General features: G+C 42.8%; 1 protein-coding gene across 1 annotated transcript; it reads left to right on the forward strand.

Annotated features, from left to right (window-relative positions):
- Positions 1-3419: 3419 nt before the first annotated feature.
- On the forward strand, positions 3420-57669 carry LOC140906749 (opsin-5-like). Its single transcript, XM_073331317.1, has 7 exons — positions 3420-3525; positions 19888-19975; positions 23628-23790; positions 26083-26210; positions 28519-28853; positions 53168-53661; positions 57295-57669. Exons 2-7 carry the CDS (start codon positions 19888-19890, stop codon positions 57428-57430), a joined length of 1344 nt encoding a protein of 447 aa, XP_073187418.1. The 5' UTR covers positions 3420-3525; the 3' UTR covers positions 57431-57669.
- Positions 57670-144179: the final 86510 nt, after the last annotated feature.

Consider the following 144179-nt stretch of genomic DNA (forward strand, 5'->3'; position numbering starts at 1 on the left):
ATATCAGAATACAGTATAGGGGGGACTGTTGATTACATTGTGGACTGTACTCATACATATGTAAATACACAAACAAACATTCTCGCCCTACATGTCTTTTGAGAGTTATTTATTTTGCAGGATGTTTAACCCTTTCTATCCATGCGTCACACGAGCTAACAATAGATACACCCCAATCCCTGAATCCCTTTGAACTGTTCCTTTGTAGGGACCAGCCCCTTCTCCACTGAACACCCACAGAAATAACAGGTCTGCTCTCCCCAAAGGAGCAGTACACACCAGGTTGTAAGAGTCAGCTCAGGACCAGCACTTTGCATAATACCACTGCGTTGATATATATTTATAGTGAAAACATGGATAAGTCTAGTATCCAAGCTTCAAGTCACAGTAAGGATATTGGAAACAAAAGATTGTGTATAAAACAAATTAAAAACATGCTTTCCAGAGATTGGACTTAACTTACGGGTTAACGTCTTGTTTAAAATCCTTTGCAGCATTTTCAACCAAGGTTGGCTGGGATCTCATCTTCATGAATGTAAATACATTGTTGCTTTACTTCCTATGTGCAGGATGAGGGGGTGTCTTCTTAGCTTCCTACCAGTGCTTAATTTGTGCCAGGGCTTGCCGGGGCTTAGCCCCGCCACCTCTAGGTTTGGCAGTTCATAGCCACAGCACCTTTGGGCTTGCTGAATCAGTTATGAATGTAAAAAGATTGCTTGAGCCTTGGCACTTCTTTCAGTACAAATTAAGCACTGACTCCTCTATATACCTCTCAAAGTTCATTGTCTGCCTTCAGGCAGGATAACCACACGTGGCTTGGGTTTTTTTGAGTGCTGCTTCCCTGTTGACTCTACATTTCTTTGCAAACATCTGACTTTGTGTAAATGGACATCCATTGTTACTTTACAATGCTTAAATTTATGTGCTGATAGCAATCTAGGTTTTTGATTGCCTGTCTGGACGAAAACCTCTTTTCACCTCTGCTGGTGATTAATGCCTTGATACAGCCTTAAACATATTTTTTGCTGTCCCCCAGGCTTCTTGTGTGACTTTAGGCAATTCACTTGGTCTCTTGGTCAGTTTCCCGCATCTGTAAAATGGGAATAATAGCACTTCCCTACATCTCAAGGATGTTGAGGATAAATACAGTAAAGATTTGCTCAGACCCTACTGCAAAGGGAGCCACAAGAACTCTATAATGTAGCTGGTGGCAAACTGACCAATACTGGGCCCCAGAACTCCTAAGAAGAGAGGGAGTTCTGCCCACAGTTCTCAGACTCCAAAAGCCAGGAATCTGTAAATAATCTGACTGTTCAACCAGTAGATTTTTAGGGCACCAAGTGGACCAAGTATCCAATTACTCTGGTATTTCGTGCTTTTATTTAAATACACTTAGGTATACTGATAGTCCATTGGTTTGTCACTCAAACTTTTGTGTTCAGATCTCCTTGCTAAAGTAGGCATGGTCCATAGTCTTTGGAGTAATTTACTGTACATGCCAATATTCTAGCTTTAAAATTTCCTGAATGACTAGCAGTTTCTGAATTCTAAGTATTGCCTACTTAAAGATGGCTTAGTAGAAGGAATAAAAAAGTAAGCTTTTCGTATCTCTTCACATCCTATTCAGCCAGTCATCTGAGGGCAGATCAAGCAATAGAATGGGAAGAGGCATTGGTGTGTAAGCCTAGCTGAGCAGAGGAAAGAAACATGGTGTGAGAGGCTAGGGAGGAGAGTTTTGGTAGAATGAAGAGCTCTGGCTGGAATAAGGAAAGGGCGTCACAGTATTAATATCTGGACGTATTGTTATAGCGGTGTCATTTCAATAATCTGTAACCCACTGCCACTAGCCTCCCCTGTTTCTCCTCCTCCTTCCTTTCCACCCTATGGCTGGCAGGGTGTTAACTGGCCACTTCACCTTGAATGGTCCCTTGGAATATGTGACTACTTAGCTAAACAATCTGTTCCAACCTCGTATTTAGCAGTGACACTGAGTTTTCCAGCCCTGCAAAAGGGCTCTGTAGCTGGAAAGTCTGTCTGTGTCTCTCTCTCCTCTTCCCCCCTCTCTCCCCCAAAGTTGGTCCAGGAAAAGCTCTCCCCTACTCCCCCACCTTGGCTCTCCAATATCTGGAAAGGTAACTGAGGTGGGGGAGGTACAGGCTGAGCCTTCAGGCCCTGAGGCACAGCCCCGCCTAGCCCAGGAAGGCTAGGCCACCGGGCAGGCATCGAGCCGCAGGTGGTTCTGTCCAGAGCCACCAGGTTGCATCCTTGTGCAGCTCTCAAACCAGCCCCTGTTCTCGGAGCGCGTGTGTGAGGCTAGCAAGAAGCGGCTCGTGAGCAGTGAGGTCCCTCTGCCGTCATCCCAGGGGTGGGGGGGGAGAGGAGAGGAGGGAGCGGTGCGGCTCCGCACGTGGCGGAGTCTGGGCCCGGGCCTGTTAACACGTCACGTGCCTGCCCGCTTTGCCCCCGCCAGCGTCTGCTTCTCACGCAAGGCGTTTCCCGGCAGCTCCCCGCTGGGCAAAGCTATTGGCGAAGCTCGGGCGAACGTGGTGGACGTTAAATGTGACCTTCCCTTTGTCTGACTCTGCTTTTTATCCATTCCTCCCCTCAACCGGTCGCTGGCTCCCCCCTCTCAAGTCTACCTGGCACAGATCCTGGGCTTGTGGCCAAAAGCCACTTGCAGGGAAAGGGCCTCCAGGCATCAGCCCGTCTGTAACGCCGACAGCAGCCCCAACCCCAGCTCGGGCAGCACGGCCTGCAAAAGGGATAAAGTTGGGGCTACCTGGCTGGGCTACCTGGCCGGGCTCCTGGCTATTTTTGGTCCCCATTTCCCAAACCGTTTAATCAGACAGAGCACAAACCTAGCTGCTACTGCCCTAAACAATGCCAGACCCTGAAGCTGCCCGAGCATGAGCGCTCGCAAAAATTGGGATCTGGCACCTAGACCCAGCCCAATTTTGGCGGCAGAAACTAGTGTGTCAACTGAGAACACGTCTTAAAAGCCGACCCTGACGTATGCTGGCCCATCATGCTGCAAAAACCCCGCCCTGGCTAGCGCATGGATCCTACTGTTTTCATCCAACAATTTGGCCCTCGCCCTCCAACTTCCATGGCCTGAGTAGGGAACAGCGCAAGAGCGGCTACCCTCCTTCCCTACTTAAACGGCACGATTTGGCTTTGGGAGTCTCCAAGTGCCAGGATGCAGGTGCCAGATCTGGGTACTCGCCTTCTGAGTGTCCGCCCAGGGCTGCGGGGTGGGGGCGGGCCGCAAAACTCCCCCAGATCCCACCAGCCTGCGCACGTCGCTCCAGTCTCAGAGGAGGCCCTGGCAGTGCCCGCCGAGGCAGGAGAAGCAGAAGCGGAAAGTCCTGCCGTGGCTCTCTGCGCTGCTGCCGGCGCTGTCCCTGCGCGGCGGCCGCTGCTTTAGCCCCGCGCCCGGGGGCCAGGGCTGGGACAGGCCCCGCCGCGTGCGCGCCCGCGGACGAGGAGGTGGCGCCTCTCGCCCGCTTCCCCCGGGCTCCGGCCAAGGTAGGTCCTCGGCGGCTGGAGAGCCCCTGGCGGGCGGCTGGGAGCTGGCTGCGGCGGGCCGCCGAGCAAGTGCAGCGAAACGGGTGGAAACAGGAGCGGGAGTTCCGCATAGGCCGGGCGGGGGCAGCTAAGAGCGGCTGGGCTGTGAGATTTACCGCAGGTCCGGGCATCCTGGCGGGGATCTGGGAGCGTGGCAGGGCGAAGGGGGTCTGGTTCCTCCCGGCCGGGCAGGGGAGGGTGCAGACAAAGGGTTGCAAGCACGAGTCTTGCTTATCCAGACACGCTTCTCCTCGGGGAGAAGTGAGCGGCGGCTTGCAATGGGTGTGACGGTACTTGGGGGCAGGGGAGAGGCTCTGGGGAGTGGATGGGTTAAGTGGGATCCAGCGATTAAAGGGCACGGCGCCGGCTGCAGGGCACACAAAGGCTATTGGCTAGATCAGGAGCGTTGTGCCTGGTCCCTCTTGCACTTCTCCAGGGACCACGGGACGGAGCGCTCTTTCTTGCGAGATCACATAGTGTATTTCTAACCTCAAGCTTGGCGGTTGCTCCTAGTTTGCCGCTTGTGAGGTTTTGAGAGAGCTTCACTCTGATGCTATTTGCTTACACTACGGAAGCAAAGGACAGCACCTCCTCGCCTTAATCGCAACAGGTCTGGCTTGTCCTAATAGAAAGTTTTCGATTCTCCCCCTCCTCCCCTGCAAATTGCCCAGGCCCACTTGAGGACAGAGATCTCGCATGAGAGACCAGGAAGATCTCGAGAGAGATCATTAATTTCTTTAACACGTTATCTGTATTACTTCGTTCAGCATTTATGATCTACATTTGCAAGGAGAGAGGTGTGTGTTTATTTGGGGCTTTTGTTATTACCACACAAATTCTCCAATCTTTTTTGTTATCCTCAGGTTGGGGCTCAATTTTGTAAATGTCCATGTTTTAACTTTACTGCTGCAAGTAGTTAAGTGTTTATAGACTAACTGCCTGACCCTATAAACTCCTGGTTTGAAAAAGGAATACCTATAGTACTATATGAATAATACATATGTAGTATTGCAAAAGAGCTATGTACAGTAACAGATGCCAACACTGAATCTTGTGGTCTGTAATTTCTGTGGTTTCCCCATTCAGACATTGCCACCAGTTTTTACTGACTAAACACTGAGTAAAGTGTCATCCCTATCCCCTTACTGACACTTTTTACAATAGTAATATCAAAACACTTTTCATCTTCCAAGCACTTTAATTCTCAGGACAACCCTGAGGCTAAATATTATCTCCATTTTACAAATGGGGGAAACTAAAACAGATGGTAGAGCCAGATTAAAAAAATTGCAACAGACAGTTACACAAAAACACAATTGGTGAATTTACCAAAATAACAATGTCCTAACGTAATGTGTGGTGGACATCCTTGAGATAGGATAAACAATTTGCTATAATACTTGTTTCAGAGATCTTGTAGCTCAAGTGGTAGAAGCTTGTCTTTTGGAACTGAAGGACCAAGGTTCTAATCCTAGCTCCTAAACTGTGTGTGAGATTTATATATATAGCTGGGGCTGTTACACATAGATTTATTACAACCAAAGATTATCATAGTTAGGCCCAATGCTCCCTTCCATTATGCAACATGTTGGAGAACAGAGGCTCTAAAATCTCAGGAAATGGAGCAAAGAGTGGTACATACAGAGTCGACAGGGTTAGGTGGGATAACCTGCCATCACTACTATGTAGTTGCCAACATGGAGGGAATGGTGTCATTATGCAAGTGGAGCTCTGTGTTTAATGGAGAGTATGACTGGCTGGCTGGTCAGAGGAATTGAGGAGTATCTGTTCTGTGTGGCATTTTTTTCACTTCCAGTGTGGCAAAAAACACACACATTTAATTGTAAAAAGAAAAGGAGGACTTGTGGCACCTTAGAGACTAACACATTTATTTGAGCAAAGCTTCCTTGAGCTACAGCTCAGAAGTGAGCTGTAGCTCAAGAAAGCTTTGCTCAAATAAATGTGTTAGTCTCTAAGGTGCCACAAGTCCTCCTTTTCTTTTTGTGGATACAGACTAACACGGCTGCTACTCTGAAACCTACAATTAATTGTGTATCCAGTTGACTCTGCACTCTGATTCCTTACAAAATGATCACACGAGTGCACCTGTCTTTGGAGAGCAAAGAGCAGCACAGCAACTGAGCCAGGCAGTCATGATGCCAGGGCTGGGGGGGAGAGAGTGCTAAGCTTTGTCCTTTTGGGATGGCAAAGTATTCTCTGGAGATGTGAGGTAACACTCCAGCCTGTCTCATGAGCTCCAGGGCGTGATGTGATGGTTATTTGGAAGAAAGAAAGCACCAGAGTTCAAGTATGCTTTTCCCTTCTGCAGGCTTTTTACCTGGAGAGGACTATGCAAGGGCTAGAGAGAATTATCATATTAGAAGAGATGCTAAAGAAATGTCAGAGCCCATGTGTCCTATTGTTTGTTTTTACAAAACCTCTCTGTACATCAGTGTGAGGTGTCCTTGCAGCCAATGAAGAAAGAAGAGAAAATTGTGTGAGGAATGACCCCCTCTTGTTGAACTGCCTGTCTGTAGGTGCCTACGGCCATCAGATATTTGTCAAATGTCACATTTCACAGAAAGTGAGGGGTCTTTTCTTGTTTTTTTCCCTAACAAAAATTAATAAAAGAAAATTCATTTAAATGGATGGGCAAAGGTTTGGGATGGCTTTTATTTATGTATTTTCCCTGTGTTAAAATGTTTGGTGCTAAAATATTCAAAGAAACCGATTCGTGCTTCAAACAATAGTCTGTTAATGAATGTCATGCCATCTAGTGGACATAAGGAAAATGGAATATCTAAAGTTCTAGACGTAATGACAAGTCTCTTTATCCACACTTACTCAACTATCTACCAAATGAAGCAGCAGGATATGAACCCTAATGTTTTTATGATGGTGGTTGGGCCTAACTTAACAACATGACTTAATGCCAGAAGATCCACCTGAATACCCCTCTCCATGAATTTCCTTATGTTCTGTTTCTCTTTGCTTTTTGTATAGTGGAATCAGAACCTTCAGTTTTTTTGTTACTGGGACATCATGTGCAAGTCCATTGCCATGGCTTTGATACTTAGTAACATAGCACTGCTCCATATTCACTGTGAGAGCGCCTCTGTCTTGCTGCTGGCTAAGATCCATGAGAATAGCGACCTGCCTTTGTACGCAGACCTCTTCAACCACCTGCCAGCTCACCTGTCTTTTAGATGCCCTTTATGGTCACTTAGGCCACCACACAACATGACAGTGGAACCCGCTTGGCACAACAAGTGGTTAGTGACGACAGTTGTTAATCACTCTCTTATTTCGGACCCAACCATCTGTTCACTAGGTTTTGATCTGTGGTCATCTCTGAACTGGTTTAGAACAAGACCAGACAACTCTCTTTAAATTGAGTTGTTCTAATGACCTGCGATACAGCTATAGTCAACTTCACTCTGTCACTTATCCTTGACAAGTGCCCACTGACTTATTTTGATGGTGGGCTATCAGCTCTCCACCTGGTGGCTGATGATGCCATCAAATGGCTGGGCACATTGTGCATGTGCTGGGAGAACCTTAATAGTATCGAAGTCTAGTATAATGTCCTGTTTGTTTTTTTAAACATTTTAACAATATTTAAACAGGTAGAGAGCTCTCAGTGGTGCTAGGGGGTCTTACTCATATTGGCTTTTTAGATAAATAGAGAACTTAATACTCTTGGAGGATCATATAAGCTAATAGTTTTATCAGACCTTGTGGAAACCTCAGATGAAGAGAGAAATAGCTGTGGTGTGTGCAGAATTATTTGTAAAGTACACTTGCCCCAGGGTGAGCTGGCCCTTAGAGAAGGTTGAGGCTTCTTGCCATGCTCAGCTCCCCTCCCCAGGTGAAGGAGATGAGTGCTGAAGTCACGTGACAAGGGTCATGTAACCAAACCAGGCCTGCTGGGGGATGAGAGCAGAGGAAGACTCTGGGAAGAAGAAATGAGACCTGGGAGTCAGTGTGCCATCAAGAGTGAGAGGGCTGTGAGTGTAGAAAGAGGCCCTGGGAAGAAGCAAGACCACCCAGTTTTTAGGGTTTGCAGGGCTGGGACTCCATTATAGAGGGTGTGTGTGGGTTCCCTCTATACTGCCACCTAACCAGGGTGATGTGTATACCTCTGTGCTTGGAGAGTCAATTTATGCTGCCACCTCATGAAGTGATGTAGTGACCTCAGAATAAGGGGAGGATGAAAGGATTGACTGGAGCCCAGGAAGAGTGATTGACTGATTATGTAGTAGGAGATGTGGAGCATGGGATGTACCTACTTTCCTGTGTAACATAACAATACACAAAACAGAATATCATTTTTATTTTCATACAGTCAGGCATTTAGGCTTATAGGCACCATTATGTTAGGATTTTCTTTGGAAAAATGCTGTTGGTTTATGTTTAATGTATGTGCCCGGATAAATGGACGCCTGCTATCCTTCAAAGGCGGAAAAAATGTAAGTACATATTGTCTTCCTGAGTCTGTTGATAACCTGAAGGTTATGGACAAAGGGAGAGACTCTCTGCAGGTGTCCACAACAGCCTAATGGTTCTTATTCTATAATCCTTGTTAGTCATTTTGTTGGTAGTGGATTTATATACAGTGTTTCAAACTGTTCACTCAGAAAGTACAATTAGTTTAGTGGTTAAGGTATAGTAGATCAGTTTTCATTAGTGCTAGAGTGAGAATTTGGGTGCCCATGGACTGCACTGGAATTCTTATTTAGTGGTGTTTTAGGTGGTTGAAATCCATTAACAAACTCAAACGGAGTGAAGAAGGTGTTCCACTGCTTCCTGTTTTGTCAACCTCTTTTGAGAAGTCAGGGCTCCCTGGCTTGATTTTTGTCTCCCATCCGATTGAACTGCTGCAGTACATCATAGGAGATGTAATCTGCCCAGGGTGTTTTCCCCATAGAGGATAATGGGGGCATGAGACACCTGGACAACAAACCTCAAGTCACTGAGGCAGCTCAGGGGAACGCAGATTAGTCAAACTAAGCTGAAATGAAATGTGTTGATCTAGTTCAATAAACCTAAATAAAACATGTAGGTGTGGGAATATCTAAACTGTTGAAACAAAACATTGTGATACTTTTAAACTGAAATTTTTCTGAACTTCCTGTTTCTCAATTTTTTGATATTTCAACTTTTCTTCCCAGTTTTGGATCAAAATAATTTTTGAAATATTGGATTTCCAATGGGATGAAAACTTGGAATTTTCAACTAGCTCTACTTTTTAACTTTTCTTCACTCTAGTCCGAGCTTTCTATAGGTAAAAAGTCATTTCTGGAGGAAGGGAATCCGACTAACATGGCTCTCCTGTATACCTAGTTTGGCAATACAGAGAGATCATGGAAACAATTCTTAGTCCTGAGCAATTCCTATAGATGAAAAGGAGGCTATTTTGCTGGCAGCATACAGTATTTAATATATTTTTGTAATTAAACTGCCAGTTCCTGTGTTGGGGCGTTGGTCTACTGGATACATTCTAAGGTATCTATAGAAAGTCAGAAGGTTTTTTTGTATGGTATATTACCTGTCTAGAAAATATTAATATCCTGTGACATTGAGTTCAAATCAAAGACTTCATTGCAAATCTGGGGAAAATTCCCCTTTGAATAGAAAGACACGCATTTCAGATGCTTAAAAAGAGCTGTTCTCAGTAGACTGTTTAATACATTCAGAATGTCCAAATTATGTATGGTCAACATTATGAAACCAACTTGCACTGTAATTTTAGTGGCTTAGGCCCCAAATCCAGCAAAAAAACTGAAATTGATGGGACTACTTGCATGCATAAAGTTAAGTGCTTTGCTGGATCAGGACCTTAGCCACTGAGATCACTCCTGTGCATTTATGATCTGTCTGTTGTTTCCCAAGGGAGCTCTGATGTTATGTTCCATTCTTGTGGTCTAATTCTTAACCGCTTGTCTTGGGTAATTATCCAAAATTTGGGACATTGCCAGATTGTTTCCATTTGGAGGAGAAATTGATTATGAGAATCAGGTATTTCTTAGGTGCAATCCTGTTTATTTACAAAGAATGTACACAAAGTGCTGTTTCCCTGAACACAGTGGGAACGAATGAAAGGAAACTTTCCTTGTTCAGAAATCCATGCATGCCTTTTCAAGGAGTACTCTGACTAGGAGCGGCAGAAGGTCCCTAAAAGTGGGGAGGGGGCACTGGTGCCCAAACTGTGGTCCCACCCCTTCACGCTACCTCTTCCCTCTGAGGCCCCACCCTCTGTCCTCCATTGCTCACCCTTATGGCCAATGAAAAGTGGGAGGGCCATGGCCCCTTTGTCCCCCTTGTTCCGGCACCCCTGACTTTTCCCCCAAGGAAGCTCTGTCTGTTGGCTTCCTCCCCGGGGCCAGACACCAGTGCTGCTCCCACTATCTGCTGGCTTTTTCCTTGCTTTCTGGTTTTTCTCTGTCTTTGACTCACATGCTCCTGCAACCAGTCAAGGTAGCAGCCCCTACATTTGCAATCAGTCTCTAGGAAAATCCCTTAGGCCTCATGGCTTAGGTTATGCTCAGGTCCTTGCCAAGCTGGCCCCTGCCTTTAGTGGTGGCTTCTTTTGTTTCAGCTGTCACCAAACAAAGGGAGCATTTAATTGTTCCTTCATTTAGCCTGAATGAAGGGTGCTTAGTACAACTATCGACTTTTACTAGGTCTGTGATTGATGGCTGACATTAATACTTTGCAGCATAACACTACGATACTGCCATAATGAAAAACATGTATATAAAATTTGATATTTTTCTAACACGTTTAAAATTCCATCAATATTATAACTGCACATTTGCAGTTTAAAAATCTTTGCTCAGTGAGCATATGGGAGATGTCTATGCCATAGCTGTCTGCTAGCTCTCACTAGAGCCTAGATTTTTATTTACTTGTCTCTTGCCTCCATCTCACCCACTTCTGAAACTGAAGACGGATCAATCAGTTTGTTTTAGCTGTACATGTAGTCTTTTCATAGTTGAAACACATTCTGTCTCCTAGGACTACAGATCTTTGAAAGACAGAGATCCATGGCGTGAACTCTAGTGTTACTTTCTGGAGATGGTGAGGATGATAAAGAAAATACAGATAGGCATTGCCTCCATACATTAGGGCTTCAAATCTTTTGTGCCTGATATAGGCTAGAGAATACTGCATATAAAACTCCTGGGAGTTGCTTTTCTTCAGGCAGAGATGCTTCAGTGATCAAGCAGAGCAACTCTGTATTTGTTTGACTTGCAGTTACTGCTAATTATTCAGTTATTTGTGGAAAACCTCTTGCTAGTTGGAATTAAAACTACTTCTAGAATATCCTTGTTCAACAAAGATTAGCATAATTTGTTTGACAATGTAACTATGTTTATATTATTACTCTTTCCCCTAGTGCCAAACAGAATCTAATTTCCCCAAACTAAATCAGATTTTTAGGCCCAGAGTCAAATTAATTGTTTTTTGACATTAATACAATGTTCAGTTGAACAGCTGCAAACATAATCTGCTACCACCCCTAAGAAACATAAAGGGACTAATCAGGACATTAGAGTTGCTACTAATCTGAACATTGTTGGCAATAGAAAGGAGCAAATCATTTTGAGACATTCTTACCCGTCCCCGTTAGTGAACAGACTGAGAAATAATGAAATGATTCATTATTTGAAATTGTTTGTAAATGTCTTCAGTGAATAATTCCTGGTTTGTATATTGTTTACATATTTGCAGTCTGCACTATGTCTGTCTCTGATTGGGTGTAACTAATCAACATAAGAGGAAAGTGGTAGGTGTAGTATATCTTGACTTTAGTAAAGCTTTTGATACTGTCTCGCATTACCTTCTCATAAACAAACTAGGGAACCTAGTGCAACCTAGATGGAGCTACTATAAGATGGGTGCATAACTGGTTGGAAAGCCATTCCCAGAGATTAGTTATCAGTGGTTCACGGTCATGCTGTAAAAGCATAACGAGTGGGGTCCCGCAGGGATCAGTTCTGGGTCTAATTCTGTTCAGTATCTTCATCAGTGATTCAGATAATGGCATAGAGAGTACACTTATAAAGTTTGCTGATGTTACCAAGCTGGGAGGGGTTGTAAGTGCTTTGGAGGATAGGATTATAATTCAAAATGATCTGGACAAACTGAAGAAATGGTCTGAAGTAAATAAGATAAAATTCAATAAGGACAAATGCAAAGTACTCCACTTACGAAGGAACCATCAGTTGCAAAATGGGAAATGATTGTCTAGGAAGGAGTACTGAGGAAAGGGATCTGGGGGTCATAATGGACCACAAGCTAAATATGAGTTAACAATGTCATACTGTTGCCAAAAAAAGCAAACATCATTCTGGGATGTATTAGTAGGAGTGTTGTAAGCAAGACACAGGAAGTAATTCTTCCACTTTACTCCATGCTGATTAGGCCTCAACTGGAGTATTGTGTCCAGTTCTGGGTGCCACATTTCAGGAAAGATGTGGACAAATTGGAGAAAATCCAGAGAAGAGCAACAAAAATGATTAAAGGTCTAGAACACATGACCTATGAGGTAAGACTGAAAAAATTGGGTTGTTTAGTCTGGAGAAGAGAAGGCCGAGAAGAGACATAACAGTGTTCAAGTACCTAAAAGCATGTTACAAGGAGGAGGGAGAAAAATTGTTCTTCTTAACCTCCTGAGGATAGGACAAGAAGCAATGGGCTTAAATTGCAGCAAGGGAAGTTTAGTTTGGACATTAGGAAAAACTTCCTAATTGTCAGGGTGGTTAAGTACTGGAATAAATTGCCTAGGGAGGTTGTGGAAATCTCTATCATCGGAGATTTTTTAAGAGTAGGTTAGACAAAGATCTGTCAGGGATGGTCTAGATAATACTTAGTCCTTCCATGAGTGTAGGGGACTGGACTCGATGACCTCTCGAAGTCCCTTCCAGTCCTGTGATTCTATAAGTCTGTGCAAACCTGGTAAAGTGGTCCATAATGACCAGGATATACTCATACCTGCTGCTTTTCTCAAAATGAAGAAAGTCAGCTGAGACTAGTTCAAATGGTTCTGTGTTACTAATAGGATGTAAAAGAGCTTTGGTATATTGGCGCAGTCTCCTCTGTTTCAAGAAGTGACAAGCCTGAGTTACATAGTGCTGAATATCCTCCTTCATATGGTGCCAGTAAAAATGGTTTCTAGCGATGTTAATAACTCGGCAAGTAGGTGACCCATGTTTTTCTGTAACTCTGCATAGGACCTTGTCTTTGGTACCTTTCAGATACTACCAACTGGACTGTGAGTAACGATTTTTGAGATAAAGAACACCAGTTGACCAAAATGGATTGTGAATTTGGCAGGGCTCTAATACCAGCCCTGTTTCCTTCCAAGTAGCTCCAAAGGCTTGTTCCAGGACAAATTGCTTACCCACTGCCTCTATTACTTCAGGTTCTGATTAGCTCCTTTGTAGTCCTGTTTCTATCCTTATGGAAGGGATGAACTCTAGCTTCGGCATTTCCATTGGCGGCTGCTGCACAGTTACCGCACAGAGAGGGAGGTGGCTTCTCAAGTAACCACATCCTAGAACACCTACGGATTTATACGTTAAAACCAATGTCTTGAATTCCATCTGGAAGATAACGGACAGTGGATCATAGAGCACTGACACTAAAGATTCCAGGGAGATACTGTGTCTAATGTAGCGGTGGCACATTCTGTTCTAGCTTCATCTTCTGACTGATCTTCAGATGTAGCTCCGTGCACTACAGCAATATAATTTAGATATGACAAAACAAACAACTGTGGCGAGGTTCCATTTCTGAAATAAATGGTCACAGACATCTCCCCAGGCATGGATGAAAACAAAATCTGTTGGCCACAGCTGCTCTCTGAACATCTAGGTACTACTCAGGCTCTAGAGCATGGGTTCTCAGGACAAATTATTTGATCGCCTCACAGTGCGGCCACCAACTCTTGCTAGTGGCCGCTCTCATACTTTTTCCTAAAATATGTAATTTGTGAAAACAAATAAATATGCACATATACACGTCCAAATCATTGTAATTTATTTATTGCTAGCTAGTAAGTCTGTTATGAAAAGTGATATTAACAAACATACAAGTATCACTATTCACAGCAGGCTTATTCAGCCCTGACAAGCCTGGGGACAAATTAAACTCTGGATGGGTGGGTCAGGGGAGACAGCGAGGGGATAGAGCAATCAACACCAAGGCGGTGCATCCAGAAGCACAAGGGAGGGGGAAGGGCTGCTGCTTTGCTCGCTCCCCCAAATCATAGTCCAGGAGGCTGTGGCTGCAAGAAAAGCCCCTAGTGGCCACATTTTGAGAAATTCTGCTCTAGAGGCTCCGACACTATGAATCTGTGTCATCATGTTGATTGTTAGACTCCCTCAGTCTTGCCAATTCCCTTTGTAGCCAACAGCATTCTCTCTGTATTTGTCCAGGTTGGTGGTAGCCACTTTTAAAACCCCAGAAAGGATGTTCCAATGGATCAAATACGTGATGACACTGCAAATTCTGTTCTCCTGTATTAATGGTTGTGTGATGGAACAATTAAGATATTACTGTAATTTATCATTTGGATTGTCGTCATTCTGGTCTGTTGCTGTGCCATCACATCTGACCCCTCATAAACTATAGGATCTGCCCTTGGGCAGGAGCACAGAGAAAAATTTGAATTGTGTATTAAACATTTCTAATTTTCTCTTTGTTGGTTGATTAATTACATAAGTCATCCGTTTGGGGTGAGAAACAAAATCACCTGAAATATGCAACTAACTGATGCAAAATTTCCAACCAAATATACATTTAGATATTCAATTTCAGTGACTATTTTAGCGTTGAAGCTAAAAATGTTCTTTTTGCTTGTGTTCACATTGATGAAGCTCAAGCTCCAGAATGCTCCCTAATATCAAACACAAATGGGTTATGAATAGAGCTGTGTGGATAACTGATATTTTTGATTTACTCACAGTCCCTTCCCCCCCTGTCCCTGTTGTTCCGCCCCCCCCCGCAACAATCAGGTCAACCCAAAACTGAAAGTATGAAAGCTTTGAATAAATAAACATTCGTTGGGGCAGAGAGGGAGAGAGTGTGTGACTCTCTAGTCTGGTGTTTTAATACAAAATGGAGCAGCTTCAACAGGAGATATTGAGGGAGACTCACCCCCAGAATACCCAATAGCTTGGTGGCTAGTGCATTACATTAGAGGGGGGAAGACTTGGGTTCAAGTCCCTGCTCCAGATGCCTCCCCTGGCGTGGGGGCTTGAACCCAGGTCTTACAAATCTGAAATGAATGCACTGGCCTAGGGCTATGGCAGATGAGTAAGCCACCTCCTTGGTTCTGCGAATGGTGCCTAAGTTTCCTTGTGAAATTAGCCCAAAAATATCAAAACATTTCATTTTGGCATTTCTGAAATTTTTTGGTTTTGCATCTGAAATAATTTGCTGAAATTTACATAAATTTGTGAAATGTATCTGTTGTCCCAAATCTGCATTTTTTTTGCTTGGAAAAATGCTGAGACCAAAAAATGTGCCTATCTTGAGTTATTAATACAGTCAAAGCAAAATTTACTTTCTTAATCAAACATTTGTAGAAAAATATCTTCCCATTTTCTTGGCTTTACTAACTGCCCATTGCTAGTAATTGTATTTTACGCCCATAAAATTTGCCTACCTTTTCAACTGGATACTGCATTCTTTATTTATTTTTGACCCAAACCGGGGTGCACTGTTGATATGCTCCACTTAACAACTACCACTTGATAGGTAGCTGGATTTTAATACCAAGTGAAATTATTTCTATGTTTTGCAGTAGGTTTATGGTGTACAAATAATGTGGTGTACTATGAAGTTTTATCAGTACAGAGGACCCAATTCTGCCCTCATTTTCACCTGTGTTACTCCCTTTGAAGTTAATGGGAATTGAACGTGCATATTTGAGGGCAAACTTGAGACATTAGTTAGCATATAAATGACACTGATTTACACTCCCAAAACTAGAGTAATGTAGAACACCACTGAAGGCTGGGTCTGCACTACAAAATTTTGTTGGCATAGCTATGTTGGTCAGGGATGTAAAAAAATCCACATCCCTGACCAATGTAGCTATGTTGGCACAGAAGATCTCCTTGTGTCCATATAAGTTACTTCTTCACTGGGGGGGGGGGTGTCTTCAGGTATAGCTATACCAGTATAACGGTAGCGGCAAAGCCTTCCCACTGTAAACTAGCCCTAAGTCGTCTCTCAGTTTCTTTCTTGTTGTTGCCATAGGTTAAGGTCATAGGTCAAGTCTTCTAAATTTTTTAAAATCATTTTTATTGTTCTTCTCTGGACTTTCTCTATTTTGTCCACATCTTTCCCAAAGTCTGGTGCTCAGAACTGGACACAGTACTCCAGTGGAGGCCTCCCCAGTACTAAATAGAGCTGGACAATAACCTCCAGTATCTTGCATACGATACTCCTGTAAACAAATCCCAGACTATTAACCTTTTTTGCAACTGCTTCACATTGTTGACTCATATTCAATCTGTGATCCATTATAACCCCCAGATCCTTTTCAGCACTACTACCACCTATTCCCCAGTGTGTAGTTATGCATTTAATTTTTCTTTCCTAAGTGAAGTACTTTGCACTTCTGTGTATTGAATTTCATCTTGTTGAGTTCAGACCAATTCTCTAATATAAGGTTGTTTTGAATTCTAATCCTGTCCAAAGTGCTTGCAACCCCTCCCAGCTTGGTGTCATCTGCATATTTTATAAGCATACTCTCCACTCCATTATCCAAGTGATTTTAATTAAAATATTGAATAGTATTGGGCCCAGGACTGACCACTGTGGGACCCACTAGATGCACCCTCCCAGTTTGACAGTAAATCACTGGTTGCTACATTTTGGGCATGGTCATTCAACCAGTTGTGCACCCATCTTATAGTAATTCCATCTAGAACTTATTTCCCTAGTTTGCTTATGAGAATGTCATGAGACTGTGTCAAGAGCCTTGCTAAAATCAAGATATATCATGTCTACTCCTTGCCCCTATCCACTAGGCCAGGAACCCTGTCAAAGAAGGAGGTTAGATTGGTTTGGCATGATTAGTTCTTGACAAAGCCATACTGGTGATTACTTATAACCCTATTATCCTCTAGGTGCTTACAAACCAATTGTTTAATTTGTTCAGTATCTTTCCAGGTACCAAAGTTAGGCTGACTGGCCTATAATTACCCTGGTCCTCTTTGTTCCCCTTCTTTTGAGGACACTCGCATGCTACAGTAATGGTCATTAGTAAATCTTAGAATCAGGCTTCTGCTGTGAATAGTCACTGCTGCAGCTGATGGCTAATGAGTGATTTATAAAAAATAAACTGAATAAAATTCAAATTTCACTTTCTGTTGACTTAGTTCTGTTTCAGAGAACATTCCTATCAGTAAATGTATTTGCTAATAAAGCTAAGGAAAATAGACAACTAAGAAGCATGATTGCCATTGGAAGTAAAGATCCAGACCCTTAGGTGGTCTGAATTATTGTAACTACATTGATTTTTAGTGAAACTACACTTGTTTATCTCAGCTGAGGATCTAACAGTTTGTTTAAAAAGAATTCATGGAATAGTGAGAGTGAAATTTAAGAATAGACTTAATTCAAATTCAGGTGAGAAAAGCTGAAGTGAAGACAGACCAACTGAATGTAGATTACCTCTACCTACAGCATTGCAGGAATGAAGCAGGCTGTGACCTTATTACTAACTGTGTGTATACAGTGGTTGGCTCAGATCCAGAGTGTTAAGTACAGACCCTACTTAGACCATTTGGGCCATGTGCTAAGATTACTTTTGTACCTTGTTTTTTCTGACATTTCACATGTTGCGCTAAAATCCAATGTGCAAAATTGCATTTATTACATCATTTCTTGCTATTATGCTTATGGATATGGGGTGAAATTGCCATTAGGGCACTTAATCATATGACAGTTACAGAACAGGGAGAGCAATGGACCTTTATTTTTTATCAAGAAGCATAATCAGAGAAACTTGAGAAGGGGAAAAAGCTGCCAGTAGCAATTATATCTACCATTACCTGTGGCAATATTGATTGCCATAGGTAATGGTAGATATAATTCCTACTGGCCATGAAGTGTTAAGGGTCTGTACTTAACACTTCATGGCCAGGCTTAGGGAGTGTTGCTTTACTTTTGTTAGTCTGTGTATAGGAACTGTAATTTGTCTCATCTACTGAGGCAAAGCTCTAGCTAAACCTTACCAGCCCCATCTTCCACATTGCAGTAGCCTCCATAGGCCATGAAAATAGGAAGAGACATAACTTTCTTGAGACCTCAATAATATATTTCTTACAGGTCTATATAGTATCTCTTAGAGATGTGTAGATCCTGCAGTTCAATTCACAACAGATTGAACATGAAGAGATGCTTCACTGCCAAATGCAATGCACTGCAGCTCATTTGCTCCAAGGGCCTTATAGCCCCTTAGCCACTCCCCTCCCCACTGAAGGCCAAGGAAGGCTCAGCAGTTTCTCCAGCTGCACTGAGACCAATGAAAGTTAAGAGCCTAAATACCTTTGATGTGGCCCTTGTTGACCTTCTCCCCAGGTTTCCTGGCAGCATTTGGTGATTGCTGGCTCTAGCATGCCTTTCTAGGGCTTCCTAGTTGTGGGCTTCAGTCCTCACATGCTATAAATAGACTTGGAAGGATTCTATTTTTATTGGTAATATTTCTATTGATGATAGAAATTTACAGATAGGCAAAGTAAGAAAACTACTTTTTGGAGAATTTACTAGAGTTTGATTTAAGGATATTTACTTAGTATATATTTGACATGTAATGTTGACAATTTGTAGTTTAATGGTTATAATGCTTTCTCTTTTTAAATCTCAATGTTTGTCTTTAAACAATGGTCTGACACCCTCCCCCCCCAATAATTTCCCACAATCATGAAATTTTACATCAATAAAACTGGAAAAAATGGTTAAAATAAACTAATATCCATTGAAATTATATAAAAAAAATCAAATTCTGCCAAGCCTAGCTATAAAGTTGTTCTTGGGGGAAAGATGCATTCTAAATAGGGTAGTGGGAGCTGGGAAAACACTAGTGGATGCACTGCGAGCTAGCCAGACTCTGGGCAGGGGCAGAAGTGCTCTGTAGTCCCTAACATAGTAGCTAGAGAACCACTGGCAGGATACAAGTGACTGAAGTTCACCCATTAGAACATGATTCCAAATTCTTCTTGTGCTTTGCAGGCAGTTCACTAGTTTCTCTAATTTATTTGTTGTTGAATGTCATTTGCTGAAGAATTTCTTGAGGGCAAATTCAGAGGCGTTCTACGGAATCTCTTACAGTCAGAGTCCCTTAGATTTACGTAAGCGCCCTCTCTGAAACGTGAGGGAATCCAAGTTGGTGTAATTTAAGAACCAACCAGCCAGAAGAAAGTGTAAATAAAGTAGGCATGTCCTGCTTTAATTTTCATCTTCTAATGCTATCCTGTTAGGGGCCAGAAGAGAGGATTAGAGCAATTAGACTTCTTTACACACAGACTCAGTGGGACAAATTCAGAAATGAGAGTGTATGTGCAAGATGGGTAGAATGACTTACATGTTGGTAAGAGGGTGTGAACTTAAGTGAGTCAAAGCATGTAACGAATAACTTCAGAGAGTATACTGATGTAACATAGATGTTGAAGGGGTGGGGAAAAAGTGTAAATTATACCCATTAGACTTCTGTATTTTCATAGACTACTTAGGGCCTGATCTAGCTCCCATTGAATTTTAGATTTTCTTCCATAGTTCTTGGCCTTTTGTGCCTCCTATCTTTGAAAAGTGCTGAACAGTCACTCTGTGAAATTCAGCCCCCCTTTAATGTGTCTCAAGCTGAGCCTCCAAAAATCGAGGCATACAGAGTCACAAACACTGTTCCCTCTAAGCTGTATGCGTGTGCACATGCACACAGATCCTAAACCCCGCACACACGGCGAAACACCGCACTCACAAAAATTTGCACAGAAGCACAACAATTTGCACAGAAGAAATTTTTGTGCACATGGCCTGTCAAAAATTAGAGGGAACACTGGTCACAAGACGTTTTTTGGAAAATCTTGATGTACTCATGTTCTAATGAGTCAAAGGGACACCACTCAAGGGTGACAAACTAAATTCCTCAGCAACAACCCGATGCCACATCTCTCATCTTCAAACTTGTCATTGTGAACACTGGAAAAATCAAACCAACTCCCCGCAACAACCAGCTTATTGCTGGTCTTGCAGAAAGCCAACAGAGATTCTCAGGTGCTGAATTCCCATTTTCTTGTTTTTCAGATGGGTTCCTATCTTGTTAATGCAACATTCCAGTCCAAAATAACAGAAGAGGCAGATATTATTGTTGGACTGATTTATACAGTGTTTGGTAAGTATGGTTTGTTTCATGATTATTTCACATTCCAAAGGTTTGATGAGAATGTAGGGGGTTTGGAAATGGAGTTAATTACTGACACGGATTACTTCAAAGTTTTCATAACAATAAAATAAAAGACTAGATTGACCTAATTACAACTTCTATAATGTTAATTAGTGACACATTTTTCATCAAAAAGCAAGTACAGTACCTATTCAATTTTAATCTACTATAATAGTTTGACAATAATAATGGTGTTTAACTTTGGAAGTCATTAAACATTTTAAAGAATGATTTACTGCAAAATATTATGTGGTTGGTTCAACTTATACCACCCGAGGTTCTGGTCAGCACTATTTTGTATTTCTGGTTATGGTGTTAACATTGAATCCTTAAATCCCAGTCCAGCATCAAAATCTAGTAGTGCAAACCCCTGTACGCATGAGGAGTCCCAGGAAAGTCATTGAGACTCCTAATTGGCACAGTGGCCCATGAAAGTAGATCTAGATGCAGGTTTAGAGCCTTATACATGAGCAATGAAGCAAAGTTACTCCTGGAACTGTAGCACTGAATTTCTTTGCATCTAAAATGTCAATCATTGACTTCACTAGATTTGAGCCCACTTATACCATTGGTGAATATGGTCTTATGAATTCTTTATGGGCGAGAAACAAAATGCATATTCTAGCTGAGAAAAGGCCAGATCCTTGGCTGTAGCTGAACTGCATACAGCACAAATTGCAGGGAGATGGGGAGAAAGTACCTTAAAATCACTGTTTCAATACCTGATACTACTCATATTGTGTGGAGTGCCAGTCCACCTGGTAACTGCTTTAATTTATGACTACTGACAGCTGGGGATTAGTATGATGTAGAAGGATCCCTTTCTCCTTTTCCCCTGCTACATTGTCAGTAGGGAATTGTGTAGACATCTCTACATTCATTGTATACAACTGGAGGACCTCCTTTGCACTAGTATCGTCTTCCCAGCGATGGATGCTGGATTTTGATCTGTGTGATGCAAATCCAGATGGGAGAATTTGATCCCTAGTCTCTGCTTTTGGTGAACCAAGTCAAGTGTTTCAAATGCGAAAACTGAGGGTTGTCTGTAAAGAACATCTCCTTCTAAACAACATTACCCCCCAAGTCTAGGAGCACCAATGCAGTACATCAGTCCTGCTTCATGTCTGGAAAAGCAAATAAAGAATCCAAGAGGAGAATTGTGGCATGACTGGCCAATGAATTGTAATTGGAAAGATAACTCTGTAACTTTGCAGGAACTGGTGTGTGTGTATATAAGTACTTTCTGATTAGAAACAAACACATGAGTCTTGCTCGTTGCTCACTGCAGGTGAAAACTAGAATTTTCTGGTGATGCTTTCATTCTGTTTCTGATATTCTGCATGCAGATCATCGTCAACAAAGCAGGGTGAAAACTTGCTCTCGCTGGAAAGTGAACTGCACATGAAATGGTGAAAATTCCATTTACTTCAGCAGTACATGTTATGCCCCCCTCTCCCGCCTTTTGCTAAAGAGGCATTCAGCAAGGTTTGTTGCCAACTAACTAGCTTTTTTTTATTTTCCCTTTCAGATCCCATGATAGCCAACCCTGCTCAGATCACTGGCTCGCTTCAGTGTGACTTCCCAGCATGCACTGTGTTAGTGGTGTCACATCTGCTGCAGGACCTCATAAGAGAAAGGAGCTGGCCTGTTGGGGCACGGGGTGTCAGGTAAGTTGCGTTTAAAAGAGGTACTGTGCAACTTTCATGTTAGATATAATGTTGTAACTTCCCCTCTTCCTCCACAATTTAATAACTAAAAAACTAACAACAAAGCTGACCTTCCCCAATATCCATGCTCCAGCAGAGTCCTAAAGCAGCTGTGACATCCACATGGTGCATGCTGGGACATCCTATCAGAGCTTGAGCTGGTAATCCAAACGGGGCTGGGTGCTGTGGGACCTTGAAAGCAAACAGAAAAGGTGAGTTGTTGTTATGGAGCCAAGTGATGATCTTAGACCAGCTACTGAGAACATTCAAGTATTACTAAAGTGGATGGAATTTTCATGTGCTAGTTGCAATCCATTTTGATAAGTGAAAGTAATTTTAATGTTTAAGTTCCCACACCTTCAATGGCCACATGTGATCTCTTAGATCATGTCTCCTGTAGAGATATTTGTCATGAAATATTTGGTAGAGCGGGTGGAAAAATGGAAAAGCTATTACACAAAAAGCTTACCATTTCAAAGGTGTTGCCGTTCTGTAAGGTTCGAATCAAAATTATTGGCAAAATCTATTTTAAAATGTTGATATTTTGAATTTTAGCTCCCCCCTTTTTGTCACTAAATGAACAATACCCAGTTTTGTTTTTTTTTCATTTCTCTTTTTTGTGTTTCCTTCTTCCACTCTAAGTTTTCAAAAGTTAAAGAATTTTTCAAAAATTGCAGTGGCAAAAGGAATTTTTTTTTAAATGGAAAAGTCAATATATATTAAGCAACTCAGGATATTGTTCATTCTGTGCTTTCAGTGGGGGTGAGGAGGAAGCAGGTGTGTGCATGTGGGAAATCCGACGTTTCAAAATTTTAACGTTTTTGGGTTTGGTGAAAAATAAGGAAAATGTTTAAAGCAGTTTTTGAAAAGTTTTCAGTTTAGAAAAAAGGCCATTTGAACTAAATGTCAGATTTCCCACATGCACCACCTGCTTCCCCCCCACCATCACTGAAAGCACAGAATGAACAATATCCTGAGTTGCTTAATACATATTGACTTTTCCATATAAAAAAAAATTCCTTTTGCCGCTGCAAACTTTGGAACAAAATGTTTTGACCAGCTGTAATATTATTACAATTGGACTAGATCTGGGGAAGTTTAATCCTGCTTCTCCTCTTCCTTTTCAAGAAAGTCTCCACCCTCAGACACCTGGGATAGGTTTAATAAAGTAGAAAACAGTTTGTTACTGCTTACTACAATTCCTTGTTAATCAAAATAACAATGAATCCAGCTAGCATAGTCCTTCAAGTGAAAGCAAGATAATTTGTGGAGAACATTTGAAAAAATACTTAGAGGATGGGGGTGGTGGAAATAAAATCCTACTGGACTGGTAAATATAAGGGTGTATGAAGTGAAGTAAAGCCTCTTACTGCTGTGCTGAAAGGTCAGTGCTGGGTTTTGGCATTGGGATTTGAATACATGACTTTCTAACTTAGAAATCGGCATGCTACTAGGTAAGCCATACTTTTCTCCACACCTATAAGAGCTAAGTTTTATCCTACTTGTTCAGAGCTAGCGAGCAAATTAATATTCTTTCTCCGTTAGTCATGTTGGAATGTTAGAAGTAGTATATCTTCTATTAGAATTATATCAAATCCTAATCAAATGAACTTTTTATCTGGAGATAATAGATCATTGAAGTTAATTTCTCCATGATTTACTTTGTATCCTTTAATCATTATCGCAAATGAATCTTAAATAAGGCATTTCTGGGAAGATGTACCAAATAAGGGGTATTAAGTGTTCAAAAAAATTAGAGTTGAATTAATTTCATCATAGAAAAAAGATCATCCCATAAACACTGAATAGGTTGGCAATGCACTACTCCTTGCAAAGAGTATTAAAAACGAAAAGCCAGTAATGAATTCCTCTTTTTATTTTATATTCCCCTATAGGAATATGCTCCTTGTGTGGAAACAGTGTTCTTTTGTATGTTTCCTACAAGAAAAAGAATTTGCTAAAACCAGCAGAATACTTCATGATCAACCTTGCCATCAGTGACCGTGGTATGACTCTGACCTTGTACCCTCTAGCTGTTACATCCAGCCTTTCTCACAGGTTTGTTCAATATGCAAATAGTATTTAACATCCACTGCACAGACTGGAGGCCTCTGCCAGCAGAGAGGACTGAATTATTCTGCCACTTCTGTAGAAAGTACAGGGAAGATTAATTACGGAGATTGAGAGAAGTTTGTTACATAAGAGCAGCATTCTGAGCTGCTGGCTGCATTTAGTTTTCTAGGCTGAGGCCATTGCAATTTGTATCCCTCTTGGGAAAGGAGCATGGGGGTATTTCTTCCCTACAGTCACGCTACCTGCTGGCTGAAATCTTCCGTGGCAGGAATTGTAAGAACAATTGGAACATAGCTGTTTTAAAAAAAAAATACAAATCTAATATGCAAAGAAATCTGACGCTGTAGATGACTCCTGGGGATTAAAGTTATGGTTAATGTCCAATTCACAATTTGGTCTTCTTTCCAAATTAGCTCTTCTTTCTCTTGCCTCTACCTCCCTCATCCTTGCCAGTTTAACTGAATAGTATTCCATAATATCTGGCTTTTGTGATCTTTACATGGGGCTCAGAACCTCTAATAAATTCCCTTGCTGGACCCTAGGCAGTCTCTGGTATGCTGTGGAGTTTTCCCGTGGAAGCTCTTTGGGATTGTGGAGAGGAAAAAGAGGGTGCTTGTGGGACAGAGGAGAATGTGAATCTAGCCCAGAGTCTAATTTATTCAGATCAAAGGGATTTAGACACCTACCTGCCACTTTGGATGCTGAAGTCCAACATTTAAGAGCAAATGACATTTGCAAAATATCAGCTCAGCTGCTGCTGCCGAGCCCTGTAGGTACCTTAGAGACTTTAGATGCCTACATTTTAGTGGCTGAACATGCTCATAGCCAAGTCTTGACCTGCCCATCAGCTCTGTGCCTAACTCCCATCTACGCCCCAGCGGGATTCACGAGTTAGGCATTCCCCTATTGGGCCCCATCCAGGAGGTGTGCTCGGAGCATGTTGAAATTCACACAAAATGGCTGAAGGGTGAGGGGGCACTTCCTGGGGAAAGTGTTGATTTTTTTTGGATGAAATTTTTGTTTAAAAAAAAAAAATGGGGGGCGGGGAAGTTTGATAAAGATCAAACAGAACCTGACCTCAGGGGGATGGAACACTGCAAATGTTTTGTTTTGAAATGACTTTGTTCTGAAAGGTATTGTACTTTAAAATATAAAATTAGAATATAATTTTTAAAAAACCCAAATTGGGATGAATTTTATCAGAACAAACTATTTTGAAAACTTCGTCTCGCAGGAAATTTCCAATATTTTTCGCTCAGATTCAGAACGGAACCCCCCCACCCCCCCTCACCCCCGCCAAATGTTGGCATTTCCTGCAGAGCAGCTCTAGGAAGCAACAAGGTAAGACGCAATCTAGCATGGCTAAATGGCAAGGTTCAAGCGGAAGTCTTTCATGCCAAACTGATCCTTGTGGGAGAGCATGCGCAAAAGCTGCCCACACACTGCCTAGCTCAAATCAGTGCTATTGACTGTTTACTTTCATGACTGTATCACCCCCTGAGCAATTTACTTCCAAGTGCTACAGTATAAAATCACCTCTATTAACTCTTCCCTATGACTTGGGGGAGGGGGAGAAGGGAGAGAGGGATTTATGAGATTCCATCTCCTTACTGCAGGACTGTTCTAATTAGTGCTGCTTTCGGAATGCTTCTCTTATCCTCCACTCGGGCCTTGTCCACACACAAACTTGTGGACACTCTCTGATTTTGATTTGGGTAGCTTAATTTGGTTTATCTTAAACCAGTTTCTAATCTAACTTAAATTTAAACTGGAATTAGCTACTCTTATACAGAAATACGTGCCCACACAGGGGACTGCATTCGTTTAACTAAATCAGTTTAAATTCATATCTTTAGTTAAACTGCTGCAACGCTCCATGTAGACAGTGCCTAAAAGTGTTGCAGAGGAAGAGGAATGAGGAGAACTGAATTCTTAGCAGCTAGTGTCAGAGAAAAAAGAGTGAACAGTTTGGCAGAAAGTGGCTGAATTGAACAGACTCTGTTTTTTTTTTTTTTTCTTCTTTCTTCTCACCTCCCCTCAAAAATGAAGGCAGGCAACAATTTTTTAATGGCACTAGGATATTCCAGTAAGAATGTCCTCCTTCAGTTACCTGCTGACCAAGCATTAACACCACAATGATGCTCACTACTTTCGAATAGTAAATGTCAGCATTGTAATAATGACCACTACAAGGGACTTTCTACCATCTGCCTTTGAATTACAGGAAGAATGCGGCATTTAAATGTTGACTCTCTCTTGTTTTTGTTTTATTTTCAGATGGTTGTATGGTAAACAAGTTTGCTTGTTCTATGCATTCTGCGGTATACTTTTTGGGATCTGCAGTCTGTCAACACTAACATTACTGAGTACTGTGTGCTGCCTCAAAATTTGTTTCCCAGCTTATGGTAAATTAACTTCCTTCTCTCTCAGATTGTTCAGTATTTGGTTCTTGGACAAAGACAGCCATTGGCTAGTCGAGGTGTGTTACATGGGGGCCAAATGATTTATATATCTGTTCTCCCCAATAATTGAGTGTGGTGCTATATAAACCTAGTTTATTATATCCAAACCCACTTACGCTGAGGTAAATGACTCAGAAGAGGGCCATGAAATAACTGTTAAAATGAAAGCAAGGTTGGGTTAAGTTGATACCCTTTAAGATTCATTTTGTACAATTACCTTTGACTTGGTACAGGTATGAGCAGCATTTCAGTACCCTAATTTTTTGTAAATGGTAGAGATGCATACTATATTCTTTTGACCTTTTCAGATGTTTTCTTTTGTTCATCCACTCAAGTTCTTTCTTCATTACCTCACTCACGTCTTAGGATAAGAGGAATGCCAGTCAACGTAACATAGGAAAGACAAATGTAGCATCACATTTTACTACTATTCAAAGAACAGCTTTAAAATCCCTGAAGATGTAGTGTTGCAAGAAAAATGTGCATGACTGTAGTAAGTGTAGCCATGCAAATGGTGCCCCTCTCTTTCATATTCAGTGCCAACAGAACTACCTATTTTTAGTGAGATAAATTTTCCAGAACAAAGATGACCTTCTCTTGAATCAAGACACATGTCAACTAACAGTATCTTGTTTCTTTTCTTGTCTATGCCTGGTGTTGGATTGTTTAAAGACATTATAATTGTGAGGGTTAAATATTTAATTAATGTGAAAGTGTGTTGAAGATGCAACATCCCTGTTAAGTACATTTAATGTCTTCTTTATCATATAATATCTTCTTATCATATAAACTGAAAAATGGCAGATATAAACATTTTAGGCATGGATCATGAGCTCTGACCTACAAGTACTTGGCCCTACTTGTGTGGGGCAAAACATTTAGTAGAATCTCTCTAGGTGACAGCCCTTTAGTTTGAAATCAGGGTGATCATTCTTTAGATTCATTAGTGTTAACATTGTGTTTGAAAGTCATACTATGAACCATTCTAAAATGGAGCACATTTTGAAGCTGCAGGGAGCCGGGTCCTTGCTTATGACCAAGGAACACATAACACAAATTGCAGTGACAGGGGATGTAAGATGACTATGAAACTTCCCTTTGCAATCACCCCTCGCTCCTCCAGTTCTGTGTTAATTTGTGCTGGACTGGTTTCCCAGCATAACTCCGAGCAGCCTGAGGGTGCCAGCTTTCATTTTAAGGTAATCTGATTTCTTTTAAGTTCCCTTGAATATTTCCTTACATCTTTTATGTTTCCACACAAAACATCAATTGAATTTCAGTGAAGATCTCTTATTTATTTTATGATATGAGGGAGGATTTGCAAATAGCATGATCAGAGATCCCTGCACTTACTAGACATATGAACTGAAAGCTTGATTTAGTACAAAATCAGCTTGAGGCTCTCTCAGATGTACAGTATATTCACTATATGCAAAAATACCATTCGTGGCACCTCATAACAGCATAAGAGAAATCATCTCAAACTGAAATCAGGAAATAAGAGTTACAGTTTGAGTATCTGAGATGAGTGGTTTCTGAAGTACCGTGTGTGTGTGTTGTATTTGCTCTATTCTGTTTCCCTGGATTTCCTGATGCAGCGTTTCTTGAGAATAAGCTGTCTCTTCAACCTCCTGGCCAGAAGCTTAGACAAAGGTGAACAAGGTGGGACCTGAAACATCTTGTGTCTGCAGCTCACCCAACTTGCAGTTATTTAGGGTTCAGAATATTGCAAACTCATTTTATGGTGCCTTTAGTTTGAATAACAAGGAGATTTTTTACTGTTTATTTACATTGTGAATATTCTTTATTTGTGCAGGGAAGACCCAGTCTTGTTGGACCAGAACCCCATTTCACTAGGTGCTATACAGAAAACTAAGACAATCCCTGCTCCCAAAGAATTTATAGTCTTAAACTTAAGACAAATGAAAACAGGGGGCGACAGACTGGGAGCACAAGGAAACAATGAGCTAATATTGGCCAGCATGATAGGCAGTGATCTCGGCACATCCGCTGCTTACCTGTTAAGGCATCACAACAAAGGGAGAGTTTAATAGGGGATTTGAAGGAGGACCATGAGATAGCTTTGTGGATGTTTATGGGGGGCTCCTCCCAAGCTTGGGTGTGTGTGGGTAAACAATTGTAATACCCAGTATCCAATAAAAAGGGCCTATGCATTGTTTTCTGGCTTGCATAATTCAAATCCATCATGCTGCTGCAAGCAGTTCTTCACTGATTGTTTCATGTCTTCCAGGGAACAGATTTAGGCGAGAACATGGACGAATCTTGATAGCCTGCGGATGGGCCTATGCAGCAATTTTTGCCTGTTCGCCCCTAGCTCACTGGGGAGAGTATGGACCAGAGCCCTATGGTACAGCTTGCTGCATTGACTGGCATTCATCAAGTGTAAACACGGTGGCAATGTCTTACACTGTAGCTCTCTTTGTCTTCTGCTTTATCATCCCCTGTGGGGTAATTGTTACTTCCTATACCCTCATTCTGATAACTGTCAAGGAATCCAGAAAAGCAGTGGAACAGCATGTCTCAGGTCCCACCAGAATGAGCAACGTGCAGGCTATTACAGTCAAGGTATTTGAAAATTTGTGTTCTTAAGCCGCATTCTGCATGCACAGGCAGCACCATTTAGAGTGCTAGAGGGATCCCGAGAGAGGAATGAGAAAGGAAAGAAGACCAGTCCCACTTGTTTCTGAAACAAGCATGCAATGTTACCTTGTGCAGATTCACCACGTGAAAGTGAATTGTTCCTGCAAAACCCCTCAAGTGATAGCTATGAGGTTTCTGTAGTCTTTTCTTTAGGCTCTGGTAACAAAGGTATGGCAGAAGTTTTATTAGAATTTTGTGAAAATTTCAGACCTTTTTTTCTTTAAAGTTCTAGATATTTTACAATCTATTTTGGAAGACTGTAGGATTTCTTTGGAAAACCTGGCTTTAAAAGGGAAAAATGTATGCTGAATGCAATAAAACTTTGAAACTTGCGATAGAAAAATGTACTACTTGTAGCATGCAAGCAAATTCTGTACCTAAACATACAGTTACCAGTTATTTGGAAGGAACTCTTAGAGTTACATTTTGGCCTTCTGTGTTCAGGTCCTCTTTCTTTCGGCTCCCAGGTCCATCTGTCTTTCCCCTTGTTTTCAGGGTTGCATACCTCACTTTCACCCCCACATCTGTTTGCCTTTAGAGTTCTGGGGAACACGTATCTTTCTATTTTCAGAAAGTTTGAAACCCTGTCATTCCTACTATGATATTTTATGGATATTGTCCCAGATAGGCAAAGAAATGAGCTGTTTTGTAGTGACGGATGTGCAGTAACATTGCATTGCAGTGTTTTTTGTAGCATATAGTTTCATTTTAAGCTTGCAGTATTACTCGTAACAGCCTGGCAGCATTATCTAGATCAAAAAGAAAATCAGATCACATTAAAGAAGTGAGAAATAGCTAAATATTGAGACTTATGCTATGTGCTCAGAAATCGGTACTAAAGGAAGAGGATTGTGTTTTAACAATAGAGAATTACTGAGCATGAACAGGGCTAAACAAATGAGCTGATAAATGTTTATGCTCCTGCAATATCCTGAGAGAATACAAGGTTAAGGAATTCATTTATACTAGTAAAACATATTTTGAAAGATTCTTGCATCTTGGATGCAATTGTGTCTATTAAAAAGAAACGTAGACCAAATCTGATAAACTTTTATATATTTGGAAAAAGGTTTTGAAGTGAGATATTTTAAGCCACATATCTCACTGTCCCATATGTTAAAAATAGGGCTCCATTTAATGCATGACCATGGAATTTGCTCCTTGCCACCAAATTGTGTATCTGAATTTCAACAGAAAAGAAGCTTTCATTTACAAATATATCTGAAAACATAGCCTGAGTGTAAACAAGCACAATCATGTCTTCCTGAAATAATAAGAGATGTGAACTGATCCGTTCCTCTCCATGGTCTGTTAAGTTTGAAACCTGAAGATAAATCACTGGAATTCTCCAGAGTAACTTTGACTTTTGGATAAATCTGAAAAAAACAATACATAAAACAAAGATCCGTCTCTCTCAATTGATGTGTGGAACCTCAGTGTGAGTCATTTAAACTAAACAGGAGAATACAGTGCTGGGAACAAGCTTGCATTGGGAAGGTGATGGACTCTGTTAGCTTTGTGCATTGTTTGGAATAGAGCTGGTTGGAGCAACTTCAGTGGAATCATATTCTTATGGAATATGCAGTTCTGCCAAAATTGAAACACTTTGTGAAATCTGGTCAGTTTCACTTGTGTTTCTTTCAGAAAGCAAACTAGCCAAATCCAACAGTCAGAACATCCCATTTTGACAGTTTCAGAATGAAACATTTCAGTGTTTTTGTTCAATGTTTTTGATTTAAAATGACTTTTTGTTCTGCAATTTTTAATTTTAGGTTAGATATTTAATATAACACACAAATTTTAAGTGGAAACTGAAACAAAACAGTTTCGTTGAAATGAAACATTTTGAAGGACGTGAGGAAAAAGTAAACCTCAGAATTTTCTTCTTCAGAACAAAGCCAGATTTCGAAATCTCAATATCCTTTGCAAAATGGAACTTCCATCCTCTGTTCAGATCTAGTTTGGCGCTTTGCTTGGGCATATATTTTACCTCTTGTTTCTGCCCACTCCCATCTTCAGTGTCCTCTGCTTTACTCCGTTTCTTTAATGGGTCCTTTTCTCCTTCTCCCACAATAAGGAGGAGTTTTTAAGAACAAAAAGAATCTTAGCAATGCTATTAATCCATTACTAGATGGAAATGCTATAATAATGCAGAAAAGGCAGAATTGTTCAATAAATACTTGTTCTGTATTTGGAGGAAAAACAGATTATATAGTCACCTCAGATGATAACTCTTTCTATTCCTCTAGAATCTCAGAGGATGTTAAACATCAGGTACTAAAGTTAGACATTTTTAAATCCGTGGGTCCAGATAACTTGCATCCAAGAGTTTTAAAAGAGCTGAACAGTTAGTGTTGATTTTCAGTAACTCTTGGGACTCTGGGGATGTTTCAAAAGACTGGAAGAAATCTAATGTACCAAAATTAAAAAAGGATAGATGGGATGACCCCAGTAATCACAGACCTGTCAGCCTGACATTGATCCCAGGCAAGATAATGGAGCAGCTGATACAGGACTCCATAAAGAACTAAAGGGGGGTAATATAACTAACGCAAATCAATATGGGTTTCTGGGCAGTAGATCCTGTCAAACTAACTTTTTTTTTTTTTTAAGTGAGATCACAGGTTTGGTTGATAATATATTACATCAACACTATTACCTTTTAGAGTTCTGTAAGGTGTTCTTAGTACCACATAACATTTTGATTAAAACAACTAGAATGATATAAAATTAACATGGCACACGTTAAATGGATTCAAAACTGGCTAACTGATAGGTCTCAAAATGTAATTTAAGTGGGGAATCATCATCAATCAAGTATGTTTCTAGTAGGGCCCTTCAGGGATTGGTCTTAGCCCTACACTATTTAACATTTTTATCAATGATCTAGAAGGAAATATGAAAAAATTGTTGACAAATATTGCAGTGGACACAAAAATTGGGGGAGTGGTAAATAATTAACAGGACAGGTCACTGATTCAAAGTAATCTGAATTACTTTGTAAGCTGTCTGCAAGCAAAAAATATAGGCTTACATGGTGGGGGACTCTATCCTGGGAAGCAGTGGTTCTGAAAAAGATTGTGGGTGGTTGTGAGTAACCAGCTGAATGCATCCAATGAAGTGAGCGGTAGCTCACGAAAGCTTATGCTCAAATACATTTGTTAGTCTCTAAGGTGCCACAAGTACGCCTTTTCTTTCAGCTGAACATGAGCTCCTAGAACAAAACTGTGTCCAAAAGGGCTAATGCAAGCCTTGGATGCATGAACAGGTGAATGCTGAGTAGGAGAAGAGAGCTTATTTGACCCCTATCTTTGACACTGCTGCAACCACTGCTAAGAATACTGTGTCTAGTTCTGAATGATGTTGATAAATTGGAGAGGGCTCAGACAAGAGCCACAAGAATAATTAAAGGATTAGACAACAGGCCTTAAGAGAGTGATAACCTTCTTTTTTCTTAAATTAAATAGATTGAGTTCCTTGAGTTTAAGGGGTGACTTGATCATAGTCCATATGTACCTATCTGGGGGAAAATATATAATAATGGCTCTTCAGTCTCACAGAGAAAGATATGACATGATCCAATGGATGGAAGTTGAAGCTAGACAAGTTAAGATGGGAAATAAAGTGTATATTTTTAACAATGAGAGTAATTAACCACTGGAACAGTTTACCAAGGGTAGTGGTGGAGTCTTCATTACTGACAATTTTTACATCAAGATTGGATGCTTTTCTAAAAGATCGATCTAGGAATTATTTTGGGGAAGTTGTATGGCCTGTGTCATACAGGAAGTCAGACTAGATTATCACAGTGGTCTCTACTGGACTTGGAATCTATGGGTATGTCTACACTACGAAATTAGGTCGAATTTATAGAAGTCATTTTTTTAGAAATCGTTTTTATATAGTTGATTGTGTGTGTCCCCACAAAAAATGCTCTAAGTGCATTAACTCAGCAGAGTGCTTCCACAGTACCGAGGCTAGCATGACTTCCGGAGTGTTGCACTGCAGGTAGCTATCCCACAGTTCCTGCAGTCTCCGCTGCCATTGGAATTCTGGGTTGAGATCCCAATGCCTGATGCGGCAAAAAACATTGTCGCGGGTGGTTCTGGGTACATGTCGTCAGGCCCGCCCTCCCTCCCTCTGTGAAAGCAACGGTAGACAATTGTTGCGCGCCTTTTTTCCTGAGTTACCTGTGCAGACGCCATACCATGGCAAGCATGGAGCCCGCTCAGCTCACTGTCACTGTATGTCTCCTGGGTGCTGGCAGATGCATTGCTACACAGCAGCAGCAACCCATTGCCTTGTGGCAGCAGATAGTGCAATAGGCCTGAAAACCATCTTCATGGTGTCCGAGGTGCTCCTGGCCGCCTCAGTAAGGTCGGTCAGGAGCGCCTGGGCAGACATGAGCGCAGGGACTAAATTAGGAGTGACTCGACCAGGTCATTCTCTTTAGTCCTGCAGGCAGTCCTATTGTACCATCTTATGGTGAGCAGGCAGGAGATATGGATGGCTTGCAGTCCTACTGCATCGTCTGCTGCCAGCCAAAGATCTAAAAGATAGATGGAGTGGATCAAAACAAGAAACAGACCACATTTGTTTGGTATTCATTTGCTCCCCCTCCCTCCCTCCCTCTGTGAAATCAATGGCCGACAATTGTTTTGGTGAGGTCTGTCAGGGTCACCTTGAAAACTTTAATGGAGATTCAGTCCTGCCTGAAATACCAGAGGGAGGGATAGCTTAGTGGGTTGAGCATTGGCCTGCTAAACCCAGGGTTTTGAGTTCAATCCTTGAGCGGGCCATTCTGTGTGATAGTTGTGTGTGTTTCTCCTTGACAATAAAGCCACTCCCTTTGTTGATTTTAATTCCCTGTAAGCCAACCCTGTAAGCCATGTCGTCAGTTGCCCCTCCCCCCCATCAGAGCAACGGCAGACAATTGTTCCGCGCCTTTTTTCTGTGCAGACTCCATACCACGGCAAGCATGGAGCCTGCTCAGATCACTTTGGCAATTAGGAGCACATTAAACATCACACGCATTATCCAGCGGTATATACAGCACCAGAACCTGGCAAAGCAAAACCTGGCGAGTAGGTGATGTCAGCGTGGTGATGAGGACATGGACACAGACTTCTCTCAAATCACAGGCCCTGGCAATGTGGACATCATGGTGCTAATAGGGCAAGTTCATATGGTAGAATGTCGATTCTTGGCTCGGGAAACAAGCACAGACTGATGAGACTGCATAGTGTTGCAGATCTGGGACAATTCCCAGTGGCTGCGAAACTTTCGCATGCGTAAGGGCACTTTGTGACTTGCTTTCCCCTGCCCTGAAGCACATGAATACTAAGATGAGAGCAGCCCTCACAGTTGAGAAGTGAGTGGCAATAGCTTGCAACGCCAGACAGCTACTGGTTAGTTGGGAATCAATTCGGAGTGGACAAATCTACCGTGGGAGCTGCTGTGATGCAAGTAGCCCACACAATCAAAGATCTGCTGATATCAAGGGTAGTGACTTTGGGAAATGTGCAGGTCATAGTGGATGGCTTTGCTGCAATGGGATTCCCTAACTGTGGTGGGGCCATAGACGGAACCCATATCTCTATTTTGGCACCGGAGCACCAAGCCGGCAAGTACATAAACCGCAAGGGGTACTTTTCAATAGTGCTGCAAGCACTGGTGGATCACAAGGGACGTTTCACCAACATCAACGTGGGATGGTCGGGAAAGGTACATGACGCTCGCATCTTCAGGAACTCTGGTCTGTTTCAAAAGCTGCAGGAAGGGACTTTATTCCCAGACCAGAAAATAACTGTTGGGGATGTTGAAATGCCTTTAGTTATCCTTGGGGACCCAGCCTACCCCTTAATGCCATGGCTCATGAAGCCATACACAGGCAGCCTGGACAGCAGTCAGGAGCTGTTCAACTACAGGCTGAGCAAGTGCAGAATGGTGGTAGAATGTGCATTTGGATGCTTAAAAGCGCGCTGGCGCAGTTTACTGACTCAGACCTCAGCAAAACCAATATTCCCATTGTTATTACCGCTTGCTGTGCGCTCCACAATATCTGTGAGAGGAAGGGGGAGACGTTTATGGCGGGGTGGGAGGTTGAGGCTAATCGCCTGGCCACTGGTTACGCGCAGCCAGACACCAGGGCGGCTAGAAGAGCATAGGAGGGCGCGGTGCGCATCAGAGAAGCTTTGAAAACCAGTTTCATAACTGGCCAGGCTATGGTGTGACAGTTCTGTTTTGTTTCTCCTTGATGAAAACCCCCACCCCTTGGTTCACTCTATTTCCCTGTAAGCTAACCACCCTCCCCTCCTCCCTTCGATCACCGCTTGCAGAGGCAATCAAGTCATTGTTGCTTCACATTCATGCATTCTTTATTAATTCATCACAAAAATAGGGGGATAACTGCCAAGGTCGCCCGGGAGGGGTGGTGGAAGAGAGAAGCATGGGGAGGGGTGGTGGAGGAGGGAAAGACAAGGCCACACAGCACTTTAAAAGTTTAAAACTTATTGAATGCCAGCCTTCTGTTGCTTGGGCAATCCTCTGGGGTGGAGTGGCTGGGTGGCTGGGGGCCCCCCCACCGCATTCTTGGGCATCTGGGTGAGGAGGCTATGGAACTTGGGGAGGAGGGTGGTTGGTTACACGGGCTGCAGCGGCGATCTGTGCTCCAGTTGCCTTTCCTGCAGCTCAACCATATGCTGGAAAATATTAGTTTGATCCTCCAGCAGCCTCAGCATTGAATCCTGCCTCCTCTCATCATGCTGCTGCCACCTTTCAGCTTCAGCCCTCTCTTCAGCCCGCCACCTCTCCTGCCGGTCATTTTGTGCTTTTCTGCACTTTGACATTGTCTGCCTCCACGCATTCATCTGTGCTCTGTCAGTGTGGGAGGACAGCATGAGCTCAGAGAACATTTCATCACAAGTGCGGTTTTTTTTGCCTTCTAATCTTCACTAGTCTCTGGGAAGGAGAAGCTCCTGTTATCCTTGAAACACGTGCAGCTGGTGGAGGAAAAAAAAGTGACAGTGGTATTTAAAAAGACACATTTTATAGAACAATGGGTACGCTCTGTCACGGTAAACCTTGCTGCTAACATTACATACATAGCACATCTGCTTTCCTTCCAAGGTTGCATTTTGCCTCCCCCTACCACGTGGCTAGCCCTTCCCCCCCTCCCTGTGGCTAACAGCAGGGAACATTTCTGTTCAGCCACAGGCAAACAGCCCAGCAGGAACGGGCACCTCTGAATGTCCCCTTAAGAAAAGCACCCTATTTCAACCAGGTGACCATGAATGATATCATTCTCCTGAGGATAACACAGAGAGAGAAAGAACGGATGTTGTTTGAATGCCAGCAAACATACACTGCAATGCTTTGTTCTACAATGATTCCCAAGTATGTGCTACTGGCCTGGAGTGGTAAAGTGTCCTACCATGGTGGACAGAATAAGGCTGCCGTCCCCAGAAACCTTTTGCAAAGGCTTTAGGAGTACATCCAGGAGAGCCACGAATGCCAGGGCAAATTAATCATTAAACATGCTTGCTTTTAAACCATGTATACTATTTTAAAAGTACACTCACCAGAGGTCCCTTCTCCACCTGGCGGGTCTGGGAGGCAGCCTTGGGTCGGTTCGGGGGGTAATGGCTCCAGGTCCAGGGTGAGAAACAGTTCCTGGCTGTCGGGAAAACTGGTTTCTCTGCTTGCTTGCTGTGAGCTATCTACAACCTCATCATAATCATCTTCCTCGTACCCAAAACCTGCTTTCGTGTTGCCTCCATCTCTACTGAAGGAGTCAAACAACATGGCTGGGGTAGTGGTGGCTGAACCCCCTAAAATGGCATGCAACTCATCATAGAAGTGGCATGTTTGGGGCTCTGACCCGGAGCAGCCGTTTGCCTCTCTGGTTTTCTGGTAGGCTTGCCTCAGCTTCTTAAGTTAAACGCGGCACTGCTTCGGGTCCCTATTATGGCCTCTGTCCTTCATGCCCTGGGAGATTTTGACAAATGTTTTTTGCATTTCAAAAACTGGAATGGAGTTCTGATAGCACAGATTCCTCTCCCCATACAGCGATCAGATCCCGTACCTCCCCTTCAGTCCATGCTGGAGCTCTTTTGCGATTCTGGGACTCCATCCTGGTCACCTCTGCTGATGAGCTCTGCACTCACCTGCAGCTTGCCATGCTGGCCAAACAGGAAATTGAAATGCCACAAGTCCTTCTTTTCTTTTTAGTGGAACCTAGCAACCCACTCAAACACTTAGGTTCATGAGAGTGGATACTCTCTAGTCTGAGAATAGGATGGCTTGCACAGATCAGTTTCAGATTGTTGGAGCTTTGCCTAATGTGTGAGTGCTAGATTATCAAATTGCCTTTTAGAATTGACACAGAAGTAGTGGTTGCATGGGTACAACAGAGGTAAGAATTTGGCCCTAAACGTGTTTCCTTGATAATTGTATTTGAAATGTACGGGTCCTTATGATTAGAAGTCAGGATGGCATAATCACTGGGGAAGAAGTGGTCTTTCAATGCGGCAGCTCTTTCAAAGAGTTTTATTCTTTGGTTGGTGCTGAGTATCTGACCTTGGCTGTGGCTCTGCAAAGGTCTGAAAGCCTTTAATTCATTCTCGGTCTTCAAAATCTGGATGCTAAACTGGAAGTGATAGCCTCACACAAGCTTAGGGGTAGCAGAGAGAAGAAGACCTAGTATTGGTCAGATCATTTTGATTTGCAGGGAGTGCGCAAGGTAGGTGTAAACCTCTTTGGTTTTAAAATCCAAGTTGAGTTTTTAGTCAGCCCTTGAGTGGGTGCACAAGGTGAGGAAAGGCACAAAGGGCTCCCCATCATCTTGTATTATTGTGCACCTGACCGTAATGTCCCAGTGGGTGCTAGGTGCCTAAAAGAGGGTGAGATGAATATGTGACCATGGCTGTGCCCCCACCCCACTGAGTGTGCTAGAATTCCTCTTCCTAAGAACTACAGGTACTGTACAGACCAGGAGCAACGGAAGGGCTGAGGAGGAAGGTACAGAAGACAGGCTATAGTCCTAAGTGGAGACCTGTATCCTCAAGTGGATGTTGAAATGTACTTTAGCTCTTAGGCTGCATATTAGCATGATTAACCACGGAGAATATCACATCAAGAGTCTGGGCGGAGAGGCTGCTGGCACAAAGAAAGATTTATCACTGATTTATGCAGATCAAAGATAACGTTTATACTACACATCACCCTTTCTATTTAGAGTTACAGGCAATATTCTTAAGTGCCCCTATAAAAGAGAGGCTAGGATGGAAGACAGATTGTTATTTTGGTAAAGTGTGTGCTCTGTTATGGGTCCACTTCAAAAAAAAAAAAATTGTCCCTCAGCCAGCAATCAGTGATTAACAAAGCAGACATGACTGCTAGCTGTTGGCTTTGATTAATAAAAAGACTTTTGAGATATTTTTAGTACATGGCAATTGCAGAAAAAATACCTTGTTTTCTGCATAATTCAGCCACAGTAAGCTTTTTGCCAGTCTTTGAATCCTGTTCAGTGTGTCTCTCCAAGCACTCTCAAAGGAGCTGGTGAACAAAATACTACCAAGCCACCTGAAAGTATTGCGTTGCTCCAAAGGCCCAATCCAAGGGCTGGTGAAATCCATTGGAAATATTCCCATTGACTTCAGTCGGCTTTGACTGACTCAGACCCCAAATGAGACTCAGTAGTGTTGTTGAAATCACAAGGCAATTTTACAAACTATATAACTCTCATTGGAGCTTTGTGCTCTGGGAGTGGGAGAAGTGGAGGGAATATGTGGGTTTTATTTTCCAAACAGGTTGCTAATTTCTTTTGCTCACTATCTTTTTTCCTCCTCCCTATAGTTGAACAATATATTGGTTCTTTGTCCTGTGCTATGCAAGGGATCAGACTAGATGATCTTTCTGGTCTCTTCTGGTCTTAAAATCAAACAAAACTGTTTTGGCCTCTGTTCTCATGCATTTGGACCAAGTATCCTAGATGCTGAAGGTAGTTGCCCTTAACCAGTTGGGAGCAGAACTTCACAAGTTGTAGGAAGGAACTGTTTTTGTACTTTCTGTTCCCAGCAAAATGCCAGAAGGGTTTTGGGGTAACAGCAATTATGTGACAGAGAAGAGGAACATAAAATTTATTACCTCCAATATAGCCTTTTCCACTTACGTTTTCAAAGTCTGCTACCTGTGTTAGCATCAGAAAATGTAAAAGATTTTTTCCCCTACCAATCAGGAATCTGGAGGCCTTTTAAACTCTGCAGGAACAAATGTGTTATAGAAATATAGTGAGAAAACTAAAATACCTATTGTAAATATTCGTTTTTTTCTGCAAACAGGAATTAATTCAGTTGCCAACCAGAGTGAAATGCACTGTACCACAGAGAAATGATAATGAGCCATATGATTTATGTAAACCACAGCATGAAGTGCATGTTAATGAGACTTAAAACTTCAGACGGCCTGATTCTTCCAACTGCTTATGGCTGGTGCTAAGGTCTTTGCTCAGAAGCTCTTGCAAAATATTGAGTAGAAATCAGAAAGTACCTTTTAGCCTTGTAATGTACTATTATTAAGAGGCAGCTGCACTTCAGTGGTAGATGAAGTGATTCCTGGTTTATATAGGAGCGCATACAGTATGAACATGGAGGAGGCTGGATGCAGGAGAAGACTTGTGCCTTGCCTATGGCTAGCATGGAATTCTGCCATGCTCAATGAGCTGACAATGAGAGCAACAATGAAAGTGCTCGCTCCCCCAGTCTGTGGTTCCAGTCCCCTACCACTCCCTCTGTGTAGACACGCACTCCCAATCCAATATTCAGACCCTTCCTGTAAGGTCTGTAGAGGGACAGGATTTCCATCCAGCTTTCTAGCATGATTTAGTCGTGTCCTTCCTGAACCTAAGGAGAGAGAGAAGGGGAAGGGAGCTGGGAGACTCCACTCCCAAACCCAAAGATAGTGGTAAGAACTACCACCTCCCCACCAAGTCCCCAAGAACAACTTGAGGAACAGGAAGTGTGGGAGGGAGTTCAGGCATGAGGTCTAGGGAGCAAAGAATGGCCATGGTAGCTCCTGCAGCTAGCAAAAACAACTGGGGGTTTGCTAACTTCCAACTTTCATAATCAAAAATTGTTAAGACTGTGAGAGCAGCCCTTTAAAATGGAAAACGAGAAGGTAGCACGTTTGATCTACGAACTCAAAATAGCCATTTCATCATTGGATACGTCTGCGTAGTTCCTGATGTAATTCTAAATGGACTTCCTCTTCCTTAAACTACTATGTGCGGGGAACCTGGAATGTACAAATAGCCCTCTACCTTATCTGTCTAGTCGTTTGATTGCCATGGTGTGCAGCATAGTGACAACCATGATGTTCCTAAGTGATCTGTTGTTAGAGTTATTAAGTTTAGTAGAATTCAGTTTATATTTTTTATAATTTCAACTGATATCAGTTTGTTCTTTTTTATTTTTATCAATTTAAATTTTCACAGCTGTGGAAAAATTATGAGTTTAAGCATTTCTTTTTTGATTTTTATTGATTTAAATTTTCACAGTTGCAGGAAATCTGGGGATCAGACAATGGGAGGAGTCAGACAACAATTTAATGACAGTCGACATTGAGATTCAAAAAGTTAAAGCTTTATAACTGGCAAAATACGAATTGTCAGCAAAAGTGAATATCCTTAAATCCAACTCTAATAAGTTCTCAAGCAGCATTTTTCTTACTTTGCCGATCGGTAAATTCTAATCATTATAATTGGAAATATTTTTTGTCCATTTGTGTGTGTACGGTGAAATTGATGTTTATCAACATTTACCAGTAAAAATCATGTCCTTCTAAGCCTAAGTATTATACTTTCTTAAACTCCTGCATGTTTGGCTTATCTCTATTAAAAGCATTTCCTCCAATGAGAAAAACAGACCATTTCTCAGTACTGCTGCATATAAATCTATGTGTGTGTGTGTTGCTAGAATGATAACCTGCCCACCAAAACCAACCAAAGCAAATATAATATGTAACCCCCACAATGCTTGTTACCCTTGCTTACAGAGAATATACCTGTTTTATTGTGAAGCAAGAACCTGAGTGGGTGAGAGAGAGAGAGAAGAAAAGTGAGAGATTGGATTGAGTTCTAAAAAGGAAATACCTTCCCTCCACCCAGAGGTGGAGTGTAATCCTAATTGTTTCTCTTATCTTCCTGAAGTAATAGTAGTGAAAAGAAAGTCACTTTAAAATGTATATAAAATTCCAAAACATAATATAATAATTACCTGGATGATTTTATTTTCTATGGCCATAATATTTTCACACTTGGATGGCTAAAGTTACTCCTATCTTTATATTTAGGCTCCTAAATACAAGCTTTCAGTTGGGCTGAACACTTTCAGCTCCTATTCCCGCCCCCTCCTGGGACTACCCTCCCCTGACCCCTATCCACACCCCGCCCCCTGACAGGCCTTCCAGGACCCTGACCCATCCAACCCCCCACACTCGTAGTCCCCTGACTGCCCCCTCCCGGGATCCCCCAACCCCCCCCCTGCTCCCTGTCTCCTGACCACCCGCTGCCCCCTTACCATGCAGGTCAGAGCGGCAGGACAGGCTTATTGGAAAGCCTGGGAGGTGGGTGGGTGCAAGACGCACTGCCTGCGCGGCGAGCTGAGGCTGCGGGGGAGGGGTTGGAGGCTAGCTTTTTTGGCCAGGATCTCTGAGGCCCATCAGGACAGTCCCGCAGGCGGACTTCAACAGAATTTGCAAGTGGTTAGTGCTTCCAAAAATGGGTCCAGTTGTATTTCGGTGCCTAAATAGAGATGTAGGAGAAATCCAGGTTTGAAGATTTTAGCCTTAATGTATCTGGTGGCTTTAAAGAAAGGCACCCTTTTTGCTGTATGCATTTCTTGCCAAACACTTTCTACTTTTCTGATCTTGCCTTAACGTCTTAGGTTAAATTCTGCCTTCTGATATGTGTATGCAACTCCCATTGAAGCCAGTGGGGATTGCATCCATGTACCTGAGGACATAATAGGGCCTCTTAGGTTTAATTGTTTGGTCTAACAAAAATATATCTTGCAATTCTAAATTCCCCTCCCTGTGCCCGCTTCTCCCCCATTTTGCTGTCCTTGTTCCTTGAAAAATAGCTCATCATAAAGCACTTAGGAATGTACAACCAATCAATTGCTTAACTGGCTGGAAATTCTGAAAGCAGCTCATTTAGATTAGAGGATGCCTCACTCAATGCCGAACATTTTGAAATTCTTCACCTAAGTCAGGGCTTCTGTCATGCTGTTGTATTGGAATTAGACAGGTTAGTAAGATCTGAAAGCTTATATGTAGGGCCCTACCAAATTCACGGCCATGAAAAACGTGTCACAGACCATGAAATCTGGTCTCCCCCTGTGAAATCTGGTCTTTTGTGTGATTTTACCCTATATTGTACAGATGTCATGGGAGAGACCAGTGTTTCTCAGACTGGGGGTCCTGACCCAAAAGGGAGTTGCAGGGGGGCCGCAAGGTTATTTTGGGGGGGGGGTCATGGTATTGCCACCCTTACTTCTGCACTGCCTTCAGAGCTGGGTGGCTGGAGAATGGTGGCTACTGACTGAGGGCCCAACTCTCCAGGCAGCAGTGCAGAAATAAGAGTGGCAATACCAGACCATGCCATCCTTACTTCTCTGCTGCTGCTGGTGGCAGCTCTGCCTTCAGAACTGGGCTCCCGGCCAGCAGCCGCTGCTCTCCAGCTGCCCAGCTCTGAAGGCAGCGCCGCCGCAGCAGAAGTAAGGGTCGCAGTACCACAACCCTCCCTACAATATCCTTTTATCATTTTTCCTCTGCTTTGCATCTGTCCTTATTGGACAAAACGAAATGGAGGACTTTTCAGCCATCTATGGGAGCTTTTTGCTCAAAGACAAACAGTGATTCAGACCTTCAGTAGTTGGAATGAAATGCTTGCATTTGGTTCACGGTCACAGAATATTGCTGGAGTGTATAATAAGTCAGCAGCCCCCTGCTAATCCCCCGGGCCACTCTGGGCCTGTGGGGCCCCCAAAAGTGCTCCCCCCCACACAGCTCCTGCCTCCCAGACCCTGGTGGGAGGAGAAGGGGAGGCCTGGGGCTGCGTAGGGCACCCAAATGGCTAGGAACGGCCCTGATACTTACACATGGAAAAGATGTCTGAGGCTTTTCCATCTTGCAGGCACAGACATAAACAAGATCCAACGGCTGGAAGTTGAGCTGAGATAAATTCAACCTTGAAATAAGAATTTCCTAGCCATGAGTGTAATTAAACACAGGAGCAGCTTGCCAGGGGAGGTGATTGATTCACCGTCACTTGGAGTCTTTAGATACCTTTCTAAAGAATATGCTTTAATCTGGTTTCTGGGGAAAATTCTACAGTTTGCAGAGACAGGAGATCCCTTGCCCCCAGCCCCAGAGATCCCTTACCCCCTCGCGGGACGGGGCTTGTGGGGGGAGGGATTCCCCCACACTCACCGGCAGTCCTTTTCCCAATCCAAGTGACATGGCTGGGGCTGGGACAAGGGAAGCAGAGCAGGCTGGGGCCATGTTGCTCCGCTTCTCGCTGCCGGTGAGTGTTGGGAGCATCCTTTCCCCAACCTCCTCGCACTCACCAGCGGCAGGAAGCAGAGTGCCATGGCTGGGAGCTGGTGGACTGGAGCGGGCTGGGTCTGGGTTGCTCTGCTTCCCGCTGCTGCCGGTGAGTGCGGGGTTGTGGGGGGAAGAGGTGGAATGGGGGCGGGCTGGGGGCGGAGGAGGGAAGAAGGCTAAGAGGTGGGCCCCCTCCCCGGGGCCCCACACCCCCCTAGGGACGGCCCTGCCCCTTGCAGTGAGCGCAGCCCACGCGGGGGCCAGCTGAGGGATAGGGCTGGTCGCCGGGGCTGGTGCTGGTGCTGACATGTATGCAGCATGCAGCTGCCTAGGGCACCATGAAATTTGGGGCAATTTGGTACATATGCTGCGTATGTCTAGGGACGACCCTGGTAAGTATCTCCACATACCTCTCAACTTGCTCTTAGATAAGCTGAATAGACTGAACTCTTTAAGCCTCATATAGTTAGGCTTTATTTCCAGCCCCTCCTTTGAATTCTCTCCAGTATTTCCACATACTTCTTGAAGTGGAGACATCACTGGCCATGAGTATTCTGGGAGTGGCCTTACCAGTGCTGCGTACACAGGCAAGACCGCTTCCCAACTTGATATTCCCTTTTTATTACAACGAAGGATCACGCTGGCCTCTCTTTGTTGCAGCATGTTCAGAGCTCATGTTCAGGCAGTTATCTATGACTCTGTGATGTGTGTACAGGCCCCACACTGGTGGGGAGGAGGTTAATGAGGGCCTGTGGACCCAACTGGCCCTGTCCTGCTACCCTGGTAACAGATGTTGGATGTGGAGAGGGGAGTTATGGAGAAGGCCCTGCTCCATTTGGGGCTGACCAGGATGGAGAACGGAACTCCGCTTCTCCCTTGGTGAGAGAAGCCTGGTTTCAGCCAAGCATCTGAGACCACTTGCTGCCTGGACCAACCTCCTGGTGGATGGAACAACTAAGCCCACGGAGACTGATCAAAGGACTGGCTGCATGAAGACAAGCCCTGCACAAAAGGGTGGGGTTCTGCTGAAGTGTCCTTGGATTCACCCTATTTTGAGTTTTAGAATGCATTCTTGCATTCTTTTGAGTCCTAATAACATGCCATGTGATACATATTTTACAAACTGCATCATTGACTGAGGAATAACTAGCTAAATCTGGGCGAGCACTAGATGTTTAGAAATACCCCATTTGGAAATATAAATATATGTATAGCTTGTGTAATAGACCCTGGCCAGTTGGGTACAGCAGTGTAGTAGAAGGCAGATATACTGGCCACTGGATAAGCAGTTTTCTGTTCCCTGACTGACCAGAGCAGGGGCTGCTCCAGGGTAGGGTGGACACATGACTCCAATTAGCCTGCAAAGAGTCAGCCGAAGCTATTGGGCTAATGCGAACGCCTGACTCTAATTAAGGCTCCTCTGATACTATAAAAGGGCTCACGCCGATCAGGCCGAGGAGAGCCAGGGAGCCAGAGGAGAGGAAGTGCGGCTGAAGGGCTGGGTAATGAAGACACCCTCAAGCCACTGAAAAGGGATCCCTAAGGTAAGGGTGAAGAAGGTGTTAAGAGAGAGAAGCGGGAGAGCTGCGGGGAAGTGGCCCAGGGAAATGTAGCAACTCTGGCAGTGAAAGGTCGGCTGCCAACAACTGCTGCCATTATGGTCCCTGGGCCGGAACCCGGAGTAGAGGGCGGGCCTGGGTTCCCCCCAACCCGACATTACAGAAACACCTTGGGAGGGGAAGACAGGTCCCTGTCAGGGCAGGAGGCTAAACTGTTCGGGAATAAGCCCATAGGGACAACAGAGACTGGGAGTTCTCTCACTGACCTCCTTGCTGGCTTATGATGAAAAGGGCTGAGTAGACTGTAACCCTGGCCCTAGAGAGAGAAGGGCTACATGGAGGGTTGCAGTGAGCCTCTGAGGCTACCATAAACTGCATGGAAGCACGGGACCCATGGGGACAAGGTTGGAGCTCTGCCACACTTGCTACTATACCATTTAGAGTGTTAATTATTTGGTGCAGGGGCTGACATTTCATCATGTCTGTGTATGGTAGCTAGAACAATGGGGCCTCAAGTCACTGCCTCAGTACAAATACATAAAATAATTCTGCACTATATATAGTTTTACATTTTGTTTTTCATCTACTTGTTATGTCTTGTTTTTAACTACTTTTAAGCTTTCGCAGACAGGGGTTTTCTTTACTTTGTCTGTAGAACACCTATGAGAGTGGGACACTGATTTGATAGATCTTAATTTAATAACAATTAATGATAATTTCCCACAAATGCTTGCAGTCATTGGAAGATAAGATTGTTAATGTTTGATTTTTAATCTTTGTTCTTCAGTAGTGGGCCCATAGTAAATAGCGGTTTGAACCAAAGGCCGCTGGAGTCAGTAGAAGTCCTCTTTCCATTGACTCCAATGGGCTTTGGATCAGGCCTTAGGTTCTTGATACTCTTTACAAACCTCAGGGAGTTATTTGTTGCCTTATGGAATGATTTCATTACTTAGATAGGACATCTTAGCGATCTAAAAAATTTATACCCTTTTTGTTAGGCTTTTGAATGTTCGTCAAAGTCACCTCTTCAAACTGTCCCTCATCCAGAGTCTTATTTCTCTGTGATCCATTCTGGATTAGTGTCCTCATAGTTGTTGCTACTGCAGTTTCAGCAATGCTGAATTACAGCCTGAGTCTAAAGTTAGAGAAATCATTACCTTTCTCATTTTAGTGTGTGGAACAGTTGGCCCGAAGCCCACAGTTAGATTATCAGAAGGTCACAAAGTCTGTTCCTGCTTTATTTTAATGTCTTGCCTGGGCTTTCATTAGATAGATGTGTGCACAGTTTGCCAAGGGAGATGGTATCACCTTCACCAGAAGATATTCAAGGCCAGAAATGACATCCATCTATCAAGAATGGTTTAACAATAATTAAATTATCCACATCATGGAGGGGGATGGGTTAGATGACCCATCAGATCTCCCTGTATTGGTGTGAAAGTTATATCCATTTACAATCACTTCTGTTGTGTATATAGCTGATATGTGAGTAAAAGGAATATACAAAAATATTAACAAATCACTTAGGCTGAATGATGACTTTTGGATAAAGAGAAACATAGATTTCTAAATGACCAGCATAATATGCTGGTCAAATGCTATCTTTCTAGTCAAGGACAAATGCTTTATCCTTTCACTACCTAAAATGTTTCTTTGTAACCCAAATGTGAAAGTCCACAATCCTGTATCCTATTCAGCATGTTTTTGGTTGAGAAAAGGTTATACACTAAATATAATATTGGGGATCTGATAAAATTGTGAATGCTAACAAACACACCAGTCAAGTACAGCCGGCTTTAAAAGATAAGCCCATAAAGCTGAGAGTATCCATCCCTACTGTTCAGATTGATTTGAAGAGTAGTCATAATTGTTCCTACAATTCTACATTTGATCAATATGTCTTTAGGACACAAACACCTAGAATCCAAAACTCTACTCAATAAAAATTAAATGCATATAGACTTGATTAACTATGGCTTAATCCAATTTAACATCTCTCCTCATTCTTTTAGGGGCACTTTATATATAGCTGTTTTGTGTAATAAATGATCAGGGTGCTTGCTTTACACACTATATTTTGGTGAAATCAGCCTCTGCCACTCAAGAAACATTTGCACAATTTGATCTTGTAAATGGTTTCCACCATGCTTTTGTAACCTTCCAAATCAACTTTTTGGTCCTGTCTATACTGGAATGTGGTGGTGGTGAGGGGTAAGTTTTTTTTTGGGGGGGGGTTATATCGGTGTATTTTCACCAGTGGAGCTACACCAGTGCAACCCTTGAGTGTACATACACTGCACTTAGATGGGGCTTGCACTGGTGCCATTTACCTAGGTCACATTGAGGCTAGTCCTATTTTGCACCAGTGCAAACAATGCATTACATTGAGCTGTCCCCAATGACACTTAGATCTTTCCTCTGAATGGTTACAGCTGATTGAAAACATTGCAATATTTATTTTTCCGTATGAGTAGTTCAGATTATTTCTCCAAACGTCATTCATTTTTTACAAATGTAAAATAATTCACATCTGCCACCTTGATGCTAATTCGTCTAATCCAGTTGCATCCTGCTGAGTCTTGATTAACCTAGTTAGTATTGTACCACGTGCACCTGTTGCCACTTCATTGTGTAATTCCGTTTTTTCAGATCATTTATGAATGTTCTAAACATCACCAATTCTGGTATGGAAATGTGAACAGTCCACTGTTAACCCTTCACCGTGACCATCCTGCTCTTTGTGTTGTCTCTGCCAGCTTCTAATCCATTACAATCCAATCTCACCCCATAATTACCTTTTTCAATCGTTTCTTTGTCAAAGTCTCTTTTGAAAAGTCCATATGTCACCCAGTTCCCCTTTGTGATGGGGTATATAAACCCTGCATTGACATGGAAGGGGTGCAGGATATACTTTGGGCTGGAGTAGCTCAACCCTGTTGCACCTGCATGTCATGTCAGGAATGGAGAAGGCGTTTAAAAGGCAGAAACTCCATTCAGTAGTGGGCAGTCCTGGAAAGAGAGCAGGTTGTTGAAGGGAGCCCTGGGAAAGCAGCTGGGAGAGGCCTGGGAGCTAGCAGAGACTCTGCCCTCACAGAAAGTGAAGACAGATCCCCTGTGCTAAAAAGGGGGAAGAGATTGTATCCTAATACTTGTGCTGGAGACCCGAAGAAATTTGGAGTGGACTATAGCCCATCCAGGGCCCCTCTAAAGAAAGACAGGCCAAATATCTTGGCTAGAATTGACTATAGACTTTCTTCTTCTTCACCCTTTTGTTTACTCTCTTGCTAATTTTGGATTATGTGTCTGTTTCACTTGGGACTCTGAAATGGGGAGAAATAGTCTTGGCTGGTGGGCTGAGAGCCAGTCATTGCTAGGTTGACATCAAATGCTTCTGATGGAAGGATTGGACTCATGTGTCTGCACTTTTCATGTAGCATCCAATGAGGGAACAGATCCCTGACATCCAGCTTTCACAATTTTTTTGACTTGATCAAAGAATTTGAGTAATTAGTGATGTATGATTTTCTGTTACAAAACATTTTTTCTTTTCTCATTGTCAATCACTTTCAACAGCTGGTGATGGGACACTAGATGGGAAGGGCTCTGAGTCACTACAAATAATTCTTTCCCAGGTGTCTGGCTGGTGGGTCTTGCCCATATGCTCAGGGTCTAACTAAATGCCATATTTGGGGTCAAGAAGGAATTTCCCTCAGATCAGATTGGCAGAGACCTTGGGGTTTTTTCACCTTCCTCTGCAGCATGGGGCATGGGTCACTTGTGGGTTTAAACTAGTGTAATTTGGTGGATTTTTTGTAATAACTTGAAGTCTTTAAATTGGAGGACTTCAGTAACTCAGCCAGAGGCTATGGGTCTATTACAGGAGTGGGTGGGTGAGCTTATGTGGCCTGCGATGTGGCCAGACTAGCTGATCATGATGGTCTCTTCTGGCCTTGAAGTTTGAGTCTATGAATCACGTTCATCTACATGTTTTATAATTCTGTGGTTAGTTATCTTTTCAACCAGTTTAAAGACTCATTGATCTGTAATTATCAGGATCATGCATGCTACCATTTTAAAAAAAAATAGATATGGGTGTGACATTTGATACTGCACAATCCTCCAGTAGTGGCTGATTTTAATGAAAGATTGCATATTTTTATTCATTCTGAAAATCCTTCAGAATGCTTGGATGAGTTCCATCTAGTCCTCATGACTCATTGTGCTTCAATTTTTTGGAACAATTTAGCAAGGGTCGTGGTGGATTCGCCAACACTGACCATTTTAAAATCAAAATTGGATGTTTTGCTAAAAGATATACTCTAGGAATTATTTTGGAGAAGTTCTATGGCCTGTGTTATACATGAGGTCAGACTAGATGATTACAATTGTTCCTTCTGGCTATGGAATCTATGAATCTCTAAACTTATGAATTTGCTCCAGGACCAACTCTTTTGACACCTCAATTTTTGACAGCACATCCTCTATTGCCCGAGAAGAGCAGGTCTAAGGCAGGTATGTCTCCAGCATTCTCTGCTGTGAGGACTGATGCAATTAAATAATGCAGAGAAGCTGAATGTCCTTATTCGCCTTCATTGCACCCTATAAACCCTGGTCCTGATATACTTAAATAAGTTCTTGCTATTTGTTTTTGTCTTTGGCTATTTGCTCTTCAAAATTTCTCTTAGTCCTAATTACATTTTAACATTGTAGCCTTTCCTTAAATTAAACGAATAGCACTGTGTTAAACAATAGCACCCTCTTTAGCCCTGAGGCCTCGTATGGCTAAGCCAAAATCTTACAGGCCTTAGCCTGTAGGCCTTGCATTACAGCCTTACCTTGCTTATATACCTAATATTCACCAGGGACACTGATTTAACACAGAACTATCCATTCAATTCAAGGAAAGGCTACAACCTCCATAATGTATGCTCCTTTATTAGTTTCACAGGGTTGGATTTCCATTTTTTGAAGAATACTGGGTTGGCTGGAATAACCTATTCAGAATCTTGTATTACTCTTATCACTGTAGGAGCTGACAGCCTTCCAGTAGTGTGTTAATTGCTGTTAAACTGTGCAATTTAACTGTAGTATTTTCCTCTGCTTTTCTAAGTTCTTTACTGTTAGGATGCACGCCTCTTGTGGTTCTGTTATCCTCTGCTTAGCTTCCATGCTGAGTTTTTCAGGCTTTTAATTTCCTCTTTGACTTAAAGGAGATTGTTTCGACTAGCTTCCTCAGTTTTTGTTTTACATCCACATTTCTAATGTTTAGTGTCTTTTGCACTGATTTTTCTCCAAGGATGTTGTACTTAATTATCCTGCAGTCATTGCTACTCAGTTTCTCAACCATGATCACTTCTTAAACCAGCGCTTTTGTGTTGCCTAAGACTATGATGATTTCTCCTCATGTGAGCTCTAGAAATAGTTGTTCCAAGACCCCATCATTAAAGCAGAAGTATGAACCTGTTGAGTAGAAGGAATACACAATCAAGTGTACTCCTCTCTTACACTGAATGACCACCTTGTGGGTGAAGATGAAGATAAAATTGTTTCTCAAAACCTTGTCGCATTTTGGTATTTAACCTGTTTGTATGAAAATAGTTCAAGTCATCTGTTATGGCTTTTTCATTATATTTAGTTGCTTCTTTGGCCTCCCCGGCAGTGTGCAATGTAACTTTTTCCTGATCAGGAAGCCAGTAATATAATACCTTTAGACCATTGGTTCCCAAACTTGTTCTGCTGCTTGTGCAGGGAAAGCCCCTGCCAGGCCGGGCTGGTTTGTTTACCTGCCACGTCCGCAGGTTCGGCCAATCGTGGCTCCCAGTGGCTGCGGTTCACTGCTCGAGGCCAAAGGGAGCTGTTGGAAGAGGCACGGGCCAAGGGACATACTGGCTGCTGCTTCCAGCAGCTCCCATTGGCCTGAAGCAGCATACCGCGGCCAGTGGGAGCTGCGATCAGCCGAACCTGTGGACGCGGCAGGTAGACAAACCAGCCCGGCTCGCCAGGGGCTTTCCCTGCACAAGCAGCAGAACAAGTTTGGGAACCAATGGTCTAAAGGTATTATATTACTGGCTTCCTGATCAGGAAAAAGTTACATTGCACACTGCCGGGGAGGCCAAAGAAGCAACTAAATATAATGAAAAAGCCATAACAGATGACTTGAACTATTTTCATACAAACAGGTTAAATACCAAAATGCAACAAGGTTTTGAGAAACAATTTTATCTTCATCTTCACCCACAAGGTGGTCATTCAGTGTAAGAGAGGAGTACACTTGATTGTGTATTCCTTCTACTCATCAGGTTCACACCTGCTGGCCAGTGGGGTGGGAGGAGGTATTGTTTCATATTCTCTGTGTATATATAAAGTCTGCTGCAGTTTCCATGGTATGCATCCGATGAAGTGAGCTGTAGCTCACGAAAACTTATGCTCAAATAAATTGGTTAGTCTCTAAGGTGCCACAAGTACTCCTTTTCTTTTTGCGAATACAGACTAACATGGCTGTTACTCTGAAGTCTATAGCTGTGATAGCCTGCAACACCTCCTTGGCAAGCACAAGGCAGTTCTTGTAAAATTAAAAAGTTCCTGAAATTTGCAAATTTAGGGCGAGACTAATTAAGATCTTGGGAGAGAGCCGCATGTTTTAAAATAGATTGTACTGCACAGCTTGTACGTGTGCTGGTTTTATTCTGGCCTCAGAAGGCCTTTCTCAGTACCACCCTTACATAAACCTTATAAAGCTTATGCTCAAATTGGTTAGTCTCTAAGGTGCCACAAGTACTCCTTTTCTTTTTGCGAATACAGACTAACATGGCTGTTACTCTGAAACCTGTACATAAACTAATGGACCTTGTGAAAATAAACATGCTTTTGGCAGCTGAGAGTTTGTAGCCTGAGCCTGCCTGGGGGAATGGTTGAGTTTTAAAGGCAGATGAGCTAGTTACCAGCTCTCTGTAGTTCTGAAATACAGGCACAGAGCACAATAGGCTTTTGGAAACATGAGGGCATTCATTGCCAAAACACACCTTGACCTGCTTAGACCTGACACTGCTTTAGGTGAAATGGATTTTCTCCATCATTTCTCATTTTGAAATTGCAACTCTTGGCCAATTCAGAGCTCATGAAGCTCATTCAGAAATCTGACACTTATCTGAGTATTCTTGTCTGTATATATCTTTTAAGTATTCAGTACAGTTTATTTCTGAATGATGCTCAGAATGGTTCAGAGTCGATTATGGTCTCTCTGTGTGAATGGAAGTTTACAATATATCTGGGATTTTTGGTGTTTGTATTCCAATTCTGGTATTTACTCTCATATTATTGCTTTATACATATATACTTTTAAAATGGTGGGTTTTCCCCCAATAGTTTTAAAAGCTGCTATCAAAACTTCATCAATCAGCTGTGCAACAGCAGTTCATATGAATTCATTCATTTGAGTCAGCTGCTGGTTTAAATATTTTTAACTGCTTTTTAAAAAATATTAAATGTATTTTTAAAACCTGTTTTTAAGAGCCAGTGGCCTGACTAAGCCATCAGTTACCTGTGTACAACTCCCATAGAATTCTTTATTCTGGATACTGTTGATGAGATGAGCCACAACAGATTAAGTTTTATAGATTTATTAGACTTTAGTTTAACTTCTTTCCTTTTAACTCTATCTCTAAAGGAATGCTACACACAGTAAAGTCCATATAAGCTGATTATTTGGGCTAGGAAATAGAAAAATCTATTGTTGATGGTCAGAAGAGAATTTCCTCTGATTTTACATTTTTCCTCAGGTGTTTACAAGGGCAATGGTTGCCCTTCTCTGACATGAGAAACGGATAGGTTTAAGATGCTAGAGCTGTCCTCAAAAAGTTCCATATACAGTGGAGCCTGGTATGCTTCTTATCTGAAACAATTATCCAAGTTCAGAATAGCTGTGTACTGAGTAGACAAGATGAAAAGTGAGGAAGGCATAGAGAGAGACTTCAGCAGATGCATTAGTCATGATAATGTCTTATGTCCACACTAGTTTGGAAGTATGTTTCTCACATATGCTGTTTTATCTAACACCACTTCTTTCCTCTTTCCTTTCAGATGAGCATTGCTGTATGCATTGGATTTTTTGCTGCCTGGAGCCCATATGCCATCATAGCCATGTGGACAGCCTTTGGATCCATGGAAGGGATTCCTCCCCTAGCCTTTGCTGTGCCAGCTGTCTTTGCAAAGTCCTCAACACTCTACAACCCAGTTACCTATCTTCTTCTGAAGCCCAATTTCCGAAGCACCCTTGCCAAAGATTTTGGAGTTCTTCAGCAATTATGCATCAGGACCTGTTTTTGCCTCAAGGCCCTACAGAGCTGCAGTTATAGGTCAGTTCTGGAAGTCCGCCTGAATTCATTTAAAGGGAGAAATGAGTCCAGCTGTAACTCGGTGCAGACTGTGGAAGGATGTTCTTACTTCCCTTGTGAAAAGTGCAATGATACTTTTGAATGCTTTAAGAACTATCCAAAATGCTCCCAGGAGAGGTTAAGCACTATGGAATGCACTCCTCAAGAAAGTGTGTCTTTGGAGAAAGAAAAGGAGGACTTGTGGCACCTTAGAGACTAACCAATTTATTAGAGCATGAGCTTTCGTGAGCTACAGCTCACTTCCTCAGATGCATATCGTGGAAACTGCAGCAGGCTTTATATATACACAGAGAATATGAAACAATACCTATTCCCACCCCACTGTCCTGCTGGTAATAGCTTATCTAAAGTGATTTCCAGCACAAATCCAGGTTTTCTCACCCTCCACCCCCCCACACAAATTCACTCTCCTGCTGGTGATAGCCCATCCAAAGTGACAACTCTTTACACAATGTGCATGACAATCAAGCTGGGCTATTTCCTGCATAAATCCAGGTTCTCACATCCCCCCCACCCCCATACACACACAAACTCACTCTCCTGCTGGTAATAGCTCATCCAAACTGACCACTCTTCAAGTTAAAATCCAAGTTAAACCAGAACATCTGGGGGGGGGGGGGGGTAGGAAAAAACAAGAGGAAACAGGCTACCTTGCATAATGACTTAGCCACTCCAAGTCTCTATTTAAGCCTAAATTAATAGTATCCAATTTGCAAATGAATTCCAATTCAGCAGTTTCTCGCTGGAGTCTGGATTTGAAGTTTTTTTGTTTTAAGATAGCGACCTTCATGTCTGTGATCGCGTGACCAGAGAGATTGAAGTGTTCTCCGACTGGTTTATGAATGTTATAATTCTTGACATCTGATTTGTGTCCATTTATTCTTTTACGTAGAGACTGTCCAGTTTGACCAATGTACATGGCAGAGGGGCATTGCTGGCACATGATGGCATATATCACATTGGTGGATGTGCAGGTGAACGAGCCTCTGATAGTGTGGCTGATGTTATTAGGCCCTGTGATGGTGTCCCCTGAATAGATATGTGGGCACAGTTGGCAACGGGCTTTGTTGCAAGGATAAGTTCCTGGGTTAGTGGTTCTGTTGTGTGGTATGTGGTTGTTGGTGAGTATTTGCTTCAGGTTGCGGGGCTGTCTGTAGGCAAGGACTGGCCTGTCTCCCAAGATTTGTGAGAGTGTTGGGTCATCCTTTAGGATAGGTTGTAGATCCTTAATAATGCGTTGGAGGGGTTTTAGTTGGGGGCTGAAGGTGACGGCTAGTGGCGTTCTGTTATTTTCTTTGTTAGGCCTGTCCTGTAGTAGGTAACTTCTGGGAACTCTTCTGGCTCTATCAATCTGTTTCTTTACTTCTGCAGGTGGGTATTGTAGTTGTAAGAAAGCTTGACAGAGATCTTGTAGGTGTTTGTCTCTGTCTGAGGGGTTGGAGCAAATGCGGTTGTATCGCAGAGCTTGGCTGTAGATGATGGATCGTGTGGTGTGGTCAGGGTGAAAGCTGGAGGCATGCAGGTAGGAATAGCGGTCAGTAGGTTTCCGGTATAGGGTGGTGTTTATGTGACCATTGTTTATTAGCACTGTAGTGTCCAGGAAGTGGATCTCTTCTGTGGACTGGACCAGGCTGAGGTTGGTGGTGGGATGGAAATTGTTGAAATCATGGTGGAATTCCTCAAGTCACAAAGTTCAGCCACCAGGTTAGCCGTGACATTATCGGGGATAGTGTTCTTGACGGCTTGTAGTCCATCTTTGTGTGGAATGTTGGTGTAGAGGGCTTCTACATCCATAGTGGCCAGGATGGTGTTATCAGGAAGATCACCGATGGATTGTAGTTTCCTCAGGAAGTCAGTGGTGTCTCGAAGGTAGCTGGGAGTGCTGGTAGCGTAGGGCCTGAGGAGGGAGTCTACATAGCCAGACAATCCTGCTGTCAGGGTGCCAATGCCTGAGATGATGGGGCGCCCAGGATTTCCAGGTTTATCCCCGATAATGTCACGGCTAACCTGGTGGCTGAACTTTGTGACTTTGTCCTTACCCATAACTACTTCACATTTGGGGACAATGTATACCTTCAGATCAGCGGCACTGCTATGGGTACCCGCATGGCCCCACAGTATGCCAACATTTTTATGGCTGATTTAGAACAACGCTTCCTCAGCTCTCGTCCCCTAAAGCCCCTACTCTACTTGCGCTATATTGATGACATCTTCATCATCTGGACCCATGGAAAAGAAGCCCTTGAGGAATTCCACCATGATTTCAACAATTTCCATCCCACCACCACCCTCAGCCTGGTCCAGTCCACAGAAGAGATCCACTTCCTGGACACTACAGTGCTAATAAACAATGGTCACATAAACACCACCCTATACCGGAAACCTACTGACCGCTATTCCTACCTGCATGCCTCCAGCTTTCACCCTGACCACACCACACGATCCATCATCTACAGCCAAGCTCTGCGATACAACCGCATTTGCTCCAACCCCTCAGACAGAGACAAACACCTACAAGATCTCTGTCAAGCTTTCTTACAACTACAATACCCACCTGCAGAAGTAAAGAAACAGATTGATAGAGCCAGAAGAGTTCCCAGAAGTTACCTACTACAGGACAGGCCTAACAAAGAAAATAACAGAACGCCACTAGCCGTCACCTTCAGCCCCCAACTAAAACCCCTCCAACGCATTATTAAGGATCTACAACCTATCCTAAAGGATGACCCAACACTCTCACAAATCTTGGGAGACAGGCCAGTCCTTGCCTACAGACAGCCCCGCAACCTGAAGCAAATACTCACCAACAACCACATACCACACAACAGAACCACTAACCCAGGAACTTATCCTTGCAACAAAGCCCGTTGCCAACTGTGCCCACATATCTATTCAGGGGACACCATCACAGGGCCTAATAACATCAGCCACACTATCAGAGGCTCGTTCACCTGCACATCCACCAATGTGATATATGCCATCATGTGCCAGCAATGCCCCTCTGCCATGTACATTGGTCAAACTGGACAGTCTCTACGTAAAAGAATAAATGGACACAAATCAGATGTCAAGAATTATAACATTCATAAACCAGTCGGAGAACACTTCAATCTCTCTGGTCACGCGATCACAGACATGAAGGTCGCTATCTTAAAACAAAAAAACTTCAAATCCAGACTCCAGCGAGAAACTGCTGAATTGGAATTCATTTGCAAATTGGATACTATTAATTTAGGCTTAAATAGAGACTTGGAGTGGCTAAGTCATTATGCAAGGTAGCCTGTTTCCTCTTGTTTTTTCCTACCCCCCCCCCCCAGATGTTCTGGTTTAACTTGGATTTTAACTTGAAGAGTGGTCAGTTTGGATGAGCTATTACCAGCAGGAGAGTGAGTTTGTGTGTGTATGGGGGTGGGGGGGATGTGAGAACCTGGATTTATGCAGGAAATAGCCCAGCTTGATTGTCATGCACATTGTGTAAAGAGTTGTCACTTTGGATGGGCTATCACCAGCAGGAGAGTGAATTTGTGTGGGGGGGTGGAGGGTGAGAAAACCTGGATTTGTGCTGGAAATCACTTTAGATAAGCTATTACCAGCAGGACAGTGGGGTGGGAATAGGTATTGTTTCATATTCTCTGTGTATATATAAAGCCTGCTGCAGTTTCCACGATATGCATCTGAGGAAGTGAGCTGTAGCTCACGAAAGCTCATGCTCTAATAAATTGGTTAGTCTCTAAGGTGCCACAAGTCCTCCTTTTCTTTTTGCGAATACAGACTAACACGGCTGTTACTCTGAAACCTGTCTTTGGAGAGTAGTCTCCAAGCAAAACGGAAGCAGGGTGCCAAGAAATCTGTAAAGGTGGTTGTTCAAGGAGAAGAAAGCACTCAAAGTGATAACTTTGAAATCACCTTGGAAACAATACCTGCACACAGCAGATTTGCAAATCTTTAGAGTTTCATTTAAGAAACAATAATGTAATGGTACCAGACTTCTTGATGTAACCTTTTCTAAACAGCCCATCCACTGCCACTTTCTATACAGTTTTCCTGGTTCCCACACCTGTCCTTTGATAGAATACCTAATGGAGCATGAACTTGTTAAAAAGAACGTTTGACTCTCACAATGCAGACTTCAGTAAGTATCTTGTGCTAACTGTATTCAAACAGTACTTACTTAATATTTATATTGCAGTGGTGCTCAGAGGCCTCTATCAGGATTGGGGTTGAATTGTGCGAGGTTCTGTATAAACCTACACAAAGCCGCAGTCTCTGTCCCAAAGAACTTGAAATTCAAGTAGTTAGTCTTACGTTCCTCAAGAGACACCACCCAAACCATCAGTGAAATAAACTGCATATGTTTAGTTATATAAATAATCATGTGGCACCAGCACATTTTGGTGAAGTTTCTATGGTGGTTCATAGGGAAAGTACTTGAATGCCAGTGTCCTAACCATTTAAACTCTACCAGTGATTCTGAATAATCATCATCATCATGTTCCCATTACGCCTCTGGCGTTTAGGGCAGTGACGAAGCTCCTCCACTCGTGTCTGTTTCTGGCAAGTCTTTCAATGGTTCCCCAGCTGTGCCCCAGGTTTTTCAGCTCGTCTTCCACAGCTCTTCACCATGTTACTTTCAGGTGGCCTCGTTTTCGCTTGCCTTCAGGTGTCCATGTTATTGCTACTCTAGTGATGGAATCAGTTTCCATCTGAAGAACATGGCCAATCCATCTCCAACGTCTCCTGGCAATGATGGTGCTCAGATCCTCTTGGCTGCACTGTGTCAATAGATCTTGGTTTGAGATTGTTCTGGGCCAAAAGATACATAAAGATTTCTGAGGCGGGTTGTATGGAATGAAGAGAATTTGGACATGTCATACTTTCTCATTTCCTAGTATTCTGCACTGTAAAGTAATGTTGAAAATACACAGCTCTGATAAATCTTGAGTTTGGTTTTGGTGTTGTATTTTGATGGTTTCCAGACTGTATTCCCCCCTGAAATTCTGAGTAAACCGCTATTTAAATGGATGTTGTTGCAACAGATAGGATATAGCTTGTTGACTTGGGACCTATAGTGTGGCTTCTCATCCTCTGCTTAAACTGTCTCCCCCTTCACCCTCCATCTATTCCCATGTGCATGATGCTTTTGATGTTTTTGTTAGTTTCCCATAGTTGCAGAGTGTTTGTTTAAAATGACATGAGCAGCTGTTTGTTGCAGAGTACAAAACATTTAGCATGTATTAGAGAAAAAGCTCCCGTGTGGCTAAAACACCACGCCTCTTTAAGAGCCATGAACCCTATAAACAAGCTGTTTTGTTTTGTTTTTTGAAGAATGTGCAAATTAAAACTGAAGTTTCGATTAGCATTTTCTCCAAAGTCTCTCAAGGCATGTTGTCAGTGATCGGAGCAAATCAAGGGCCCAGTCCCGCATCACTGAGGTTAAAGGAAGTTCTGCCATTGAATTCAAGTGGAATAGGATGAGGCCCTAAGGACTCAATACTGCAAAGGTTCATGTTTCTGCGTAACTCTATGCACTGGATCAGCGTTCATGTCACACTCCCAGTCAGAACCCAGCCCAGGCTTATGGATCCTGGTCACATGTCACCTGATGCATGTTGCGCATACATGCTAAGAAGAAGACTCTATGCCTGTGGGTGTCGACATAGCATCTGGGAGGATACTTCTCAGCCTCGGTAGACCCAGGCTAGCTCTGCTCGAGCTGGCACGCCAAAAATAGCAGTGTGGCCACGGCAGCATGGTGGCAGTTTGGGCTAGGTGCCCTAATACAATGCCAGCGGACTCCCCCAGGGGATACTCAGCTAGCCTGAGCTGCCCCCTGTGCTGTTGCAGCCACACTGCACACAGCAGCACTGTGTAGATATACCCTATGAGTAGCCCTACTGGTTTCAATGAGATTTCTTACTGCATGCACACAAGTCTCTAGAGGACTGGGGCCTTAGGTGATTGGCTCGCTTCAATGAGATGAAATACCTGTATGTTGTGATTAACTGGAATATGATAAGAATGCAGGACTAGATAAAACAGGAAAAAACAACTCCGTTAACCCACGCCTTCAACTGAAAACACATGTTGGGGGAGAAAATAAGAGTAGTTTGCACTATACAGTGTCTGTTCTCTGGAAAATTCATGAGTATTTATACAATGGTTATTATATAATGTAAAGAAATCAAGTTAATGTATCACTGTTTCTTCCCTCCAAGTCTGCTTTGGAGTGCCTGAACTAATCATAAGTTTTGAGTGTGGAGTAAAACATTTGCTTAAAAATCAACATGTCACTTTCAACTTTTTCTTTTCTCTACAGTTCAGATTTCAGATGACAGGTAGAACATTTTTTGTTTTACAATGAACGTTGAACCCTCGGCTTATTTCTTTTTGGAGTTAATAGGAGCAGGATTGTGCCTTTGAAGAGAATTATGAAGCAATGCCCAGTGTCCACAAGCAATCAGACTGACAGTCCAATTCAGAATTCTGTTTGTTGTTTGAAAAAAGTTTTTCTTCTTATGTTAAATGCTTTTACTGGTGTGATCAGTCACACAAAATTCTCCCCAACCTGTCTGCCTTTGGATTGGTCCATCCATCATTTTCCGGAGTTAGACTATTTTTATGAGTTACTTGCAAATAAATGTATTTGCAAATCATGATGCTGCTGATTACAGGGTCTTCTTGTCATTATTTATTATAACCTTATGAAAAACTCTGGTGTCAATTATTGGAAGAAAAAACTTTTGTTTTTCCAAGTGAAACAATAAAAGGAGTGATATCATCATATCTGGGGAGTGAATTCATACTTATTGTTGCTGATGGTCTGGTGCGATTTTTAAACACATTGAGTAAAATCAACTTTCAAGGACAGGTTTCAGAATAAATGTCAGTAGTAACAGCAGTAGTAGTAAAAGGAAGGGGATTTCTGGGCAGGTGGTAGTTTTTCATGCCCAACACGAAGAAACTAGTGTAAAATGTCATGCCTATCTACAGAAGTTGGTAGAGTAAAGGATATTACCTCACTAATGTCCTGGGCTCAATATGGTTACAACAACACTGTGAAATACCACACTTCTCAAAGTTTTTTTTTTTTTTTAACATTTTGTAAGAGAATATGGTTGCTCGGGATATTTGTAATGGAATATGAAGCCTTTGGCTCTCAAGGTCACCAGTTCAAATCTGACCCAATCAGAAGTGATTGAAAATCATTACCATCTGGTGGCTGTTTGGAAGGTTTGGTGATACAAGTGGGTGATCTCAGATCCTAACAGATGGCTAACCTCATCACACACACAGATGCTATCACAACTGCCATGAAATGGCACTTTTGTTGTCAGGCAGGTGGCTAGTAGGAATGATTGATGTTAACATTACTGGTTAGTTTAGATCTTTAAAAACAAACACCTTTGATTTGAAACAAGCTGATGATTATGCACAAGATTATAATTGTTATAAAGAGGACAGTAATCAGTTTTTCTCCATGTCCACTGAAAGCAGGACAAAATAAGCAACTTAGTTTCTAGCACAGACAATGTAGGCTAGATATTAGGAAAAACTTTCTGACTATATGGATAGTTAAGCACTGGAACAGGTTATCTAGATAAGTTGTGGAACCCCATCACTGGAGGTTTTTAACAACAGCTAAGACAAACACCTGTCAGGGATGGTCTGGATATACTTAGTCCTGCCTCAGTGAGGGGGCAGAGGCTGGACTAGATGACTTCTTGACATCCCTTCCAGCCCTATGTTTCTGTGATTCTATGACAGCTAGTCTATGTAACCACATGAAACTATTACCCTCATCCTCCCTCTCCCAGACCTTCCATTTATTTGGCACATTTACTTGTTATGTCTTTGTGTTAAGATAGGTTGTACATTCTTTGGGCAGGGACTGTCTCTTGGTATGTGTTTTTACAATGGATCTCCAATCCTGCCTCAGAGCCTCTGGACCCTATTATAATAAGAATAATAAATAATGATCGTGTCAAGGTCAAGGACTGAAAGAGCATAGAGACTCAGGGTAGGTCTACACTTATGGTGGCATATAGAGTACAGACACTGTATGCCCTGTTAGCATGGATATAAATAGCAGTGTAGATGGTGAGGTGCTTAAGTTGTATAGTCAATTGCTTGATCACACACTGATACATTATGAAATATACTCAAGAGCCCAAATAACTGATGTCAGTCAGGTTTGCTAATGTGGTACAGGCAAAAGGTTCTATACGATACCTGTGTCCGAAGAGCTATCCTGTGTGGTGATGTTATATTCACCTGACACAAAGTTACACCCCATAAGCCATCTTTTTATACCCCACTTGTTTTACCAGTAAAAGGTATTATATATGTCATTTGAAACTGGATTCAACCCATCAGCTTTTTACCTTGTTCTTCTGGTACCCTGGTGTACACCTTATCATTGTTTTGAAAGCATGCATTCCAAGTCATGATGTACCTTCATCTCTGTACATTCCAGGTACTAAGGAATGTGAAGGTACCTCCTAGGCCTGTACCAGGGTAAACAGACTTGTGAGGGTAACTTCCTTTCTGTTGCTATGAAGAAATAACCATATGTTTTGATACTGACACTTTTCCCATCTACTTAAGCCAAAGTTTACTTCAGCTAATGGAAGGTGTTATGGGATATGTAGCATAAGTGAACAGGATTATAATAAAGGTGCAGGCCAATTTCGGCTATCTAACTACTATATCTATGCTTAATAATATTTGTTTTTAATGCTTAAAATATGGAGAGAGTGCAGATAATACCTTTTATCAGCTGTTTGAGTTTGACTTCCACCTCAGATGTGGTACTTTCTGCCTCCATATCCTTGTTGCTATTAGTGACCCTAAGCTTTTTAATCTCTGCCCCATCCTCAGTGCTCAGTGGTCCCACACTTCCTTGCTTTCTTTTTATTTATATGGCTATAGAATCCTTTGGTTTTAATTCCCTTTCCAAGTTCCAATTCTGCTTGGCTTTTAGCAGTTCTCACTTTGTCCCCACACTTTCTGACCTCCAAGAGGCAGCTTTCTTTGCTGATACCTCCCCATCTTCCATTCCCTGTAGGCTTTCTGCTGTCTCTTAATCATCTGTTTGAGATTCTTGCTCATCTATCTTGGTCTGAAACCCTTCCCTATTAATTTTTTCTCCTCGCTTAGGATACAGGCTTCAGATAGCTTCTACAACTTTGACTTAAAGTAATTCCAAGCCTCCTTCACATTCAGATCCTTGAGTTCTTCACTCCAGTCCACTTCCCTAACAAATTCCCTTAATTTTTTTAAAGTTTGCTTTTTTGAAAATCAAGGACCCTTGTTGCAGATCTATTTTTGTTTATCCTTTCATTTAGTTTAAACTGAATTAGCTCATGATCACTCGAACCAAGGTTGTCCTCTATAACCAGTTCTTCCATGGAGGTCCTCACTACTCACCAATACCAAATGTAAAATGGCATCACCTCTCGTTGGTTCAGCAACTCTTCGGTGAAGAAATCTTTCAGCTATCACATCCAGGATAATCTGGATTATTATTATTTTATTTTATTTTATTAGCACTTATCCTCCTTATCTAGGAAGTTAAAATCTCCCATAATTGCAAAATTCCCAGAAGGATTTATGTAATTAAAAACATTAAAGAGGTCTCTATCCATATCCAAATCAGATCCTGGTGGTCTGTAGCACACCCCAACCACTGTATCAGAGGAACCTTTAATCGCTTTCTTCCCCAAAGTGATTTTGACCCAAACAGACTGTCTTATACATTCCATCTCTTCTAATTTCTTTACAGTGTACTTTATCATTAATATACAATGCTACTCTGCCACCTTTGCCTTTATTTCTGTCTTTCCTGAACAGCACATGCCCTTCAATACCTGTACTTCTGTCATGACTACTATTCCACCATGTTTCTGTTATCCCTATATCTGGTTTCACTTCCTGCAGCAGTACTTCTAGTTCCTCCGTTTTGTTACCCAGGCTTTGGTGTACAAGCTTTGGTGTACAAGCATCTTAATTGCTGCTGCTTGGCTTCGCTCACATTCCTCCCCTGATTGGGTACAGTCATTCTTGTGCTAATTATCACCTATCTGACTAGTATCAGCACTATCCTTCCTCTTAAACTCCATTCTCCTACCCACTGCTGTTCCTTTCTCCAGTGATGTATCGGATGCCCAACCAGAATTGGAATTTTAAGTGTCTTTACTGTTGTTCCCTGCTGTATATATTGTTTCTTATTACCACAGCATCTAGGAGCTCCAGTCCTGGACCAATCCCTACTGTACTAGGCAGTATAAAAACACAGAACAAAAAGACAGTCCCTTCCCCCAAGGAATTTATAGTCTAAATATGAGACAAAAGACAACAGATAGATACAGGCAGATAGGAGTACAAGGAAACAGTGAAACACTGTTGATCAGCATGATAGCCAATAGTCTCTGCACACCAGCAGTCTAACTGTTGTCAAGTTTTCTAATAGTCATCATGGGACTGGAGAGTTCTGAGGAGGGATTAGAAGGTCAATAAAGAGGTGGCTTTGCAGATGTTCTCTGGGGCTCCTCCCAAGCATGAGAAAAGGAATGAGAAGCATGAACAGTAGAGGATACTCTGTGTCTTTTGTATACTACCACATATATTGCTCCAGTATGTAAGAGACGGGGATTTGTCTTCGTTCACTTTCCGTATTTTATGGAATCCTAACAAGGATTGTGCTGTTGTTCTGTTTGTTTATTTGATTCTCAATGGGGTGTCTTTGCTCTGGAGTTGAGATGTTACAGAAGCAGTTAATACAGGGGGAGCAAATATTGTAGAGTAGTATATTAAGTGAGAATCCAGTTTACAATTATTAGATATATGAAAAATGGTCTTTTGGGAAAGCTGAATTAACCTTGCACATTTTTGAAGGTTACCATATGTCCACTTGAGATTATACAGAGATATGAACTTTTTATGCAATTTAACCATATTTTGCACATAGTACCACCTATTCCAATTTTGAATTGGAAATCCAGAATGACTGGGTTGTGATAAATCATTAGCAATGACTGCATATGTTTCTACTGAGCTGCAGAGGACAAGTTGATGTTTAAGAGCTGGAAGGAGAGACAAGGCCTGATTCACAATTCTGTTACACTGGCTTTCTGCTGATGTAATTCCACTGGCATAAACCAGTATAACACAGTGGAGGATTAGGCCATATAAATTCTTGATTCTTATGGCATTAATTAAATCATTTCTGAAGTAAAACAGCATTGACCCAGTAAATTGTTTTGGCACAGTACATAGGACTTCATGTTAAAAACAACAGCCCAGATTTCAGCCTGCACCGAGGGCTGCTTAGTAAAGATTGTGGTGACTGTCAGGTTGCCTTGACACCAGACCTGGGGTAATTTAGAGCAGCTGTTCTTATTTATACCAGTTGGCTATGGTTCCCAAGGGACTGCATGCCATTTGCAAGTAGGCAAGATCTGGTTTAAAATTTCAAATTAAAATGATTATTGATTGAAAAATTGGTTTTCTGCAAAAAATGGACATTATCATAAAAATTCCCTTTTTTCGATAAAACTAAAAGCCTCACTTTTTTTTCTTTTTCAGTTTTCCTCCCCTTTTCTCAATCAAACTAGCATGCTAAAAAAGAAGGTAGCTGCCACAGCACGAATGATGAAAGGTACTAGACGTCCCAAATATGTACCTAACATCTCTGACAGTCTTGGGGTGGCTAGCTCCCCTCACACTGCTGTGACTACCCTCTATTTTTAATGTGCTAGTTCAGTCAGAGCTAGCCCCGGTATGTCTCTTCAGGCTGGGAATCACACCCCAAGCTCAAACTGTAGACTTACTCTTTGTATCTTTAGTTCATCTGGTTTGAAAAGCATTGTATAAGTGTGCATTATTATCATCATCGTCTTCAACTTCTGAGAAATGACTTTCCCAGGTCTTATCTTCCTAGTAGTATCAGTAAGCCCTTTGCAAAAACTTTGTCAATAAAAGAAAAAGTTTCAAACAGGAAGTTTTCAAGAAATGCTAGATTTACACATCAAAATCTAGTTACTCAAACTTTTCATTCTACTGTTCATGCTATAGCAGAAAATATTTGGAGGGTATGACGGGGTGTGCATACCCCGCACTGGACAAGATAGGATTAATCAGTGGTTTGAGCATTGGCCTGCTAAACCCAGGGTTGTGAGTTCAATCCTTGAGGGGGCCATTTAGGGATCTGGGGCAAAAATTGGGGATTGGTCCTGCTTTGAGCAGGGGGTTGGACTAGATGACCTCCTGAGGTCCTTTCCAACCCTGATATTCTGTGTTTTTCTGTAATAGGCAGCAGAAGTCCCGCCCCTCAGGCCATGCTGGGTATGCTCCAACTGCTGCCTCTCTATAGAAGGGAGCAGCCCAACTCATTCTAGGCTGACTGCTAAGGAGGAAGGACGCTTGATGGCGGCTCCAGCCTAGGAGCCACTTCAGCCCCTGATTGCAGGAACCAGAGATCCCGAGGCCCAGACTGGAGACCTGTTGCCTACAGCCGGTCGACTGGGGTCTGAATCCCAGCAAGCTACCTGCGCCGAGGAGTTCAGTACGCCTGATGACGAATGGACTGCAGCTTCAGGACACGTGGTAGGAAGCGGTCCAGTGAGGTGGGGTGAGTGGTATCTCCCACCTGAGGAAAGTCAGTGTGTTGTAGCATGATTCCCCGCTGACTGGGTGGTGATCACACTCACCATTGACAGGGCCCTGGGCCAGGACCTAGTGGAGCAGAGAGGGCTTGTGTCCCCCTACCCTGACTGTCACCACCCCCAGGGTAGTGGCCTCTGACTCTGGCCATCGGGCTGAACAGCCCTGACCCCAAGGGCAGCTGTATAGACTCTGGCCATTAGCTGAACAGCCCCGTCCTGTCCCAAAAGAGGACAGGGTGTGCATACCCTGCTACAGAGGGCTTGTTGTCAGTTTGTTTCAAATATTGTCACAGGAATTCCATGAGAGTGTTCCAACAGCATCATACGTGGTAATTTTCCATAGAGATGCTTTCTAAACTCTTACCAGCTACCTTTATAAAACTGAAGGATCCAGTCAATGAAATTTCTACTCTGGTAGCATGGACAAGTCAACTATTCCCCTCCCCCTACCCCCTTCAGTAACATTCCAATCCCAATATCAATGAAAATGCAACTGGCTTGTAAAAAAAAACTGCTGTAACAAATCCAGGTTAAAATATTCTTCGTCCACATTAGTAAGGTGACAGTATTTCTCAAAGCAAAAATGGGACACTGCACAGAGCTGGTCTGAGGCCCGTGGGGCTGGGGTTGATAGCCTGAGGCCCGCCTGCTGCCCAAGAGTCAGAGTAGCCTTCAGCCTAATGTAGACAACCCAGAAGGGCTGCCTAAGTCATGAGCGCCTCCCCAGGCTACCCTACAAACAGCAGTATTACCCAGAATTTCAGCAGCACTACATGAAATGGAACTGTGTCCAACATCCTCACTTCTTAGACCCCCCCCACAACATATTCCCTTCTGCCAGGGCAGAGCATTCTAGCATCCAGGATGAGTAAGCATATTTGTACCCCTTGTCATTTTTTGTCACTTTTCTACCCCATTTCCCCCTGCCCCACAACTTTGTGCCTTGAGCAGCTGCCCCATGCGCCCCACCCTGGTTACAGCCCTGTGCCAGGGCTTGCAAGGGCGTCCTTGAAAGACTGGTTTATGAATTCTCCCCCAGCTGGAACTGTGGCTTTTAGAGCTCCTTTACATCTCTCTGGCCCTTTTGCCCAGCATATGTAGGGATGAGAATCTCACCAGAAATGGTCTAATATGTATAGGCTTCTAGCATGGTGGCACTTATATGATGGAAAAAATAAGACACATATGAAATCAAATAAGAGGTATATTTTCAGCCTGGTGATTTAACCCCTTGTAATCATTGGAAGCTGCATGGCAAAATCTACCTGCACTGGTCACTAAGGGCCTGATCATGCTATCTGGGAGAGCTTTGCATGTGGAATGACTATAGGACTGGCCCTAACCTTGTACCATAGGAACCCCATGATGTTCTAAGCGTACTTCTGCTATTTCCATATATTCGATGTCACTCTTGTGCTCAGAAGCCCATGTCCTTAGAATGACTAAGGGCAGCACAAAGTAGTCAGCTCAGGGACAGGAGAGCCAGACAGCTCAGCATGTGTGTGGTTTTTTTAAGGACTCAGCTGAACTAATCTTTTGTATATGTTTACAAAAAAAAGTCCTTCCATTTTGTCCCTTCATCTTTTTAAAAGTAAAGAATTGAAGGGCCTGAGCCTTAAATATGCCATACAAATCCTCAAATCCACAATGAGCCTTAAATATGCCATTCAAATCCCCAAAACCACAATGGCTGGTAAGAGACCAGCAATTAAATCCCTTCTCCTTTATTTCTTTAAATACACAAACACTCAATGGGACCCATGCATCCGAGAGTGCTAAAGGAATTGGCGGCTGTGATTGCAGAGCCATTGGCCATTATCTTTGAAAACTCGTGGCGAACGGGGGAAGTCCCGGATGGCCGGAAAAAGGCTAATGTAGTGCCAATCTTTAAAAAAGGGAAGAAGGAGGATCCTGGGAACTACAGGCCAGTTAGCCTCACCTCAGTCACCTCAGTCCCCGGAAAAATCATGGAGCAGGTCCTCAAAGAATCAATCCTGAAGCACTTACATGAGAGGAAAGTGATCAGGAACAGTCAGCATGGATTCACCAAGGGAAGGTCATGCCTGACTAATCTAATCGCCTTCTATGATGAGATTACTGGTTCTGTGGATGAAGGGAAAGCAGTGGTTGTATTGTTTCTTGACTTTAGCAAAGCTTTTGACACGGTCTCCCACAGTATTCTTGTCAGCAAGTTAAAGAAGTATGGGCTGGATGAATGCACTATAAGGTGGGTAGAAAGTTGGCTAGATTGTCGGGCTCAACGGGTAGTGATCAATGGCTCCATGTCTAGTTGGCAGCCGGTGTCAAGTGGAGTGCCCTAGGGGTCGGTCCTGGGGCCGGTTTTGTTCAATATCTTCATAAATGATCTGGAGGATGGTGTGGATTGCACTCTCAGCAAATTTGCGGATGATACTAAACCGGGAGGAGTGGTAGATACGCTGGAGGGCAGGGATAGGATACAGAGGGACCTAGACAAATTGGGGGATTGGGCCAAAAGAAATCTGATGAGGTTCAATAAGGATAAGTGCAGGGTCCTGCACTTAGGACGGAAGAACCCAATGCACAGCTACAGACTAGGGACCGAATGGCTAGGCAGCAGTTCCGCGGAAAAGGACCTAGGGGTGACAGTGGACAAGAAGCTGGATATGAGTCAGCAGTGTGCCCTTGTTGCCAAGAAGGCCAATGGTATTTTGGGATGTATAAGTAGGGGCATAGTGAGCAGATCGAGGGACGTGATCGTCCCCCTCTATTCGACATTGGTGAGGCCTCCTCTGGAGTACTGTGTCCAGTTTTGAGCCCCACACTACAAAAAGGATGTGGATAAATTGGAGAGAGTCCAGCGAAGGGCAACAAAAATGATTAGGGGTCTGGAACACATGACTTATGAGGAGAGGCTAAGGGAATTGGGATTGTTTAGTCTGCAGAAGAGAAGAATGAGGGGGGATTTGATAGCTGCTTTCAACTACCTGAGAGGTGGTTCCAGAGAGGATGGTTCTAGACTATTCTCAGTGGTAGAAGAGGACAGGACAAGGAGTAATGGTCTCAAGTTGCAGTGGGGGAGGTTTCGGTTGGATATTAGGAAAAATAGGAGGGTGGTGAAACACTGGAATGCGTTACCTAGGGAGGTGGTAGAATCTCCTTCCTTAGAAATTTTTAAGGTCAGGCTTGACAAAGCCCTGGCTGGGATGATTTAATTGGGGATTGGTCCTGCTTTGAACAGGGGGTTGGACTAGATGACCTCCTGAGGTCCCTTCCAACCCTGATATTCTATGATTCTATGATTCCATGCCTTCCTCTTCTGCCTTCTCTCCAGCAACCCTGTGCAGCAGGGGTTGCGTGGGAGGGACTAGCAGATATTTAGCCTCTTCAGTTCAGCACCATAGAGTGCAGCCAGGAAAGGGACTAGCAGATGGAGCTGGAGGGAGGGTCTAGCCCCTAAGAGAGTTCCTCCCATCACTGAAACTATGGAACAGAGCTCAGACCAGAGCCCTGCTCTTTGGGCAGAATCAATCAAGGTAGCCTCAGTGCAGAACTACACCCTCATCTCTGGAGCAACTGGAAGAGCCCAAGTTGGAGAAAGCAGAGGCTGAAGGAATGAGGAGCTGGACAGTCAGTGATTTCAAGAAGGCAGCAGATAGGAGGCCTGTGATTGGGGAGAAGGGGTGAAAGGGAGAGCCTGCCACCAGGGAGCGGGTGAAAGGGAATAGTGGGCCTGTGACCCACAGTATTGCTAAATCTCAGAATTTCTGGGGTGTTTTTTCCCCTAAAGCTCTTTCTCCTGGAGTCAGGTGATTGCAAGAATCTCAGCTTTTTAAAAATAAAGCAAGTTTCTAGCCCTCATGGCAGAGGAGAAAATCTTGGAAATGTGACCCCTCTAGGATCTAAAATAAGAACATGCCTAAAAAGAACCTATACTGTATTAATAGTAGAATCTCTTGATTTTTGGAGGCCTGACTAATTATTTTGAATGCTTGGGGTTGGCAATCCTGGATGAGGGATGAAAAGGAAGCAGGCAGGCCTGTGATCCAGCAGTGTGGCTGGAGGTTGAAAGAGGGGAGCAAAGGAACCTGTAGCCTGCAGGGTGGGGGAATAAAAGGGAGCAGAGCAGAGTGGACCTGCCTATTTATTGCAGGAGGAGCTGGGAAGCTATTAGGTGGGAGGGGGAGAATGTGTTTATTGGGGGAGAGGGAAGAGTGTTTAGCTGGTTGAGCTTATTTGGGGAGATCAGGAATGATTATGGGAGTGTGTGGAGGGAAGGTGAGGGCAGAAGTAATTTTTCGGAGGGGGCCAAGGAGAGGAAGAAATAGTATCTGATTACAAGCCCCAGCGCAGTGCTTATTTTGGCTACCTGGCCACCACGGTCTAAAATAGCCATTGGGCCTGATACCTGTCAGCCTTATAGTGGGGAAATGCCAGTGAAGTCAGTAGAGTTTCACTGGACTGAAATTAGTCTGAGCTTATGGTCAGGACCTCGTAGCAGGGGCAATTTTCCACTTTTGCCCTGGCCCATTCATGCCTCTCTGGCAGTGTAAAGGCAGACATGATCTCCAGAGTGTAATCCTAGTACATGGTGTGGTGCTGCTACAAGATCCCTTCCCTGCCCCCACACACCCAGCCTCCTGGCCACTGGTGAAAGCAGCTTGAGGCAGGGAAGCTCTGACTGCACCAGCCGAGGTCTCCTGCTCAAGGCTAGGTGATGTGGATGGCAAGGAAGGGCATGTGAGCAAATTACTCTGTGCTCCAGCTATTCTGATCTGTATGAAACCAATAGGGGCTATTGCAGCCAGAACATAATCTCCAAGGTTGCGCTAACTTGTGCCCAGGGCCGAGTAGGCTCTTGGACAGCCAGACAAATATGGGAATGAAAAACTGATTTACAGCCCCGTCATTTCTACTCTCCATTCCTGCATCAAATACGATAGAGAATTGGCCCTGCATTTTGTGCTTGTATACTGCTTACAGGTGTAGCTAAACTGATTGTGGCATGCAGGAGAGATTACAATCAAACACAGGTAAAGGAGAGGTGAGGAAGGAAAAACAGCATATCCCTTATGTGATTTCTCATATATGGATCACAAGTTATTCAACATCAGCAGTTGAATTTCCCTTTCTTCTCAATTTTTTGAATTTCCCTTTCTTCTCCATTTCCCTTTCTTCTCAACAGATGCTTCAGGAAAAGCATCTGATGAGCGCTTATTCTTATTCTCTGCACAACTGATATAATGAAATATCCTGTTGGAAGTGATTGAAAGGATTCCTATTTTGTAGAAATAGTTTGCACAGTAGCCATCATTTCCAGTTCTGAGTAAAACAGCTACATGCATCTCAGAGGAGTGGCTCAGTCTCAAGCAAAAAGAAGCACTCAAGGCAGTTAATTGGCAGTTATAATCCCTGTCTGCATTAAGAAATTGAACTTCTGCTGTCAAGGTTACTCAGCAGAGGGACCAGCAGAGCCAATACTGACAACTTCACTAAGACATCACCAAGCCGCAGTATTTATTCTGAAATTGTACCGCAACTAGTTTTCTCCTGTTTATGTAAGCAGCCAGAGGGATCACTGCTGAAAACTATTGAGCAATCATTCAAATTCCTAGCGTAGATGGAGGCTACAGTTTCTGGTTGAATAGTTCTGTAGTTAAGCTGAAGGGAGAGTTATTTAGGATGGTATTACTCAGATAGTAAACTCGAGGGACTGACTTTTGTTGTGGGTTTGTTCAGGCCCTAGAACAGTGGGGGCCTAGTCTATGGGTCCCCGAGGTTCTACCACAATACAAATTATAAATAATCGGTATTGACTACATCTTGTGCCATAAAGGAGAACCAGGGAATGGCAAGGAGAATTGGGGAAAAGGAAAAGAGCCTGGAAAAAGAGCGAAGTAAGGAGAATTAAAGAGGGGTAGGTTGAGGAGAACTGTAATGCAGAAAACGGGGGGCAAAGAAAATTGGTTAGGGAATGAGAAAGGTAATGAGAACTGGAAGAAACTTTCCAGCCCCTTTCAACTCAATGCTTAGGTTGAAGAGAAAGAGAAGGTGAGGGGAAGTGAGAAAAAGAAGTTGGAGAAAATAAAACCAGAGAACAATGAGAGAGGAGTGAGGGGCGGATATAGAACAGGGTAAATGTGCCCAGAGCAGGGAGTGAGGGAGAAACTGGTGATCTGTTCCAGCATTGCATTTTCAGAAATGGTTACCTTAGTCATGAGCAATAATTTCTGGAAGCAGGAGATGCATAATGGATCCAGGAGTAGCTAATAACAGGAATAGGATTATTGAAGTTTAGTACTCACCAACATGGAAACTCCTGGCATAGCTCTTGGCTGCCCAGAAAGAACAGCTGGAGACTTGCAGAGCATGGGTATTGCCTTCCAATGCTTTCATTATAGCCAGGAATGGCAGAACCTTAAGGTTTCTGATGCTCAAGCTAAACTTCCTTCTTTTTTTTTTTTTCCCCCAGAAAATTCATAACTCCTCTTTTCATTTCTTCTCCCTTTCACTTTTCCTATCCAGTCTGTATGGCCTCAAGCCTGAGTGTAGCTTTGTGCATGGAAGTGCCCTCTGTACATACAGGAGTACCTTTACCTGTGTCAGTCTCATTTAGTCACCTGAATTATGTTTGCAGGACCAAGCTCTGTTCATTTAATTTATTTCTCAGTCTCTTGCGCCTTCTATTTTTTTTTTTACCTTTTCCTTCTTCTTTTTCCATCTTTTCTTTTTATCTTCCTTTGTCTTTCGAGCACTGTTCTCTTCGTGCTTCTTCACTTACCGTCAGTTGTTTACCAGATCTCAACAGTTCTCTTTTATCTTTCCCTTTTCATCCCTACTTATCCTCTTCTGCTTTGGTTTCCACCTTTTCCTCTCTAAAGATGCAGGTTCCCATTAAAGTTACAAGTGAACTGAGTCTCAATTAAGCCCTATTGGCCGTTGGTCTATATCATAAAAACACCACAGCATTTCCTAGCATTTGTTATGGCTAGTCATCTTTAATTCCATCCCTGTAATAGTGCAGTTTGAAAAGATCATTGTCTGCTGCTTTGCAAACAGATTGTGGTGGACTCTAAATCACTGCCAATTTTTTCATCAAGATAGGATGTTTTTCTAAAAGATACACTTTAGGAATTATTTTGGGGAAGTTCTATGTCTTCTTCCATAGAGGAGATCAGGCTAGAAGATCACAATGGCCTTGGAGTCCATGAATCTATACAGTGATCTTTGCTAGCCCCTGGTGAAATATGCACATCAAATCTGTTTGCTTTGGTAACACTCAGTTGTTTAGTTGCATACCAGATGGCTTCTCATCTTACAAAACTAAACTGTTTGAAGCTGTTCAGTCAGTTCATAAATCAGCAACATATAAATCTCCTCAAAACTGTCAGCATCTCCAGCGCCTACAGAATAGGGACTTATTTCCCCTCTTGTTCTATTTAACTTCACAGTTGTATGTCATACACCAGACGAGGGCATCATCTTGGTTCATTTGAGGCCTACATCAGACTTTGAGACAAATTGTACTTGACTAGTTCAGCTTGGATTAGTTTCAGTTCTGGTGGTTTTCTTGCAGAATGACATGATTTTCCTCTTACCTAGCACAATGTTATCGCATTCCCTCCCACTTCCATATACCCCTTACTTAAATATTAAATGCAAAACCCACATTAATGGAGCACTGAAGGTTACACAATTGTTTTTAAAAACGTAATGAATTGTGAAAGTTATGGTTTCAATAACAACTTTGTTAATCCTATTTAAACCATCTACATCAGTGGTTCTCAAAGCCGGTCCGCTGCTTGTTCAGGGAAAGCCGCAGGCGGGCCGGACTGATTTGTTTACCTGCCAAGTCCACAGGTTCAGCTGATTGTGGCTCCCACTGGCCGCGGGTCGCCGCTCCAGGCCAATGGGGGCTGCAGGAAGCGGTGCGGGCCAAGGGACGTGCTGGCCGCCCTTCCTGCAGCCCCCATTGGCCTGGAGCGGCGACCCGCGGCCAGTGGGAGCCACAATCAGCTGAACCTGTGGACTTGGCAGGTAAACAAACCAGTCCGGCCCGCCTGGGGCTTTTCCTGAACAAGCTGTGGACTGGCTTTGAGAACCACTGATCTACATCGACTCTTCTCTACTTAGAGCAGAATTATGACTTGTGTGTATAAATATATAGGTAGGAGGATGGCTGTGTATATGTATGTACACACACACACATATGAACACAATGCAGGGCTAATCCTTGGGTCCAGTGATTTGCACTCAGTTCAGGGCCTGAGGGGGAAAGCTTTGTGCTACTTATACATTTCTTTTCCCCTCCCTCAAATTCTGGAGCTGACTGGGAAGACTGTTTCAGCCAATGGTGCAAATTAGAGCAGGTTCAGGGGATGAGGTGTTTTTGAGATCTGGATCCAGAATCAAATTTTACCACTTAAACCTAGTTCTACTCGTTGGCCAATGTTGCCCAGAAAAGAAAAGGGAAAGCTAACTCTAAAGACAACCACCCAGCAGTACTGATCCCTTGGGGTGGGGGGGACGGGACATGACACTGAGAACCAGAGGGCAGGAAAAGGCTTTAGGAATCTCACTTGGCTTGGAGACATGGGGGTCTTTTTACTAACTCTACATATTCACTAGCACTTGCATACCGAGGACACATAAAGCTATTAAACCGGTTTGAGTTTTGCCTACCAAGGCTAAAGTTGCCACTGAGGGGACACATGCAGGGTTTCTATTGTGGTTAATAGGGGCTGCAAACAAGCATGCGAAGGCAGGATTTGGTCCTAAAAAATGTAATGCACTGTAAAACTTGATTAAATTGATGAGCAGGAGTTTTTAAAATGGCACTAAAGATTAAATGCAGCCTATTGAATACCCCAAAATAAATCCCAAAAAACACAAACAATAATAGTAATAATTAACAAATAAATAAATCACAAAGCTTTTCACAGGATGGGACCCTGGCCGTAGAATTCTGTCTTGAGCAAAGATTGTTTAGCCTCTGTCACCTTTGGAGAGTGGTTTATTTTCAGTAAATGATTACTGGTGCGTTCAAGCCATATGTAATATATTAGTTCCACCTACAGCACTAACTGTCACTTTCCATTATACTTCTACTTCTCACTAATTTTAACAAAACAACTTAATTTTATCCTGGCTTTCATTTTATGCACCATTAGTGTCCAGCTGCTAATGCATCCTGAACTACTTATGACCCTAATAAAGACTCAGACTTATAAAATGACATATCTTTGCATTAATCCCCAAATTAAATGAAAAGCAGCATGCCAAGAATAGCTTACCCATATTAGAAGGGAGCTGTCTTGTAAAATGCATCCTGATTTGGCTAATGGAATTTCAGTTAATGGGCTGGGAATTTTCATCAAGGATAGTCTTGATGTTTTTGAATTCTCGGTGGGAAAATTAAGAAGGCTTTCTGTGTGTGTACTGCTGCAGTTTGTCAGTGCCTTCATAAAACCAGTATAAATCAATGATGTAACAGAGGTATAAGATCTCAGATAGGAAAAAATAATAAAAACACTGGGGCAATTTGTTTTATGATTCCTCCATTCCAGAAACCATGTACAAAAGTTGCTGTTACAATCTCAGTATCTACCCACACCACCACCAGCAGTGCAGAAGTAAGGGTGGCATGGTATGGTATTGCCACCTTTACTTCTGTGCTGCTGCCTGCAGAGCTGGACCCCCAGGCAGCAGCTGTCACTGTCCGGCCGTCCAGCTCTGAAGTCAGCACGGAAGTAAGATTGGCAATACCACAAGCCCCCTAAAATAACCTTGTGGTCCCCCGCTCCCCCCACAACTCCTTTTTGGGTCTGGACCTCCAATCTGAGAATTACTGGTTTCTCCCTTGAAATCTGTACAGTATAGGGTAAAGCACACACAAGGCCAGATTTCACAGGAGGAGACTAGATTTCACTGTCTGTGATGCATTTTTCATGGTCATGAATTTGGTAGGGCCCTACAAATGACCGTTGAATGTGCCTTGGCTGTTTAAAGGTCATTGGTGCTGTCTTTTTGGCTGGTTAGTCAGTGGTCATTGCAGCCTCTGTACTCTCCATAATATTTATGAATCGAAGGGGGAAAAGTTTTCCCCAAGGGTGGGCACTGAGGCTGATCAACTGGCTGCTGATTTTGAGCATCCAGATACAAGGGCAATTAGAGGGGTGCAGCAGGAGGCTATTTGAATCAGGGAGGCTTTGAAGGAGCATTTTGACAGTGATTCACACTAATGTGTCTGTATGTGATGCATTCGGCCAGGCAATGTTTACTTGCCACCATGAATTACCCCTGTAGTGCTTGCTTCTTGAGTGTTAATTGCAAAGAGCAAATGTTCCTACCCATAGCCAATGTGTTTCAGTGTTAGCACTGAGCAATGTATGTATTTCACAAATGAAGACTCATCTCATTTCAAAGACTCAAGTTTAATAACCAGGGTCAAACATAAACTTTTGGTCAAACAGGGGACATGACCAAGAAGACCAGTCTTTCGGTTAGGGCTCTCACAGCTGAGTCTAACTCCAGCTTTCATTGGGAAACAAGTCCCCAGGAATGGAGTGCACAGGATACTGTGAGGGACTGAGAACACGCGATGAACGTGGTGGAGGAGTGCGGGGAGGGCATGGACTGGAGTTCTGTAGTGGCTGGAGAGGGAGTCGGACACAGAGTTGTTGTGATTGCAGGCTAATGAAGGACTTCAACATCTCTGTCTGGTCCTTGAGGAGCTTTACCATCTGCTTCTGCCTCTGTGTCCTTTCCTGGCTATCCAGCCTCAGTCTTTCATTAACTGTCTCCCTCCACGGTCTTGTTTTGCTTCTGTTGATGGCAGCACCTCATGAAACATATCCTCCTTACTTCTCCTGGGTCACCGCCTTATCTGATGGAGGCACTCCTGTTACCAGCTTTGCCTGTTAGTTTGGGATATGCTCACTTATTAGGGTTACTCTTCGGGGAGGTGGGGAGGTCTGAACTTCTATCAATGAACTGCTTGTGTCACTTGTGTTCTCATATGGAGCTCTACTTCTCCCTGCTGCAAGTGCCCTCCCAATGGAGCTATTCTGCAGGACCTAGGTTCCCCAGGGCTGGGTTCTTCCAGCCCCAGAATCAGAGGAGCACACACACACACATTAACAGAGCGCGTCTGAGGGGACCGGGTTAATCAGCACTCCCAAATTGACCCCTTATATGTCCCTGGACTCAGTAGACTGGTTCTAGCAGCACTTCCAAGCTGTCACCCTCATAGGCCCTTGGATTCACCAGGCTGAGTCGAACAGCACCTCAAAGCTGTCACCCTCATATGCCATGGGCACTGCACCAGAATAGAATATGCCTGAGCAGACTGGGTCGAGAAGCACTTCCAAGCTGCCTCCCTCATATGCCCCAGGTTCAGCACATCCCTATCCCTACTTTCATGTTACAATTGTGCTGGTAGTAACCCACTTGCTGAGCAAACCCCACAGGATTTTTTGGTGCTGCAGGGATCTTTTAGCTCAGGTACGAGGAGCATTGCTGCAGAGCAAATGAGGAAACCAAAAAACACCCATGAGAGAGAGAAGCAACCAGCTTAATCATGAAAGTTCTTTATTGCCAGGTAATAACCATAGGGGAGCCAAACAAACAAAACAGTTATAATATTAAATCTAACTTAAATTTGATTATAAAAGTCAGGTTTAGAAAACTATAACTGATCACACAAGTCAGGGTCAGAAGGCTATACCTGGAGCAAGAGAGAGAGAGCTCTTGAATTAATTGGGGTTCCCAAGTGGTGGTAGCTAAGGGTCCGGAGTGCTGGAGACAGGCAGAGCCCCCAGCATAATCAGTCAGGAGAAGATTAAGTCCCAATGGAACTGATGCAGATTTTGGATCCAGGCTTGAACACTTACTTGAGCATGGATAGGGGTTTTTGTAAAGAAACAACAATGGTTCAAGGGAGAACACTAGATTTGTTTATGTGTAAATTGATGGCTCATGGAAGTATACCAAAGTTGTTTTGTTCAGGCTAGACAATGGGAGCTGATCATTTCTGGCTATGGGCGGTGTTTCTTGGAGGGAGCTCACAATGCAATTAGGGAGCTTCACTATTTTGGTTACCAATAAAGGATTTATTACTAGAATTGGTCTGATAATTACTGAGCTGGGTGTGTACAGGCATGGGTTCATTGACATCTGAAGCAGAGATCCCCATCATGCAGTGCTTCCCTGCTTTTCTGGTCCCAGAGTTCCATGTGGTTCTTGCATTGGAATCTCTGTTCTCCATTCTGTATGCTCATGGAGATGCCTCTTTGTCCCATCTTTGATGCAAATGAGGCTAGGGAAGTTTCCTTAATCCTGTCATCCTTATCCCAGGGATTTAGATGTGTCTCCCACTGCCTTTTCATTGCTTTTTGTAAATCTTTCTTCTGATGCAGATTTGGTTCAAGCAGAGGCTGGGATTGGCGAGGTCTTTTCTGAGTCAGACAGGCTGGGTACTGTGCCCTGGTTCCCCAAGAACACAGAGCTGCTAGGTAACACTCTGTCCATGTGGAGGAGTGTGTTCTCAAGGGCACATCTACAAAAGGGAAAGAAAGAAAGAACAGAGACGGTATTATGAGTGCACTCACAGGCATGAATCACAAAAGTTACACACACCTCTTTCTCACTGTCCCTGGGCTGGCACACAGGTCAGGGTGAGTCCCAGTTATGGTGAGGTTTGCGGAGAAGGGAAGGGTAGACAAGGAGAAAAGGGCAAGAAGGGACAAAGGGTGATTTGCAAAGGAGATTGAAGAGGACATTGGATGACATGTTCCAAGAGATCCTGCAAGCCTCTGCTGCTTTGGATACCGAGCACAGAGCTTGGAGGATCACCCTCCTGGACAAAATGGCCAGGGATAGAATGGAGAGGAGATTGGTGCAGGAAAAGGAGAGGGACATGCAGCAGGAGATATTAGTGCTACTCACTAACAGACATGCTGTGGATCCTTGTTGACCTTTAGCTTCCACTGTCCCATGCTTGCCTTCATCTGAAGCCCATAGAGAACTGCATTCCAGGCCCTCCCTCCACCCCCTCTCCCACAGTCCACTGCTGCTACATTACCCCTACTCCACCCCAGGGGAGAATACTGGCAATCACAGCTGCACATACACCAACTGTGTCTTCCACCAGTCAGTGTATGTGTTTGTGAAATGGAAATGAGTGTTATGTCCCCTTCAAAAGTTCTTTTCCCTTTTTGATTAAGTCCAATCCATTACAAATGTGTCTGTCTGCATGAGTATGGAGTAAAAGTATTTACGGAAACTTAATTCATCTTTATTAATTCACAACATATGCTGGCTGGGGCTGACATCAGTCACAGATAACAGTAATAAGTGCCTTTGCAATGTTATATTACTTCAAACACAGCACTCATTATAAGGTTCATATTGGGAAGGGCAGTGCCAGGTACAGCACAGTGGAGCAACACACATTACTGTGGTTCACTATTGAAATGGTCTTCCAAAGCTTCCCGGAGCCTAATAGCTCCACACTGAGCTCTTCTTATAGTCCTGATATCTGGCTGCTCAAAATCAGCAGACAGCCATCCCACTTCCACCCCAGTGGAAACTTTTGCTTCATAGATATTATGCAGAACACAGCAGGAAGCTATAACCATTGAGATATTTTTTTCAATTTTGAGAGTAGGCAGCACCAGCGACCTTTCAAACCACCAAAGGCACATTAAACTGTCATTCTGTATCTGCCCAGCCTGTAGTAGAAGCACTCTTTGATGCTGTCGAGGTACCCAGTGTACAGCTTCATAAGCCATGGAGCGAAGGGTAGGCTGGGTCTCCCAGGATCGCTATTGGCATTTCAATATTCCCAGTGGTAATCCATCAGTCTGGAAAGAAAGTTCCTGCTTGCTTTCTGAACAGTCCTGTGTTTTTAAAGATGTGTGTGTCATGCACCTTCCCTGACCAGCCCACACTGATGTCAGTAAAGTGGCCCGGTGATCCACCAGCGCTTGCAATACCATAGAAAAGTAGCCCTTTCTGGAAAGGTGGTTTGGTGCCAAAATAGGGATATGCATGCCATCTACTGGCCCACTGCAGTTTGGCAACCCCATTGCTGCAAAACCATCCTCTATGTCCTGCACGTTGCCCAGGGTCACAGTCCTTCAGACCAGGATGCGATTAATGGCCCTGCACACTTTCAGCACAATCACCCCCATGGTGGGTTTCCCAACTCCAAATGGATTCCTGACTGAGTGGTAGCAATTGGGAATTGCAAGTTTCCACAGAGTGATCACTCACTTCACGACTGTCAGTGCAGATCTCATTTTGGTGTCGCTGCACTGGAGGGCTGGGGCAAGTTCTGCGTGAGGATCCAGAAATGTAGCCTTGCATATCTGGAAGTTCTGCACCCACGGCTCATTATCGCAAAGCTGCATTATGATGCAATCAGTGCTTGTTTCTCAGGCCCAGAACTGGTGCGCCATCATCTCCATGAATGCACCAACAACTTTTGCTTCTATATCCCACAGCAGTCTAGCCTCCAAGGAATCACCATGTTCTCCTCTGGCAGCTCTGCAACTACTGCAGGATCAGGCACGCCATTCTCGCAGTGGTCATCACAATAGTGCAGAGCTGTGCAGGATTTAAGCTTCTGACACAGATGGTGGACAGTGAGAAGAGATGTGCGGGTTTGTGGGGATTTTGAAAACAGGCATGAAATATGATGGCATGCAGATGAAATTACAGAACGTGGAACGCTGCATTAGGGGATGTTGAAATCATTCTACCCGTCACCCCCGCACAACTCATTTGGCCCCATGAGACATTGCAAAACCTTCCCAGAACATCCTGCACTAGATGGTGGTGAGTTGCTCAGGGGGATAGCTACCCACAAGTGCACTGCTCTCTGCATTGATGCAAGTACTAGTCGTAAGGATGTGCACTACTGACACAAGAACTGTAATGTGGACACGCAAAAACCATTTAATTACTGTGGTGCCTTGTAACTGATATAACTTAGGTCAACAATTTTGTCGTGTAAACAAAAGCTGAAAGAAAACAGTCCATTTCAATTTTTTATTGTTTCAATATTTTTGTGTCAAAGTTTTCATTAAAATTGGCACATTCTAATACAATGTTTTCATTTCAGTGAAAATGATGGAATATTCTTCTGTCAACATTTTTTTGTCCAGCTATAGTCATGAGTTTGGTTTAACATCCTCAGTAGAGAAGGTGTCAACTCCAACAGCTTGGTGCCCCCTATCACTATGCTGGAGCTTTGGTTCAGTACTGACTCAGAAGAAAAAGTGCTTAGCTATTCCCACTTTCTACAGCACCTTGTTTTTCCTTAGTAGTTATCCATCCTTCCTATTTATATGGCCCTCATTGCCATAGTATCTGAATCTCCCAAGTATTTAAAAAAATAGGGGGAAAAAAACCAATCTGTTTCACTCTCTCTTCCCAGTGTGAAGGAGAAATAGCTTGATTACATTTTGTTTGCATTGGTGTGTGTGTGTAAATTATTGAGCATCTGACTATGATGAAATATTGTGATCATAATTTGCGGTGATGTGGGTGCAGAATACGGGAACATTTGTGTATCAAGAAACAAAGGCATATAAAACCAATCACTTTCTATTCAAAAGGATCTTTGGCTGAAGGATGTAAGGGTAGGATAGATCACAGAGCACATGTACTGAGTGTGTGAGTCTGTGTGAATCAAATTGTGGGGAAGGAGAAGGTGATGGAAGAAAGACAATCTTAACAGGACTCTTATATCCCTCCCTTACAACAATAATGCACTGTTGTCACACAAATCTAATCTACCTACTGTATGTGGTGCACTCTAATAACAAAATATGCTCACTTTGAATGACTTAGGCCATGTTCTTTACGTCTGATTATCCAGAAGAGAATTCTAGAGCCATGGAGTTGAATAAGCAAAAGACTTTGGTCCAATTAATTTTTTTACTGTAGGAATTGTAGTTAAACTCCACTCATAGAACTTTGGAGAGTGAGAATTTAGAAGTATCCATTGTGGAGGATTAAAAATAGGGTAGAAAATGCCAGTCTTCTTTTAATCAGCAAAAAAGCTTGCAACTGGCTATATGGTGTACGATGATGTTCTTGAAGTCAGGAGATGATGTATATTTCTATAATTCTTTATACTCATGTAAAGAAGTTGAATCTCCTGAATTATAAATCACAGATTCTTATTCAGTTGCAAGTACAATCATCTGTTATATTTCCAGAGCTTATCTAACCATAAACAGTTCTTATTCCTGAAAGAACCTTAAAAAAATCTATCCATGTTAATCTTTCAGGAAAATGTTTGATTCAACAGATGTTCAGCTATACAAATAAAATGTATAATACATAAACTTTTGGAAATGTTGCTTTCTTCAAGCATTGCAAATGGAGCATTTGGCTTACACATTTATAACAGACAAGCTGCAAAGTGAAATACAATGTACAGTATTGTATTATACCATGTTCAGTTTAGGGAATTTGAATAAAATTGTGATTGACTCCTGTGCATTGTGGTGGTGGAGTGGAGAATGGGCACAAGGAGCTTCTCTCCCTCTGTAAAGAGATGGCAAATATCCCCAGTTCACACATGAGAAACAGAGATATCAATTCCTTGCCCCAAGCATGCTTTCCTTAATAACTGTTAAATATAGAAATTATAAATAAACTAATGATCAAAACCTTGGGGTGGATTTTACATATATCACTCATTTGATTAATTCCATTGGCTGCCGGATTTGGCCACTTAATCCCAACTATTCAACACACTGTTTGAGTGTTTTTATACAGCACTATCTGTGTAGGCATAAAAATAAAGAGCCAAGGCTTGATTTTAGCAGTGTTCCAGGTAGTACAAAAGCCAGATGTGACCATCTGGAAGACCTGCCTATGTACAATTTATGAATTGGTTATTTTATGAACTCTTTGTATAACTCCACTTCCAATGCATAGTAAATCAATCATAGTCAGACAAGTCCCCTGTCACGTATCATACACCCTACCTGGAAAAAGCTACAGAACAAACAAAAGGAACCATTAAAATTGTAATGACGCTGCTCTATCAGGACAATGGGTTTGTTAAAGAGGGTGCCTGAGCTGGAAGAATCCAGTTATATTCCAGGTGATCTGCGGGCATGGGGTTTTGAAGCAGAACAAAGAACCCAAAGGTTGATGCAGCCCTTTAAAAACACAAAGGCTGAGAAATTGCGGGAGGAGGAGGGAGGAAAGAGAGGGAGGGAAGACTCAGAGAGGGACTCAGAGAGGAACAAAAAGACAAATTTATGGAGGCTTGTTGACTGCCAGACTAGCCAAAGGTGAAGAATGCTGACTGTAGGTCAGAGAGACTTCATGTTCTAAAGGAGAAGCCATGTGCGGGAGAGGCAGGATCCTGGGCTCCTTAGAAGACTCTTTGGGGCAGGGAGTTAGTTAATTACCACGATGATGTCACTTCCCTGCCTTAAATAGCTTTTGCATATGCAGGAACTCTTTGTTTCAAAGCTTGGTTCCTATGCCAAACAGTGGAAAAACACTGGTATTGAAAGATGGAGTCCAGCACCCCCGAACCTGAAGCAAATACTCACCAGCAACCACACACCACACAACAGAATCACTAACCCAGGAACCTATCCTTGCAACAAAGCCCGTTGCCAACGGTGTCCACATATCTATTCAGGGGACACCATCATAAGGCCTAATCACATCAGTCACACTATCAGAGGCTCGTTCACCTGCACATCTACCAACGTGATATATGCCATCATGTGCCAGCAATGCTTCTCTGCCATGTACATCGGCTAAACTGGACAGTCACTACATAAAAGAATAAATGGACACAAATCAGACGTCAAGAATTATAACATTCAAAAACCAGTCGGAGAACACTTCAATCTCTTTGGTCACTCGATTACAGACCTAAAAGTGGCAATTCTTCAACAAAAAAACCTTCAAAAACACTCCAACGAGAGACTGCTGAATTGGAATTAATTTGCAAACCGGACACAATTAATTTAGGCTTGAATAAAGACTGGGAGTGGATGTGTCATTACACAAAGTAAAACTATTTCCCCATGTTTATTTCCCACCCTTCTCTCCCCCCCTCCCCGTTCCTCACACGTTCTTGTCAACTGCTGGAAATGGCACACCTTGATTATCACTACAAAAGGTTTTTTTGTTTGTTCCCTCCTCCCCCCCTCTGCCCTTCCTGCTGGTAATAGCTCACTTTACCTGATCACTCTCATAGAATCATAGAAACATAGAATATCAGGGTTGGAAGGGACCTCAGGAGGTCATCTAGTCCAACCCCCTGCTCAAAGCAGGACCAATCCCCAAATAAATCATCCCAGCCAGGGCTTTGTCAAGCCTGACCTTAAAAACTTCTAAGGAAGGAGATTCTACCACCTCCCTAGGCAACGCATTCCAGTGTTTCACCACCCTCCTAGTGAAAAAGTTTTTCCTAATATCCAACCGAAACCTCCCCCACTGCAACTTGAGACCATTACTCCTTGTCCTGTCCTCTTCTACCACTGAGAATAGTCTAGAACCATCCTCTCTGGAACCACCTCTCAGGTAGTTGAAAGCAGCTATCAAATCCCCCCTCATTCTTCTCTTCTGCAGACTAAACAATCCCAGTTCCCTCAGCCTCTCCTCATAAGTCATGTGTTCCAGACCCCTAATCATTTTTGTTGCCCTTCGCTGGACTCTCTCCAATTTATCCACATCCTTCTTGTAGTGTGGGGCCCAAAACTGGACACAGTACTCCAGATGAGGCCTCACCAATGTCGAATAGAGGGGGACGATCACGTCCCTCGATCTGCTCGCTATGCCCCTGCTTATACATCTCAAAATGCCATTGGCCTTCTTGGCAACAAGGGCACATTGCTGACTCATATCCAGCTTCTCATCCACTGTCACCCCTAGGTCCTTTTCCTTACAGTGTGTATGGTAACACCCATTGTTTCATGTTCTCTGTGAATATAAAATCTCCCCACTGTATTTTCTACTGCATGCATCCAATGAAGTGAGCTGTAGCTCACGAAAGCTTATGCTCAAATAAATTTGCTCGTCTCTAAGGTGCCACAAGTACTCCTGTTCTTTTTGCGGATACAGACTAACACGGCTGCTACTCTGAAACCTGTGCACAGGATGTAAGCCCTAATACAAGTATTGGAGCTAAATGAACTATTCTAGCTGTAAGCAGTTTCTGGAGCAGAAAGTCCTGAGTTGTTTGTTCTGGTAGCTGTGAAGTTTATAGCCCAGATCATCAAAGATATTTAGGCATCTAACTGCCATTGAGTTCAATGGAAGTTAGCCACCTAAATATCTTTGAGGATCTGGGCCTATGTGAATTTTTCCATAAAGTCTATGGAGCCACAGAATCACTGCAGTACCTCCCAGAACACTAAAGGCGCTCAGCAATTATGCTCAGCAATCAATGGATCTTTAATTGTTCCAGCCAAAAAAAATTGTCTCCTTCACTCATGGTTTTCTTCTGCAGCTCTTGTAAACTGGATCCATCTGTCAATAATATTCACAGGTTTTCCTAGATTTGTTTGAATAGCTTTCAGAATTGTAAAGAGGATTTGTACACTTTAAAAAATGATGCAATATGTAATTAACCTCATTGTCTCCATTCAAGTAGCAACCTGATAATATATACATACAATTTACACAACAGCACAAGCCTTCTAAACACTGAGGGTATACATGTATCTTAAAGGACCTGCTTCAGCAAATGACTTAAGCACATAAGTGTCTTGCTGAACACATCCTCACTAGTGCTCGCCATAACTCACAATTTCTGTTTTGCAGGAAAATCCAACATCTAAAACATGCTCCTGTAGAACACTTCAATTGTGATAAGTCAGCATTTTCCAGTTGGAAAACACATTGGAAACTTTTCAAAACAGCTCTAATACTCATACACATACCTGAGGCAGAGCTATAAAAATATATTGACAGGCTTGCCCTTCACAATAACATATTTATGATTATAAATTCAAGCTAAGTCTATTTTATCTGCAGTACATTTAATGGGTTATAGAAGTTATGATCAGTTGTACACGTACAAAAGGGGAAATGTCTGCCTAGAAAGAAGTACTGAGGAAAGGGATATGGGGTCATAGTGGACCATAAGCTAAGTGAGTCAACAGTGTAACGTGGTTGCAGAAAAAAGCAAACATCAGTCTGGGATGTATTAGCGGGCGTGTTGTAAGCAAGACACGAGAAGTAATTCTCGACTGTACTCTGCACTGATGAGACCTCAACTGGAGTAGTGTGTCCAGTTCTGAGCGCCACATTTCAGAAAAGATGTGGACAAATTGGAGAAAGTCCAGAGAAGAGTAACAAAAATGATGAAAGGTCTAGAAAACATGACCTATGAGGGAAGATTGAAAAAACTGGGTTTGCTTAGTCTGGAAAAGAGAAGACTGAGAGGGGACATAGCAGCTTTTAAGTACATAAAAGGTTGTTACAAGGAGGAGGGAGAAAAATTGTTGTTCTTAACCTCTGAGGATAGGACTAGAAGCAATGGGCTTAAATTGCAGCAAGGGTGGTTTAGGTTGGACATTGGGGAAAAACTTCCTAACTCTCAGTGTAGTTAAGCACTGGAATAAATTGCCTAGGTGGGTTGTGGAATCTCCATCATTGGCGATTTTTAAGGGCAGGTTAGACAAACACCTGTCAGGAATGCTCTAGATAATACTTAGTCCTGCCATGAGTGCAGGGGACAGGACTAGATGACCTCTCGTGGTCCCTTCCAGTCCTATGATGGCATTGACTGGAAATAACTCTAATGTTGCTAGTATCAGCATATTTTGGAGCAATATGATTTTTTTTCCAATTGTACTGCTGATGTTTTAAAGGTAACATAGACAACTTTTGGATTGATGGGGGGTTACTGAATGTGGAGTTGTCTTAATGGTTTACTAGAGTTGTCCTCTGTAAACAAGTGGCGTTGCATACTTATTAGCCAGCAAAGGAACACCACAAGAATGAGAAGGATACAGTGATTGCTCTTAAACACCAGGCTCCAACTCTTCCAACAGACGTGCTAGTGCTGACCATTATGTCTGTGCAGTGACTCAGTGACAGAAAACATGGTGTCCTGCTTATCTTTCGGCTAAGACATTTTGCTGAGGTGAATAAAAATCTCATTAAGCATTAGCAAACAACAAACTCAGTTTCATCACTTTTTCCTGCTCCTTAAGTAGAACAAACCAACTGATCCAACCACTGACACAAAGAGCTCCCTACCTCCATTTGTCAATAATATTTGCTTGTGAAAAAAATCTTGGTGTGTCCCTCTGTAAGCACAAGAATCTTTAGTTTAACACCCCCAGAGACACATTCATGGGCCAATTATTAAATAGCCTCTCTCTTTGGTACCCCATTTCCCTATCCCATCCCTCATTATCCCAACAGGAAAAAGACCAAACAAAAGCAAAGAAACCAGATGTGTTAGCTGATATTTTTATTGAGAAGTCTATTCTAGGGATGCTTTCTCATCCCAACTTATTTATTTTTGATTGACAAACTCTGACTGTTCACTACTCTGGCCTGGAGAGAAAAGTATGGTATTGCCAGGGTCCAGCACTGGATGAGTGATTATGACTCACTAATTTGACTTATCTGACACCTGTGTTCATGTTTAGGTGTGGAACAGTAGAGACTGACAAAATAAGGCTCAGCTGGAAGCCCACAGTCTGGAAGATAATTAATGGCCAATGAGAACTATACATTTTGAAAATTAAAAAGGATTATCACCTATAAAAAAATCTCTGGGATATTGTACCTAGTGCATTTAAAATGGCCTTTACAAAGGGTTAATCACAATGGGACATTCAGACAATGTAGCAAATATCTCAATCAATTTTAGTTGAGATATTCATATTAACTGTTTACTAATATAGGCTTCTGTCAGTGCAGCTTGTCCTTACAGCAAAAGCTGCGTGGGACTGTGGATAGGCATCCCTTATGCCATCATCTGGTATACCATATTGTGGGGAACTTTCCAAGTGTATTATGGGGCTGTCTCTGTGTACTGAGAAATACCATCACTTCTCCCAGAGAACTGGGGGAGTTTGAGATCAAATTTCCACAAATCCCTTTTTAGGATGGAACAATCTCCTCTTTTGGGTGCGTGCACCATTTTTCCTTCTCATTGGCAGAAACTTGGATACTCTACTGGTTAGTGGCACCATCTTGGCCATTTAAGGACAGGACATAGGATTCTTTTGTATTTGTAGAACCACAGCGTCGGACATCTAGGGAGGATGAATGGAAGATAAGAGTGAATGAAGCTGACTAGTGAACTTCCCTAACTGTGGTGGGGGCAATATATAGGATGCATATCCCAATTCTGACCCTCTCCTATGTTGCCTCTGAGTACATAAACAGAAAGAGAACATAACATAAGAATGGACATAGTGGGTCATACCAAAGGTCCATTTAGCCCAGTATCCTCTCTTCCAACAGTGGCCAATGCCAGGTGCCCCAGAGGGAATTAACTGAACTGAACAGGTAACCATCAGGTGATCCATCCCCTGTCGCTTATTCCCAGCTTCTGGCAAATGGAGACTAGGAACACCATTCCTGTCCATCCTGGCTCATAGCCACTGATGGACCTATCCTCCATGAATTTATCTAGTTCTTTTTTGAACCCTGTTATAGACTCTGCCAGAGGATGTTGTGAGGGCCAAGAATTCCACAGGTTGACTGTGCGTTATGTGAAGAAATACTTCCTTTTGTTTTAAACCTGCTGCCTAACAACTTCATTTGGTGGCCCTAGTTCTTGTGTTATGAGAAGGAGTAAATAACACTTCCTTACTTACTTTCTCCACACCAGTCATGATTCTATAGACCTCATTCATATCCCTCCTTAGTCACGTCTTTTCCAAGCTGAAAAGTCCCAGTCTTATGAATATCTCAAATAATATATCGGAACTAATATGAATATCTCAACTAAAATATAATTAAAATAAAACTAAAATATCTCAATCAATATCTCAACTAATAATCCTATCTAAAAGTATGATTACTACATGTACCAAACAATTTCCCACGAATATAAACTTGAACATCCAGTTAGGACTAGACTTTAACCTTAAGCACAAACCCGAGCAGGGGTGGTATGTAGGCTGAACCAAACCCAGAGGTAGCTCCTGGAGGCATTGTGGCTCAGAGATGCACATCTGAGTCTTGTTGACTTTCCTCCTTGCTTGTATGGGGGTAGTAATTTACCGCTGTCCTATAGCATTCTGTACCACCTGAGTGCGTGGAGGAGTACATCAAAGCTCAGCTTCTCCCTGCCCATTGACTCCAAGGTGGAAGTTAACCAATAGATAGCTCACTAGGCCAACACAAAACTTCTGCACCATTTAAAATCCTCAGTCTAAAGTATAAGCCCCCAATCCTGCAGTTGTACGCACATGCTCAACTTTATACACTGAGAATCCCACTGAAGTGAATGGTAGCTGGATCAAAGCCCAAGTTGGTAAAATATTTAGGCAATTAATACCAGAATCATTCAATAGGAATGGCATCATTTGATGATTGACTAAATATGTGGCCGTTAATGCTGCTGAGACTTTGCCCAGCCACGTCAAAGGTAATTTTTGTCATCTGGCTTGTCTTGTTGATATCTGAATCCACACAAAACACTATCAGATTAAGTGATTAACTACTCATCTTTATTTTCCATTTTTTAAAAAACAATCCATATTGCTTGATTTTGCTAGGGTCAAGATTTCTTTTTTTAAAATACACTAATAATATTGCCATAAGGCTTGATCTTGCAGATTCTACTCACATGAGTAAGGGCTGAGGATGGGGTTCCACTGATGCCTTTGTTTTAAACACATTCTGCATGTACTTGCATATAAATGAAACTTAAAGAATGACAGGTTATCACTTGGTTTTTTGTGTGTGTGATTATGAAATATATATAGTTGTCATCTGCCAGATGTGCAAGTCCAGGGACTTCAGCTGTTGTCTTTATTATTTAAGATAGTGGGTGAGGTTTTTCCCCCCATTCAATTTGGGAGAAAATATTCCACCGTTTTCTAGAATCAATTACATTCATTCATATTTTATTTTGAATAGTCTTTTACTAACTCCTCCCCAACATATTGAGAAGAAATGAGCTGGTCACTCTGAAAAAGTCAAAACTTACCTAAGTTACTACAGCATGGTACTGGAGAACCATATGTATTCCTTCCTGTCACACAGGCTGGCCCTTGAAGGGACCAGCCTACCTGTGACAGGCTGCTGTAAGGGAGAAGGAGACAACTCAGAAAACCTGGAAGTAATTAAATTCCTAGGGGTAGTTGACAGCTAATTCGCTTTACAAAGGGTTACCAGGGCTCAGCTGAGGGATTTTCCCAGCAATGGGAAGCTCCTGAGGAGAGGAGCTCCCAAGAGAGTTCACTAGAGTAAGGGGTCTGGTAGGTGTGCTCCCAGGGAACTCCCAAACAGTGGCAGAAAGCCCAGTCTGGTAGGAACTGCATGTAGTCCAAGAGGAGAGCTTCAATGGACAGATTTCTGCAGACTCCTGGCTCCAGGGGAGGTGAGTGAACCCTGCTGGAACGGAGTGGTAGATCCAGGTGGGAACAGAAACATTGACTGACTCTGTCTCCAAGCTAAGATGCCAGTATGAAGGTTTGCTTGTATTTTTATTGGGCCTTTGCTTAACAAATGAGACCCCACAGAAGGAGCACTGTTTCCTAGCCTTGGTGAACTTATCACTGACATTAGGGGACACTGAGGCAGGGAGCATCTACAGCGCTTGGCAAGGGCCGGTACACCCTGTGACACTTACAGATAGAGGTACTGCAGTACATCAGATATTACAGTGGGATAAGTCACTTTTGAATGGAGACCCCGGTAGCTTCCTCTGACCATAACAGCAAGAGCATGTAGCTAAACAATCTGCTACCCAATTGCTTTTTGTTTGTGGACATTACTTAAGTTGTAGATTCATTTTATTAGCAAAAAGAAAAGGAGTACTTGTGGCACCTTAGAGACTAACCAATTTATTTGAGCATGAGCTTTCGTGAGCTACATCGGATGTTACTCACGAAACCATTCATTTTATTGTTATATTTAGATGTCTGTTATTGGTGCTGATGCTCTCCTTACTGAGACATTTTTATTTGACAATTCCCATTTGTGATGTCATACGCCCAGCAGTGAGAAACAGTTCTTAGAAAAGACTAAATTCATGCTAGTATAGGTCACAGGAAGTTGCGTACAAACATAATTTTTACTTCTCTTTCCCTAACCCCCAAACATCTGCTTGTCAGTTTAATGTTATAGCTATGGGCAAAGTAGTGATCTGAAATGTCCCTTTGGTTCCCAAATAAACTTACCAAAGAGCAAAGATGGTGGAACTTGCTGAAAAGACATTAAGTGAACTTTATGAAACGGAGGCAAATATGAGGGTAATTGAAGTTGTGGTAACCTTGTTAAACATGCTGTCAGATTCTAAGTCTCATGTCAGAGTGACTGTTTTCTGAATGAATAATACAATCCCTAATATTTGATTGCTAGCCCTCATAATCTAGAATGGAACCCATTTCTGATCCCATGGAAGTCAAAGGCCATGTTCATACTGACTCCAATTCAGCAGAACCAGCCCTGCTCATCTGAATTTTATTGCAAAACAAAAATGTCTTCTGCTGGCTCCGTGATAGCTCTTCTATGTATTATCATTGTTACTGTACAATTGTATGTAGTCACATCAGTGTAAGATAAATAAGTACAAGACAAAGGGAATTTGCTTTAGTGAAAACTGAATAAGGTCTAAAGAATCGAGTCCTAAATTTGCCAGGTATAGCCAACTACCAAATCTCCTTACGCAAGTTTATGGGAGTATCAGAAATTAGTTTTATACTGGAACCGTCTGTATAAAAAATACAAAATGTATATCATGTATAACTGAATTTTAAAAGCTTCTGTATTACATAGTGGAAGGTATTGCTATTGAACTGAATGACCTGAAAGCAAAATATATCACTAGAATACTAACAGAAGCTTTAATATACATAATCATCCAATAACAACCTGAAGAAACTCCCACTGTCATGAAGTGACTAAATAAGCTCCAAGAAATTCAAGTGATGGTTTGTTGCTACTCAGGAAATAGTTTTAGAATGATGGGAACTAATGAATCCTTTGTTAAGTGAAGCAAGTCAAAGGATACAAGTTGTATAACCAATTTTATTCATTGTCTCAACTGTATCCATTAAGTGTGATGTTTGTTTTCATGGTCCCACAATATGTTCCCTTTATAAAGCAATACTAAAAATTCATGAGCATCTTTGACAGTCAGCAGCTTGCTTTATAGCTTTCTTGAAGTACCCTTGGAGCATAGTTCTCAATATTTTATAATTAAAGTTAAACTCTATTTTTCTAGGGAAGATAAATGAGAAAATATTTAACTTATTTTTCATCATAAAAGTTTTCTTAAACAAGCAGTATTTGTAAATTCCTCGGGGGGGCAAGGACCTCCTATTCTCAGATTTTATTCAACCTAGCACAGTGGGATCTTGGTTCATGACTGGGGTTCCTAGGTGCTTCTACAGTACAAATTAATAATAATTATTTTTCACTATCAAGTAGCAGTTGGTCTGTGTAAATTGATGCACCAATTTCCACCAGCTGAGAATTTGGCTCTGTGTACCTATTCTGTCTTAGCTGACATTATTGTTCTTAAACTCTGTTCTAATGAAGGTTTCCCAAGAAACAGGACACGAAATGTGTATATACATATACACACACGTGCTATGTTATAGCACTGTGGAAAGAGGTTATGATGACTAGCACCAGCACCATGTACAAGAGCCCCCTGGGAGACTCATAGTTCAGGTAGGCATGCTTCTTCCTGGAATGCAGGGATCTATGGGTTACAACCTCTAGTGCAGGCACTGCAGAAGAATAAATGGGCAGGTTTTGGGCTTGCCCCCTGACAGCTTGGGAATTGTGAGTGAATTGGGTGGGGGGAGGCTTGTAATTCCCTCTATTCCTACCTTTGTGCACAGCCAGACCCAATTGAGCTCTACAACCAAATAAACACTTTCTAGCAGGAAATATGCTCCAAAAGCAACCTTTATTTACATGAAGACCCTTAGTCAATATTTTACTTCACAGCCTAATATATCTTGAAGTTCACCTCAATGGAAATCAATATTTCTTTATTATTTTGCAGTCTGGTCCTTAACCGTATTGATTAAGAAGCAGAGAGTGGTTTGTCTAGAACAGATAATAAGGCCCATTATGCTGATTCAGGAAAATGTCAACTTTAACAGTTTTTATAACTAAGGCTTTCCCCTTATACAAATAAAATGACACCCTCTCAGCTTAATAGCTTCCAGAAGAATGCGCCATCAGCATTGCCTCTCACATTCTTCATACCTGTTATTCTAAACTTGGGGGTTCTTCCCCTCTCCATTTAGCAGCACGTATACACCTTCTGACTACCAGTAGCCACAAGACCATTTTAGTGAGGATAAGTCCAATAAAGTCATCACTGGATCAAGTTAAGCAGCTTTAAGTCCCTACCTCCAGCCCTCTGGTTCTCCTGCAGTTCACTTGTTTCTCTCCAAGTCTGTCCTTTGAGTTTTGCCTTGTGGGAGCAGATTGCTTATTGGTTAAATTGTGACCTAACCAACATCACAATTTGACAAGTTAATCAGCAGCTGCACCATCCCTAGCCCTTGTGGAGGAATCAATGGGAGATGACTTTGGAATGAGGGATGGAATATCTGAAAGCCTTCTGCTGGAGCCAGTCCCCATCCTGACTGTGAGGGTGGGAAATGAGACCAGGCTACTGTCCTCTTCAGGTGACCCCAACATCTGCCCATAGCATTCATAAGCATAGAGACTTCTACCAAGAATCTCTTCCTGTTCAGAACTACATCTGCAGCACCAGGTTAATCTGCTCCTGCAGGAAGTGCCAGGCAGGGCACACTGCTTCCTGTCCAGTGACTGTTCTGTAAGGGAGTCTGCAAGAGCACAAATATCCTTAGAGTCTGTTAATCAACTGATCACCCAGCATCTAGATGCATATGTCCCACCTGACCTGGCACTTACTCATGAGGAATACCAGGAATCCATCTCATGCTTTTGGTGGTGGTGCCACTATGTTCGTCTTGCCTATTCCCATTGCTGAATTGGTGAAGTGTGGCTCAACAGCACCCTGCCTCAGTTTCCCTTCTTGGACTTTTTTTTTTTAAATAAACCCTACACAGGCTTTTATCTTCCAGTAATACCCTAGTTTATTATCAATTGAAACAAAGTTCTCGGAGTCCAAATTTCAGCATTCCCTGCCAGCTAGTCCCCCCTCCTCCCTCCGGTCAGTCTTTTCACCCTTGTGCTATGCCTACATTTGGAGCTAGGGGTGTGATTCCAAGCTCACATGGACATACCAAAGTTAGCTTGTGTGGAGCTAAAAGCATCAGGGTAGCATGGGCGGTTGGTCAGGGCTAGCCACCCCAAGGTTGTACCCACCTGGACCCCCTGGGTCATATCTCCCAAGATTTTGGGTGGCTCAAGCATGAGACAGGGTCACTCAGGTTTGCAGATGGAGAGGGAAGGCAGATGGGCCAAACCTGAGTGGCTTTGCAACCCTGTGCACTCGGTCACAACACCGATCAAATTTGGCTGGTCCACTCCTCCATCTCTATCCATAGAGGGGTGTATGGGCCAAACTTGAGTGACACTATGCCAGGTTGCAACACCACTTGGTCTGGGGGCCCTCTCAAATGGGTCACCCAGTCAAGCTGCCCTTCAATCAGCACATCAGGTTTTGGGGGTCAAAGCAGGACAGTCCTGCAAAATCAGGGACTGTCGGGAGATCTGTGCTGGCTACATATTGAGGTGGCTAGGCCAAGCTGCTGCCTGTGCTTCCCCAGCTATATTACTGTTTTCAGTGGAGCAGGGAGACTGTCCCCTATCTTTCAACTGAATGTGAAATTCTAATTGGACTTGCCTAAGAAAATTGCATTATGTTGCCATGTGTGAAATGCACAAAATTGGTCCATGCAAAATTGGTACTTTTGTGGCTTTAGTTTTTTCAGTTCATCGGCATGTTTTGTCTTACTGGATGCTTTGAAGGTCTTCCTATAGACATGCGATGTGTGCTCTTGTTTAATGAGAAATATTGTTGTTATGACAACTTAGCCCTTCTGGCAAAATACATACAATTCATTTTTAAAATGTTTGCACTGAAGTGGGTTTCTTTGAATTTGCTATACATCTGATAGAGACAGAACCAAAAGAGATTGCAGTTTGGGAGAAAAATAGGAGACCATTTTTAGAATAAGCATTTTCTAAAATCTTTATTTAAATGACTCCTGGTTCCCTTTTTATTGTGGAAGTGTTTCAGGTGAAATGTCAGAGAATCAAAGGTGTCCTATAGCTCCTGAAAAGTCAGTTGTAAAAGGGAGTGACTGTGCATCCTGAAATTGGAACGATAAAACGTTGCCCTGGACAGGTCAAATGGTAAACCTTGGCAACTATCTGGGACTCCAATATAATCTACCCCAGAGAAATTGCAGTTCAACACCAGAACTATATCTGAGATTCTGATGTGAGACTTACACCCAAAGTCTCGTGCTCTCATATTCACCTTAAAATCAACTTCCTGAGTTTCCAAGCAAGCTGATGGTGACAGTAGCAGTCCAGCTATGGAAGTTGACTGTAGCAATTTATAGCTTACTTGGATAACTGACTAGTCTGGGGATCCTGAGAAGCACAGATGGTGGTTTGGTGGACACAGAAACATTTTTTACCTTGTGGTAAGATACCAAGGACTTGCTACATCTCAGTCTGCTTCTGGATAGCTGTGAATGGAGTGTCATTTTGTGAAAATAAATCATCCAAGGTCTCTAGTTCTGATTCCAGCTCCACTGCCCTGTCCAAGGGAGGCAGCATGTCCTGGGTTCCAATGGGCTGACTGAAGTACTCTTGTGAGTAACTGCTGTCAGGACCCTGGTATGGAACCCAGCTCTACCAAGTCCTGTGGTGGAATCCTTAGCCAATGCACCACAGTGGTGCTCTGAACCACTGCTCCTGACCAACAGCCTTAGTGCTGAAGACCCACAGCAGCCACATCTCAAGCCCCTGATTGGATGGAGAGGCAGCACTCTCATTGGGTGCAGGATGAGGAAGTTGTCTGAGAACAGACCATTGCCTGCTGGTTGCTGCCTAGACCACCTTGCTCTTGCCCTGACCCTGCCTGCCTGATACTTCCTTGTTGACCTGTTGCCTTCCCTGGCCTCCCTAGCCCACTGGTCTGGCTCTTGGGATTGAATCTTCTGGTTACTGACCCCTGCAAGAACTCTGCTAATTGTTTTGAGCTTCCTCTGCTACCAATCGACCTCCCTGGCACTATCTGACCACCCACACCCACTTGGTTACTGCTCTGGACTTTCCCCTAGCTTGCCTTGGCCACTGTGCATTACACAGGCTCAGTAATGTATGTTGCTAGTGAGGGGGAGCTATCAATAAAATCCAAACATGTACTCTGAATCTCCAAACCCTTCCTTATGTGAGTAGTCCTCATACAGACAATCCCATCAACTGATTTCACTGGAGTGACTTTGTGATGGGTTGGATCCCCCATCTGAGATGCCACCTGATGTATTGGGATTTCACTGAGCCTGCCTGCTCCACTAGTCTGGGCTCCCTCTCTCTGTTTTGCTGAATTAGGCTCTCCAGCCTCGGGCAGCACACAACACACAGGTAGGGACACACCAGCTGTAGAAACACACGGAGTCTGCAAACAGCTCTCTGAGAAGACTCCATTAGGAAATTGACCATCACTCAAGCGCAAATGCCCTCTGGAAAGTACACCAAAAATAATGTTGTCTTGCGTTGTAGAGAAATCTATACAACTTAAGCTCATAAATTTGCCCCCTCCCTCAATGTGGAGAAAGATATGCACAACTTTTTGTCCCCTCTAATTATAAATTGCACAAACTGGGTTTAATAATAAACAAAAACAACTTTATTAACTATAAAAGGTACAGTATAAGGGACAGCAAACAGAACAAAGCAGATTACCAAGCAAATAAAACAAAACATGCATACTAAGCTTAAGATCTTAAAGAGACTGGTTTCAAGAAGTAATTTCACACCCTAAATTTTTTTGTTTTTAGGCAAGTTGCAGAGTTTCTGTAGCTTAGAGTTCTAGGTATTTCTCTTTACAGACTAGACTCCTCTGTCTCAGTCTGGACTTGGCCCTTGCCTTTCCCTCAGCTCAGTTCCTTTCTCTCTTCAGGTACTTTCAGCAGTCTTTTTCTTTTTGGGCAGAAAGGCAATGGAGAAGAGTCCTGTTCGCCTTACTCTCCAACCTTAAATAAGATTTCCATAAGGTGAGAATCTTTTGTTTCCCAGTCTTGACCTCCCACTCCTTTTAGTGGAAAATTACTAGAAGTCCCTGATGGTGTTTAGTACCAGATGACAGGACCACCTAACCTAGTAGTGTCACAGCTACATCCCAGGACATGCCTCAGGAAGGGGAGAGATTAGTATCTTCAAAGTCTTATTGTTTCTTCCTAATGGCCCACCAAGGCTGATGGCCTGTTGTCTGGTGGGTGTCTTGCCAAATACACTCAGTTGTAATTGTTACATGGTCAATATTCCTAACTTTAGATATAGAAATGATCATGCATACAAACTAGATAATCACTTTCAGTAAATTATAACCTTTCTGATGATACTGTACAAGACCCAGCTTGCATAAAATGTTATGCCATATCCATATCATAAGTATATTTCCATAAAGAATATGGGGTGTGACATCACATACTTGTCTAAGGACTACACATCTGAGATAGCTTGCATGTCTGATCCAAAAGTGATCCATTTTGCTGAGCTTTCTGCATTCTCACTGTGAGATAGGAGGTCTTTTAAAGAAGCGAAAGGTCCTTAAGCCAGGTTTTAGAGAAATTTCTGAAGTCATGAAAGAGGTTACACAAGAGAATTCACGAAAGACAAGAACCCTGAAAGCTCTTTGAAAAGCTCCAAAAATCTGAGTAATACCATAAGCATATGCAAATTAAGGAGCTGATCTTGAGAATTCTTGCACATGTGAGAAGTCCCAGGGACTTGTGTGAGAGAGGGTTTGCAGGATTGGCCCCTGATATTGCATTTAGGGAAGAATGATCCACCACACACAAACACTTTTTTATAGCAAAGAAGTCAATCTTGCAATATAGAGGATAAAATTCTGATACCCTTACTCACCTAGTCACTTATTCCACAAGAAGTTCAACTGAAGTCAGTAGAATATCTTATGGTGTAAGATACAAGACAATGTGGGGTGTTAGGTTCCAGCCCAGAGTGAATAGGCATTGATTATATATAGTCTTACCTCGTTGTATGAATCTTTAAACAGTCCTCAGCTACTATCTTCCTGCCCCCCATCCTTATTTCAGTCCTACTTCCTAATACAATAGAGAAAATATGTAATATAGATCAATTTTGTTTCATTAGCTTTTTACAGTAGTTACATGATTTAAGTCTACATGAGCATAATAGAAATACCTCACAATTTTCATTTACAATTTTAAAGTCATGATTAAAAACAGATCTACCCCATTAAGATCATTCTTACCATACGATATAATGCCTTTCAAATACTAATGTGGAAGGGGTAAGTTGATTAAAATATGCTTATTACCTTCCTGAGGTTCTTATGTCCATGGATTAACAAGTTTCTGAAGAACATGCAACGTACAACATAAAATTTCTAAAATCCAGCTTTGCATGTCTTTACTCTTAATTTAAAACTAGTCTTATCTGTGATGATGGAATAATTAGACATTGTTTACCACAGTCATCAGTCACTAAAATATCTCCAGTAAAACTGTACACCATTTGATGGTCCTTGTGCTTTCACAACAAGCCTCTTTCAAGTCTATCAGGACTGTGACAATTTCTTGCTCCATTTCAGTTCTTCCCCCCTCCCCCCATGTGAGTTTAGTGCTAGCAAACTTTCAGAGCAGGACTGACTACTCTGCAAATTGAAGTATTTTATATGTCTACAGAACAAGGAAGCAGGAGCAAAACCTTGACCATGTTGTCCCACTGATATGCCTAAATCATGGAGGGATCGTCTTTATGGGATGAACTGGCAGATGAGTCTTCTATGCAGTAGGAGTGGATGAACCTTATAAAGTTGAAGGTTTTGTAGACCTATGCAAAATATTTCAAAATGTTTGGGGGGAGGGAGGGAAAGAAAGAGAAATAGCTTGGTGACCTGCCTGGGAAGGAGGCATGTGACAATCACTGACTCTTGCCTTCCATTGGGGACTGGAGGTGGGTGGGTGTTGGGATAAAGGGGTAGAAAATTTCCCCAGGCAGGAAAAAAGGGATTGCTAATGGGAGAAGAGAGACTCCAACTGGAGAGCTTAATATCTTGGCAGGGATCGGAGTGGAGAGCAGAGAAATCTCCTGTCAAGTGAGCCCCTTCCTGCGTATGGTGAAAAAGGATGATTCCCACATCAAATGATATGCTCCTTTTCCCAAAGTCCATATTGAAGGGCTTCCCCTAAGTACTGAGAAATCCCACCCATTGGGGCCTGATTCTCTCAGGACCTGAGCTTTAGCCTAGCTATCAAGGTCCAGATTCTGGGGCCTGGGGGACAGCAGAACCTTCTTCCTCTCCAAGTTATATATTTCCCTGAGGATTGGAGTCCCTGCCTGGTGACCCCCCCCCCCCAATGATATTATTTTGGACTCTTCTAGTGCTTTTCATCCAAGAAGGTGGGCAAATGTTATCTGTCTTTTGCAGGGGGGTGGTGGAGAGGGGAGGGAATGAGGGAATAAGAAGGGAAGCGATTTGAAGTCACACAGCAAGCAGTGGGAACAGTGCAAACCGAAACGAATTTTCCTGACTCACACTACCCTGCTCTGGACACTAGACAACACTGTCTCTATGCAGATACATTCTTAAGCAACTGTTCAGCCTGGGATGGAACGTCAACGCTAGTAAGCTCATCCACTGCTTAATCATGAACTCATGACATTTGAGTGGATTCAAATTTAGGCAATATGAGCTTCCCCATTTTTACTATTCAGTCTTTACGCTCTCCACTGAGACTGCAAAAAGGAGTGGGTTGGTCGTGTTTTTTGTTTTTTAACCTGTACACTGGGAATGACACTGCAAGCAACAAAGTATTGCATGTGATCCAAATAGCCATCAGATGGTAACTTCCAGTCACTGTTGACTCTGGAGTGGCTCTGAAGCAGAGGTGAAAGGCCTTGAATCACCATGTCTCTGAATCATGTTCCATTTCTCCTTGGCCTCCAATATTTAAAACTGATTATGAAATTCATCTTCCAGATGGTAAGTAGTCTTTTTACTAACATTTCAATAGATGATTGGGATCAGTAAGATCCATACATAACTCCTCAAGTGATTGATCTTTTTATTTATTTATTTTGGCATTCTGCCTTTCTTGCTCTTTATAATCTATGGACACGCTAATGTGTTTAAATCTGTAGTGTCCAAGTTTTATATAAAAAAAACAACAAACCAAAACCCAAACTGCTCTAAAATGCAATTAATTCTCCACCCTGCTTTCAGTGCAATCATGGGCACCTTTGTTCCTTGCCAAACTCATTTTGTTTAGGCATCACAGCTAATTTTGTCAAAAGACCTGGATGTGATCCAAAGCCACTGAAATCAATAGAAAAGACTGCAGTGGACTTCACTGGGCTTTGGATCAGTCTCATGATCCACTTAGTATCACGTGTATAGTTCTACTAAGGGATTGTACATCAAGTCTTGGTACCTTTAGCTCCAAACTCCTAAAAGTTTAAATTGTAGTTAGGAGCCTAACTCCTTAATTCTGAGTTTATTTACACTACACAAACCTCTGCCTCATTTCAATCAGATGAATTGATACAAATAAACATTTCAATTCCCCAAAGATCCAGTGACACAAATGTGCTTTATTTAATGGGTAATGGACAAACGTGTTTTTCACACTCATAATTTGCTTTGTGTCTTGTTTTTAACATGTAATTAAACAGCTTTAAGGGCTGAAGGCAAAAACGCTAAGAAATGATATTGTTTTGGAAGCCATTAACGTTAAAAAGAGACTTTCCTTTTCATCTTCAGGAAATGACTTATCTAGCAGTAATTATTGCAATGCCATGGTGTTGGATTTTCTCTCTTGTTGCACTTATTCCTCTTTGAGAATGCTCTTTGACATCCATCACGCTTTCAGAACAAGTAGAATCATAGAATCATAGAATCATAGAATATCAGGGTTGGAAGGGACCCCAGAAGGTCATCTAGTCCAACCCCCTGCTCAAAGCAGGACCAATTCCCAGTTAAATCATCCCAGCCAGGGCTTTGTCAAGCCTGACCTTAAAAACCTCTAAGGAAGGAGATTCTACCACCTCCCTAGGTAACGCATTCCAGTGTTTCACCACCCTCTTAGTGAAAAAGTTTTTCCTAATATCCAATCTAAACCTCCCCCACTGCAACTTGAGACCATTACTCCTCGTTCTGTCATCTGCTACCATTGAGAACAGTCTAGAGCCATCCTCTTTGGAACCCCCTTTCAGGTAGTTGAAAGCAGCTATCAAATCCCCCCTCATTCTTCTCTTCTGCAGGCTAAACAATCCCAGCTCCCTCAGCCTCTCCTCATAACTCATGTGTTCCAGTCCCCTAATCATTTTTGTTGCCCTTCGCTGGACTCTCTCCAATTTATCCACATCCTTCTTGAAGTGTGGGGCCCAAAACTGGACACAGTACTCCAGATGAGGCCTCACCAATGTTGAATAGAGGGGAACGATCACGTCCCTCGATCTGCTCGCTATGCCCCTACTTATACATCCCAAAATGCCATTGGCCTTCTTGGCAACAAGGGCACACTGCTGACTCATATCCAGCTTCTCGTCCACTGTCACCCCTAGGTCCTTTTCTGCAGAACTGCTGCCTAGCCATTCGGTCCCTAGTCTGTAGCTGTGCATTGGGTTCTTCCGTCCTAAGTGCAGGACCCTGCACTTATCCTTATTGAACCTCATCAGATTCCTTTTGGCCCAATCTTCCAATTGGTCTAGGTCCTTCTGTATCCTATCCCTCCCCTCCAGCGTATCTACCACTCCTCCCAGTTTAGTATCATCCGCAAATTTGCTGAGAGTGCAATCCACACCATCCTCCAGATCATTTATGAAGATATTGAATAAAACCGGCCCCAGGACCGACCCCTGGGGCACTCCACTTGATACCGGCTGCCAACTAGACATGGAGCCATTGATCACTACCCGTTGAGCCCGACAATTTAGCCAGCTTTCTACCCACCTTATGGTGCATTCATCCAGCCCATACTTCCTTAACTTGCTGACAAGAATACTATGGGAGACCGTGTCAAAAGCTTTGCTAAAGTCAAGAAACAATACATCCACTGCTTTCCCTTCATCCACAGAACCAGTAATCTCATCATAAAAGGCGATTAGATTAGTCAGGCATGACCTTCCCTTGGTGAATCCATGCTGGCTGTTCCTGATCACTTTCCTCTCATGCAAGTGCTTCAGGATTGATTCTTTGAGGACCTGCTCCATGATTTTTCCAGGGACTGAGGTGAGGCTGACTGGCCTGTAGTTCCCAGGATCTTCCTTCTTCCCTTTTTTAAAGATTGGCACTACATTAGCCTTTTTCCAGTCATCCGGGACTTCCCCGGTTCGCCACGAGTTTTCAAAGATAATGGCCAGTGGCTCTGCAATCACAGCCGCCAATTCCTTCAGCACTCTCGGATGCAACTCGTCCGGCCCCATGGACTTGTGCACGTCCAGCTTTTCTAAATAGTCCCTAACCGCCTCTATCTCCACAGAGGGCTGGCCATCTCTTCCGCATTTTGTGATGCCCAGCGCAGCAGTCTGGGAGCTGACCTTGTTAGTGAAAACAGAGGCAAAAAAAGCATTGAGTACATTAGCTTTTTCCACATCCTCTGTCACTAGGTTGCCTCCCTCATTCAGTAAGGGGCCCACACATTCCTTGGCTTTCTTCTTGTTGCCAACATACCTGAAGAAACCCTTCTTGTGACTCTTGACATCTCTGGCTAGCTGCAGCTCCAGGTGCGATTTGGCCCTCCTGATAACATTCCTACATGCCCGAGCAATATTTTTATACTCTTCCCTGGTCATATGTCCAACCTTCCACTTCTTGTAAGCTTCTTTTTTATGTTTAAGATCCGCTAGGATTTCACCATTAAGCCAAGTTGGTCGCCTGCCATATTTACTATTCTTTCGACTCATCGGGATGGTTTGTCCCTGTAACCTCAACAGGGATTCCTTGAAATACAGCCAGCTCTCCTGGACTCCTTTCCCCTTCAAGTTAGTCCCCCAGGGGATCCTGGCCATCCGTTCCCTGAGGGAGTCGAAGTCTGCTTTCCTGAAGTCCAGGGTCCGTATCCTGCTGCTTACCTTTGTTCCCTGCGTCAGGATCCTGAACTCAACCAACTCATGGTCACTGCCTCCCAGATTCCCATCCACTTTTGCTTCCCCCACTAATTCTACCCGGTTTGTGAGCAGCAGGTCAAGAAAAGCACCCCCCCTAGTTGGCTCCTCTAGCACTTGCGCCAGGAAATTGTCCCCTACGCTTTCCAAAAACTTCCTGGATTGTCTATGCACCGCTGTATTGCTCTCCCAGCAGATATCAGGAAAATTAAAGTCACCCATGAGAATCAGGGCATGCGATCTAGTAGCTTCCGTGAGCTGCCGGAAGAAAGCCTCATCCACCTCATCCCCCTGGTCCGGTGGTCTATAGCAGACTCCCACCACTACATCACTCTTGTTGCACACACTTCTAAACTTAATCCAGAGACACTCAGGTTTTTCTGCAGTTTCGTACCGGAGCTCTGAGCAGTCATACTGCTCCCTTACATACAGTGCTACTCCCCCACCTTTTCTGCCCTGCCTGTCCTTCCTGAACAGTTTATAACCATCCATGACAGTACTCCAGTCATATGAGTTATCCCACCAAGTCTCTGTTATTCCGATCACGTCATAGTTCCTTGACATCACCAGGACCTCCAGTTCTCCCTGCTTGTTTCCAAGGCTTTGTGCATTTGTATATAAGCACTTGAGATAACCTGTTGATCGCCCCTCATTGCCAGTATGAGGCAGGAGCCCTCCCCTCACAGACATTCCTGCCTGTGCTTCCTCCCGGTATCCCGCTTTCCCACTTACCTCAGGGCTTTGGTCTCCTTCCCCCGGTGAACCTAGTTTAAATCCCTCCTCACTAGGTTAGCCAGCCTGCTGGCAAAGATGCTCTTCCCTCTCTTCGTAAGATGGAGCCCGTCTCTACCCAGCAATCCTCCTTCATGGAACACCATCCCATGGTCAAAGAAACCAAAGCCTTCTCTCCGACACCATCTGCGTAGCCATTCGTTGACTTCCACGATTCGACGCTCCCTACCTAGGCCTTTTCCTTCCACGGGGAGGATGGACGAGAACACCACTTGCGCCTCCAACTCCTTTATTCTTCTTCCTAGAGCCACATAGTCCGCAGTGATCCGCTCAAGGTCATTCTTGGCAGTATCATTGGTGCCCACGTGGAGAAGCAGGAAGGGGTAGTGATCCGAGGGCTTGATGAGTCTCGGCAGTCTCTCCGTCACATCACGAATCTTAGCCCCTGGCAAGCAGCAGACTTCTCAGTTTTCCCGGTCAGGGCGGCAGATAGATGACTCAGTCCCCCGGAGGAGAGAGTCCCCGACCACCACCACCCGCCTTCTCCTCTTGGGGGTGGTGGTCGTGGAACCCCCAACCTCAGGACAGCGCATCTCATGCCTTCCAACCAGCAGAGTCTCCTTCTGCTTTCTCGCCCCAGACATATCATCTGGTCCACTCTCCGCAACGATACCTGTGGAGAGAACATGAAAGCGGTTAGTTACCTGTGTCTGTGTTACTGGAACCCGGACATTCCGCTTACCTCTTCTGGAGGTCACATGTTGCCAAGCTTCTTCACTAGCCTCTTGGCTCCTCTGTGCAACCTGCTCTATATCTGTAGAGCTTTGTGCCCCTAGAAGCCTATCCTGAGTTTCGTCCAGGAAATCCTCAGTTTCCCGTAAAAAAGTAAAAAAGAAAAAAATCCTAAAACTGAGCACTGTCACTTTATCAGTGCAGAAATAAAATCTTCACAATAAAGAGAGCTGGATTCCTTGTCTAGACTTTTTTGTTTTGGCCCAAATGCTCTAGACTTGGTGTGTTGGTTGGTTGTTTTTTGTTTTTGCTGTCCTCCCTTCCTGAAATTTTCCATAGATGGGCTTTTAAATATATATATTCCTTTTATTGTACCCTTCACTGGAGTCTTTTTGCATATGTCACTTTGTTCTTAGATATTTGACTTGTTGTTATGATTGTCATTTGTACTGCAGTAACACTCACAAGCCCCCAGGCAGGATCAAAGCTGTGCGATGCCACACGCTTTGCAAATGTAGTAAGACAGCCCTCCCCCAAAGACCTTACAGACAACATAAGACTAGATGACAATTAATAATAAACATAAATGGAAGGAGGAGGGGTGGAAGAATGAGTAGGTCTAACTTTAGGGTCCCATTTTTGAAAACCTTTACTCCCCATTTCTATCCCCACAGACTTTAGATCTTAAATTTGTCACTAGTTCAGATCTGAACTTTGCCTGTACCTGACCTTGGACTGGTGTAAACTTGGAAGGAATAGGAACAGAAATCCTATCTTTGGTTGATTTGTCTGGAATGATTTGCAATATTCCTCCACACCAAATGCATGCCAATAGAATCTTTATACCACAACACACCATTATGTATTTTCTCAATATATTTCTATAACTACACCTCTATGTATTGTTATGGTGTGTGTATGTAAAGTTTGAGACTTTATATTAATGACATTTTTGACAATATTAACTCCTTCAGATTGTTTTGATCATCTACATTTTGTTATATTCTTCATACTTTTTAATAACCTGTTCCTCCAACAGCACAAGAATGATCAGAAATCAGTAAGAAGAAATGTATATTGTCCGGTCTCCTTCACTTCAAATCACACAGACAATGTCTTTTGTAATCAAATCTGTCATTGCTAATAAGAACAAACAACTCACAAGTGTGCCAAATTTATTATGAATGTTGTAAAATCTGTTTACATTGATACAATGTAGAAATTTAGTATTTGGTATTTTGCATTATGCCATAGCATCAACCCTAAAACAGAGTGACTGCAGTTACTTTGTGGGAATGCACCTCCAGTACATAGGAATCTAGACAATAGAATATCTGATTATTATTTTTAAGACACCTGAACAAAAATGCAAAATGTTTGTCTCAAATCTTGATATTAAATAATGTCAGAATTAGTCCAATACCTCGGAGCCTAACATTTTTGAAATCACAGTTGTGCTGCTGCAAAACTCAAGTTTTCTGTCAATTTAAAATAAATAGAAGATTAGATTGTCAGCAAAACTCAGTGTCAAATGCTAATAGCAAACTAAATTAGATCTCTTTGGAAGTTCTGTCCTGACAAAGTGTGTGAAACCCTAGCTGAATCTGCCATCTCCAAAGTGTGTAGATTTAATAAAACATGCATTATTGTAGTTCTGCAATCATAAAGATCATTTATGTATCATTTGCTGTTGCAAATGTATGTGCATTTTATTTAAAACCCTGATTCAGCAAAGCACTTAAGATATATGAGCATTCTTTATGCACAGGAATAGTTTCAATGAAGTCCCTCACCTACTTAGTTATGTTAGGTGCTTAAATGCTTTTCCGGATCTGGGCTTGATTTTGCTCAGAAATGGTTCTAGAGATGACAGACCATATAAATATGTGCTGTACATGTCATACTAGCATGTATTTTTATAAGATGTTCAGAAGAGATAAAATAGAACACGAATCCGAATGGAGCAATTCTGTTCTAGCATAATTAGGCTGCCATTTCCACTGCTGACTTCTTGTGGGTTTTTTGTGTGGAAAAACATTCACTTAGTTGGGAATACAGATTCAACTGTGCAGTTTAAAACTTTGTATTGATGAAATGTTTTAATCTAAGACCTAAATCCTGCTTGCTTGCTGTGGAAAATACAGCTTTAGCATCACAAGACGACTTTTTGAGCTGCTGTTCATGGAGCTAGCTGGGAATCTAGATTTTAAATTTTGCAGTATTCGTCCATGCCAGATACAGGAGGTCAGAGAGGGAATAGTTTGAAGTGGTAAGGACACAGCAAGAAATTGCAAAGGATGTTGCAAATCTCACAGGAATGGTGAAGTTTTGTCTCATTGCTACCTGCCTGCTGAAAATATTCAGCTGATCTGAGTGAGATGTGAGTGTGGAGTAGAGCTGGTTGAATACCACAAACATTTTTCCACAAATACTTTTTCAAATTTTTAAATGTGGCTTTGTTCAAGACCATTTAGGTCTTGAAGACTAGTCTAATGAATGAGTTTAGTGGCAGGAAGCTTCTTTAAACAAGTTGTAAGTGGATGTTACAGAAGAGGTAACAGTAAACTTTGAATTTCTGATCATATATACTTTCACAGAAAACCTGAAGCTAAGAGTCACACTCACACAATTGGGGAGCAGGAAATATACCATCTGATTTGTGTGTCCAGTCAAAAGAGCATCACTTTCAAATTGAAAATACAGACTATCCCAAATAAGCTACAGCCTAAACATTAATTGCAGAAATTATTTGAATGTTTTTGAGGTCATCCCAGTCTGACAGCAGACAATTGCAGAATATAAAAATTGGCAAAGATTCATCAAATGAATTATTCATTACAAGCCATTCACCAGCTCTACTGTTGATGGGTTGCTATGTTAAAATTAAGGGATTTTTATGAGTTTAGAACTCTGAATTTCACTGGGATTTTGTTGATGATTTTTTGGACTGATATGCCAGTGGGTAACATTTTCTCTCTGCTGTTTTTGTTGTGCATAAAATATGCTCTGAGATTGATTGATTTTATTTTACTACCCAGAGACAGCACTGGGTATGTCTACACTGCAATGTAAGCCCTGGCTCATACTCAAGTTTTAGCCCAACCCCCCTTTCTGTTTACACACAAATGGCTCACTTAGGGTCCTAAGATCCTACAGGGGTGGAGGGTCCAAGTCCTGAGTCAACCCAGGGTCTAGGGTTCAAGCCCTTTTGCTTTTGAAGTGTAGATGCAGCCCCTCAACTTGGATTCTGGGAATCTGCCAAAAGTATCCCATGGGCCAACTTTCTTTGTCCCAAGAATTTCCAATCAACTCCAGTGAAAACTGAAGCAATGCCTGCCTACCATGCTCCTTGGTGTAATGCAGCAGCTTAGTGAGTCAGCGTTTAACCCTTTCACTGTCTTCTGACTACCGAATTGCAAACACACCGTCGGAGAGCCTTCTGTGTTTGCAGTGAGACTGAACAGAACAAGCCTTTGGCAAAGTGTTGCTTCATGGTCACAGGAACGCAGCCAGATTTTGGTAAATCTCTGATGCAAGTCCAGCAAAACTGTGGACTTCAGTAAGAGGACCAGGAATGACCATGCATACCAACATAGTGAAGAAGCTGGCAATGCTGCAAATTTATCAGACTGGTTAAGCAGCTCAAGATTGAGTATAGGAAATCCAGGGACCAGCACCACACCCTGGGCAACTTGCTGACATTGTGCCCATTTTATGAGGCATTTGACTGGGTGCTGAGCACTGGGCCAAGCACACAGTCAACAGGGGTGTACGATGATCTGGTCAGCCGGGATGGCCCCAGAATCCAGCATGGAGACTGATGGAAGCCAGGAGCAGGGGCCAAGTGTGGACAGCTAAGTGACTCTATTGCTGAAATTGGTCCCACCAAAGGCTTCGACGCAGTAGCAGCAGCAGATCTTGGGAGGTGTACTCAGAGGAGCTGTTTGATGTCCTCCCTGAGGAACAGCCCACTACAGAATTTGCAGCAGACACAGAATGGCCAGAAGCCACCAACACTTCCTGCGGAGCAGCCATTCTGGTCTGTGTGCTCCCAGTGACCAGAGCCAGCAACATGGATGGAGGTACCTTTTGAAGAGCTTCTCTTGCTTGCACTTTCACTCCTGTGTCAGGAACAAGGCAGAGCTTCTGTGAGACACTGATGGAATTTTTGTAGCCTTTTCAGACCTACTCAAGGCATCTGATAGAGCTTATGATGGAGGAGGAGGAGGATACAGACTTTGCAACCTTAATGTTTTTTATCTTAGTATTTTTGTGTGTGTGTGTGTGTATGTATGTATGTAGGCTGTAAGATCCATGGGCCTTTTTTGCTTGGAAAGCATTGTCAACAGCTACAGTATGGTATTTGTCACAGGATGAGCTGAGTCTTTAAGGGATTCAGGTTCTAACAAAAATCTGCACCTAGTTTTTCTCAACCCCACCAAGTCATGTGACAGATCTGGTGAATGAGCACTAGGCCTGCTGGGAACTATAAAAGGAGCTTTGCTTTCAGTAGGAGAGAGGAAGTTGGTGGGATCTTTGGTATTGTGAAGTTCTCCAGGAACTGGGGGAAGGATTAGCAATGGCTGTATACTGAAGTAGTCCAGAAAGGATGTGTAGAAGAAACTAGGTAAGGGCCAGAGAGGAGGCCTAGTGATGGACTCTGAAGGAAGGGTTTGTCTACTGTGGTATGTGGTGGAGGGGGAAGCCAGATAAAGTCTGACCAGCAACAGAAACTGTATGAAGTGGTGCAAGAAAATAGTGGAGAAGGGAAACCTTGGATTTAAGGTAGATTGGTTCCCAGGGTGGGCTCCCCCTCCGAGAGGTGGGGAGGGTACCCTGGCACTACTAGAAGTACTATTGAGTCTGGGGGAGGGCTGCTGATGGACTATTGAGACTGGGGTAAAACCGTTTCTAGGAGGCATAGTGACATCTGAATATTGGAAGCCAGTGCTGTATATAACTCACACTTGTCTGTGGACCAGTTAGAAGTTGAGTTAACTGAACTGTGTCTTTGAGCTTAGGCACTCAGAGGCTCATTCCCTTAGCTCCATAAGTCGTCCTGGGTTCAATCCTTACTACTGTGCTGTTTATGTTAAATAAATAGTTAACCATTCATTAATACGTAAACTTGCACCTAATAACTATGTAGTCTCTTAGACTACACAGTGCTTCTGCTTCTATTTATATATTGCTTAAAGGACCAAAACAGGGTTCTGTCTTCTTTCAGGTAGGTTTCTTATCCCTCTATTTTTTTTTCTGTTGAAAAGCCTGCACAAAAGTGATTTTTTGGGGGGAAAATTCTTCAGGAACATTAAGGAAATCTGTATTCTAAGATGAGTGCTTCCTGTACAAAAGAGATTTTAGATCTTAAAAATAACTTTTTCAGTGGTCCCTGGCTGAATTAGTCTTACCAACTACTACTTGGTATTAAATGACTTCTTCCCAATTTATGTTCCGTCTAGAGCATTTGCTGAATTCACAGTAATACTAGAATTTGTCTTAACATCTATTGTTCACATTTGGTTGCTACTACTGAATCTTTCACAATACTTGCTTCACTTCTTCTGTTACAATGACAATAATTAATCTTTGAAACATACTGGTCTTTCTCCTAGTTGAATTTGTCACTGCATATTTCTTAATTCCAGCATTTGCCATTTTCCCAACCATGTAATTCTTGTGTATGTGTTCTTTTCTCCCCATTACTTCTCTCCCCATTACTTCTAACTGTAAGTGTATTTGACACCTGTATGGGGAAACCTTGAGCGCTTTCATGGTTTCTCTCAGGTTTCAGCTAAAAATTACCAAATTGGTGCCCTGTGTATCTGTGTGCTGCACCAGGGACCCAGAGCAAAATGCAGGATTTTGCTAGTGTGAACCCCAGAACTGTGTTTTATTGGTATCTGTGGGTAGGTAGTGAGCTGCTTGTTCTAACACTGGAAACTTTTCCCTCACAAAGTTTCATCTGTTGCACTATAATGTGGTATGCCACATTAGGTTAAGTCAAGTTAAATTAAGCACTACTTCATTGATGGCTCAATTTACACAAGAGGATTCAGGACACCTTGTATGCAAATCGACACCAGGCAATTCATTAAGGCTCAAACTTTGTCCTTGTCTCATTTTCTATTTCTATGTGCAAAATAGTAAGGTTCTGAGGCTTCCAGACAGAGGGCCACTGTAATGAAGCTATCCAAAATTCTAACTTCAACTCTGAATTTCATTTTTCAAAGGCCTGTATAGATGTTATCTAGGGAAGGGACTGTACACTCCTGTGTGTGCATGTGTTTTGTGGTGGTTGTTTTTGTATTTATTAGTAAGATGAGAGATAGATTTCAGTGGCTCCCCATAAGGTCCTGCTATTATATTATCAGTCCTGAGTTGTCCTCCAGTTAAAATCAATGGCAAAATTCCCATAGATTTTTATGAGGCAGGATTGGGGCTTAAATCAAAATCACCAAAAGTGGATCTGGAGTTCCTGGTGAAAGATGAATGAGAGAATTGAAGATAACAGAACTATTCACTAGAGTAAGGTGAGGAGGATCTGGCTTTTTATACTCAACCCCTTAGATAAATTTGTATCTGTGCACTGGGGAGGCAGGGGGAACAAACCAGCTTGTTACACACTCTTCAAAGACGAAAAGCAAACCATGTCACACCTACATAAGAGTCAATAATGATAATTAATTAAACCACTTATTCTTGTTCACTATTGAACAACAAATACATAGATTGGAAATGGGTCTAAACTACACACTTTTAAAATTAGGATCTGGATCCAAACTTTTACAGTCAGGGTTCAGACAGCTATGGAGACTGGCCCACTGTGAAGCTAAATTGAGGATCAGAATTTCACCAAAGCTTGGGATCGTTGCCTCCAATACTTTGGCTACCTGGTCACATCTCATTAAAAATGAACAAAGCCATGTAAAGTTTTCAAATAGGACCTAGTCGGAAGCCCATAGAGGTCAATGACTGTCTTCACCCCCCCCTCCATTGATTTCAATGGCCTTTGAACCAAGTCCATAATGAACAAAAAACATTTCTCATAGGCTTTCAATCCGAAAAGTCTTATGAGCCTCCTTTATTCTTATGGAAGTTTTTTTTTTTTTTTCAGGTCGGCCTAATTGTTTGCTTTCAGTAAAGGACAAGATAGATCAGGCAAAATACGTTCAAGTGGTGCATGGATACATAATTTCCAACCTCTCTCTCTCTAATTTTATCTTTCTCTTCATCATCTTTGAGGGAGTGTCTTTGTTACAAAATGTTACCTCAATAGGCCTGGATTGGAACTTTTGTATTAAAGACAACTGGATGGTCTAGTGAGAAAAGGTTCCAAAAAAGCTTGCTTATTTGTCATAAGGAGGCGAGCGAGAGAGAGAGAGAGCACGAGAGTATGCCAGAGTGCTAGCTGGTTATGAAAGCTTGGCACTACAAAGCATTAGCTCATGTTCTTCAACAATTTGGGAGTCATTCACTGTGACAAAGACTGTCTATAGTGCAATCACAGGGTGTGCCTGCAGCTCATGTAGACACACACCCGAGCAAACTAGCATTAATCTAGGAAACTCCGGTCCTCGAGCAGTACGGCCCCAGCAGCATGGACTTCAACTCAGGTTAGCCTCGAGAGTAATTTCCCAGTGTTCGGGGCAGGCTTGTACAGACCACAGTGAAGCACACACTGCCACAGCTTCACTACTCCAGGACCTGAACTAGCCAGATTAAAGCTAGCTCAGATATGTATACACAAGCTGCATTCCCGTCCTATGATTGCAGTCTAGAGGTACCCTGTGTTCCCAGAAATGTGCCAAAGAAATAGAATTAACATTCTCAAATTCCAAGAATCATGTTTCTTATAAGTGACCTGTTAAATCTGTCATGTATAGATTGTACCTCCTTAGCCGGGTTTCTGGGTAAATTCTTGGTTCTGGGTTGATTTAGGTCAGCTAAGGATCTGGCATTCATATTTCTGAGAGGCTCTTGTCTCTACGCATATGGCTTTGATGCACCACTGTATAATGAGGCAAACGGTAGCACCTTTTTAAACAATTTGCTTTTGGCTAAGTTTCTATGGTGTTTTAACATGACTTGTTCATCGTTCAGCAGTCTGGATTTGTATGTGGATTTGAGATGGAGGTGTAGCAGGAGGAGAGCCTGAGACTTAAGCCTTTGTATCAGAGGCCTGGTATGAGGCTGGACCTGCTCACAGAATCTGGCAAGAACAGGGCTTATGTTGCAGAAATACACATTCCTAAGAAGTGCTAAGCACAGAGTACTTATGCAAATACATCCTGATATCAAGTGTCACCAGAACATCCTGATATCAAGGATGGTATAAAAACATTCCCCCAAGAACAGCAGGAACACACTGACCTCTCCTAAAAGGTAAGGTTAGGAAGACAGTATGTAATAGAGATATTTTGATCAAACCAACAAGTACAAGGTGATAAGTAGCCATGTCAGGTGGTGGTAACTAACTATATCGGAGGCAATATGTAACTTGTTTGTATCAGGGTATAAAGATGTATCTCGGAGGGAGTATCTTTGCCCAGCCAAGGGGGGAATGGAAAGTCCCGCCATTCACTGAGCTGCATCCATTGTCCCGGGCATACGTGTGTTAGTTAGGTGCTATTACCGTGCTTTGTCGACAATAAACCTGGCCTGGCGCCTTCAGACCTTATTGATCTTTTGGTCATTGGGTGGTTCACTCGAGGTCTGCTGTGCCAGCTGTCTGCACAGAGCTGGGGCAGCACACAGGGAGAACACACACATGCAGCCAATCTAACCACAGGAGGAATTCAAAGTAAACATTTTCTTAAGGGAGGGTTGTTAATGTAGTACTAATATCTAAACTGTATTGTTAAATTTATTCATCTCAGTTTGGGTTACTGCTGATTATGTAGGTTATGACTTTTAAAACTTTTTTGTATTTTTGGATAATCTAAGCACTATACCCAGATGTACAGACACTCTTTTCTTAACCTGTGTATTTGATAATTTTATTAAAGCGAATGTTAAAAAAATTATATAACATGTACTTTGCTAAATACAATCGTGTATTGAGACAAAAGACCAAGTTCAAAGGGGAGTCTAAGCTGGTGGAGTTTAAATATATTTGGGGGAGGCAAAACAATTTGCTACTCAAATCTTCTTTTGCCTACCTGCAAATATGTAAGTGGCACCAATTTTGACTCCGTCTTCACTCTCTCTTAGACTGACTTAGATACTTCTAGTGTTCTGATAAGTGGGTGTGAATTTATTTTATACCCATTCCCACCACAGATATCTCCCAGGCAGGGACAATTGATGGACCACAGTCTCAGCAGAGAGAGTATATAATCCTACCAGAATGAGGCCAAGACACACATTAATAATACTAGAGATTTAATAGTTTTTTTTTTAATGGCGTTCAAAAGCTGGAATCAAGATAGCAAAAGACTGGGAACATGCAGTTTAAAAAGGAGATTAATAGTAAGCAGCATGCTTGATGTATGTGCAATAACAAATGGTGTACAGAAGGTAAATAAGATGCTTCTATTTGCTCTGTCAATATAGGAAGGTGACTGTAAATGGAATGGAAAGGTAACTTTTAAACTGACAAAAAGAGGAAGTATTATTTTTACACAGCACACAGTTAACCTGTGGAAATCCCATTGTCACAAGATCTCACTGAGAAGCAGTAACATCAGATAAGATTTGAAAAGTTAGGGCTAAGCCAACCACTAATGCAAAGGGTTAGTATAAAACTTTCTGTGCAGATTATTTCATAATCTGTCCACTATGGGAATTCTTGCACCTTCCCAATGCTTCAAGGTACTGGATACAGTTGAGTTGAACCTATATAAGGGTCACTGATCTAATCTGAAATGGCAATAACTTCATTCATAAGAATCAGCAAGAAAAAAAGGAAGCTTTTTAAAATTTGTAACGTTATTAAACACTCCTCCAATGTCAGACTTCCACACAACATGTATGCTGTGAAATTGACTCTGTAGCAGCCAATCCCACTGCTTTCTTTCTTACTTGAAAGCTTAATAAGAACTTTTGCATAATCACTCCGTTTAAATAATTGTGTAATTACATAATTGCTCATTACAATTGTTTGCCTTATTGGTACTTAACAAGATGTACCATAATTACATGTGATAATTAGCTACAATTAATGTCAACCAAGGAAATTCATACAACAATAACTTCTAACAGTGACTACAAAAGCATAGAAGGCAGGTGGTAGCATGAATAGTAAGTAAAATACTTATTCCACTTGTGGACTGCACTTCCCCTGCCCAACAAGATATCAGTGAGGCCAAGAGTTTAGCTGGACTCAAAAAAACTGGACACTAATATGGAAAACAAAAAGATCCAGAATTACAACAGCAAACTGTAAAACACCAAGAGTTTGTGGTAGGGCTACAAATCCTCATACTCCAGGGCTTTTGCAGGGGTTTTAGGAGGAAATTTTTCCTTTGGGCAGATTATCACATAGCTGTCTACCACAAGTTTTCCTGTACCTTCCTCCAACAGTGGTCAATACTAGCTGCTTCCAAGACCAGTGGCCATGTCTACACTTACCAGTAGATCAGCATTGCTGCGATTGATGCAGTGGTGTCAGTTTAGTGGGTCTGGTGAAGACCTGCTACATCAATGGCAGATTGCTCCCCCGTCGACTCCTGCACTCCAGCTGCTGAGAAGAGTAACACACTGCAGTAAGTTGACCTAAGCTATGTCAACTTCAGCTACATTATTCATGTAACTGAAGTAGCGTAACTTAGGTCCACTTACTGCGGTAGTGTAGACCAGCCCTTCTGAACAAGATGGACCACTGGTTTCATCTTGCATAGCAACTCCTGTGTTCTTCTGAAGTCATACAATATTGTTGCCTCTTGAGCTCAAATCGGTCAAATCTGTTGGTATCTTGCCTGGAAGGTGATCTGCACGTATTTGTAATGACATAGTATTAAGTCTATGCACTAAACACCCAAACTCCTGGGTATGAGGAGGTTTCAGCATTTACTGTAATTTAAATGAAGAAAAACATGAATGCTTAACATAATTGACAGCAGATGCAAAATGCCTCTCTTATACCTATGTGATTGGGGATATTCACTGCATAATCCTACAGCTAGTTCATTTAAAAATGTGCTAGTTATCTTTAATTTAAACACAGCACAATTCATGATCTAGGTTGATATTTTCTGCAGGGAAATACAAAGGGCAACTTTTGCTGTAGTGCAGAATTGTTTCTCCTCTCCATTTGTTTTCTGCCTCAGTCTTTGCACTCCACTGACATCTATAGTTTTTATAAATAGAGTTTGCCTGCTCTCATGCATTAGACTATGACAGGGTAAGACAGCCACATGCCTCTGTGCAACCTGCTCTGAAATCCTTTCCTGGATGGCTATTTTGGAAGCTTAATGTTCTTGTATTTTTTTTTTTTCAAAATGGAGGAAAGCTATTCTGAGCTCTTACTAGCTATTGCCCTCTGGAGTTGTTTGGCACATGTTATCATTTCACAAAGCTGGAAAGCTGCTAATTTGAGTTGAAAATCCTTTCGTTCTGAACATGAAGTTTGTGCAGGGGGCATAGAAGCAATATAATAGCAGTAAGGAAACTCGAGATCCTTTCAGGAAAAATTCTGCCATCTCTTGCAGATGACTTAACATATTTTTGAAGCATTGTCATCAATTCACAAGAAATGAAAATTATAAAAATCTTTGAGGTTCAATTCAGCGCTCAGCCTCCTCAGTGTGGCTGAATTTGGCTTTGTGCAGGACCCGAGAGGGAGAGGTACAGGTTGCTTTCTTACCATTTGCACATCTCTGATCCATGGACCAGTTAGGTTCCCAGCAAAATCAATGCGGACTCAAGACTTCTTAAAGTAATCCTGACTGGTATCCACCCCTAAGGGACTGTTATTCCAGCTACAGATTCCGAGAGCACAGCAACGCTCCAGAAGGTCAACAACCTTGGCCTGTGGAGGACCACCATGAGCACTGAATTCCACGGTTGAGGGTCCTCAACCAATGCCCGTGGGGCTATGGTCCCAGGACAAAGATATTCAAGACTAGAGAGACTGATAGCCACAGTTCCTCAGCTAGACACAGCTGCCATGGCACATGGAGAGCTAGCTAGTTAGTTTCTAAGATTAATGTCAAAACATTGAAAAGCACTTAGAAGGAAATAAGAAGCCCGGGCGGTCTTTGAATGATTTGTATGTATAATTTTCCTGCAGCTAATCTTATCAAGAAGGCAGATTGCACCATGCTGCAGCAGCTGCATTCTGTACTATTTCTGAGTGGCCTTCCAAAGGTGCCCTATGCAGAGTACATTACAGTAGTTCTCTTCTTTGTAACCACTGGAGTCGACTACTGTGATATTTGCATGTGAAAAAAGATCTCTTGATACCTTGGAATCCAGAGAACTGACAGCACTCCCAATTTCTAGATCTGTCAGACAAAATTGGACAGGTTCCCTCAATAATAAGTGGACACCTTCCTCTTCATTTTCCCTAAATGACTTTTCCCAGCCTTCTAGCTCCACCTCTGTTTTATGGATTGAACACCAACCAATTCAATGTTGGCCAAATCTTCTTCTTTTAGCCAGACACTGAGAAAGCAAAGCATTGTCCAAGTTCAATTTTAAAACACTGCCATAAAGCTGCAAATAATCCACATAGTGATAGCCTCACAGCCCACACATCTTGCTGTGTTGCTCAAGAACCTTGCATAAAAACCTTGAATAAAAGCAGTGGTAGAAGAGAAACCAACAGACAGCAACATACATGCCCTCAGAGCACATCAGAAATTGCTCACCATCTTCCGGTATCTCTCAAAGGCTGTGCCTATGCTATGGAATTTTACACTTAAATCCCACTGTTGCTTTCCTTGGCTCAGCTGAAGAGGAGTTTCAATTGACTGGCAAAAATACTAGAATTTGATAGACTTTTGTCTACAATAGGGGTCCTACTGAGGCTAGCACTGGTTCAACTGAACTGGTGTTATCAATGATAGGAATTTTTCCACTGAAAGTCCCTTCTGTAGCCAAGACCGGAGATGAAAATAATGAAATCCTTCTCTTCCAAGCAATATTCAGACCAGGCAACAAAACCTTGAAGTCAAAGGCATTAAAGGTGGAAGTATCTAAGAGAATCAGTGACAATACCTATCCTCTCTCCTTTGCCGGAAATATCTTTACCACACTAAACTAGCCAAACTTCCCAGCCTTCTGCAACCCCAAAAAGCCAGAATGACCAGGATCAAAGAAATCTGAGGATGTCAGGTGATGCTGGTGTTACTGTCACCATTATTTTTTCAATAACTTTCATCAACAGGGTCACTGGCATCAAGAGATAATCATAGTGTCCAAGCGCAATGGTATGAGAGCAGTATAAATCTAGATAAGGTAGAGGGGCAGAAGAGTTGATAACCATGGTCATAAACATTACTACTTTGGCATCCTGATCTGCCCAATTGACCCAACATTCACTCCACTAAGTTTACGAACTATAAGGTGGGCATGGATCCAGCTTCCAGTGAGCAGATCCAAGCTCCCTCAGTACTTTAAAAGCCTCAGTGAGTGAAGCCGACTGAAACTCAACCAGAGGAGAGGTTTCATTTGTCCTTTCCAGGGACATCTGCCATCATGAAAGTTATCAACCTGACTTGGATGTGATCAGACTTGTCTACGAAATACTGGTAGCTAGAACCCTTCTTTTAAAGAGAAATATTTAACTCTGTCTCGGAGCAGAGGCAGAACAGATTCAGCACAGTGTCGAAGCCTGCAGGATATTGCTCCACTCTCTGGATTTTGAATTTACTACATAGTGCAAGGAAATAGCGTTCTTACCTTCCACCACAGACACCGAATAGAGCCTTAAAAACTCTGCTGCTATTGCTTGGCCATGGAATGAGGTTTCCACCGTTAGCACTGCAACTGCCATGCCATAACGTTCTGCTGTCACCCCCTTTCCTTGGAAAGCGTTTGTTTCTTCCGCTCTAATTTTAGAAACCCACATCTTTGCAAAATCTTGTGGCTGACTCACATTTTCATTTAGCATCTCTGCTTGTGCCACCAGTCTCTCAGCAACAAGATATTAGAATAATGATGAGGGTGAAGGGGAAACCTGAGATTTTCAGCAGTGAAAGTAAATGTGAGTGGAGGGGTTGGGGTTACATGTTCCTGTATGACCTTCTCTCTCCCCCCGCCCCCACTTTTTGCAGTTCTATACAGAAATGGATGAAGGTTAAATATGTCCAGATTGAAAAAATACATGGGTACTCAACCTATATCCTTTCTCTCAATATTGTGACCTAATGCTAGAGATTTTGGGCTATGGTGTAGCTTCTTGAGGCTACAGACTCAGATGAGCCTGAAAGCCACCATAACTGGTCACAGGAGGCTCACCCCAGTGTAGGGAATGCCTCCAGGGGCACAGAACATAGCAGCTCCTACACCACATCCCCTTGCTCGATCTGGCAGAGAGGGCATAGCTGATGAAAATGGTAGTCTATGTGCTCTATGGATCCCTCGCTGCTTTACTGACTCCTTGGGGTTGGTGGCAGCCAGGGCAAGTTAGAATAACCTTCCAGCACTCTAGCTAATGCTGTGGGCACAGCCAGCCCAGGCTCAGGGGAGTGCAAAAGTGTGTTAAAGCAGCCTTTGCACATGCCCATGCCAAGCTGCACTTTGAAATCCTTGTTCATAGCTGAGGGTCTGGGCCATTAGCTGCCAAAAGTAAAGTGCTCTTGTTATTCAAAAGGGTGCTGCCTGCTTCTGCATTGGAAAGATCCCTTCACTTATAGCAGTTAATTTCTTAAAGTGGTGGTGGGTTTTTCTTTTTTGTGTGTGTTTCCTATTAAGAGAAACAGTATTGTAATACAAATAATCTGAAATGCAGCAGAGAGAGAGCCTCACCTCTCTCTGTCTAGCTAGGGAAAGTTTTTCTCCCCCCTCCCCTCCCCCCCCCATGAAACTTCAGGAAGCCTTTTACATGCTCATTATTCATTCACAACTTGTACTGTACTGGAGGAGCATTTGAGGAAGGCATGTGCAGCCACTTGTCACTTGCTTCAGACAGTGGTAGCTGAATGAACGTCATAATATCAAGTTGCATACTTGACCTGCTTTCTCTGCCACAGATAATTAACAAGTGTTCCTAGGAGAGAAGTTATTTTTACCCCAGTTCCATCTCACGTGCAGGCAATTACTGCTGCTGTTGTGAGCGTTCAGAGATGTGTCAGCTCATGGAGAAAATTAGACGACTTGGAGTGCTTTAGGACTAGTTCCTCTTCTTTATTTTGGTTGCCAAAAAAAGAATCAACTAGGGACTGACTGTTGCAATCCAAATGCAGAGCTCGTGTGCTGCTGAAAGGGGAGAGGGATGTTCAGAATAAAAACATTTATTGAGAGAGACACTTAGAATAGATTTCTGTCCTGCTGCTTTCTTTGAGGTGTAGACATTAATAGCCTGTTGGTTAGTAGACTAGCCTGTTACGACATAAGTAGCGTGGGAATGGAAGGCATTAGTATCCTGGGCAAGGGGCCAAATTCTTTCCTTATTTACAGTAGTATAAATCTAGAAAAACTTCACTGATTTGAATAGTTACTCTGGATTTACACCAGTGTAACTGAGAGTAGACTTTGGCCCTATGTTTTTCAAGCAGTTCGCAAAATACACTTGACCCTACCAACAAGGGCTTTATCCAGTTTTTGAAAGTCACTTAGTATCTTCCTGGGAACCCCTTCCTGCAGCCTGCTGAATTCCAAACACCCAGGCCCGATTATATTAAGGGCCCTTTACATTTGCTATAGCAGGCCCTCATACATTTACTCCTTCATCCTGCCGCCATCCATTCAATCACAGGTGTTTAAATGGATTTAGAGGGTAAGATAATTAGGTCTGGCTGATGTACACTTGGGGAACTGGGGCCACTTCAGCTCCTGGAGAACTTAGAGCAGCCTCACTGCTGGTAATGCCCCCCTTCCTGCCCTGACATCTCCTGTGTCAGGGTATTTGTGGCCAGAACCAGGTGGTGTAGAACTGGCTCTGAACCGGATGAGGATTTCCTTAAGTTGTCCCTAGCTCCAGCTATGCAAGCCTATGGTAAGAATTAGGCCAGCTGGCAAATGTCTTGTTACTTGCAGTTCCCACTTCAGACCTGGATCTATTACAAAGGTAGAAAACATATTGCTTCATTCAGTAGAAAACTACTTGTTCCATAAAACGCACTAACTGGTTTCCCATAGGACACTGCAAGTGGATGGATGAGTTCAGACAAACATATCTACCTTGTACAGCTTTTCCATATGGTTTTGAGATATGCTCCTCTTTTCTAACACAAAAGGTAATAAGCACCCAACATGAGGTAACTCTATTTTTAATCTCATTATGATATATAAAGGTGATTAATCAATGGACTGGAAGCTGGTGGTTGCCTAAGGACCTGTGATTCTGGCCTGATAACATTCACTATGGGCAAACGGAGGACAATCCCAGCCAGCAACATGTGTATATATTTGGTGCTTCAAAAGGGTTAACTTTCTAAAGCTGAAGAAAGTTTTGAGTCTTATTGATTAGGAGGAAACATTAGACAGAAAAATGTAATTTGGGAGTTCTTTAAGGATTATTAGATGGCCAAAACGCCATTATTACGCTATCAAGAAAGGACAATTTTGGCTAAAAGCCCATCCTCGTTCAGTGGCAAAGTGAAGGCATCAATTAGAAACAAAAAGCAATATCTATGAAATGGAAAAAGGGGAGCTAGATAGCAATCAATATAAAAGGAAAGAGGAAAAATCTGAGGCTGGCAGGGCTACAGACAATGAGGAGCTTTTTAAAGTACATTGGGAAGAAAAGAGAACCTAGCAATGGTATAGGCACATTACAACATGGAGAAGGTAAAATGGTTAATGATGCAGAAAGGGCAGAAGTGTTCAGTATGTATTTCTGGCTTTGTATTGGAAAGAAGTAGGATGATGCACTCATATCTTATGAGGATGAAATATTTTTCCAGTATGTTAGTAACTGAGAAGGATGTTAGACAATGTCTGCTATGGATAAACATTTTTTAAATGAGTAGGTCTGGATAACTTGCACCCAAAGGTCCTAAAAGAATTGGCTGAGGAGATCCATGGCCCACTGATACTAATTTTTAATAATTTTTGAAATATTAGGGAAATTCCAGAGGATTGGAAGATTGCTAATCTGCCAATATTCAAATTGGCAAGTGGGATGACCCAAGTAATTATAGACAAGTTACCCTGACAACCTCAGGGGAAATAATTGAGAAGCTGATACAGGATTTACTGGATAAAGGATAGGAATATAATGCCAGTCAGCATGGTTTATGGAATATAAATCTTGTCAAACCTAATTTTCATTCTTTGAGATTACAAATTTGGTTCATAAAGTAACTGCATAGATGTAACATACTTAGACTTTTGTGAGAGGTTTGGTTTAGTAGTGCATGACATTCTGATTTAAAAAATATAGCACTATACAATATCAATACAGCACATCTTAAATGGATTAAGAAACAGATAACAAAGTCGTTGTAAATTGGAAACCTTCACTGAATGGGGGTGTTCCCCAAGGAATGATAGTAGGCCTGATACTATTCAACACTTTCATCACTGATCTGAAAATAAATATAAAATTGGTGATACAAATTGTGGATGACTTACTGTTTGTGGAATGGTAAATAATGATGAGGTCAGGGCAGTCATACAGAGTGATCTGGATTGCTTGGTAAGCTGGGCCACTCAAAAAAAATGTTTTAATACAGATAAATGAGACGCTATATACCTAGGAATACATTACCATACCTACAGAATGAGGGCCTATATCCTGGAAAGCAGTGATTCTGAAAAGGTTGTACAGTAGAACCTCAGAGTTATGAACTGACCTGTCAACCACACACCTCATTTGGAACAGGAAGTACACAATCAGGCAGCAGCAGAGATTGCAAGGGGGGGAGCAAATATTGTACTGTGTTAAATGTGAACTACTAAAAAAAATGAAGGGAAAGCGGCATTTTTCTTCTGCATAATACAGCTTTGAAGCTGTATTAAGTTAATGTTCAGCTGTAAATTTTTGAAAGAAAAACCATAATGTTTTGAGAGTTACGAACATTTCAGAGTTATGAACAATCTCCATTCTTGAGGTGTTCATAACTCTGAGGTTCTACCGTATGGATTATAAGAGACGAGCAATTCAACACCAGCTCCCAGTGTGATGCTGAGGCAAAAAGAGCTAATGTGAGCCTTGGATGTATAAGCCAGACAAATTCAAATTAGAAAATAAGACACACTTTAATAGTGAAGTTAGAGTACTCATTGGAGTAAAGAATCAGGGGAAAAGGGTGGATTTTCCATCTGTTGATGTAGTCAAATCAAGACTGGATGGCTTTCTGAAAGATATGTTTTAGCGATCACAAGTGATGCTTTAGTCAGGCCCAAGTTATTGGGCTCAATAGCGGGGTAACCTGGTGAAATTTAAGGGCTTATGATATAGGGCCCAATGATATACAGATTATCTAATAATCCCAGCTGGTTTTAAAATCTGTGAATATGAATCTCTAGATATTGCCCAACTTCCAGTTCTTTACAACAGTGATCATGGTACTTAATAGCAGTGTATTGAGATACAGTCACTGTCAAGATAAACATGATTATTGCCTAGATAGCTCCTGGTATCTTCATTTTTAAAAAATCTTATTTTGTATCATTGCACTCATTTGCTCATCCCTTTTTATCTCATTCCCTTTGCTCTGACTAACTGCTTTCCATCTATTGCTCAGTTATTTAGTTTTATGCTTTCTTCCATGTTGTCCAATAGAATCATAGGGTTAGAAGGGCCCGCAAGGGTCATCTAATCAACCTTCTGCCAAGATGCAGGATTTGTTGTGTCTAAACCATCCAAGACAGGTGGCTATACAGCCTCCTTTCGAAAACCTCGAGTGAAGGAGCTTCCACAACCTCCCTAGGCAGTCTGTTCCATTGTCCTATTGTTCTTACAGTCAGGAAATTTTTCTTGATTTAATCAAAATCTGCTATGCTGTAGTTTGAACCCACTGCTGCTTGTCCTGCTCTCTGTTGCAAGAGAGAACAACTTTTCTGCATCTTTTTATTTTTTAAGGCAGCCTTTGAAGTATTTGAAGACTGCCATCATGTTCCCCCTTAATCTCCTCTTTTCCAAACTAAACCTACCCGATTCCTTCACCCTTTGCTCATGTGGCTTGCATTTCATCCCTTTGATCATCTTTGTCGCTCACCTCTGGATCCTCTCCAGTTTCTCTACATCCTTTCTATACATTGGTGACCAAAACTGGCACAGTACTCCAGCTGAGGCCTAACCAGTGCCAAGTAGAGTGGTATTATAACCTCCCGTGTCTTGCATGCTTTGCCTCTGTTAATGCAACCCAAAATTGTATTTGCTTTTTTTCTTTTTTTTTTTCCAACAGCATCCCATCGCTGTCTCATGTTGAGGTTGTGATTCACCACAACTCCCAGATCCTTCTCAGCAGTGTGGCTGCCAAGCCAGTTATCCCCCATTCTGTATTTGTGCATTTGGTTTTTCTTCCCTAAGTGTAGCACCTTACATTTGTCTTCATTGAATTTCATTTTGTTTTCTGTAGCCCAGTTGTCCAATTTATCAAGATCCCTCTGAATTTTAGCTCTATCCTCCAAAGTGTTCACAACTCCCCCTAGGTTTGTGTCATCTGCAAATTTGATCAGTGTGCTCTCTATTCCTACACCCAGGTAACTAATAAAGATGTTAAACACCACCAGATCCAGAACAATATGCTTGGAGCAGTCTCCCTTTTCTTGTATGCCAAACAGACACCTTCTCTTTAGTCAAATACCTACTTTAACATAAGGACTTGGAGAGAGGGCCAAGTCAAAGACCACCCACAAGTTATGGGCTTGAGTGATGGGGAGGATGGAGGTTTTGTTCACACTGAACTGTGACTGTGAAAAGAAGGAAAAGTAGATTGAGAGGTCTGTTTTTAGCCATATTGAGCTTAAGCTGACAGCTGGAAGTCCATAAGGAGATGTCAGAGACAGGCTGACATTTTAGTTTGGACGGAAAGGGGACCGATCAGGAGTGGAGAGAGAAATCTTTGAGTCATCAGCATGGAGATGATGGTTTATCATCATATTTGTGTTCCTCAAACAAGGCTGTGGGAACGCCAGGGGAATGGTGGCAAAGTGGCAAGTGGGTCCATGACTTGAGCAGGTCTTCTGAATAAATCACCTATACAGAGCATTGTATTAGGCCATGCTGCTGCTGTTACAATGTGTAGTAACAGCCATGACGTGGCTGTTACTATTGCCCCCCTCCACTGCCTCCACATTTTGAGGAAAGATTCCATCCCTTCTGCCCTCATATTGGCTCCCTGCACAAAACCCTTTCATGTGGACTTTGAAGAGAGACTGGAATTCCACTTTCAACAAAACACAAAAACTTGTCTGAGAACAGAAGGTCCATGGAGACTAACAAACATGGGAAGGTGGAGAAGATGAAGAAGAAACAGTATCCCCTCAACACTCAGTGCTTCCTTTGTAAATGGGAAAGAACAAGGAGCAGAAGCTGAAATAATGGCAACATTTCTTCCCATTCTGCACTGGCAATGCACCCAACCAATAGGAGGTGTGGGGGTGGGGTGGGGAGGGGAGTGTCCATAAACATTAGAGAACATGACGCTTTCATACAATATGACACCAGTTTTTGTTGCCCCGGCATGTTTTAATTTGCTATCTAACTCAATTTGTGTCCATTTTCATGGGTTTCGATCTCTTGCAGCTTTTATTGTCATTTAAGGCATGTTCTTCCTTTCAGGGGAGTCTCCTCCCTGACAAATCAGTGCTTCAGAAGAGCCAACTGGCTTACTTGCAGTTACTCTCTGTATAAGGTGGGATTAACTTCTTATTTTGTTTTTATTTCCCCCTCTGATGGAGTGTATAAACCCATACCGGTAACCAAGGGGTTAAAGAGCTGCTGTGGGCAGGGCTGGCATGCCCCCGGCCCTGTCCGTCATGTCAGGGATGGGGTAAGGGTTTAAAAGCAGGAAGTTCTGACCAGTTTCTGGGCAGTTCTGGGAGAGAACAGGCAACAGCTCCCAGGTGGGACTCCTGGAAAGTTTTAGGGAAACTGCCCTCAGGAAGGTCCTATGCTGATCCAACAAGGAGTCAGCAGAGTTGGATATACCAGCTGGGCAGAATAGATTCAGCATGCCCCCAAACAAGCCTCAAGCAGTCAGTACTGTGGTCTACAACCCCTTCTGGAGTGAGGGAACCTGGGACTATATTAAAAGGATTTGGGGAGCCAGGAGATCCATCGCCTTCAAACACAGTCAGACTATTCCACTCAATTTAGTATAGTGAGAAAGGTGCCTTATGGGTTTCACAGCACCTAGACAGCGGAGGCAACCGTCAGTAACCTGAGAAGTGTGACAACTCCATACCCCAAAGATGTGATAAAATTACATTATTTTGTTTTAGAAAATCCTGGTGGCAAATAGTGGGCCAAAGAACTCCTCTGTTGGTTAGTGTGGTGCTAATAACACCAGGATCATGCTGGTCACTTGGGCCCAAATTCTCAAAGGTATTTAGGTGCCTACTGCCTATTGAAATCAATGGGAATTAGGTGCCTAACATCCTTTCAGGATCTGGAGCTTGCTGACTGCCTTTGTGTGCTAGATTTAAGGACCCTCTATCAGAACGTTCTTAGGCCAGTACAAAGGCAAACAATGTCCAGTGGCTAGAAATTTATGTCAGCCAAGTTCAAGCTGAAAATAAGATGCAGTTTTTAACAGTAAGGGCAATTAACTATTGGAATGATAATGAAGGAATGTGGTACATTCTCCAGGGCCTGGAGTCTGTGACCTTGTCTACCCTTGCGTCAGTGTATAGGGTATGTGTAGCTACATGCCATAGTGGAAAAGCAAATGCATCTACATTTGTTATGGTGTTTAGCTGCCAGACCCAATCTCTACCATGTGCAGTGGGGAAAGGATCCAGCAACGGGGAGGTAATGGGACACTAGGCTGCTAAACATAAGTGTAGATGTTGGAGGTACTGCTGGGACGCATAGAGAGCTGTGTTCCTAGTGTTCAGACATGCAGGGCACTCTACTCTACTCACCTAAGCAGTGCCTCACCGTCTACACTGTTATTTATGCCTGTGCTAGCTGGGCTTCCAGCCTATGTACCCTACACAATGGCAAAAGTGTAGACCTACCCTAAGTAAAGATTGGCTGCTTTTCTAAAAGAGATGCTCTAGTTCAAGCCCAAGTTGTTGGGTTTGATGCAGGAGTCACCAAGTGAAATTATTTGGTCTGTGTTATTGTGATAAATGAGGGGTGTGTGTGTGTGTGTGTGTGTGTGTGTGTGTGTGTGTGTGTGTGTGTGGTGGGCGAAGGGGTGTGTGTCTCTCTTTTATGGACACCCAGCCAGCCAGTTAGCTATAAAATCCCTGTTAGTAGCTGTTCTCTACTTGCTTTACCTGTAAATGGTTTAAGTCCACAGGTAAAAGGAACGGAGTGGTCACCTGACCAGAAGAGCCAACGGGAAGGCTAGAATTTCTTAAAATGGGGGAGGCTTTCCCTTTGTCTCTGTTCTCTGGAGAGAGGGGACAGAGTAGAGACAGGACTGGAGCTATGCTGTAAAAAGTTGTGGGCCAGGTCTGAATCATCAGATCATACCTCGAAACTACTCATTTGAAACCCCAGATATGTAAGTAGATCAGGAAATGTCTAGGAAGGCGCTATTAGGTTTATCTCTTTTATTTCTTTATGGCTTGTGGACTCCTCTGTGCTAACCTCAGGTGCTTTTGTTTTGCTTTAAGCTGGACCTCAAGAAGCTATCTTGATGCTTAATCCTTGTAATTGTGCGTATTTTTTTTTTTAAATCTAGCAAAAAGCCTAAGTTCCAAATGTATTCTTTCTTTCTTTTTTGTTTTTAATGTACCTGTTTTTTAAAGAACAGGATTGGATTTTTGTGTCCTAAGAGGTTTGTGCATATGTTGTTTAATTAGCTGGTGGCAACAGCTGACTTCCTTTGTTTTCTTTCTCCGCTCTTCCCCAGGGGTGGGTGTGTGTGAAAGAGCTTGAGGGTACCCCACAGGAAGGAATTCCCAAGTGCGCCTTCCTGGGTTCCAGAAGGGGTTTTTGCACTTGGGTGGTGGCAGCATCTACCCATCCAAGGTCAGAGAGAAGCTGTAACCTTGGGAGTTTAATACAAGTCTGGAGTGGTCAGTATTAATTTTTAGAATCCTTGTGGGCTCCCACCTCCTGCACTCAAAGGGCCAGAGTGGGGAATCAGCCTTGACAGTTACGATGGTCAGATGAGGTGAGCATTTGAGACCTCTGGGATCTTAAAATCTATTAAATATAACTGGAGTTCTTGACCCTCAGAGGCAGGGAGTACTGTGGTTTCATCTTCTCCATAATGCTTTCTTTCCTCTTAGTAATGTGTCTGCTTTCGTATATTTTACCCTGTTGTCTTCCTCCCCTATAAAGGTGCATGTTTTACAATAAGATAGCTAACTCAAGTTATTTGGGTACTGCTGCCGTTAGTGTTGCTGAACGTTCTTGTACGCTACATACAGTTTCCATCCATTGTTGGTCTTATCTCTGTTCCTGCTGGATGACCTTCATAGTCTTCTCTGTTTTTCAGTCATGCTTTTTAATGAGATCAACAGAATAAATACCCAGATTGAGGTCTCTTAAGTTGCTATTGCTTATCAACTATACAGAATTAAGGGCCTGAACCACCATTGTATTACTCCAGTTTCATGCTGATACAACGCTGTTGATTTTCAATGGAATTGCACCAGTATAAAATGGGAATAACATAGCAGTGAATCAGGCCCCTAATTTATGCTTTTAGAGGGAAATTAGATTCTGCTTTGGATTAGGCTGTTTTATAGGTGCCATGGCTCCTGTGTGGTTTTTTTAAAAAAAGATCCATTGCAAATAATTCTGGTTATAGTCCATTTTTATGTCAAGATGCCATTTTATAGTCAAGATGTCCCAGATCTTCATGATTTACTGGACATCTGTTATCAATACAGCTGGGTGCAATTATTTTGGTGAATAATAAAATTGCCAGAAAACACTTTTTTAAATGTACCAAAACTATTCTGTGAATTCAGGTTGAATTTAGTGAATAATTTTGGCCAGTCCCCTTGCCCCCTGGCGTAAACAAAAACTTCAGAAATGCCAAAACTGTTTTAAAATGTTGAAACAAACCATTTCAGAACAGCTTCTGCAATGTTTTGCTTGACCCAAATCAATTTTTCTGGTGGGTTTTTCATTGTGGTGAGAGGGGGGGGAAAAACAACAACAAAAAAACAATTTTGGTTGGAAGTGAACAATTTTTTTTCCCCTTTGGGTTAGCCACTGAACTAAAAAAAAATCAGTTATTCACTCAGTGCTAGTTATCAGTTCAGTTAAGTGGTTTAAGATCTAAACTACTGTAATAAGAATTAAACCACAACAAGCTTTGTTTTTGGTTTTTGTTTTTGTTTTTTTTAAGTTCACTTTGCAGGGTATGTTGTTGGTAATTTGTTAGACACTGACGATGGATTCAATAAACAAATGTAGCTGCTTTGCCTGCCTGCCTGCAATCTGGTGCCGTACAATTTCTAGTGTACGTATTTCCTCTTTAAAGTGCTAGGTTTAATTGGTTGTTTCACTTGTTGTTGGTTGAGGTTGGGATTTTTTTGCCATGGCACTCGAGCGACTCTAGTGGGCTAGCACCATAATGCAGAGCTCCTCTAAAAATGAATGCATGGTAGTAGCTTGGCCTGAGATGTGTTCATGTGAGATATTCACTTCTGACCTCTTGTTGTTGTGAATAATTCAAAATGAGGTATATGTCTCTCTTAGGCTCCACGTTGCTATGGGCTATGCTAATAGCAAGTTATTGTCAGGCATCACTTGTGATAAGTAACTAGAACTGAACCACAGATGTTTAGATTAGTTTTAGGGCATTAGATTTTTTTTTTTCTGAAGTGGTTCACATATCATTGGTTCCAATACAAAATCTCTAAGTCACCTAAAGAAAATCATTTACAAAAAAAATCTAACTGGGACACCATATATGTCTTCCTCAGTAGAGAATGGAGTCACAAGTAATGGTCAGGCTTTGCGTATGACTGAGTTTTAAGTAATTTATGTGTATGTTCTATAATGGATAAGACCAAGGACTTCAGTTAGGACACGAGGGCTGATGTTCTGATACACAAAGAAAGGGATTTTCTTGCCAAAAACAATTTGCTACCCAGATATATTTTATACAGGAAAAGAAAAATGGGGTTATTTCTATATGGAATTGGGCCTGTAAGTGTTAATCTAGTGGATTTGTGTTTTCTTAAGAACTGTTGATCGATATTCTGTTTGTAGTTAGTATAATACCCTGATGGCAAAACTATATAGTTTAAAAAAAAAAAAAAAAGGATTCAGGACCTAGCCAGATTAAGGCATAGGCATTATGGGCCTGTGTTAGGACCTTGGCTTTTGATGTCATATGACTACATCAGAATCTCAACTTTCATTTAAAGTTTCATTTAGAAACTTTTTCTAGCCCTCCCAGGCCTTGTTTAGACAAGGAAAATAACTGGTTTCGCTTAAACTGAGTTAGCTAGCAATGATTTGAAACACCGTCTAGCTTCCCCCCCCCCCCCCCTTTTTTTTTTTTTTTTTTAAAAAGAGCCATTTTAATGCCTTTAAAATTGTGTTAGGTATTCCTAGTGTAAGCTAGGCTGCCACCATATTCATGCCTGTGAAGGTTTTATCCAAACACTCTTGAAGTGAATTGTCTTTGGATCAGGCCCTTTGCATGTGTACACTTCTGGCTTGTTTACAAGGGGGGTGGGGAGAAGAGGGGGAAGTCCACAGTAGCTGGTGTGCACTAGGCACTCCATAGTAACTCCCTGTGTGGACACTCTTATTGCTCAATAAGTGCTTGTCTACACTGCCCCACAATTCAGGTTAAGGGGGTGTGAATAGCTGTGCACACCGAAGTACTGAATTGTAACCCCTCATGTGGATGCTGTGAGCATGAACTATAAATTTCCGAGGCAGCATTAATCTAGTCCTGTTTGAAGAGGACTTCACTAGGAACTTTTGCATCTGCAGTGTCCACACGGGGGAGTTACAATGCAGCCTTGTGGTGTGCACTGCTATTCACAGTCCATAGCCCTAATGGTGGGGTAGTGTAGATGCAGCCTAATACACCTTCGTGCTCATTCACTTAATGCACTTTGGAAGTGTACTAAGGCACTCTTTGCGCTCAGTAAGAGTATCCACGTGGGGAGTTAGTGCAGAATAGCTAGAGTGTTTTAAATTTAAACCCTGACTTACTGTGCAGCACAGTTGTCTGCCCTTCAGGCGTTAAAGATTAATCTTAGTTAAATGTGATGAAACCTCCAGGAATACGTCCAAGCAAAATTGGCAACTGTACTGTGCACTAACCTCCCCGTGTAGACAAGCCCTCAGGATAGTTCTATGCAAGGAAAAAAGATGTGGTTTTGAAATGTGGTACAGTAGCTAAACATTTAAAATCTTACTGGAGACGGGAAGTTTTACCTTGCCCAGCTAACATGTTTAAAACTGCAACTTGCCCTATCCACACTAGGATTACATATATCGGCTACTGTGTTTTTAAAACACACTTTCCCCACAGCTGTAGACAGGCCTGATCTACACTTGGATAAAGGATTTATGTGTGGGGTTTTTGTTTTTAAGTATCAGTTAACATGTATAAAACCTTAGCATTGACAGGACAAATTGTATTAACGTGTTAACAGGCTGAGGTGAACCCCACAATGTTTAAAATACACTTTGTCCTGCTTTTACACTAGAGTTTTAAAACATGTTAGTTAAAATGTGTTAGCTTTTTTTCTCTAGTCTAGACAAGATCTTAAGTATTTACGCATTTGAGACCCTGGTTTAACTCAAGTTAATTGTTTGCCAATTAGCTTGTTACCTAACATCTTTGTAAATACAAATCTAGACACAATTCCAGGATGCAAACATTAGTGATTTACCCTAGGTGTCCTGGGAAAACAGGACCACAAACTCTAGTTTAGACTTGACCTGAGGAGTTAACCCTAACAGTCTTACTCTTCTTGTACTCCAAGTTCCCTTTGAAGTAAATGGAAGTTTTCCCCAAGCTTCCTGGCCTTCATCTCCTCCAGATCCCAGGGAAACCAGAGTTAAGGAAACAGCCCAGCAGACTGTTCATAAGGATGCAAATTCTTTCCCCTTTCAAAGGAATAATATGGAGGAACCTTGCAGAGTTTTCTTGCCCTTATAATCTCTCCCAAATGTGTTGACCCTCCTCCTGTGATATCTGGCTCTGACTAAAGACTTCCAGATTTGGTCCTACTTAGAGAAACGGTTTCAGATCTATTGACTTCATGAGCCATCAGCTCCACTGCTGGAACAATGGATCTAAAGAGCAGCTGTAATTCTGCCAGCAGCAAAACAGGGACAATGAAAAACCAGAATCAAAATTTCCTTCATTTGATAATTTATTCTATCATTTATTTTTTATTTTTGAATGTAGAAGTTGCATTCAGAATATGCAGTAGAAAGAGCAGAACCCAGGGTACCATCACTATATTACAGGTTGGAGCAATATTTTGTTTTCAATCCTTATTTGTAAAAGCTTTATGCAATAAGCAGCATGTCTGGATTTAAACATGACAATGTCTTGGGCCAAGAACAGATATTTTACCCCCGACTCTATTTTTTTTTTTTTTTTTTACAGTAGTCCTCTGTGTAGATTCCGTTTGCAGGGTGTGCGAAGGTAAATAGAAAGATGCTATTCTGGACTGGATTTTTAAAGAAAAAAAACTTTCCCCCCTTCACTAATAAAGAGAGAGTCAGATTTTGCAGATAGTAAAAGTACATTTTTCTAAACCATGGATGTGGGAATTCAGCCCTGTCACTTTCACTGATGTTAATGACAATCATATTAATCTGAATGTACCTCTTCTAAATCTATCTTAAGCAATTAGCTCACATTTCAGACTATGAAGTATATTTCCTAAGTTTTAGGAAAAAGTCAAGATATTTGAACTTTTAAAAATCACTCGTGCAGTCAATTTATTTTTTCCCATTAAGATGGGTATGTTAAGCCCTAACCCAGCAAAGCATTTAAGCACCTGCATAACTTTTAGGAATGTGAGTAGTCCCACTGAAAATCCTTGCTTAAAGTGACACATGAGTGAAGCACTTTGCTGATCAGAGCCTGAACCCAGAGAGAGACGCACACACAGGAGCTTGGGGTATGTCTAGATTACAGATACTATACCAAAATAGCTACAGTGCCATAGCTATGCTGGCATAACCCCATAGCATAGACAGGGGTGCTGGACTAATTTTTATAGTGGGGGTGCTGAGAGCCATTGAATCAAACAGTAAATACTGTAGATAATGGAAACCACTTCAAGCCAGGGGGTGCTGCAGCACCCCCCGCACTCCTAGTTCCAGCACCTATGAGCATAGATGCAGCCTAACAGGTGGAAACTTTCTGAATGACAGTAGTGAGGTCGACAGACTTGTTCTTCCATCTGCCTAGCTGCAGCTGTGCCAGGAGTTAGGTCAGCATAGCTGTGTTGATCAGAGATGTGGCTCTTTCACACCCTTGACTGACATAGCTATGTTGACCTAAATTTTAAGTGTAGACCAAGCCTAAGTATTACACAGTCTGTCTTACTACTACTCTCCCCTTCCTTTCCTCCTCCTCGTACCAAGGACAGGGCTTTGAATAGGTCTTCTGAAATCAAATAAAGTTCTGGCAATGGCTGCTGAACATTCTGGTTGTGTGGCTATATGGGTATTTCTACACCACGAAATTAGGTCGAATTTATAGAAGTCAGTTTTTTAGAAATCATTTTTATACAGTCGATTGTGTGTCCCCCCCACACAAATGCTCTAAGTGCATGTAGTCGGCAGAGTGTGTCCACAGTACCGAGGCAACCGTCTGCTTCTGGAGCGTTGCACTGTGGGTAGCTATCCCACAGTTCCCACAGTCTCCGCCGCCCATTTGAATTCTGGGTAGAAATCCCAGTGCCTGATGGGGCTAAAACATTGCCGCGGGTGGTTCTGGGTACATATTGTCAGGCCCCCCTTCCCCCTCTCCTTCCGTGAAAGCAAGGGCAGACAGTCATTTTGCACCTTTTTTCTTAAGTTACCTGTGCAGACGCCATACCACAGCAAGCATGGAGCCCGCTCAGCTAACCATCACCGTACGTCTCCTGGGTGCTGGCAGATGTGGTACTGCATTGCTACACAGCAGCAGTTTATTGCCTTTTGGCAGCAGACAGTGCAGTATAGCCGTCGTTGACGTAGTCCTGGGTGCTCTTTTAACCAACCTTGATGAGGTCGGGGTGCCTGGGCAAACATGGGAGTGACTCAGCCAGGTCATTTCCCTTTTAAGTTTCGTCTCATGGTGATTGAGTCCTACTGGCAGGACTTAATCTGCAGCCAGCAGAAGACAATGGCTAGCAGTCATACTGCACCGTCTTCTGCCGAGCACCCATGAGATGACGATGGCTAGGGGTCGTACTGCACAGTCTGCTGCCAGCAAGATGTATAAAGATAGATGAAGTGGCTCAAAACAAGAAATAGACCAGATTTGTTTTGTATTCATTTTCTCCTCCCTCCCTCCGTGAAATCAACAGCCTGCTAAACCCAGTTTTGAGTTCTATCCTTGAGGGGGCCATTCAGTTTCTGTCAAAGCCACTCCCTTTGTTGATTTTAATTCCCTGTAAGCCAACCCTGTAAGCCGTGTCGTCAGTCGCCCCTCCCTCCATCAGGGCAATGGCAGACAATAGTTCCGCGCCTTTTTTCTGTGCAGACGCCATACCACGGCAAGCATGGAGCCCGTTCAGATCACTTCGGCAATTAGGAGCACATTAAACACCACATGCATTATCCATCAGTATATGCAGCACCAGAACCTGGCAAAGCGAAACCGGGCGAGTAGGCGACGTCAGCGCGGTGACAAGAGTGATGAGGAGAGGACACAGACATGGACACAGACTTGGATGAGGACATGGACACAGACTTCTCTCCAAGCATGGGCCCTGGCAATGTGGGCATCGTGGTGCTAATGGGGCAGTTTCATGCAGTGGAATGCCGATTCTGGGCTCGGGAAACAAGCACAGACTGGTGGGACCGCATAGTGTTGCAGATCTGGAACGATTCCCAGTGGCTGTGAAACTTTCGCATGCGTAAGGGCACTTTCATGGAACTTTGTGACTTGCTTTCCCCTGCCCTGAGGCGCAAGAATACTAAGATGAGAGCAGCCTTCACACTTGAGAAGTGAGTGGCAATAGCCCTGTGGAAGCTTGCAATGCCAGACAGCTACCAGTCAGTCGAGAATCAATTTGGAGTGGGCAAATCTACTGTGGGGGCTGCTGTGATGCAAGTAGCCAATGCAATAAAAGATCTGCTGATATCAAGGGTAGTGACCCTGGGAAATGTGCAGGTCATAGTGGATGGCTTTGCTGCAATGGGATTCCCTAACTGTGGTGGGGCCATAGACAGAACCCATATCCCTATCTTGGCACCGGAACACCAAGCCGGCGAGTACATAAACCGCAAGGGGTACTTTTCAATAGTGCTGCAAGCACTGGTGGATCACAAGGGACGTTTCACCAACATCAACGTGGGATGGCTGGGAAAGGTACATGATGCTCGCATCTTCAGGAACTCTGGTCTGTTTCAAAAGCTGCAGGAAGGGACTTTATTCCCAGACCAGAAAATAACTGTTGGGGATGTTGAAATGCCTATAGTTATCCTTGGGGACCCAGCCTACCCCTTAATGCCATGGCTCATGAAACCATACGCGGGCAGCCTGGACAGTAGTCAGGAGCTGTTCAACTACAGGCTGAGCAAGTGCAGAATGGTGGTAGAATGTGCATTTGGATGTTTAAAAGCGCACTGATGCAGTTTACTGACTTGGTTAGACCTCAGTGAAACCAATATTCCCATTGTTATTACCGCTTGCTGTGTGCTCCACAATATCTGAGAGTAAGAGGGAGATGTTTATGGCGGGGTGGGAGGTTGAGGCTAATCGCCTGGCCACTGGTTATGCGCAGCCAGACACCAGGGTGGTTAGAAGAGCACAGGAGGGCGTGGTGCGCATCAGAGAAGCTTTGAAAACCAGTTTCATAACTGGCCAGGCTACGGTGTGGCAGTTCTGTTTGTTTCTCCTTGATGAAACCTCCCGCCCCTTGGTTCACTCTACTTCCCTGTAAGCTAACCACCCTCCCAGCCTCACTTTGATCACCGCTTGCAGAGGCAATAAAGTCATTGTTGCTTCACATTCATGCATTCTTTATTAATTCATCACACAAACTTTTATTGAATGCCAGCCTTCTGCTGCTTGGGCAATCCTCTGTGGTGGAGTGGCTGGGTGGCCAGAGACCCCCCCCCCACCACCACCACATTCTTGGGCATCTGGGTGAGTAGGCTATGGAACTTGGGGAGGAGGGCGGTTGGTTACACAGGGGCTGTAGTGGCGGTCTGTGCTCCTGCTGCCTTTCCTGCAGCTCAACCATACACTGGAGTGCATTAGTTTGATCCTCCAGCAGCCTCAGCATTGAATCCTGCCTCCTCTCATCATGCTGATGCCACCTTTCAGCTTCAGCCCTCTCTTCAGCCTTTCACCTCTCCTCCCAGTCATTTTGTGCTTTCCTGCACTCTGACATTGTCTGAGTCCTCGCATTCATCTGTGCTCTGTCAGTATGGGAGGACAGCATGAGCTCAGAGAACATTTCATCCTGAGTACAGTTTTTTCACCTTCTAATCTTCACTAGCCTCGGGGAAGGAGAAGATCCTGTGATCCTTGAAACACGTGCAGCTGGTGGAGGAAAAAAAAGGGACTGGTATTTATTTAAAAAGACACATTTTATAGAACAATGGGTCCACTCTCTTTCTTTTACGGTAAACCTTGCTGTTAACATTGCATACATAGCACATGGGCTTTCGTTCCAAGGTCACATTTTGCCTCCCCCTAGCACATGGCTTGTCCCTCCCGCCCCTCCCCGTGGCTAACAGTGGGGAACATTTCTGTTCAGCCACAGGCAAACAGCCCAACAGGAACGGGCACCTCTGAATGTTCCCTTAAGAAAAGCACCCTATTTCAACCAGGTGACCATGAATGATATCACTCTCCTGAGGATAACAGAGAGAAAGAAGGGATGTTGTTTGAATGCTAGCAAACATACACTGCAATGCTTTGTTCTACAGGGATTCCTGAGTACGTGCCACTGGCCTGGAGTGGTAACGCATCCTACCATGGTGGACAGAATAAGGCTGCCGTCCCCAGAAACCTTTTCCAAAGGCTTTGGGAGTACATCCAGGAGAGCCGCGAATGCCTGGGCAAATTAATCATTACACATGCTTGCTTTTAAACCATGTATACTATTTTAAAAGGGGACCTCTGGTGAGTGCACTTCTCCACCTGGCGGGTCCAGGAGGTAGCCTTGGGTGGGTTCGGGGTGGGCGGTACTGGCTCCAGGTCCAGGGTGAGAAACCGTTCCTGGCTGTTGGGAAAACCAGTCTCTCCGCTTGCTTGCTGTGAGCTATCTACAACCTCATCATAATCATCTTCCTCGTCCCCAAAACCTGCTTCCGTGTTGCCTCTATCTCCATTGAAGAAGTCAAACAACATGGCTGGGGTAGTGGTGGCTGGACACCCTAAAATGGCATGCAGCTCATCATAGAAGCGGCATGCTTTGGGCTCTGACTCAGAGTGGCCATTCGCCACTCTGGTTTTCTGGTAGGCTTGCCTCAGCTCCTTAAATTTCACATCGCACTGCTTTGGGTCGCTGTTATGGCCTCTGTCTTTCATGCCCTGGGAGATTTTGACAAATATTTTGGCATTTCAAAAACTGGAACAGAGTTCTGATAGCACAGATTCCTCTCCCCATACATCGATCAGATCCCTTACCTCCCGTAAGCCCTCCCGTTCGGTCCATGCTGGAGCTCTTCTGTGATTCTGGGACTCCATCCTGGTCACCTCTGCTGATGAGCTCTGCATGGTCACCTGCAGCTTGCCACGCTGGCCAAACAGGAAATTGAAATTCAAAAGTTCGCGGGCCTTTTCCTGTCTACCTGGCCAGTGCATCTGAGTTGAGAGCGCTGTCCAGAGCAGTCACAATGGAGCACTCTGGGATAGCTCACAGAGGCCAATACCATCTAATTGTGTCCACAGTACCCCAAATTCGACCCCGGCAAGGCCGATTTCAGCGCTAATCCCCTTGTTGGGGGTGGAGTAAGGAAATAAATTTTAAGTGCCCTTTAAGTTGAAAAAAGGCCTTCGTCATGTGGACGGGTGCAGGGTTAAATTGATTTAACGCTGTGAAATTCGACCTCGACTCCTAGTGTAGACCAGGGCTATGTGGTATAACAGCAAAGATTGGGACTTGCTTGGCCAGCTGGCCCTTCCTCAAATCCTCCTTCCTAGGAAATGTGGGTGAGAAATAATTTAGAAAATATTAATTGATTTGTTTCAAATATGAAACTTTACCAACTTTAGTAACATCTTGGAAGTTAAAAATTTGCAGATGTGCCAGGGTAAATTCCTGTCTTAAGAATTCCAGTTTTAGGGTCTAAGATGGAAGGTGTGTGTGTGTGTGTGTGTATGTATATGTGTGTGTATATATGTATATATATATATAGTACGTCACTTGACACAACTCACGTTTAACATGAATGAATGATCTCTGGGCAAGAAAATCTGTGCTATTTTAAACAGTCAAGTAACAAAGTAGTTTGATTTGTATACGACTCACAATATCCACGTTAGATTTCTTCCTCCATGGGAGAAACTCATGGAACGAATAAGAAACCACATGGATTTCCATGTGTGGTATTTCTTCCATATTGTTTTGTCCCTAAGTGATTTGACCCGTAAGCCTGCAGATGGCCTGAAAACCACATGATCTTCAGCGAGGTCTCTATATGGACAGAAGACTTCATGCAATTACACCCTGTTAGCAGGACTGAGTTGTAAGGTATTAATTTGCCACTGAATATGGTCTTAAAACTTCATGTTGAGGAAAAGCCCTCCCAGATGAGGACTTAAAGTGCAGCATTCTGTTGATAGTGTTTCTGTTGTCTCTTGTGTTTTTTTATCTTTAGTAGACATAACAAGATAACCTTGGGATTAGCTGTGTCACAGCTCAAAAATTAATTCAGAGGCACAGCCTACTGGTTCCAATGAAATTACAGCAGAAGCAAATGTTTTAATGTTTATGTATTTTCCCCCCTTTTTTGGCATTTTGCAGACTACTGGTGAATACTTTTTTCGCCAGTAACTTTACCTCTTTTCAATACAGTTTTACAATTCACAGGGATGTTGTGAGGATAAATACATTAAAGATGGTGTGTTTCGATACTATGGTAACGGGCCCATGTAAATACCATAAATAGACAGACAGGTACTTTTGGGATAACAGCATTTGCAATACTGAGCCAGCTGCCACTGATACTGACAAGGGCTCTAACAACTTTACTGCTAGCTAAGGTTCTTGGCTGTTCCTCCTATCAATAGAAATCTTGTGAAAGATGGATAAAGGACTTTACAACTGAAAGGGAATCATATTTAATCTTCTTTTATGAGACTCTAGTTTTTCTGTTCTTAACTCCTTTAAATCTTTAATTGAAAGACTGCAAGGCTTCTATATAGACTGACACAGGTCCTGATCCTCATTTCCTGGAAGCCAATGAGAGTTTTGCCATTGACTTTAGTAGGAGCAGGAGCAGGCCCACCTTGGAAACACAAGTAATTCAGAATGTTGGGGTCCACAGATAATTGAAACAACATGTAGTAACTGGTATGTAACAGAAGGTTCAGTTTTGAAGCAGATTTACTGTGAGGAGCTAGTCTCTATAGTGTAACTTTGCCTCCTACTATGTGGAATCGGAACTGCTCAGCTGTGTGTCAGAAGGCTTTTCCTTCCAATAGCCAATGAAGATTCTCCTTTAGCTCAACTAGTAGATACCTGTTGGTTAGGTGGGTTCTGAATTCTATACCCACACTTCCTGAAATTTTCATGTGGATGTGGTGTGTAGCATTCCGAGGACAACTGAAGTTCCTAGGTGGCTAAAGATTTGTTACAATTTATTGTACTATTACTATCTGTTATGCTGTATCTCTTCTCTGTACAAACCTGAAAGTATCAGTAATTAAAAAGGCAAATCTCTCTTTGTTTCAAAGAGAACTTAAAGTGGTTTCTCTTGTCTAGCCATTATTTTACCATTTGAACACCAGTTGAACAAGTTTCTAAGAAGAATGTTGATGTAAGTTCCTTGCGCCAAAAAAAAAAAAAAAAGGCAGCTATGCTGGGAATTCTATTTAGCTATTCAACTTCTGAATGATGAGAGAGAAAAAGAATACTGCACAAGTATTTTGGAAGGCCTTATTATTTCAACTTTATATCTTCAACCAAATTTAACGTACATGGCGGGGGGGGGGGGGGGGGGGAGAAACTGTTGCTCAAATGGCAGTTTAAACTAAGCTGTCCTGTACTAATCTTTGGGCATGCTCCAAATTCTGCATTCACAGTCATGGTATATATATGATCATGTTACTGGACTTGATGCAGGAATTGCTGTATGAAGTTTTGTGGCCTGTGTTTTATACAGGAGGTCAGTTTAGATGGTTAATTTATAATGATTCCTTCTGGCCTTAAAAATCTATGCATCTCTCTCTTCCCTCCGCACCGCCATGCCTCCAGGTCTTCACAAGGCCACTGATTTCGCAGTAGTCGCACTTCATAAATGGGGAAGATTATTGGTGTTTTTTTTTTCCCCTGCCACCAAAAGCAAAACAGACAATAGGTGGGGCTGGAGTCTCTTCCCTAGATTTTTGGGTGAGCTTCCTTGTCCTTTTTTGCTTCTGCCTTTGTAGTCCCTTTGTTCTTTTTAAGGTGGTGATTCATCCTCAATTTGTTGCACAGCTATACTAGTGTGGATGTCCAGTGCTAGCATACTCTGGTGTGCACTCAACTAGGTACTATTCAACTTCTACTCCATTATTTATGTTAATCATTTCTCCTACAGCTCAGGTGTTTGCCTTGAGCCAATGAGTCATCCATTCTGCAGGCAGAGGCATGTGGCTGCACCCAAAAGAAATAAAAGCTGATTTTGAAACCTCTGCCAGTAATTCTCCTTGGAGATGCTTAACTGGTTCAAAATAGTGGTTTTATGGGCTGGTAGCCTCTAGCAGCACTCTCCCCTGGGGCTTAGTATATGTCTTTACACACTTTATGCAAAATGAGACTCTTACAATTTGAGTATATTCGAAAGAAATTTCTATAGCCTTGCCCCTAATCCTTATGCCATTTTATGCAAATTATTTTCACTCAACTGGTTAATATTTGGCAATGTGCTGTATTACATGTGTAAGCAGTCAGGATGAGCTCTACCCTGACATCTGGTGGTGAGTCATGGTGGGTTGTGGAAAAGAACTTCAGGGGCTGATCTCATTTGCATAGGCACACCCACCCTGCCTAGATGGTCACTTTGGCTGCTGTAGGAGCCCCAGTTTCTCTGTTATTGGGGCAGGAATAAACTGTTATTATCCTGATTATGTGACTCAAGGACAGTGGAACTGTACTCAGCCTTTTGTTATGATGGAGGGACTCACCATCAGCTAAGCAGCACTCGCTAGGCAAGGGTCATGGGTTCCAAAACCCAGTGAATGGAGAGAGGCTGGGGAGAGGTATTAATACTTGGTGGTATGGGACCCCTGGTGAGGGCCTTACATGTGGCTTGCACTCTCTCCACTGTGGAATATCAGACCTAATTTTGATTCTATTAGGAGTCTAGTTACAGGCTGCTGAGCTGAATTCACTTTGGGCTAATGTTGCACCAGCACTGAGGCTCCCCTAGTACAAGCTGAAATCACAAAGCTAAACTTACTAAGAGCTGAAATCACTGAGTGTTGTGTTAAGTAGTGCGGGAGCCTGAAGATATATGGCGGAGCAGTTTGCGGGACGGTGAGCAGAGTGGCTGGTGGAGCATTGCAGTTTGCGGGACGGCGAGCAGAGTGGCTGGTGGAGCAGAGCAGTTTGTCGGATGCCTGAAGCAGCTCATGGGGGGTGGCTGGCAGAGCGGAGCCCCATGGAGAGGTGGGGCAATCAGCTTTGGACCAAGTAAGGTTCCCCTTAACCCCCCTCCCCCCCAGTCTCCACCCAGGTTGGGAGGTAAAACTCTGCAGATAAACTTTCGAACTCTGGGGCTGCCCTGACCAGGGACAGACTTTTGGGTCATTGGACTTTTGGGACTTTGGGTTGCTGGACTCAAGAACCAAAGGGAAAGGACACGCCCCAATTTGCTTGGGGTGGTTTTTTTTTTTTTTTTTTGCTCATGGGTTGTGTTATGAATCCTGTTGGTGGTACCCCAATGTAATGCTACATTGTCTATCTCTGTTATTAAAAGGCTTTTTGCTACACTCAGACTCTGTGCTTGCGAGAGGAGAAGTATTGCCTCTTAGAGGCGCCCAGTGGAGGTGGTATATATTTGTCCCAGGTCACTGGGTGGGGGCTCGAGCCGGTTTTGCATTGTGTTATTGGAATGGAACCCCTAGGCACTTAACCCGGTCCTTGTTGCTGCCAACTCTGACGGGCAGAAGGGTTATACGTGCAATGATAAAAACAGTCCCTCCCCTAAAGAACTTCAGAACAGTGAGACAGGGAAGGTAGGACACATGGGGAAAACCCAGGGGAGGGAATAATTTAAGGGTGTGGTTTTTTGTTTTTTGCACAGTGCTGTGATTATAGGTGCTGTCATGCATTTAAATCTAAGGCAAAACGTATTTTGCAGACCTGCATAACAATGGTAAAGATGATCATATCTGATGATGTCAATAGATAGTTACTTGTTTCCTTACTGCCTGTTGCCTTGAAAATTAATTGAAATGGTGATTGTCTTTTTTAAATAGCTCCAAATTGGTGGTCGTTGCAGATTCAGCCTACTGCTTTCTCATATAAAGTGGTGAGACTGGAATCTTCTATAAGGGCTCCGACTACTTTGCTCCTAGCATAAGATTGACAAAGGATGGTAACTAGAACTGCAAAACTACACCACAGCTCTGCTACCTCTTGGAATGAAAAACAATGAAATCCAACAATTTTTAGTTCCTGCTCTGCCTCCAATAACAGCTGCAAGAGGATTTTATGGGCATTGCCATCATTTATCTCAGAAATTTCTTAGGAAGACTTCTGACAGAACATCTCACTTGTGATTTAAGAAAGAATAACCCTCCTTGAGATCTTTAACTTAGGTGGTTTTAAATTGCTGAGCATTATTATAATTCAGTCTGCTAGAACATAGGTATTTATTGCCTCTTCCAAGAATTGGCAGACAAAAATAGCTTATTTACAGAATACTGCAACTTCTTTCTGTTCCTTGTTCACCCAGGTTTTGATTCTTCTCCTATGTTCTGGCTCTTCCTGCTCTCCTTTAAAAACAGCACATCCTCTCCTCCCCCCTCTATATTTTTGCTTCGAATTTACTCATTCCTGTCACCTTAAGGGCCAGAACCTCCTGCAACCCAAAAGTAGCTCCATTAGCTTTGGTTGGGCTACTTACATGAGGCAAGGTCTGCAGGTCTGGGCCCAGAACGTTATTGACTAGCTTGTTCCTGCAGTGTAACCTAGTACTGTACACACTTCAAAAATCACAATGGAACATGCAGACCGCTAGATCCTGCAGGTATCACTCACAGGGACCTCTCTTGACTTGCTGGCACAGCCCTCTATTGCAGACAATGTAGAGCTGCATCAAAAGGCAGAGCCCTTCCTGGAGCTCCCCAGTATACAGCAGGATCATACCTACTGCATTAGCAGATAAGGCATAGTTCCCACTGTGCATCTGACCTATTCTACCAGTCTGTGCAGGAGGAGAGGCAGGGAGACGACATAGCCCACCTTCACACTAGCTGGGAGCAGTCCCTACTCTGAAGAGAACTGCAGTTGTGCCCAGCTGCTATACAGAAGTGCAACAACTGTGTGTATTGAACCTCTTGCCTCTTCCCTTACTTGAGCAGCTGGGAATAATCTGGTTTATTGTAAGGGTTGAAGATCTGGGATTTT

The sequence above is a fragment of the Lepidochelys kempii genome, chromosome 2 (assembly GCF_965140265.1).
Source record: "Lepidochelys kempii isolate rLepKem1 chromosome 2, rLepKem1.hap2, whole genome shotgun sequence".
NCBI lineage: Eukaryota > Metazoa > Chordata > Testudines > Cheloniidae > Lepidochelys > Lepidochelys kempii.

Bases quoted from the DNA above. Each gene is read 5' to 3' on its own strand.
- LOC140906749 (XM_073331317.1), top strand. From the start codon at position 19,888: ATGGGTTCCTATCTTGTTAATGCAACATTCCAGTCCAAAATAACAGAA. The intron at 23,791-26,082 runs GTTTGTTCAATA...TTTTATTTTCAG, and splicing joins ACATCCAGCCTTTCTCACAG to ATGGTTGTATGGTAAACAAG. The intron at 53,662-57,294 runs GTGGCACCTTAG...TTTGGAGAGTAG, and splicing joins GAGAAAGAAAAGGAGGACTT to TCTCCAAGCAAAACGGAAGC.